Raw genomic sequence first — 114,151 nt, 5'->3', positions numbered from 1 at the left:
TTTGTATAAGAATTTCAAAGCCCCATCACACTTGTGCAAGTGTGAGTTAGGGAAGTTTGAATTTTCTCCTAAAGTAAAAAAAAAAGCAAAACAGAACTCGTCCATGGAACTGTGAAAAAGACATCTCCTGCAAAATCTGTGGTCAGATTCAGAGAAATCCCAGCTCACCTGAATCTGTTGCAGAGTTCCCTGCCTTTGATGCAGGTTATTTCCATGAAAGTTCTGATGGAATTGCAGCTCGACAGAGTGGTCCTTTATTCACATTATGCCAGGACTGGAGATCTGCACCTCAGTGCCCATGGAATGGCCACCACAGCCAGTGTGTGTTTAGCCTCAGGAAGGAATGGGGGAGATACACAAGCAGAAAAGAAAGAAAAAGCAGCAAAAGGACAGGTATGTCCACAATCCCCCTGAGAAGTCTGCCAGTCCCCAGTAATCAGGAACGGTGCTTGTGCTAACACCTGCCTGCAGTGTGGACATGGCATGAGCCCGTCTACCAGGCCTGCCATGTTGCTATGCCCCGATGCACAAGAGATTCAGAGAATGCAGCAGCGAGCTGTAAGTACACCAACAGGGTCTTGTTGTCCAGTCTGGTAAGGCAGCAGCGAACTCCCTCAGTAAGTTGATTCAGGTCCCCCAGCAGGTAACACAAACGAGCAAGGGAGCAAAACAGACATGCAGCCTGCAGCAGCAACCCTCTTCGAGCCCGAGCGGGGTTTGGCTGGCATGCGATTCCAAGAGGTGTGGCATCCTTCCCACACTTGACTTGGAGCACTGTTCTAGCTGAATGCTCCCAGAAGGTGGTGCTGGAGGCCTGTTGATCAGCTTTGGGGCCACCGGCTCATGGCGTTCCTCCTGCTGAGTTTCACCCCTTACATTCTTGTTAGCAATGATAGGATGCCCCCATTGCAAGTCATCTGAAACTGTGAGGTTGGGTATCAACAGGACATCGATGACAGCCAGCTTGAACTGTTTTTCAACTGATGCCAAGGAGGCTGTGGGAGTCCTGAACTATGTCTAGGTGCAACGAGGGATGGGATGCGGGTGAATAAATCGAGGTTCAGTCCAGACGAGACAGGCTCTCTCTGTTGCTCTGTAGGCAATCCAGTCTGAGATTGGAGGTACAGCCTCTTCCGGATGGGGTGATGCTCCTTGCAAAAGACCAGGTTCACACAGCATGGGGGTGTTCCTGGGTCCAGCATGACTTCTGGAAGGCTGTTTCGGCTACAGGGCCTTTTTTGAGCTTTGGCTGATGTGCAGCTACATTCTTTTCTGGGGGAGGCAAAAATACTTCCAGTAATCATTTCTCATTAAGACTCCCGCAGTTTGCTCTACATGGGGCTGACCTTGAAAAGAGAAACATGTTTTAAACTTTTACCTATGCTCTGAAAAATAAAGAGTCAGGTCTTGCTTGCAAAACTTATAAGTAGTTAGTGCATAGATGCTTGCAATGGAATATTTCTTATTATAAATAATTATTAATAATATTCATTGTGGTCTTCAGGGGCAAGATTTATTTATTTATTTATTTATTTATTTTATTAAAACAGTTTTATGCCGCCGCATTCACCGAAGCCTTGGGGCGGCTTAGAAAGTTAAGTTAATTTATAGTGGTTTCCCCATATTCTTTGCAGGTTCACCACCACTAGAGGTCACTATAGCGAAGTATCAAGCAATAATGACCCCCAGACATCATTCATAGAATGGTGACTCAAATCAACAAATGCATGTTAAGAGTTCTGTTGAAAATTTCCACACTACACATTTGGGATTTTAGGCTTACTGCTTGCCCATGAAACTTTGATTGTGTATCTTCAACTAGGGAAAAAAATTAAAGGGAGGACACAAAAGTTACCAAATATAAACCAAGATATGACAGAAGGAAAAAAAAAAGCTAGCATAATGACATAGAAACAACAATCAGAAGAACAGTATAAATAAGAAAATGCATTTCTTCTGTAGATGAGAACAACATCAAAAACAGGAAAATGGCCAGGCAAGAAGCCCATCCAGACCAAGTGCAGCTTGAATATATGGAAGCAAGTTATAGGATTATTAAAACAAAGACACATATAGTGTGCAATACATTTTATAATCTTCATAATTCCCATTCCTAGAGCAGCAAGGTCGTGAATTTTCTTGGAGGTGAGAGATGTTGCAGCTGGAATCACACTGAGTTATTCAAAAACATTGATGGTCAGGTGGTTTTGAAGGAGTTAAATCCAAGTTTCATTGCCTTGATCTGCCCCAAGAAGCACCTGGCAGTACAAGCTTCTGCATTCTGGATATTGCAGAAGATAGGAAATAGGCCCCTTTGAACTGGAGGGAATGTATTTCATGTTTAGGGTTGCATAGTGAAAACTTGAAGACTATTCAGGGGCTCACATTAATTCACTTCCAACTTCCACCACATGCACATTTGAGAGTAACCATTAATTAATGTATTGGGACTTGCTTCTTAGTAAGTATGCTTTAGCAAGCATGCTTTACATCAGATTGCAAATAATAATTTTCAGCCTGAAAAGGTATGTGTTGTAGCTCTGAAGTAAGTCCCTCCTATTCTCAATGGAGTTTACAGCTAGGTTAGTGTGTGTAAGCTTGCAGTCCAACGCAGGAAGAATCCTGCTGATGTTACTCTGACTTACTTCCAAGTATTGTCATAATCCTATGTGTGCTTAATTCAGAGTAAGTGCTATTTAACTGACACCAGCCTGCAAAGAAGCTGTATTTCAACAATACTGGGAGGGTTGCAGGCTCCCCAGCCTTGTGCTAAAGGGGACAAAAACCTACTTCCCTGGCTGGGAAGAAAAGCTGCCCTCATCAACCTGATGCCCTCCAGTTGGGGTGGAATACAACTTCCATCATGCTCCGAACTGGCAAAGGCTGCAGAGGCTCTCTTATGCTGCAGATAAATATAGGCATTAGAAGTGGGTTTTCAGTTAAAAATCTCTGAATCTGAATTGAATGCATCTCTGCAGGATGAGAACCATGTGTAAGGACCATGGTCTCAATCTTAAAAACACTTGGTTGCAATTAGGCTGAGGGACTTGAGCAGGGCTAATGAGCCAGCATTAGCGATCAAGCAAGAACTTGCCTCTATTAGTGGATAGGGACAGTTAAACTAGCACACAAACAGCTGAACTTATTTTCCATCTTCTTATTTAAACTCTTTCACGGGCTGTTTTGCTGGTGAGAATTTTTTTTGTTAAAAGTAGTAGGAAGGAGCCTAGGTTGAGTTTTGTGATAATGGCATTGTTTAGAAATGTGCTTGTCTTTGGTAAATTGTTTTTCTTAAAATCCTGGATGCTTCTCCCCCTCCCCGCCACCCCTTAATGAGAATTAAGGACTAAGAGGCTAAGGGATATGTTTTATTTTCTTCTGTGTTTGTACTTAGCTCCTGGCATGCTAAAAAACAAAAACAAATGGAACCCCCTAGGGTTTATTTTGCCTATATTTAGTTTTGTTTCTGATCTAGCATACAGAAGCACAGGATGCTTGCTTCAGTGGAATTTGCTTTATTGTACTAATTTGGGTGGTGGCTTACTCAAATTGATGGGCTACATTCTCTAGAAAAAGTATTTACCAAATCAAGCTGCTCTCCATAATATGTTTTATCCAGTTCAGTATAAAGGGCAGTGATGAAGAAAGAAAACTCTAGTTTCTCATATACTGAAGGTCATCTCTGAAATTGTGCTTTTTTTTTTTTTAATGACAAGGCCTCTTATGGTGTTTCAGTGTAGCTCTTGCTGCTGTTAGTAATGCAGAATGCCCTGGTGGCATCAAATGATTTGGGATGGAAACAATGGGGAAGTTAGAGAGCAAATGCTTGCAAAAAGCTGTATTCTTTTTCTGCAGGATTCAAAAAATTATTGTGTTAAGCATACATTTGAGAATGGCCTAAGCAGAGCAAGCTTGTCTTTGGTAACTCGTCTTTCCTTAAAATCCTGGATGTTCCTCCCACCACATAATGAGAATTAAGGACTAAGAGACCGTTGCTAATTTGCTGCTCTTTTTGCTTTGTCTTCCAGCTCCTGTATCAGAGACAAATCGCCCACTGCCTGAGCCTCACCGAAGCAGAGCCTCCCCGTTGGGCAAATGCCATGGCCCACACTCCTCTTTGTGCTGCATTGCGCAGACGTTTCGTGAGATAACGAAGTGGGAAGGGAAGCCCCACAGAAATAAACTGAGCAAAGATTATATTGGGACCCCACATAACTTCAAGTAAGTGAGGACAAGGTCGTTTGTGGGCTCCCACATGCATGAGCATCACTTGCTGTGTTGAATGTGTGAACTGTTAAGTGAGAAATACCACTTGGGCTTGACCTTCTCATGTTTAACGATTGCTTGTTGGTCAGACACTAGCAGTGAGAAGGCTGAGCTCTGTCCTGTAAAAGAGGGACATCAGGTCATTTTGCTGTTAGGTGAACTGCAGCATCTTCTGCACAATTGGCAGCCCTGTCACAGCGCTTAATTGGCAGCAGAGTTGCTGCTTGTCATGGGGCTGTGACAGCAGATGCACATGCTGGCTCTCAGGTTAGCTGGGTTCCCTGCCTCTGCAGGGAGGGATCAGATGCAAGTATACGCCTCCTTGGACCAGCTGTTCAGCGGAGAAATGTTCTAGCTGATAGGGAGATGAAAGTGCCCTTGCTGGAATGCCTAATTCTACAAAACGATGTGTTGTCCTTACATCTAGGCCCTGTGGCTGATACCTAATTCTAAATGTTTTAGTTTGACTGGGTTATGGGTCAGGCTGCCTGGGTTACTTACCATTCCAAAATGGACTTCAGTGAGACTGTTTGGAATAAAAAGCTCTGCAAGGTCCCCAGGTGCGTATTGAGGGGGAAAAGCCCTGCAACTTCCAGCATGTCTCAGCCAGCCATGCTTGGGGGACTGCAAGTCTTGTGAAGGATTTTTCCATCTAAATATGCACAGGATGAGATTGTGTCCTTAACTGTTCTGAGGGCTGCAGGAATGAATTACATTAGCTATTGCTGGAACTGGCTCCTCCGTAATCCAGTGCAGCTTTTTGATGCTTCAAGTTATCCTTTGTTTTAGGGGTAGGTTCTTATATGCTTTCAGTAAGTGGTAGTTGAGAGCCAGTGTGGATGGTGCGAGTGTCGAACAGGGGACCTGGGAGATCCAGGTCCTAGTCCCACTCAGCTGTGAAGCTTGCTGGGTGACTTGGGGCTACTCACTCTGACTAAGCTACCTCACAGGGTTGTTAAGATAAGATAAAAATGGAGCAGAGGAGAACTGTGTAAGTTGTCTTGGGTTGCTTGCAAGAGGGGAAAATGGTGTGATATATTACTTTCATTATGACCCAAGATATTGTGTTTATAACAGATGTGCTTGATCTGAATGTCCACATCTTGAGTGATTTTTCTAAAACACTGATGTCTTTTAGGCACTTGTGTCACATTGGACGGAGTCCTCAAACTGGTTTTTCTGTAAGTAGCTGCTGTGGGCCTTCAGCTTCCACAACTAGCAATGCTTCCCCTTTTATCCCTGGTACTTGTTTGAAACTCTTGCTGCCAAAGTGATGTCTGACCTTTTGTTTAGCCAAGTTGAGAGAGTTGCTTAGGTGTTGTAGATCTGCACTCTAAATGGTTTCAGTCTGAGGCTGCATCCTATGCAGGCTTTTTGTAAGAGCAAGTCCCATTAGCATTTATGGTCCTTCTAGGGGAAGGGTTTTTTTTTTTTTACTGTTCCTCTGTCTCATTCAGGGATTTTTAGGGTCAGGGGACCAGACAGTTTCATCCTGCATTCATACCCCTGCAGTGTCTTCCTACACTGCTTTTGTCTTCCTGTCCCCTTAAAGAAAATCTGGTAAGGAGGGAAAAAGTGTTGTGCAGCTATTCTTTGGTAATGCTAGGAACCCTTCATCTACAAGCACCCTTACTTCTGAGTAATGTACAAAGGATTGTTTCCCTTACTTCCTCTTTGGACACCATTTAGCAACTCTGCCTATGGTTAACCAATGTTTCTGTCCACTGTAATAGTTGTGGTTTCCTTAAAGAATTCTGTGAATTATTGGAAGAAGCAGCTTATGACACACTCCGAAGCACATTTAGGCAGAAAGCTCTACAAGCCCTAGCATTCACTACCTACATTTACATACTAGTTAGGGAATACTGGAAGATATAGGATGTTTTGTGTGTAACATGCATAGGATTGTGCCCCTAAAAATCTTTAACAACTGGAGAGGGGGTGAACTAGTTTATATGGTTAGCAGTGAGAAGTTGTATTTTAAAAATAAAGTTAATTGAAATTGGTGGAACTTTCAACACAGCTGTAAGCTTTTTTTTGTATGAGAAGTATTTAGATTAAGAAATGCACTTGTTTTTTTCCTGATATACCACAAGCATCCTAAAACTATTTTGTATCTTGTAGGCCGAATTAGATCCTGAGCTAAGGATAGTCTTTGCCCAGGCTGGTATAACACAGGCCCATCTGAAGGACAAGAGAACTTCAAAAAAGATTTTTGAAACCATTGAAGAGCAAGGGGGAATAGAAGCTGTGCTGAAAGAGTTCAAGGCAAAAGGTACTGTGGACAGCCATGTATGCCATTAAAAATAAACATTGCCATGCTCATGTTTGGATAAATGTTTTCATAACATCTACATGTTCTGGTGTATTGATCAGCTTTTGCCACCTGTGAACATGGGCTGGAATGCAGCAAAAGTTTGTAGGTGCCAGTTGGATAGTGTCTATTGGTACAACCTCTTGCCTTTCTATCTACATATGTTTCCTTAAAATGTGCAGCTCTAAAGAGGAGTTCTGCCACGTGGGAGAACCCAAGTGAGCAGCACCAACGAACCCTTCTAAGCGATGCTGAGCTGTGCTATTACTCCTTGATGTGCATTTGTTTGCAACCTCTCCCTCTTCCATGGAAGCTGCTGATGAAATGCGTCTTATCCCTGCCCTGACATCTGGGGGACTGGCTCTCAACATGCTTGCATTGTTTTTAGCTCTACCCCTCTAGCAGATCTCCTGTGGGCTTCTAAAACAGCCTTAAAATTCCTGTGTTGGAATGAACACATCCATTGCCTTTGGAGACTTGCAGATGTGCCTCTGAAAATCACTACAGCTCCAATCTTGGGATAAGGAACCAAGTATTATCTGTGTTTTATCCTTTACTCAAAAAACAAAGCCCAGGGTGTGTTAATACCAATGGTCTGACAGAGGTACATTTCGTGACTTCCAGGAAGCGTGAGGTCTTCTGCAAAGTTGGATGGGGTCCTGGCATGAGGGGGCAGAGTGAGGAGGGGGCAATTCCTGCTGCCTCCAGGGGGTCCTCTAGAGAGCTCCATCAGCCACTTTCCTGCCAAGGCACGTGGGGCAGTGAGAAAGCGGCAGGAACAGCCGCCTGCCTTCTCTCTACTGCACTGTGTGCTTCACCACCTGCTGCTCTGGAGTGATGTGGAAGAAGGGACCCTTGGGGGAGCCCCCAGCCACTTTTAGGCACACGGCTCCTTGTGGGACCCACCAGCAGCCCAAGGAAGGGGGCGTGATGCAGCCAGGCAGGTGTTCTTAGCTGGCAGAGAGGTTCTTGTCGTGCTACTCAAAGACTGAGTGCGCTGCACCATCAAACAAGGGCTAGGCCTGCCTAGCAGTGGGGTTGTAATGAAGTGGGACGAGTTACAGATGAACTGGCTGAATTGTTTTGCAGTTACTTAACACGCTCACCTTTCTGCAGGTCTGTCAACTGGGTCAGTCGAGCATCCTCTGCCTTACTCTGCCTTGCCCTCAGAGCTGGGTTCAGCGGGTAGCCCGAAAAATGCACTACATTGCCAGACTCCTGAAATGAAAGATGGGCACAATGACATACTAACCATGTCACCTTCCATATCAAAATCACATGAATCATCATATGCTGATGGCTGCCCTTTGGTGAGCATATCTCCAGCACTTGGCCTGTCTCCTTCCAAGAAGATGTCTCATTATAATCTGATCCAAAATCTGAAAGAAGTGCAGCTGAAAAAAGCAAAAAGTGAACATCAAGTAACTCCTGATCAAGATGCTGTGATGTGCCAGATGAGAAAAGGAACACAAGTGCAACCAGTAAGTATTTTTGTTCCAGTGCTCACTATGTTTAGAAGGACCGTTTCTAACTGGCAGAATCTTAAACACCTGTTAGGTTCTCCTTCACATCTGTGTAGGCCTGCTAATCTGAGAGCAATAATTTCTGCATTTGACAAAGCAGACAGTGCCCACACATACTTCTAATACCAAGAATGCTGTAACTGGTGCCACTAGTTTTTGCTGCAATCAACTAACAAAGCTAACCCTTGACAAAAAATTTGAAACAAATCTACTTAAAATACTGATTTTTCTGTGTCTGCATGCACGTGTAGTTTCACTGAAAAATTAATCTAATACTGAGTCAAAAGCATTGGCACCAAAGAAATGTTTACTTGATAAACTTATTTCTAGAGGGGAAAAAACGCCGTATCTTTGGGTAATGCAGTCCAATCTGTGAGCTTTGGTAGGATGCCAGAGATAATAGAAGATTATTGGCATTGCTTTTGGTCTCCTTAAGTGGAAGGAAACGTACTTCTCAACCATTTTATGTATCTTAATAATGGAGGAGCTAGATCAGGAGAGTAAGCTATGATTAGGAACAGATCTTGTCTTAGCTGTTGAGGGAAGGAAGCAAATACACGGGCCTGTGCAAATGTATAGGGCAATGTACTGGCAGTGACTATGAGGCAGTATAAATAATACATGGATATTACTCAAAATGGGAATTATGTGATAGTAATTTAATACAGCCCATTGAATAAAAGGAAGACACATCTACAAGACCATTTCATGACTATGTGAGAGAAATCAGCATGTTAGACTTAAATTTGATAGGAACTTCAGATATGCAGCATACTGGAAAGCCAAAACGGAATCTTTCTTCCAGTGAAAAGAGAAAATATTTCATGTTTAAATTCTTATGGTGATAAAACAAAAGGGTGCTACGCTAGCATTCTTACATAAAAGATCCTGCATGTGTATCATTAAGCTTTTTAATATCTTGGGTGTTTACAATGAAATAAAACCTATTGCTATATGGGAAAAAATGTTAGGACTCTTATTTTTTTTTCTTTTCTTTCTTAAACTATAATCATGATAAATCAGGGAATGGTTTATAAACGAATGCAATATAGCAGTGTAGACTCAATTTGGGCAAACAGCCTTTGGACTATGGCTATGTAGATATCATAGAACTTGCATGCCTTGTGCTACTCCAAACACTCTGTCTCATTTCTATACTGCCCAATAGCTGAAGCTTTCTGGGCGATTCACAACAATTAACCAAATACAAAAGATACCTAAAATACAGTATAAAACTCCAATATGAGAATCTAAAAAAACTAAAAATTCAATGTACAAAAATATAAAACTTCCAAAACACTTCCATTTTAAAAACTAGACCTAATTAAAACAGAAGGCAAAGCCCATTGGAATTGAGTGCAGTTTTAGCCACACACACACACACACACGGCAATGCTGCTGCCAGCTTAACGATACTGTAAGGATACTGCCTCTGTAAGGATACTGCCTCGGCACCAAGGCATCATCCATCTCCACTGCACATCATGTAAGCTGGCTTCACATCAGCAGGCAAGTGAGCATGACTTTATGGTCAGTGGAAGCCGAAGAACAATTTGAAGGCAAGCTCTTCCAGAACTGGGAAATAAATTTACCAGTAGAATGTGTTAAAATCTACTGCGATCTTAAAATCAGAGGCATAAACATGCTTACCCAGATCTCTGTATGAGTTACTCAACCATAATCTAGGGAAATCTTATCCCAGTTTTTCTGAGCACTGGCTTATGAAATTCAGCCATCTGTCCATTTCTCTGGATAGCCATGAAGGCACAATAGGTACGTCTGAGTGGCTTAGGGGAAAAATGTCCTTTATATGCAAAGACCATAGATCAGAGGTCCCCATCCTTTTTGGATCAAGGGGCATGGTTGAGAATTTGAGAAAATGCTGGGGGCACCACCACAAAATATAAACCAGTTCTACAAGCTCATGGGCTCCATTGGAAGTAGCTTGTGTACATTTCCTATCTAGCTGCACTAATTCTTCAAGGTACATACATACTGATTTTAAAAAACCCCTAAAGCTTCTTAAAACTTGTGTTTGGCAAGTAAAAGCTGCTGCTAAATCATGCTCTAGGAAGTTGTCATCAGCTGTCTGGAGAGAAGTGCTATGAAAGCAAGCCTGTGATTCTGAAGTTGGCACAAGCTCGTTACACAAGCAAAAGGTCTTTAGTCAGTGGAGGCTTATTCTAATCTCTTATGTTTAAAAATAAAATAAAAATCAAGCTTAAATCCTCATGACAGGCTAATTGCCTTGGCCACTTTCTGGGAGCCAAGAAGAAAGCTGATCAAGCTAATGCAACTTGCTGCATGAAATGCCTGGGGTGAGAGCAGCTCTCATAGAGAGGCAAAGCTTTCCTTCTAATTTGCTAGTCTTTAGTGGTTGGCAGCTTTCTTTTCTGACATTAGGGTAGGGAGAGTATCTAACATTAGTACAGGTGGCAAATGCCATAAATAGAAGCTCTTCAGTCTGATTGAGCAAGTACTTTATATTTTACTTTTCAACTCTCCTGAAGGAAAAACTGTGAGGCTGACTTTGTAACCAAAAGCAAACAACTAAGACCCTGCATTTCTTCCACACTGTAGCTTTTTAAGAAGAGAGAAGACTAAGCAGTGGAGTAAACAACCCATGCTGAGCCCAGTTGTCTGTTGGGCACGTTGTGGGTCATTTGCCCAACAGCTAAGCCACCATGGTTTATCACCAGGGAGGGTTGTTATGTGTGAACCAATGTTTCCCATGGTGGTAGATGTTGTATTGCCATGTAGCTGGCTGCCTCTTTTAAAAAAATGGTTTAGAAGGAGTAGCCAAAGTCATGAGGTGGCTTTCCATAAACTCATCTTGCTGTGTGAATAGTGGACAATAAATATATGCATTGTCCCTTGATTTCTGGTTCTGCAGATTCCAGATGTGGTGACAGTCTCTGCAGATATCATCAAGAATGGTGGTTCTGGAGGTCCCACCCGGTGCCTTCCAGATATTCTGATCTCCCATTTGCCTCAGCCAGTGATCATGAATGCTGGAAGCTGTAGCTCAAGGCTGATGTAGATAAGGACACTGTGACCACATTTAGGGAAGAAGGGAGAAATGGTGGCAGAGATAAGTGGGTGACTATGCCATGTAGTGACGGAAGCTTCATGTGTTAATGCTGAGGAGGAACTTGAACAGGTTGCATTCTGGGATGCCGAGATGACACTTGTCAGCAAGCTAGACAAGAACTTTGTGTTTCTTCAAGAGCAACAGAATTCTCCCTACCCCCAGGAAACCCCTGACTCCATCCAGATACAACCAGGTCCAGTGTCACCTAGGGATATAGCTGTATATAATAACCCTAACCAAATCCTAACTATCGAGAAATAACACTGAGTTGGATATGCCAGTGCAGTTTAGTGCCAGAGAACAGGCGGAAGTGTTTGAGAGAGCTGGATGTGATGTTGCTGGAGAATGAAGGTTAAAGAAACATGTGCCGTCCCCAAGCTTTCCTCATAGCCACAAGTGTCACAGTAGACTTGACTCCTGCTCATCACTGTTTAATTCTCATTCTTTGAAAGCAGGTACCACAAACTCCAACGATTCCCAGTAATGGAGGAATAGTAGCTGCACTGAAGGCCATCATTCAGAAGAGACACCAGGTGATACATGTCTCAGGTAGATGGCTCAGATCATTCTCTCACCCCTGATGTTACATAATAGAAATCTGTCCTAATTCTTGATGTCACCACATAAAAGGAAAGAGGTGAATAGCTAATTTGCAACTAGTAATCCCAACTGTTTGGCATTCCTAACTAGCAATCCCAGCTGGTGAGTGAGTGCTGACCAAAATGAAGGTAAAACTGGGAACAAGAGGGAACATCAACATTCCTGGGGAGAAATCTACAGAAGTTTTCAGAATTACCAATTCCCTCCACAAACCTTGTAAAATCCAGGCATGCTCCATAGCTGTTAGTAAAATAAAAATAGCGAACTGGTGCGGGGAGAGAGAGCCTGCTTGGCTACCATTCTGCTTGTTGTAGCCTCCCAGCTGGAACCCTGAACAGGGGCATTCTTGCTTGGAGAAGAGGGTCCCCTACAAATGCTTTGCTTCAATGCGTATCCTGTTTTGTTGAACTATTCAAGTAATGGGAGAATGTGGCCTAGTGACATAATAAATAATCTGGCAACCAAATTTACAGTTATTTTGTATACTGCTATTTCTATAGTGATCTCCTAGTTTTACTTCTCTGCAGCCACACGTTGCTCGATCCTACATACCCTTAAGTGTTATGCTTAATGTGGCTTCCTGCCAGGCAAGTATAGATGGGGGTTCTCTCTTGGAGCACAAGCCATAAGATTGTGCTCCTGGGTGCTTGTAAATCTGCAACCCTTTGGGTTGCACCTTTGATGTTTGGAGGCCTGAACTTGGGGGCTGATAAGCTGCCCTGCAGAGGTGGAGTGGCAGAAGTAATCTCTGCCATTCCTTCCTTCTGCTCTGCAATTGAAAGAAATGGCAGCTTTTGCCCGTCCAGCCACAGAGCTGGCATGCCTCCAGGACACCTCACTGCTAGTCTCTCCCCCCCCCCCCCCACTGCCTATTCAGGGTCAGTGTTCTGATTTTGGAGAAGCAGCTGGAACAGGATGTTTTACATGGGGAAGGGGATCCGGTCAAAATCCAAGTAATCCTATGGCCCCTCAGTTGCTGTGTAGGGGACCCGAGGATTGTCCTCTTAGGGCAGAATCCTATGCTTGTGTAGACAAAGTGCTACAACTTCCAGCATGTCCTAGCATGCTCAGGATTCCATCCTTAATCACTTAGAAACCACAAGTAATTAACGTATAAATATTAACAGAATACCAGTGCTTGTTTCCGTAGAATATGACTATCATTATTTTTGTTTCAGAAAATGAAGAATCTGACCTGGAGAGTGGAGATGAATGGGACGATTAAGATATACAAGCATTTAGGAGACATTAAAACATGTTGGTCTCTTAACACAAGATGCTAATACTAGTTAAGAAGACCTGGTAAATATGAAAGTTTAGCTGTAGTGTATTTAAAACATTGCAAGTTTTTAACATGACTTGACAAACTTATGACAAATGTTCATGTTTTTTATCAATAAAGTACAGATTACAAAGTGCTACTTTTTTCCCTTACATTTCTAGTGTAGTTTTCTCATTTTGGATATATTGCCAATTAGCCAGGTTGTTTGCATTACTAGGGTTTTTATCAAGGCTGTAATCTTAATTTGTTCATGCTTCTAGGGCATTCTCATGAGCCAAGTTTTGTGTGATCATCAGATTATCCTTTGAAAAATGCATGAATGTTTCATGGTTATGCTTCCATGGAATGATCTTGATTCAGAAACATTGAATGCAGCACTCCAGAGTACCTACTGATTCCTGAAATCTGGTAACCATTTTTGCGTAAGGTACAGACTGGGTTCAGACAACAGAGCAACCCACACTCAAGGATAGAGTCTAGGTTATTGTTGAATTATGAGATATTGTGGAAATTTGGGTTATTGTATTCTCTGGGGTAACACTTATTACACGAATTCATATTTCATCAATAGAATATGGTTCTTCCTTCCATGGTGTTTTCTGGGGACAGCTGGAATAACATGATAACCCGTGTTTCAGCAATAACCCATGGTGCAATAGCATTCCAGACTCAATCCATGAGTGGGAATTACCATGTTCTCTGGACCTGACCATTGTGCTCCAACAGCTACTTAAGACTGTAATTTCTGCAAATGTTAATTATATGCTGAATGGGTTATTCCAAGCATTCCACAGCCAGAATGTATATAACAGCTTTCTGCTGCACCTAAAAAAAGCTACCTATTGGAAACTTAAATATGTTTTCTCCTTCTCTGTTATACAGAAGCTCTTTATACTGTAAACAGATTATTTCATACACCTGCATTGCTTTTTCACCTTGTATGTATGTTAGGTCTGTGGAAATGAGTATTTTTTCCTTCCAATTTAAATGGCCTTGATGAATTTCACACAGGAGAGAAGTGTGATCTCTTATTTTCTCCTTCTGTGCGGTATATTTTGAACTGAAATCTACTCTGAGTACCTGTATAATGGTAGGATATGCTGCATTTATATACATCATTCACTTTCATAGATTAAAGAGGTAGAAAGGTGTTGAAAGGCATTCTGTAGAAGATAGAATGATCAGGTTTGCAGGTAATGATACTCTATCATGAGTGAATTTCCCTGCAGGGTTTTTGTCATAGTGACTACCACCATTGACTATTTGAGGTGTGTTATACCTCCTGATTGTATGTGAATCTGGCAAAGATGGCTTATTAGGGTGGCTGACAAACCAGATGCAGCCCTAAAAAGCTCATGAGTTGTGCATGATTTGTCAGCCACTGCAATAACCCTTTGAGTTTGCACATAGGAAAGAAGCTGTGGTTTGCTCCTTCCACACCCTGGATATTCAAAATGGCAGCAGCCATCAAGATAAACTCTTGGGGAGATTCATGCCTGGTTGCTTCTCATTACATGTGAAGCAGGTCACTGGCACAGAACATATTAACTTGAGTCTGTAATGCCTTAAGTGATGATACTGGAGATAGTAACCTTTGCATCTAGCGTGGGTGGGTGGGCGGGCAGGCACTGCCTTGATATATTAGCGAGCTAAGACACATGTTTGCCCAGATAGCCGAAGTCTTTGTGTGTGTTTAGGAAAAGCATATGTTTCAAGTCAGTGGGGTAGTTTTTTCCTTTTTTAGCTCTCTTGTTTATATTTCCTTAGATTCTCAGGAAGTAAGATTAAAACAACAGGATAGTGGCTCTACAAAGGATGTAAAAAAATATAAAATTTGTTTCTGCATTTCTGACAAATGTGCATGCTAGGTAAGACTCAATGTGCAATTGTCAGAAATAAGTTACAGAAACTTGTTCTTGGGAGCTGTTGATATCTGCCAGTTGCGGGGACAAACTGAAGCTGGTTGCAAACAGCCACTATTCATCCTGTGGATCGTTGGCAGTTGTGAAGTGTGCATTTGGTGCTGGGCTTCACACAAGGTTTCTGCAGTGGCATCAAGAAATGCAGCCAGCTTTCCTCCTGGTGAAAAGCCAGGTGCTATTCCGGTAGTGGGCACTGTGCCATTGTTGTAAGTGGAGACTAATGTAACCTTGCAAGGAGTGTTTGGATGAGTTCTTGGCTTGGCTGGCTTGTTAATAAACTTGTCTCAATGTTAGACATACTTCTGCCTAAGAATAGGCAGGGAGCTATGCTTGTCAGTGGGAGCAGATGAAGTGGGTAGAGTATGAGTAAAGATCAGTAGTTGTGCATAGCTCTTTAAAATCAAGCATGCTATTGTGTTGCAGTCAATGACTTTTTGTTCACATGGAGCAAATTCCCTACACAAACTAGGGCCCAGGGACTGGGCCATATTCATTTGTACTAGTCCATCTAATCACCAATATCATGTGAGTCTTCTGGCAGATGCTCCCACCGTCTGATTTATGGTGGGTAGTAACATCAAGGGGCCATCTAAGTTGTGGTCCCAGCATTACAAACAAGACCAGAGCACTCAAATGAAAAACTTGCCTGTTTACCTTGAACTATAATGGCACGGAGATTCATTTTTGTCAGGCTTTGAGGATCTAGGTTTTGTTGCACTTGGCTTTTAGAGGAGTCACCTGAAAAAGCAGCTTGTAAATCTTGCAATAAAGGAATGCTATAGAAAGGGAGGCTCACCTTATAACTATGTATGCTGTTATCATTTGGTACTAGGCAGAATAACAGGTCCTTTGTATTGTGACCCCATGCATATGGATCCCCTTTCTAGCCAATCTGTTTGTCAATTTGGGGTCTTTAAACAGGCTTTGAAGAGTCATTTATTTCCAGTAGGAAACCTGCAATCCAGCTAAGACTCTTGGCCTTGTGCTCCAGTAGTTTGCTAACAGCTTTGCCCACTTGATTCTGGCCATTATATTTTCTCACTTTGTATTTTATGCACACTATGTGTGTGTGCGTGTGGGGCGGGGGGAGTCTAACCTAAAAGGCAGAATAAAAATATAAGTTTATTAACATTTATATACTGCCTTATCTGCTGAAAAGTCACCATGGGGCATGTAACAGTTGTAATATAGTAAATCCCTACAAAAACAAGACACTAAAAGTAAACACATTAAAAACTACCTATTTTAAAAGGCTTGGCTAAAAAGATACTTCACTATGCCCTTCCTGAAGGCCAAGAGGATGGGAACAGACCGTAAATCCTGAGGGGAATGCATTCTATAGCTGAAGAAGGAGAAGCCCTTCTTTGGGTGTTTCCAAAAGGCCCCATCCTGCAGATCTTAATACACCAGTAGGTTCAAAGTGAGCCAGGCAGTTTCTTAGCTAGCCACATCATAAACTGAGAAGAGTTAAGATTAAGCTGGCCCAGAAAGGTCTATTTCATGTAGCTTGTTATAATAAATGTCTTGGTATTTAAGAAAATTCTTTGCTTCCTTCTGTTAGAGATGAAAGGTTTAAAATTGCAGCTTCTAGTATGAAAGAGGTGTATATTTTTAGGACCAGAAAAAAGAAATGTGTTGGCTTTAAATTATTTTAGATGATCTTGAGCCATCCATTACAATAAAACATAAAAATAAGCCATAAATTTTCAGAATTAAAAAAGGACACCAAGCCCCTGCAAAGCCAGAGTACGGACATTCATTTATTATCAATGATACTTAAATGCATTTATTTCATTACATTTCTATATAATCCAGTAGCTAAGCTCTCTGGGTGGTCCCCAACAGTTAAAGGCATAAAATACAATTCAATAAAATAGAGTATAAAAGTTCAAAATGGCAGCTTACAGTAAAAGTAAAAGCCAGCAGCAATGCAAAGGCTTAAAATACAATGACAGATTTTAAAATGGAAACAAAGGCTAAAATGACTGGGAAAACAAGACTTCACCCAGCACCAAAAAGAGCATGGTGGGATATGCATTAGCCAGGTGGGGTGTCACAACAGAAATAACCCTCTTTTTAGGGGATACCTACCTGACTGTCTCCTGGACAAGGATCACTGAGGACAGCTTTAGGCATAAATGGGAGGAGGTGATCTGTTCAGTAAACCAGCCCCCAGCTCTTGTAAGGCCAGCTCTTTGAGCTGAACCTGGAAATGGAGTTGTAGCCAGTGCAGATGGAAAAGCACAGGCCAGTTCCTGCCCTAGTTTAGATCAGGTGGTGTTTCTGGGCCATTTTCAAAGGCAGTCCCACATATAACATTGCTGTAATCCTGGCAAAAGTTTATCAGAGCATGGATAGCTGTAAATGAGTGTATCTCTGCCCAGATAAGTATATCAGCCTCAGTTGATAAGGGTTTCTGTGCAAGTGAGGCCACCTTCACACTCTACATCTGCTCCTTTAGGAGGAGTACAACCTGGTCCAGAACAGGCTGAAGATCACTATATACTACTTAACATTAAAAATCTCAAACCAATTCATATTCAAAATTACAAGTCACATTTAATTGTTGTTCAATGGCAAAGTCGTGCCTGATTCTTTGTGACCCCATGGACAACATTTCTCCAGGTCATATTTAAATACACTGTTAAAAATATCAAAAAGAACTTCAATGGCAACAAATCAAATACATTTAAAATTGCCTATTAAAAATAGTTTTAAAACTGTAATAGCAATATAGAAACAAAGCAGAAAGCAGTAAGAAAGAGCAGCATATGATCAACTGAGAGGATTTGAAAGGAATCTCTTAAAATATCACCTTGTCCATCTGTGCATCATTAGAAGTTCTATTTAATTAAATAGAATTTACACCCAGATAAGTCTGTGTATATAATTGTAGCCTTAAGAGGGTAAGGCTCTGTGGCAATTTCTAAGGCTTTTTACACAAGGCTGCTTGTTGTAAATTGACACTGAGATCCCTGCTTTCCAAAAGCTTTTCCTTTTCTTCCACATAACCTCTAGGTAGATTTGTGCTTCACAGCTCAAATACACAAGGATAAATGGCACCATTTTTCCACTCTGAAATGTTACCCCTTTTTTCCTGTCCTAAAATAAACATGAAGGAACGCACAGAAATGACTGAAAGGCTAGATATCAGGAAAAAGTTTCCTCACTGTCAGAAAAACAGGACAGTGGAACCAGTTTCCTAGGAAGGTGGTGGGCTCTCCCACACTAGAGACATTCAAGAAGAAACTGAACAGTCATCTGAGTGGGATGGTGTAACGTGGTGACCTGCAACAGCAGTGGGTTGGACCCAATGGCCTTTTTGGTCCCTTCCAACTCTTCTATGATGATTTTATTAAATTTATATTGTGTAAAGAGCCTCTAAACAAGCATGAATAAGGAATTATGAGTACACCGTACAAGCCTCCTATAGAAAAACTCTACCTTTATGTGGGGAATGATGACATAGCTTTCTCCCTTTACAGCCTCGGTGCTGTAATTTGTACTACTTCCTCTCTGCTGATAGTTTGGCCTTGAATGCTAGCATGTAAACAGCTGTGATATGTCTGTATGAACAATTTGGCCCAGTTACTGTCTACACTTGCCAGCTAACAAAGCCTGCAATCCTACCTAAGGAGAACATATTCTGTGATTGGATAGTGGTTTGGGGGATGTTGTTGTTGTTAGTGGCAAAGTTGCATCCAACCCCATGGACAACATTCCTCCAGGCCTTTCTGACCTCCACCATCCCCCGGAGTCCACTCAAGCTCACACCAACTGCTTCAGTGACTCCATCTAGCCACCTCATCCTCTGCCATTCCCTTCTTTTGCCATCTATTGTTCCCAGCATCAGGCTCTTCTCCAGGGAGTCCTTCCTTCTCATTAGGTGGCCAAAGTATTTGAGTTTCATCTTCAGGATATGGCCTTCTAAAGAGCAGTCAGGGTTGATCTCCTCTAGGACTGACCAGTTTGATCACCTTGTGATCCAAGAGGCTCGCAGGAGTCTCCTCCAGCACCACAATTCAAAGGCCTCAATTCTTCGGCGCTCAGCTTTCCTTATGGTCCAGCTTTCACAGCCATACATTGCAACTGGGAAAACCATAGCCTTGACTATACGCACTTTTGTTGGCAGGGTGATGTCTCTGGCTTTTTAGTATGCTGTCTAGATTTGCCATAGCTTTCCTCCCCAGGAGCAAGCGTCTTTTAATTTCTTGGCTGCAGTCCCCATCTGCAGTGATTTTGGAGCCCAGGAAAATAAAATCTGTCACTACCTCCATTTCTTCCCCATCTATTTGCCAGGAAGTGAGAGGACCGGATGCCATGATCTTAGTTTTCTTAATGTTGAGTTTCAAGCCAACTTTTGTGCTCTCCTCCTTCACCTGCATCAAGAGGCTCTTTAGTTCCTCTTCACTTTCTGCCATGAGAGTGGTATCATCTGCGTATCTGAGGTTGTTGATATTTCTCCTAGCAATTTTAATTGCAACTTGAGATTCATCTAGCCCCACCTTTCTCATGATGTGCTCTGTATATAAGTTAAAAAGGCAGGGCGACAGTATACAGCCTTGCCGAACTCCTTCCTCAATTTTGAACCACTCAGTGGTTTCGTGTCCAGTTCTCACTGTTGCTTCTTGACCTGCATATACATAGGTTTCTCAAGAGACAAATAAGATGGTCTGGTACTCCCATCTCTTTAAGAACTTGCCACAGTTTGTTGTGATCCACACAAAGGCTTTAGCATAGTCAATGAAGCAGGAGTAGATGTTCTTCTGGAACTCCCTAGTTTTCTCAATGATCCAGCATATGTTGGCAATTTGATCTCTAGTTCCTCTCCCTCTTCGAAACCCTGCCTGTACTTCTGGTAGTTCTCGGTCCACATACTGCTGGAGCCTAGCTTGTAGGATTCTGAGCATAACTTTGCTGGCATGTGAAATTAGTGCAATGGCGCGGTAGTTTGAACATTCTTTGGCATTGCCCTTCTTTGGGATTGGAATGTAAACTGACCTTTTCCAATCCTGTGGCCACTGTTGAGTTTCCAAACTTGCTGGCATATTGAGTGTAGCACTTTTACTGTATCGTCTGTTAAGATTTTGAATAGCTCCACTGGAATACTGTTTCCTCCACTAGCTTTGTTGTTGCTCGGACTTCTCAAGGCCCTAAGGTTTGGGGGATATGCCCTGACAAATCATAAGAATTCATATCTCAGATCCACATTACTGTGCTGTGGCAGCACCAGTGAGTAGTGGATCCCTGATTCTCATGGTTACGTCTGGGGAGAGCTACATGACTCAACATGGGTTCTCCACGGAAAAAATCACAAGGATCCGTGCCGCCTTGTCCTGAAGAAACACTTAAAAATGCTGCATCCTAGATTTTCATGACTAAGTGTTTGGAGGCAGATGTGCTAGAGAAGGACTCATGCTTGGGGATTTTCCCTGTGCATCAGATCCGTGTTTTTGTCCCACGGTGGCACCTATGCATACCATATCCATGATCCTTATGGTTCAGTCAGTGGACAGAACCATATGCTCTGCGACTGGATGATGATTTAGCATGGTGGTGATCTCTTTAAAAGTCATGTGAAATCATGAGGGTCTTTTCCCCATGGATCCAACTTTAACCCAGCCTCTTGCACAAATATAGGAAGCTACTTTATACGGCTTTCTTCTAGGTGCACAACTTAATGCGGTGAGAGTATGAGAGTGCAGAGAAGCTGAGAGTGATGCTGCCAGGAGGACAGACAGACTCTCTCACTAGATTCATAAGGAAAGCTGGATTAGGATCAAAGGAAGCAGGGGTGAAAATTGGCAGAAAACACACCCATAATGTGAGATATGCAGACATTACTTTATTACCGGCAGGAAGCAGCAATGAATTGAAACAACGCCTGATGAAAGTGAAAGAAAGGACAAAGGCAGGGCTGCAGCTGAACATGAAGAAAACAAAAACTCATGAAGACAGAACTACTTCAATGCCAACAATGAGGAAACAGAAATTATGAAATATCTTGGCTCAGTCATCCACTCAAAGGGAAGACTGAGCTGTGGAACGGCAACAGTGAAGGACCTAGAAAAGATTAGTAGTTGTAAGGATGTTTCACTGGAGACTGAGGTCACGATCATTCACACTGTTGTATTTACAGTCACTATGCAGGGATATCAAAGCTGGACAGAAGAAAGTTGACAGGAAGAAAGCTATTGGTTTAAAACATGGTGCTGGAGGAAGGCTTTTGAAATATCCTTGAGGTAGTGAAAGGTGAACAAGTGGAGTCCAGGACAAATCAAGCCAGAACTTGTCTGGGAAGTGAAAATGATGAAACTTTTAGCTATTGTACTTCAGGAACATCATGAGAAGGCAAGACTCACGGGGAAAGGCAATTGTACTAGGCAAAGTCAAAGGCAGATGTAAAAGGAGACCAAATGCAAGATAGATCAGTTCCATAAAGGAAGCCACAGCCTTGTGTTTACAAGAGCTGAGGAAGGCTGTCAAGGGCAGGATGTTCAGGAGGGCTTTCACTGGTAGGGTAGCCATACCTTGGAGATGACTTGACTGCACACAACCAGACCGCAGTACCTTATGCTGATGAGCACTTAACAGGTCATCGACTTAGTACTATCTAGGCTAGCCTCATCGGCCTGGCGTTTTCCAGATGTTTCAGACTACAGTTCCCAACAGCCCCAGCCAGCATGACCAAAGGTCGATTGAAGCTGTACCAAATACGTTGGTGGTGCCAAGGTTAGAAAGGGCACCAAGTTTAATGAGGTCAATCCAACTTTCTCTCCACTTTCCTTACTGCTCCAGTGGAGTCTTTCCAATGGCCTGCTGGAGACTGAAATTGGGCGCTGCTCCCTTGAACTGCCTCCATTCCTCACTGGGCAGACCCTGGTGATCGCATCTGCGCAGGAACATGCGATTAAGGCACGGTCCCGGCAGTAGGGGGCAGGAGTTTTTCGCAAGCGTCTCTTCACCATATTACTCGTAATGTGTGAAGCTGGCCTCGCTCGTGCAGCCACGACCGATGGGGCTGGAGGCTCGCAGCTTTCTCGCTCGTCACGTTACACGGATTGCTTCGCTGAGTCGAAAGCGGAAATCCGACAGTTTTAAGCAGCAAAGGCTTTTTTTTCGATCCCGTATCAACAGCTGCACCTAGAGCCTCAGAAGCAAAAACAGGCTCCCCTGCTGGAGACGTGGGGGAAAATACATCATGTGTGAACACGGCTGAAAGCAAAATACAGGATTCTTTTAAAAAACAAGCGTTTACTTGAAGCGCCAGCAGGATACCCCTTGGCTCTCCTGCTCCCTCTTCCTTCTGGTAAATGCACGAGGCGCTCAGGGACCTTTCCGGGCGGAAGGAGGCAGCTCCGCCGCCCGGGCATCTCCCCGCCCCTCTCCCCGCCCCGCCGCCGACGCGAGCCAACGGGCTCGCGCGAGCAGCAGGAGCGGCTGCAGCCCTGGGCGGGCGCCGGGCTGCACACGCCCCCCTTCAACGCGGAGGAGAGGAGGAGGAGGAGGGGGGACCCTCTCCCGGGGCTTTGCGCCCGCAGCAGGATGCCCCTGCGCCCGCCGCTGCTTGCGCCGCGTTCATGAGCCGCCTCAGCCGTTCCCACGGAGCTCCGGGCTCGGCTGCCGCGTGCGGGCTGGTCGGGCGGTCCTCTGCCCCCCTCCCCGGGTAAGTGGCCGAGGCTGGACGACGCGAGCCCGGCAGCCGGTGCGGCGCGGAGAACCGGGTGGCGACGGCTCCGCTACGGCACGGATGTCGGACTCCAGGTGCTGCGGCAGCGGCGGCGGCGATGGCAGACCTGCGCGCCCCTTGCAGGGCCGGGACTGGAAAGGTAACAGTTGCGGGGATACGTGCGCGCGATGTACAGAACACGCAGACGTGTGCCTGTGTGCAAAGTACAAGCACCCGGGGAGGGGGCCGGCGGCGTTCACGTACGCAGCCCCCGCCGAAGGCAGAAGCTGCCGAATTCCGCCCCCCGCAGGGCGCCGCGGAGAGCCGAGCTGCCCGCGCCGCTGCTATTTATGACTTGCTCTTCGGCGGCGAGCGGAGACCTAATTTGCTGGCGGTCCTCCGCGCCCGCTGCCGTTCTGGGCTTGGCCTCGCCCAGAGGAAGCGCGCGGCGGCGGCGGCGCGTTTCCAGGTCGCTGTGCCTTCCCGCGGGGGGCCGTGCGAGGCAGGCGCTGTGGAGGCGAGCGTGCCCTCTGCTTGCCCGCACTCGGGGGCTGTGGCCCCTTTTCGCCCCTTTGCCCCCCCGGAGAGGAAGCCCCTCTCCTCGTGGGGAAAGCGGGCGCCCCGGCCCTTGCCTGCGGTGGCCCCCCTCCGTCTCAGGCTGGCCCAGCTTTCCTCTGTGCAGCTTCCCAATTCTCCATTCGGAGGCTCCAGTCTCGGGTTTTGCGGCGTGTGGAGCTTGCTGTGCTCTCCCGCGGCTTTTATTTCTCTTGGCCCTTCTCCGCGCTTTCTGTTTACCATGCGCTTCCAGGAGCTGGCTCGTGGGGCTGCTCCTCCTGACCTCCAAATATGCTGTCATTCAGCCCGGTTCGTTTGTGAAAAAGTCGACGTGCAAGCTTTCAGGCCTGCCTGGAAGCCAGATCTACTGAGCTATAAGTTTTTCTCGGCTTCCTGCGGGCACGCTGGGGTGAATCTCGGTGGTCAGGCAGAGGCACTTTGCACATGCTTTGGGGCGCTTCATCTCTGTTGTTTTATACTGCTTTGAAAAGCAGCTGCTAAAGGCTGTATATAGAAATGTTCCGTTTTTTAACCACGTGGCACATTTCGGGATTGAGAGGGCAGCTTTAGGGCCTGGGTTTAACCGCAGTGCCTGGGCTTCACAGAACTGGTGGTAGAATGGAAAGAAATCCTCTGCTACTTTAGGGCATGCAGGATTAATTCTTCACCTCCATCCTTTCCAGGTTACGGTGGGTGAGTTGCTCAGTTGAAGGGTCTTACTAGGTGAAATCCTAACTACTTGTCTTCAGTCTTTAGACCTCTTTCAAATGGCACTCTTTTGGACAGTCAGCAAAAAGTGCCGCCATTTGATCTGATAAGTAAACTCGTTTATGAATACAGGATTGGATGGTTCCAGGTGATTCAGTGAAGACAACAGCACTGAGGATTGTGAAATCATACTATTCAGGAGCTATAACATTTTGCTTTCCCAGCTGAGTTGCTATCTTGTCTAAGGATACAATCAGTAAGAAATAGTAAGATTTGGTACTAGTTGCCACCTTCCCCTTAGCCAAAGATAAGTCTGCACAAGATCAGATATCAGTTGCTTCTCCAGTAACTTCTATGCAAGAGCAACACATGGGCCAAAGTTATTTCCTGAGTTGTTTCCTTGTCCAGCAGTGTGCCTCATGCATAGGCCAGTGTATTTCTGGTTTAGAAATGCAGAGCTAAAAAGGAAACACAATTAGCTCCTAAGCAAGCATTTCCTAATACAGTGAACTCCGGCATATACTGCAAATTGGGGAGTAGTTGAACAAGCCCCCTGGCTTTTTAGCTGTAATTTACACACAGATGCCACTTCTGTGTAGGAAGCAGTTCAGTTTTAGTATGTAAGCTGTAATGTATGTTGATGCAGTATGTGTGTAAAATGCTTTGCATTGAGCTAGGATGATACGGTTGGTTGCATTTTCTCAGCCTGTGTTCACACAGGATTTACCTTTTTATCTGTCATATTATGCCAGATATGCATAAGAATCTGAGGCCATATACAGAGGTATGACCTTGGACAAGGAAATCTATCTCTGTCCAGTCACTGAGTTTTCCACAGTGGCTGTATTCCCAAGGTCTTAACTCCCACATCTGTAAGATGATGGGAATGAGGGTTTGTACTAGCAAGCAGGGTAAGGTGGTGGACGGAGAGACTGTGAGTCCACAGGTTACTAAGCTCCCATCCCTGCCAAGATAAGAGAGTCAGATGCATTCAGAAGCCTGTCTAATGCTCAATGCAGTTCTACAGGAATGGGCAGTGAAAACTCTTGCTGGCTTTTGCTTGCAGGGCTTAGCATGAGCAGTAGTTTTGAGCCTGCAGCCTTCTCCTTTCCCTTAATGTTGTGCCCCCAGAGTTTGCTAAAGCACAAATAATGACAACATAGTACAGTGTTACAACCAAATAGATATTGCTCATAAAGTTATTCACATCAGTATTGTATTCAATAAGAAAATGATTAGAAAATAATGTTCCACTCTGCAGTAATTTTTTTTTCTTTTGCTGGAAGGAACTAATCAAGGTTACATTAAGGCTGGAGATTCCACTGAGATACCTTAATTAGTTTAAAATATGTTTTTAAATCTTTCAGTTTTATGTAATTACTGAAAAGTAGTGTGTAGCTTTCAATTGAGTTGGAGATAATAGTGTCCTTTAGAAAGCCCTGGTGTAAGCTGGAAGAGACTGGACTGTGTCCAGAAGAACTAGAGTGTATGAAAACTGTTGTCGGAATGGATAACATGGATAATGTTGTTGGAATGCCCCTGCAGAGGAAGGCAGGACACGTTCCAATGGAGCCAAGCTCAAGGAACCAAGGTTCAATTTGGATGCCAGGAAGTACTTTCTGACAGTTAGGACCCCGAGGGTATGGAATGGGCTTCCACAGGAGGTGGTTGAAGCCCCAGAGGTGAGGGTGTTCAAGGATAGGCTGGACATGCACATAGTATGCATGTCATGAGCAGAGCTGGCTGGAGCCGGGGGTCAGATTAGATGGCCTGGGAGACCCCTTCTGACTTGCTCAGTTTCTATGTTTCTGTGGACATATATCATATGTACCACTGGTTCTGAAGGGTTTTTTTTTAATGTAAGTGTCTACATTTGAAATGCCAAATGGTGCTACCTAGTGGACTTGTTTGCCAGCCTAAGGCATCTTGAGATTATATGCAAGCTTTAAAAGACAAAGAAGGACCAGTAGTAATAATGAATGATTTATTTTTCCTTAAGTTGTTACTTTCTGCTATTGATGGCTGCCTGTATCTCCTAATGTTAAGGGTAGTCTCCTGTGGACAATTGTCTCTTGGCTGTATATTTTTAGTAACTTCTTAGCAGGAATACTCTAACATAGTTGGTTGTAAATTATGCAATACCTTTTATAATAGTAGTATACTTCTCTGGAAAGGGCTGAGTTTGAGTCAGCGAGTTCATAGGAAAATGTGATAAACATTTGGTGTTAAGGTTTACCTCTCACACCAAAGTGATTCACTTCTGAAAAAGGATCAAGTGCATTTGTATCAGAGGAGAGCATGTGAACTCATGCCCTTTTCCTGAAGTTGAAACCCCAAGCTGTTACATCTACACTGGCCAACAGTGCAGTTGTTAAAAATGATCCAGGCATAATGGAAGCTAGTATGCCTGTCTGATCCTGACTGTGGTTGTGCTTACCTTAGTTACATTCCTTCTAGACTACTATAACACACTGTATGTGGTGTATGTTTGAAAATGGTACATAAACTGTGGCTGGTCCAGAATGTTATGGCCAGACTGTTTACTGGGCCCTGTGACAGAAAGCATATGACTGCTTTGTTTCCAGGCTCAGTTCAAAGTGTGGATCTGCGCCTCTAAAGCCCTATATGACTTGGAACCAGACTATCTGAAAGACTACTTCTGAGGCAGGGGCTTCCCTTGGTGAGCTCTCTGTGAGGGAATGAGGCTGGCTCTGTCTCTGCATTTCTTCTGCTGGCTGGCAAAGACACTTTTATTCAAGGAGACCTTTGGGTTGGGTGCGGTTTTTATTCTTTTATTGATATGTTTAAATTGTATTTCAATGGATTTGCTTTGTAATTGTTTTGGATGTGTTTTACTTAATTGTAACTTTTGGTTTCAATTATATTTAGCTATCCTGAGTACCTTTCCTTGGTGAAAAGGCAGCCAATCAATCAAATAATTAATTCACAATTTCTTTCAGGAAAGCTAATTTTTAAGTTGTGCCTGCAGTGAGGCGCTCAGAATAGGAGTAACTGAAATCTAACATTGAGCTTGAGTGAAAAAAGGCTACAGCTTTTTCAGTGAATATCTGTTACCAGTTTGTCCTGAAGAAAGCATAGACCTGGTGTTGTAATGCCTAGCCTGTCTTCTGTTAAAGCACTGGAAGGACAAACAGTACAAGCTGGATTAGGGAGACCTCTCTGGTTCACCTTACATCATGTCATGTGTTCCAGCTATGCTCCAGCTGGGTTCACATGACACAAGCACCTATTGTGGATAACTAGCCATGGTGGGTTTTTGTGTCATCCAAACCCACAAGGTTGCACATTTTACAGCAATAGCCGCTCTGACAACCCACGGCTTGCAGTGCCATCTGACCTTGGGGAGCAATTGCATTGTGGGTTGTGGGGGATCAGCTACAGAACAGCTCAGCAAAAGTGGCAAAAGCACCTGCTGCTTGTCTCATCTCACCCTTGTTGCAGCTGGTAACAGATCTTCGGCTGATGTCCAAGGAGCACTTTGGAGTGGCTGTCATTGGTTCACCACCCTTAAAAAAAACAACAACAATGGTTATTTGGCTCTTGTTTAAATGTGTTTGTAATATAGGTGCATTTTGTCAGGCTTTTGCAATTGCATCATTACCACTGTTGTTTTTCCTGGTCAATATCCTTGTATATTTCACTTGTCAAAATGAGCTGGGGAGAAGGCAAGATTCAGGGAAATTAAGAAGGTACAAGACAATATATCCCACTTAGTAATGCAATGTCTCAATCGTTAGTGTTGAACAGACACTTCTCAATGTCCTCCACCTTTTCAACACTTCCCTGAGATTCCAGCTAGTCTTGAAAGAGGAGATACTGCAGTTTCCTGACAATTAGAAAAAAACAAAACAAAACCCCTCCGGAAGGTGGCTTAATGAGGCAGAGTAAATTGGGGTCTATATGTATCACTGGTGCTTGAATCGCAAGCTCTCCTCCCTTCCATCACCAATGAAAGGGTTTTTCTTTTAAGTGTCAGGGATTTTTGACTGGAAAATATAGGTCAACCTGTATTTATTCTGGGAAATAAATAGAGGACAAATTTGCATCAATTTAAGGGCACAGCAATGAATGGAAGGCAATTTGTTAGAATATATTAGGTGCTAATATCAAATTTGGGGAACCTCTGAATCTTAAAACCCTGAAAAACCCTTTCTTTATGCTGCTGATTCCATATAAGATTGTAGGTCTATCTGTATTTGAAGCAACTTTGGGACATGAATTTTATTTTCAATCACACCTTTATTGTGTGTAGTCCTTTGCTACTGCTGACATAACTTCATAGTTCGAAGAAATTTTTCAAAACTTTTAAAGAAAAGTTACATTCTCTTACATTTGTGTAAAATCTGTTTAACAGTGAAGCAGATGTAAATGCAAAAAACATGTTTGTAATACTTTTTAAAGGTTATGATCTAACTGCAATACTAGACTATCTTGGAAGCAGTGGTCATATGAATATGATGAAATTTCTGTCTCTTAATGAAATATTTCTATTTGCATTTGCAGTTTTTGCTTTAGATCTCCTACCAGCCACCAACAGCAGCCAAGCCTAATGTTATCACTGAAAAATGTTTTATAGGAAGGAAAATTATACTTGATGTTTTTATAACATTGCAGATGCTTATGTTATGTGTGTGAAAACAACTAGACAGAACTGTCGTTTCTTTGGGTGTTTCTTTTCATTAAAAGCAAAACAGTGACTCAGCCCAAGCCAAGCACTTTCATGTATCATTGGTTTTAATGCCAAAGATTTAATGGAAGAGAGTTTAAGCACATACTTAATGTTCCAATCAAGGCAGTGGGGCTACGGTCTAGTTCTCACTGGAGTGATCACATCTGGGATGCAGTGTCTGTGCCTGAGTTTCACATACCCCCAACTCTCTGTTCTTATGATGGGGATGGGACAGTGCAAGTGGTCAGGGTTAGAACCCCACAAGTAGTCTTTATTTCTGCTGCATGGGGTTGTTAGTTACCTCCTTTAGTTAAAGTATCTTTCATCACAGGTTTATCTTGTTTATCTATGAAGAAAAGTTTCAGGGAGAATATAAAGATCCAGGGTGCTTTCTGTTTTCTTCTTAAGGCACAGCTGTCCTGGGTCATTTCCCTCATGCACCACCAAGGTCCTTCTCCCTTGGTCTCCCAGCCTTGGGCTTATGATATATCTGGAGTTCCCCATGGCCAAATGAGAACCTGGAGCATTGCGTGGGGTTTTCTTGGCTGTGTCCCTATGTACCTTCCTCAAGGATGCTTTGCCTCTCTTTTTGGGGCATCCCTGCTTGCTCTGTCTTTGCCTCCTCCCTGCTTTGTGTGAGGAGCTACCTTATTTGGGTGGTGCAGGTGTCTGGTTTTGTCAGCCATGCCTCTTCCAAGTAGCCTCAGCATTTCGGTTCCTGTGGCCTTGCTCCTGATCTGTTGAGCAACACAAGCATTGCTGCAAGGCCCAGTTACTCTGCTTGAGTCCCTTTCCACCTTTGTTTCCAGAACTCTGCTAGTGATTGCATTATCCCACGGGGTGGTGGCAGTGGGGAACTATCATACTGGGTAGAAGTTAAGTATGTCAGGGAGAAGGCTGGCCTATAATCTTTCTTCTTGACATGTAGTTTTCTTTGTGTATAGAACTGTTTTATCTGGGAATCCCATTAAACGTCTTATAGCCCAATCACAAGTTTACTACCCCAGAGAGAAATGGACCTTTAAAGTAGCTACTGTATCATTCCCCTAATTGTGGTATATCTTAACTGAAATGACTGCACTCAGAGTTCATAGGCCAGTTATTTTATAGACAAATTATTTCTAAGAGGCTCCTTTGAAAACTCCAAATTGCATCATGAGTTATAATTTTTGACTGGTAAAATGAAAATATACTGCCATCAGTTTGTTGACTGTAAGGAAAGTTAAAATTAAATGTTCTTCTAAACAGTAAGGGAGCAACCCTCTCAGGATGTCTGTAAGCCCCCAGACCAGAGGCATCCAAATCAAAGTGGGAGGAACAGCAGGACTGGTTTCCCCCATCCTGCATTTGTTGTTTTTGTCTAGGTGGAATATCTCAGAAGGGGAGGGAAGGAGGCTTGAGTGCAGTGGTACCTTGGCTCACAAACTTAATCTGTTCCAGGACGCTGGTCGTGAACCAAGTTAAATTTCCCCATAAGGTTCAATGTAAATAAGGTGAATCTGTTCTGAAACTATTTTTTTAATCAGAAAAATGTAAAGCAAAGTGACAAAGAACAACAAAGATTGCGCCCGTCTCCCCCCACACCCTGAGCACGAGCGCGGCCATCTCCCTGCCCCCTCAGCACGACCGCGATCACACCCCTCATCCCTGCATTCGCCCGTCATCCCGGCGCTCTGGGCGGGGGAGATAGGCACAATCATGCTGGGGGGAGATGGCAGAGATCGCAGTTGCACTCCTGCAGGAAAGACGGGCACGATCTCGGCCATCTCTCCCCCCCCACCCCCTGCACGATCGCAGCTATCTCCCCACTTGGGTCGCCACCCAATGCGGAGTTCACGACTTGAGTCAAAATTTTTATGAAATTTTTGTTTGCGACCCAGTTTGGTCGTGAACTGAGGCGTTTGTGAGCCAAGGTACCACTGTAGTTCCAGGGGAACTCATACCCTGGCCTCCCCAGTCTCCTCTCCTGGAAATTCCTCTCCTCTTTTACTTGTCTCTGAGGTTATTTTTCTGGAGAGCAGCTGGTGCATTTCCTTCCTTGCTGGCCTGGAGTGGGTGGAAAGAGAGGGGTGGAATTCCAGTTCCCAGCTTAAAGTTCAGTTTCTGATTTTCTGTCTGGGAATCTGAAATATTCTGTGGACCATGGATGCTGTCCCGGGGACCACAGATAGCACTCAATATATTACTGTTTTGCAGGCACAGTTTTCTTCATTATCTGAGCGATTTCTGCCAATATATGGCTGGTTGAGAATGTCATGCTGACTTAGATCTAGAGACCTTTTACATGAATGGCAAAGCACTCCTGCAAGGAGGGCCTGTAAATTTCTTTGACTTCCCTGTCCTACTGCAACCTCTCACACTCATCTTACACATTGTAGAACCTCAGAAGTGGATTTGTTGGGATGTAAGAGGCTGCAGTGTGTGAGTGCACACATGTAGAGCCACAACATCCCTGATAACATGGGTAGAGTTCTATTTGAACTTCTCTGGCTCCAATCCAGTGTATAGTTTGTAATAAATACTGCAGACTCCTAAAAGAGAGAGAAAATAATAGCCTGGATAATGCACTCTAAATTCTAGTCTGCATGACATTCTTATGGTTAGTAAGATAACTCTTAGTGATTTTTAATTTAACAGCCTTTCAGTTCATATTTCATTCTGTACTGTGGCTTTGTTAAATTTCTAGAAAGTCCATTTTTTGTGCAAGAATGCTTGCAAAATCCAGGTAGAATGAATGCCAACACTTCAGGCCATGGAAAATGGATTTTCTATCGGCATGCAGAATCTCCACAGCTGTTTGACTTGTCACACGTTTCTTAGTGATAACATTAATGTAATAAATATTTTACTTGTTTTTATATTTAAAGCATTTACATACTGCCTTTTATTAGTTATTTCAAGGTTTATAAAACCAAACTGGTAATACAAAGTTGTAGATACAACTGCAGGAGCTTTCTCTGACATGTAAAACCAAAGCAAGCATAGAAACAACGAGTCAGAAGGGGTCTCCCAGGCCATCTAGTCTGACCCCTGGCTCTAGCCAGCTCCACTCACGACATGCCCACCACGTGCATGTCTAGCCTGTCTTTGAACACCTTCACCGATGGGGCCTCAACCACCTCTCGTGGAAGCCCATTCCACACCCTAGAGGCCCTAACTTTCAGGAAGTGCTTCCTGGCACCTAATTGGAACCTTGGTTCCCTGAGCTTTGCTCCGTTGGAGCGTGTCCTGCCTTCCTCTGCAGGGGAGAAGAACAGGTCTCTACCCACCTCCGTGTGACATCCCCTCACATACCTGTATGTCGCCAACAGAACAACAGCAAAGAAAACATAGAAAATAGCTAGTAGATAACATTCAATTAAAAAACAGAGTTTATTATATTTAATTTTATATTTAAATATTTTAAATGTCTGGGTAAATTAAAAAAATAAGTTTTGGTTGTCACCCAAAGAACAGTAAAAGTGTACCTCTTTAGGAAAAGTATTGCATTGCTAGGCCAGCAATACTAGAAAAAAAAAACCCTTTCCTTGTTGCAATAAACATTCCCTCTGCTGGAAGGTGGTATTTTAAAGAAGGGCACTGGCTGCTGACCTTAATATGTGTGTATAGTGTTCTTTCAAGTGCTTCAATTCCCCAAGCCATTTAGGACTTAAAAGTAAAGACAAGAACTTTTGAATTGATTCTGCAAGTGAATGGGCAGCCAGTGAAGTTCTGAGGCCAGTGAGATACGATCTGTGTGAACTTAAAGCTCTGTCTGTTGCATTCTGCATTACCTGAAGCTTCTAAACACTCTTCAGGGGCATTTATCCATGCAGGATATTAGCAGAGCATCTTCCACCAGTAGAAGATGGAAGCTGGTGTGCTGGTCAAAAGTGAGGAAAGGCACTCAGTGCTACAGACATCACCTGGACCAATAAAAGCAGTAGTATAGTAGTAATTTTGGACTGAATTACAACTAAATTTTGTTGCTCATTATGATCCTCCCCATAGCTACATCTCCAAGAGAGTCCACAAACATGAGCACCTGTGCTGATCCATATCGGGAAACCAGTTCTAGCAGTTTGATCTAGGCCAGAAGTAAAGCTAACAGATCTTAATTGCCCATTCAAGATCAATCTACCCTAAAAGACTTTGCATTTCAATAAGAAACAGTATATGGTTTCTGGGACAATTCATTTCTTCCCATCTACTGTGAGAACTGCAGCTAAGCTCAGAGGGAACAGAGGATACTATGAAGGGTGGTGGATGTGCCAATGTTGTGTCCCCCTGAATTCTGGTTCCACTACCCCCTTCAAGGATAGTGCAAATCTACCCTGATCTGGTTAAATACCATTTCCCTGAACTATGGAAGCATCTACCCATCGAATGTGGGACTGGGGCATCAGTTTACCAACCATATCCAGACTGTTACTGAATCCACAAACTGGTTCAGCACTTGACAGTCATCAGAGATGGATGTTGTTAGCATGATGTTCCGATGCATTACTGCAAAATCCCAGCAGTTTCATATAAAAATTAAAGAGCAAAGAATAACCTATTTATATGCTAAAATGTGAAAGGAGGATATGGTTGATACATTTTTAGTTGATATGAAAAACACTTGGGGAAGTATTTGCTTTAGTTACCAGTATTTTCCATTAATATAGAACAGATTGTAAATGCCTCATACTATATAAGGACTGTGTTGAACATGCAATTTAATGTTTAGAATTTCCTCCCTCCCTCCCTCTGTGTGTGTGCACATGCGCGCGCGCGCTTTCTGATCCTTCATGATTGCAAGGAGACAGGTGGTACAATCTTTCAGGGCTGTATACAGTGTTGGGCTAACTTAAGTTCCATCCCATTCAGCAGATCTGTTCCATGCAGGACTAGCACTGGATACAACTCTCTGTGTGGAAAACTTTGCCTTGCAAGTGCTTTGTAGAATCCTCTTGTTTTCAGCCAACCGACTTTCCCTTGAGAATTGGTTCTATCTTTCCTGGGCTATTTTCGTGGAAAATCTCTGGCATATTAGGGTCAGGCAATTTGGATTATGGTCTTCAGTCACGTCAGGCTGAAGAATTCCCCCTCTGCTATTCTATGACCCAGTTTGGACATGTTTCCCAATCTCTTCACCGTGCCTAAAAGATCTGGAGTAACCCAGAGGCTTGCAGACTCCCTCTTTATCTCACCTCTCAGTGTGAGACCTGGTGAAATAGATCTGCAGTGACACCAGAGCTAAATCTGGTTACCATTCACTGTTTGTAAACCCATATTGAACTCTGGTTTAAAGCTAATGCTGGACAGTGTGTGGGTAATACTGGAAAGAGATGAGAGGAGAGTGGCCCATATGAGAAAAGTAGGGGATAAGGGAAAAGATCATTCGGGCATTTCTGATCTCTTACCCACAGATAAGGGGTCCTGGTAAGTTTGCACCAGGCCTCATAGAGGAAAAACAAGCAGTGAAGATCACCAGTGAAGCAAAGAATAACGATCACTGAGTGTTTGTTCGTTTTGATCCAGATTCATGCATATGACCCTGTTTTAAATAACTGAATTGAAGCATTTGAGCGAGGATGCTAGGAGCCAAGATGAAGTGCCTTGTTTGCAAAATGTAACAATAGTCAAATTCTCTTGAAGCATTCTTTCCAACAGAAACATCATTTTGCTTGTAGAAACTGAATAGAATCCTGAACAATTCTCTTTGATCTCTTCTGAGAGTGAGTGTGGTTTTGTGGTTAGTGTTGGACTGGAATGTGGGAAGATCCGGGTTCTAGGCCATACACATCCATGAAACTTACTGGGTACCTTGGCCAGTCACTCCTGCTCTGTCTAACCTATTCACAAGGTTGATGTTATGAGGATAAACACATCCCTCAGACTACTTGGTGACATATAACAATAAGTAAATAAGTAAATAAATAAATATTTAAAAATGAAGGGGAGGAGAAACTTGTAAGCTGCAAGTTACATGGTGGGATATAAATGTAATACAATAATAATCTCTCAGTCTAATATTTTAAGGTGAAGAAAAAGATGCAGAATGCAGACAAGGCCTAGCTAAATGAAAGACCCAATGGAAGAATGTTTGTTTTCTGTTTACACAGGAAAAAATCCTACAGTGCCCAGCATTCACCAGCCAATATATAGATATTTCTGTCTAAATATGTATAGGTTTGGCCGCTGAGCTGCAAATTTTACTCATCTACTTAATGTTCTTTTATGCTACTGTAACCTTTCTGTGAAGTCCTTTACTGTGCTTTTCAGCTGAGATCCTAATAATGGGAATATAGTAACTTCCTTTTTGAAGCTCTATTTGAGGTTTTTATGACACTAAAAAGCAGTATTGTGGATGACAGAAACGGAAGGACATCTCTCCCTTCTCAAGGATAAAACAAATGATGCAAATTGAGGAGTATATTTGTTTCTGGTAAATGTGGTCTTAAAGATGAAAAGGCAACTGTGGTTTGAGCAGAACTCTAGCCTGCATGTTTCCAAACTAGTCAAAGGTCTGCCAAAGAGGTTGAGGATGTGCAGTTCCTTACTGTGGAAATATAAGGGCTCTAGCTGCTGATTATTTGTATAACTTCCAGTTGGTATGGATGTTTGTTCAGGTAATGGGTATCAGCTTGAAACAAGCACCTCAGCAGTGTTTGCTGCTGTTGTGAAAATCTGCTCAGAGCTTGAACTTGGAAAATATGAGTGAATTTGGTGTAGCATGGCTTGCACAAACTATTGGGGTGTTGGGAGTATGTATGCAAATTTAGTTTTTGCAAATTTTTCTAGCAACTTGGTTTCCAAAGCTTGCATATAAGCTGCATCTTGAATCAATACAACTCTTTTAAAGATTTGGGCTGTGCCTCTTAATTACATAGTGTTGGACTCAGACTTAGTCATACTTTGTGTAGGCACATAAAAAAACAATGGGGCATAAGTTAAGAGTGAATAATAGTGATTTCAACAAGTTCACTAGGTGTAGATTGAACGCACAATTGTTGTTTCAAAATTATGTTTTTAACAGTAGGAGAAGCTACAAACAAACCCCCAAAACCTTTAATTCAAACAATTTACCATTTATGGCATAGTAAGTCATATTTATAGAATATTATTAATATTCTAAGGACCATGATTGTCTTCTTCAGTGATGTGTATTGGACCATATCAGAATCAGTGTTAAAGTAACTCAGTAATTAAGCACCACATGTTGCCACTTTGTAGAAAAATAGATAAAAACCTAGGCAGGACAGCCAGTGATTATTTGCATGTATGAATCAGCTACATTTAATTTACTTGCTTCTGAAGAAATGCCTTAGTGGTCTAAAATTAAAATTCTAGAACTAAAGTTCAAAAGATACTTTGGACAGACCCAGTCACAACATGCTTTGTATTTGGCTTGGGATGTTGCTACATCTTCAGGTAGAGGCGAGGTGTAACTTACTGTAAGAAACTCCTGTGACATTAACACTGCAATCCATAATTCAGTGGGCCTTACTTCCAGGTGAAGGGGCTTAAGATTGCAGCCTCTGGGTGCAGTCCTATCGATTGTGTCTTGGAGATCAGAATTGCTCAAACGTGGAACCCTCTGATCAGTCATTGCAGGGCAGGAGGAGAGGGAGAAACAACTTTCCCTTCCTGTCCTCCTGCCCTGCAGATTTTGCCAGATGGGCTCTTTGAGTGAGTACAGTTTGGAGAGGGAGGGAAGGTGGCTGAGAAGCTTCATAACTTGTATCTTTGCATTGCTGGTCTCCTCTCATCCCTGTAGACTGGAGTGCACCATTTTCTCATACATTTGATTCCCGATTTTGTAATTTAGGCTGCTGTTTTTAACATTAGTTACTGGGAATATGTTTCCATTTACTTTTATACAGTTAAGTCTCTAGATATTTGAACATTTGGCATTTAATCCTCTGACTTGCTGTGTGTTGTAGTTGGTTGCATTCTTAGCTTAACTTTTCAAAATTTCTCTCTCACCTTTTTCTTCTTAAACTGGTTATATCCATGATTAGTGTTTTGGCTGTTACAGGATTCTGAAAAACCTTACAAATTTAATATAGGATGAGGGTGTTGTTTTCCCCAATTTAAGTATGGAGTATAGATGCCTTTCAGGTAGAAAATTCTGACACTTAAATTATCACTTTTATAATAATATGTATTGAGTTAGATATGCATCAAAACTGATAGCACATGGAAGGATGGGGTGAAAGCTGAAACACTTTTATACCTACTGATGAATGGAACTGGAACTGGAAGAGTGTTATTTTAAAATGCAAAAGGACATGTGAATGAAGAATACAGAACTTCTCCAGCACAGCTTCATCTTCAAGTGCTTTGTGTTTTCAGTTACATTCCAAAGGATTGGGTAAAAATTGGAAAGAAAAATGGGAAGACATGGAAAGGTTCACACCTCACCTGCATACCTCCTTGGCTGTTAAACTTCACGTCCCTTTTTCTAAGTAATTGGGACAGTTCTCTCTCTGAAGAAAGCAGAGCACTGCTGTCATCTTCAGGCTGTTCTTCAAACAATGGTGGAGGTCTATAAAAAGGGAAGGGCATCTTAATTATTTGTGGGCATTCACTGAAATATCGACACATGCTTAAGTTCTAAAGGAGGACTAGCAATGTTATGATTCCCAAGGTGAAAACCCAATTTCCCCCATTGTTCTACATGCCTTTCTTCTGTGCAAGGCAAAGCAAAAACTGCTGTGGGGAACAATTGAGATCATGAAAATGAAACAGAGGAAAGGGTTTAAAAACCTCTTCTTCTGGCACCATTGCACCAGTCTGACTTGCTTTGAACAAAACCCTTCAAACAAATCTGGGATATAAGATTCTGGAAGTGAGTTGATCTTATCTAATTTAGTTCTGAGATACATACTCAAAGGTTATGACTGTTCCTGCAGTGTTGCTTGCTCTGTAACCTCCATTTATTACAAGTGCTTTATTATAATCAATAATGTGGAGTGGAAAATTTCCACTGCCATATTGTACTACAGAAAACATTCTAAAATGCAGAATCTCATATTTCTTATTAAGAACACAATGCATGGATATAATAGTGTATCCATACATTATGTGATACCTTATCCATACAATAATGTATGGCTACAACGGGATACTTCTGGGCAGTTGCAACATTGTAATTAATTATTCTCAGGTAGAAGTTTATTGGAAATACACTTCATATATAATGTTTTCTCCAGTCACATTTTTCAGTTGAATTACATACAGTTATCAGAAAAAAAACATAACATATAGGATATATTGTATACTTTTAAAAATATGTCAAGTTAGCCTTATTAAATCAGATCCTCATCAATATAGTGCATTGAAAATTTTTTGGGAATGGCATCATGAGTGACTATAATTGTCGTGTGTGCATGGTGTTGGTGGCATTTATATGCCACTTTTACTCCAAGGAGCTCAAGGTGGCCTACATACATCTCCGTGTCTTCACTATTAAGAGCTGATGATGGACTGGTCTGAAGTGAGCTTTATGATGGGACAGGATTTATATACCTCCAGGTTTTTTTCTTCACTATTTACCACAGTGGACCTGCTTCAACTGATTCTTAGTATCCTGGTGCATGAGAGCTGGTATGGCATAGTTGGACTGGGACTTAGAAAATCCAAGTTCTAGTGTGGTGAATTTGAGCAGTTACTTCCTCTCAGCCTATCTCACAGAGCTATTCTTCTGAAGATAAAATTGAGAAGAAGTTATGTAATCTACTTGGGGTCCTTGCAGGGAAAGAAGTAGGATATAATTATAAAAACACATTAATTAACTTTTTATGGTTTTAGCCTAGCACCTTTAACTTTGAACTGCCCAGAGAGCCTTTTGGCCATTGGGTGGCATAGAAATAAATAAAAAACAAGGAAGGTACAACACTATTTTCCTGAAAGGGAGATATTACATCCTTGGCATGCTATAAGCCCTATTTTGGCCTACCAGCATAAGAACCATTATGGTGTAGTGGTGAGAATATTGGACTGGGGACCTGTGTAATCCCAGTTCTAGTCCGCACTTGGCCATGAAGTTCATTGGGTGACATTGGGCTCATCACTGGTTCTCAGCCTAATGTACTTCACAGGATTGTGGTGAGGAAAAAATGAAGAGGAGGATTTGCAGGAAAAATGACAGAATATAAATACAATAATAAATTCCCAGTGGATTTTAAGCTAGTTCTTGACAAAGTGCTCTGGTGGTTTTGGTAGATACAGTGGTACCTTGGCTCATGAATTCACAACCAAATCGGTCGCAAACAGAAATTTAGGAAAAAGTTTTCCTCAGGTCACGAACTCTGCATCGAGTGATGATTGCAGGCGCACTGGGGTGAGGGGGGAGATGGCCTCGATTGTGGTTGTGTTACTGCAGGGAAGACAAGCGTGATCACGGTTGTGCTCGGGGGGGTAGGGAGAGATGGCTGTGATCATGCCCTTCTCCCCTCATGAATGTACCCACGATCGTGCCCATCTTCCCCGTGATTAAAAAAAATATTTACAGAACAGATTAACCTTATTTACATTGAACCTCATGGGGAAATTTGACTTGGCTCATGACCAATTTGGGTCGTGACCAGAGTTGTGGAATGGATTACGTTCGTGAGCCAAGGTACCACTGTAATTTGTAGAAGATAGGAGTGTGGTTCTTCTATTCCTTTTATGAAGTGTTTGAGATCATGGATCCTGAATTTTTTCTGTAAAACAGCCAGTGTGGTGTTAGTGGTTAAGAGCATGGGACTGGGACTGAGGTGACCTGGATTCAAATCCCCATTTGGCTATAAAGTCCAACCTACCTCTTTGTTGTTGATTGTTATGGGGATAAGATTGAGAGCAGCAGGAGGAGAATGATGTAAGCTGCTTTGAGTTTGTAAGAAAAATGTGGGATATAAATCTAATAAATAATAATAACTCTTAATTCAGAAGAATTGTGAGTGGCCTTGTGCAGCACTGATTCTTGTCTAAATTATGATAAAGGTATTAGCATATAGTTATTGTTTCAGCCTTGTGAACTGTCCACTGGATGCTGTAAGGTTCCATCTTAATCTCTGCTCTGTTTAAACCCAAGATCAGGGATGGGCAACTGGTGGTGCTCCAGAGCTTGTTAGATTGCAGTTTAAATCAGGCCTACCCAGCATAGTCCATGGTGAAGGGTGATGGGGGCTACTGACCAATAACATCTGGAGGGCCACCATCTGCCCACTCCTGAAGTAGTTGCAGCTTCTGGGGGAGGCCAAATGTAAATTAGGTGATATCATCAATATCCAGATGTTTCTCCTGTTCAATCAATCCAGCAGCTGTAATCTTAACTCTGAACCACTGCTTGGACATGGAAGTGGGCTGATTCTGAGATAACAAACTGAAACTGAAAGTAAAAATGATGGAGAGGTCAGTCAACTTGTCCTTGATGGTATTGCACATCTTCTGGTAGAATGAGTTTCAGTGTAGTTGCTTAACCCTGCTCAGGTAAGCCCAGCGTTGATTCCAGCAAATAACTGTAGGATTAAAGACTTATTTTGGTCATGTGGGAGTGGCTAAACAGTGGTTTTAATCAGTCTTTTATCATTGTTCAGGCTTATGCTCCTCATGAGCTTTAAAGGGGCTATTAAATCCCCCCCCCCACTTACTATTCTCATTCTGAACATCTTCCTTCATCTATTTATTCTAATTTGTGCCCTTTCTTCATCTTCCATTCCAGGACCTCCCTGCTGATTTGTGAAATTCCTTTCCCCTACCACTATGGTTAACTGAGAGTTTGGAACTGTTTAAGAAAAACTTAAACGTTGAAAACTTTTATTTTTTAGTAGGAGGGGTTGGTTAATTATACGAGGTAAAGTATGCTGATGATTTATGTGTTTATATGGGTTTATATAATATTTATTATATTGTATACTAATTAAGCCTTTTATTAGTTGTATGTAGTTCTGCTGTATATTATGGTTATAATTATTATAGTTATGTAGTGGTTGAATTGTTTTACTGTATTTTGTAGGTAGCACTTTATATAAAGTACTATATAAATAGTGTTGTTTTCACTGTTGCAGATGTTCAGCTGAGACCGATCTTCTGTTGCTTATATTGCTTATATTGAACTCCCCAAAATTTCATATTTCAAGAATATTTAATCTCTTTTTTGTATAAATGGGTTTAAGATGTGAATTGAGAATTTTGTATAACCATCTTTCAGTCATGACGTAAAAATATAAGGTGATACATGTAGAGAAGGGAGATGTCCCATCACTGAGGCAGGTAAATTAATATTTAAGAAAAGGACCCATTGTTTTGAAGGATGAATTAGAGTTAAGACCATCTTTCTTTTCTATGAAGGCAGCAAATATTTGGCGAACTCCCTCCTCCTCTCCCCCCCCCCGAGTAATCATTTATATTGCTACAGTAACCGCACGTACTTCATTACACAATTTCTGCCAAGCCTAAACTGTGGGTGTGTTGTGAATTGTTTTGAAATGATTGTAGGCTCTTTTTGAAATTATGAGACAATACACTTGGTGTGTTTTCATTTGTCAGCTACTTTTGTGACTTGAGATTTATTGTCTCCTGTCATAGCAGCTGTTGCTTACAAAAATTACAAGAATTTTGCAGAGGAAGGAGGGGAAAACCCCCCCTCAGTATCTCACCACCCCTGCTCATTATGGCTTGGATCCAAATGCTTCTTGTGCCAGTGGGCAGGCACTTCTGCTTCCACAAGGCAGCCTTCTTGACTTCTGGAAGTTCTCCCATTCCACAGCAGCACCTTCCCACATCGAGTCTCTCGACCCTTTCAGGAGCAGCTTGAGGGACACAGGCAAGAAGAGCCAGGTTGCACAACTGTGGTCTAGTAAGTAATTTTGCTCCTGAATTTAAGTTAAATTCATACTGAGTACCCTGAACATGTGTCATATGTAGAGGTGTACTGAATTTTGTATTTAGTTGGATTGCTGGTCCTTTTGTAATGCTCACATTCGCAGCAAACCTGGTTTTGGGTTTATGAGTTTCCTATTAAGTTTGGAATTTATCTTGAGCTTTGGAGCATGTAGAGTCTACAGCTGAACAGCCATTCCTGTGCATGCACTGTGTCGGTTGGATTAACTGGAGTGCACAGGACACGGCAACCTGAGTAGCTGCTCGCAATGAGTTGCCATGTTGTGCAGACCAGGCCCCAGTCTCAAAACAGATATTTGCAGACTGAATAGATTTGTCATTGGTTAAGTGTTGCGGGTGTCAGATGGGACAGAGAAGAAAAAGGTTGATCTTTATTTTCTGAAAACAGAAGGGCCTGCTGTAAATGAGATCTGCCTTTTGCCTTGGGCAAAACACACAGGTTCCTCAGTTGACATCCAGTCTCTCACCACTTTTAAACTAGCAAGAAAATAAAATATTGTTTAACTAAGGGCAGTAACAAAATGTTCCCTTATCTCTAAGACCCAGTTCTGTCCTTGTTTAGACAAGCATGGCATTAAATAAAGATGATGATAATATACAGGAAAAGTCATGCAACTCCCAATATCATAATCATAATCTTGATTTTAGCAAAGCTTTTGGCAAAGTACTCCATGATATTCTGATTAGCAAACTAGGCAAAGTGGGCTAGATGGAACAACTATTAGGTGGATCCACAGCTGGCTACAGAATTGGACTCAAAGAGTGCTCATCAATGGTACATTCTCAGAGTGGGGAGAGGTAACAAGTGGGGAACTGCAGGGTTCAATCCTGCACCCTGTGCTCTTCAACATTTTTATTTAATTACTTGGATAAGGACATACAGGGAACAATTATCAGATCTGCAGATGACACAAAACTGGGTGGAATAGCTAATACCCTGGAAGACAGAAATTAGATTCAAGGTATTCTTGATAGGTTGGAGCACTGGGCTGAAAACAACAGAATAAAATTCAGTAGGGATACATGCCAAGTTCTGTCTCTAGCAAAAAGAAACCAAATGCATTGTTACATGATGGGGAATACTTGGCCCAACAATACTGCAAGTGAGAAGAATTGTTGTAGATCACAAGTTGAATATGTCAGCAATGTGATGTGGCTGCAAAAAGGGCAAATGCTATTTTAGGCTGGGTGGTATAGAAATATAAATAATAATAATAATAATAATAATAATAATAAACCCTGCGAAATATTAGTTTCCCTTTACTCAGTACTGATTATCTGGAGTACTGTGTCTGGTTCTGGGCACCACAGTTTAAGAAAGATACAGACAAGCTGGAAGGAGTTCAGAAGAGGGCAACAAAGTTGATCCAAGGAGTGGAAACAAAGCCCTGTTAGGAGAGATTGAACGAACTGGCCATGTTTAGCCTCGAGAAGAGAAGAGTGTGGGGAGATAACTCTCTACAAGTACTTGAAAGGAGGTCAAGGTCGCAAAGGAGGGCGGGATCTCTTCTCAGATCATCCCAGAGTGCAGGACACAGAGTAATGGGCTCAAGCTACAGGAAGCCAGCTTCCTACTAGATCTCATGAAAAGTTTCCTCACTCTTAGAGTAGCACAACAATGGAACTGACTACCCAGGAAGGTTGTGGGCTCTCTCACACTGGAGGCATTGAAGATGCAACTGGACAGCCATCTGAGAGGGTTGGTTTAACTGGGAGTCCAGCACTGAGCAGGGGGTTGGATCCAAAGGCCTCCTGGCCTCTTCCAACTCTAATATTCTATGATTCCCCAGCAAGTCACTCTGTTTGGGGAATGCTGGACATTGTAGGGCTTTTTCCACCATCTCTAGACATGTATAGGATTGAGCCCTTAAGAGATGTGTGGCTGGAATTTCTGTCAAAGGATTCTCAAGGCAGCTTACAAGGAAAAGCTAATAAATAATATGGAGAAAACCAAGCACAAATATGCTTTTCCCTTGATGTTTGACAGATGTGGGTAGAGCATATTTTAATTCTGTAGTCCCAGGGCATGTAATAGTTGGAGATGAGGGTTTGTTAAGGCATGGAGGGGAACTCCCTGTAGCTGTTGCTTTTCTAGTTAAAAGATGGAATGAGGTGGTTCTTCCTCTCTCTGTTTTTCCTGGGAGTCTGGGGGTGCAATATTCTAGTGGCCCTTGGTCCCTGATTGTTGGATAAGGTCAGAACAGAATATGCTTCCATTTTGCTCTCCAGTCCCAGCACAACTAGTACTTGTGTCCTGCCTGATGTGGTTGATGATGAGGAAATTATGCTTCTTAGCTGCCAGAAACAAGGGATATAGTTACCTTTTGAGTCATCAGTACCACTTCTTTCTTTTGCACATGTGGGATTTATCTAGATTTCCTAATTGGGCATTTCCAGCTAGTGCTTCTGAAACAGTTCATAACCCTGCCTTTATAAGCATCATGCCAAATAGTCATTACAAAGTCCTTTTTAAAATACAGACTCTTGAATTACCATTTGTCCTGAGAATGTTTAAGGTAATTAATCTTGAAAAAAATGTAAATGTGGAAACTGACCAAGTAAAAAGAGAAATGGGAGTGGTGTCATCCTAGAAGGTGGAATTTTGTGAAAGACATAAGTGATGCAGAGATGAATGTGATAAATAATGTTTATGTACATAAAATTTATATTATACATATGTTGCATGACATGCTTATCAGTCGAGATCAGTTAAAATCAAACCCAGCAATATAATATAACAACAATTTAGGAAATGTACATCTTTTTAACAATCTTTTCATAGGGTGATAATATATTTTCGATATCTCTTGCATCATCTGTATTTTTGTTTTCCCCTTGGTGCTCTTCAGCGAATTCATTCCTCTATGAATATTGTATAATATTATCTCTTAAACTTTTGTTTTTCTATTACATCATTGCATTTATGGTCTTACGTTTTGTCTTGTAAACCACCCAGAGAGCTTTGGCTAATGGGAGGTGTCTGGAAATAAATAAAAGCATAGTAATGCATCATGCAACAGGCACACTTACTTGGCTTTTAAAATATGTAGTATTTTTGTTTGGAGAGTAATTTTTATGTTTAAGTTGGAATTGGAAATGAGAAGTGTATTCATCACGAAATGAATAATTTGTAATGCCTGAGATTTAACAAGGAAAGGGGTTAACTTGTCTGGCAGTTGTTTGGGGAGAAAATAAATGTTCTGGTGCCCAGTCTCTTCACTGTGCACTGGTACACCAGCATAAGATGGAGGGCTGAAGAAATAAGAGCAGCAGGCATTCTGACCTCATTTGAAGCTTGGGTAGACTCTGGTTTGACACTGCAGGGATTTATTTACCCCCTTTCTGACCTGGAGACGAAGCTTAAAACAAATTGGTAAGAACAACATAATGGCTTAGCATGAAACCATGTAGTGTTCTTTTATTTGTAAGAAATAAAGGGCTGCCCAATTTAGCTTGAGTGGCATTCTTAAAATAGCACTTTGAGGAAACATGATACAGTATATAGTAAACATTTTTAAAATGGGCTAGAGAGATTGGCAGGCTTAAATGAATCAAACAGGGTGAACAGATGGGGAAAAATCAGAAATGATTGTGTTTGGATTGGAAATGCAGTCAGTTTAGTTCAAGCATTTCAGCACAGTTATGTTAAATATTATTTTATTCACTATCATCAACTCTAGAATTAATTGAATAAAGAAATACTATTATTAAACTCCAAACACCTTTTCAGATTTGTCAGTGCCAAATAACTTAATAGCCGTGTCTCTTTGAAATGTTACAATATCTAGTTAATGTACAGAAGAGGGAATTAGGTATCTTTTGACACCTATACAAGGGAGTAATAATGGTCCTTTATAGCATTTAACTGCTGTAAGTTATTTTCAGTGCTTGTGGTTGGAGATTGCAACAGATAAATAAAGGTAATAAAATCAAAATGTGTATAATGTTTGCAAACATTCTTTATCCTGGCTAAGCCTTCTTGATGATGCAGGATTCTAGCCTTTAGAGACAATTTGCACTTACATGCAGTTAGTTCAGTTTTATGACTTGTTTCACTTAGAAAAATTAGCAGGCTTGCCTTCATTGCATAGATTTGTTTGTAAATGACTGGCAAAATGATTACATGACAGTAACATGACAGTAAAGGGTATCAAGCAGCAGAAAATCATGACGCAATATATTTCTTGTTCATCAAAATCATTTGTATTGAGAGATGCATCTTGTATACAGATGTGAAGAATTCCAGAGCTTCTAACATGTGGAATGTTTCTGAGTAGGGGCTATTAAATGTCACTGAAGCCCATTGAGATAAGAATTGTTGTACCAGCATAGTGGTGTTCAGAGATAGCAGAATTTTCTGTTTTATAAACTCCTATTTTGGTGACAGCATGTCAATACTTTCAGTAATTTTCCTTTCCAGCAAATACTGTGTCAAGCTATATTTTCAATGCTGAAATATTAATTATACTACACAGTAGAATCTGCATGAACCAGGCTTTGGGAAAGAGAGGGAGGTCAGACTGGGTTCACACAACATACCCACGCCCTGGTAACTTCCGGATTGGACTACTGTAATGTGCTCTACTTGGGGCTGCTCTTGAAGACTGTCTGGATACTTCAACTGATTCAGAATAGAACCACCAGGTTGTTAACAGGGACTGGCAGGTATGAACACGTACCACTGGTCCTTTTCCACCTATACTGGCTACCAGTTGAAGTCCAGAACAAATGTAAGGTGCTGGTGATGACCTATAAAGCCCTAAATGGCTTAGGGGCTGGTTACCTGAAAGGGCAGGTAACTGGGGCTGACACCCTTCTCCGGGTGCTCTCCCTGAAGGAAATTAGGAGGGTGACTACCCAGAGAAGGGCCTTCTCTGTGGTGGTGTGCCAGTTGTGGAATTTGCTCTCCAGAGAGCTTCACCTGGTGTGGTCACTTTATTCTTTTCAGCACCAGGCTAAAACATTTTTATTTTCCCAATGCTTTAAGATCTGATTGTTTTAATTGGGGTTTTATTGTCAGTTGAATTTTTTTAGGATGCTGTGTTTTATTTTACATTGCTGTATTGTTAAACTGGGGACTGCAGGTGGTACAGTGGTTTAAACCACTGTGCTGCTGGACTGGTTGATCAAAAGGTTGCCGGTATGAATCTGCACAATGGAGTGAGTTCCTGTTGCTCTATCCCAGCCCCTGCCAACCTTGCAGTTCGAAAGCATGCAAATGCAAGTAGATAAGAAGGTACCACTTTGGTGGGCAGGTAACAGCGTTTTGTGCACTTCGGTGTTTAGTCATGCAGGCCACATGACCACGGAGACTGTCTGCGGACAAATGCTGGCTCCCTCGGCTAGGAAACAGAGATGAGCACCGCCCCCTAGAGCCAGGCATGACTGGACTTAACATCAAGGGGAAACCTTTACCTATATTGTTAAACCACCCTGAGACTTTGGTAAGGGACAGTCTAGAAAAGTTTTAAATAATTATTCACACTCAGCAGTTAAATATGAATTGAGTGTGAGTTGCCATTGAACCATGGGTTGTTACTGTAATTTGGATTGTTGTGTTGACTGAACACAGCTGTAGCAACAAATCATGAATTGTAAACTATGAACAACCCACAGTTCATACCCCAGCAGTTCATGGCATATAAACCATAGTTATCACACCTGGGTTCAGACAATCACCCATGATTCTGTGGCAGCCCATGCTCAACCCATTATCAACCAGGTTATCTATTGTGTGATCCCAGATAAGTATTTTAAGATGATGCTAATCTAGACAACACACCCCAGTAGATTGTACAAATCCTTTGTTTTTGGGATTTGAAGGATACTTAAACTTTGAATGTAGGGTTTAAAATAGTGAGGTTGGATCTTTAGAAAGCATCTCTGAATTTCCTGATAAACAGCTGTTTCTTAATCAGTGCACTCAAAATTACAGCTGTGTGCACAGTACCATTGGACTGAAAAATTTGATCTAGAAAAATATTTCTTCTAGGATTACAATAATTAGTAAGGTGATCTACATGCTTGAGAATTGTGAATTCTAACATTGCTTCTCCTTAGAGTTTTTTTGGGGTTTTTTGGATAATATTCATGGTTTTTTTACTCTTAGGGCTTGGACAAATGAACAGGAGCCTAAAAGTTTCATCTTGTGAAGGGAGAGAGATGGGTTGGCGGATTGGCACTTCTGTTTTTCAAATATCTTTCAGCCATGGAGGTAACTTGGTGACTTTTAGCCACCAAGTCTAAAAGTCACAGACTTTTAGCCCAACCTACCTCACAGGGTTGTTGTTGTAAGGCTAAGATTAAAGAGGAGGAGAATTATGTAAGCCTCCTTGAGTTTTTTGAAAAGAAAAAAGGTGGAATATAAATAAAATATAGTTTCCTGTCTGGTGAGATAGAAATGTGCTCCAGCTTTTTTCGGCATTAAAAAGATGATGTGCTTTTGCATTCTCTAGCTCCTGTTGACATATGGCAAATGGATAAGTTGTTTCTAAAAGGGAGAGTGAGCTGGCCTGCTGTCAGGCTATCTTTCATATACAACCCAGCTCTTGCTATATGAACAATGCAGCTGAAGTGCCATCTACTGGCAATCATTGGATTTTAAATTTAAAAGTACATTTGAAATATCGCATATTTAGTTCATAGCAACAAATCAAGTATACATTTTAACTTTTTGCTAATGAGTATCCTTATCATTCTGTAGAAGAACTTTGTTTTCTTAATTTTCTGGAGTATTATATGAGTCCTCATTATTATGTGTTTGCCTGCTTTTAAACTATTGGGTTGTCCAACTATTGAATTTTTGCTAAAGGAGTCTTCCTGTATTTGATAAGGCTGCAAATACTGCTTCTAGCAAATTCTGATTTAACCATTAGGCTCTCAAATGCTTTTATCCATGATATATTTTTAGAACTGTCAACAGAGAAGCATTAGAACTTGTGTTCATGGAAGGAAAGGGGGAAATGAACCTTTTAACAAAATGGATTTTCTTGGTTTTCTTTTCATTCATTTTAGTAAAGCTCTTTTATTGAAAACACATTCTTTTTGATGGACTTTTAAGTAATACTTACAATTTTGCAAATTGCAAAGTTTTCTACAAACGTTACCATTTATATCTTCCCTTGCAAGATTACATTTGTTACTCTGGAATTTTACTTTCAATGGATTGTGTAAAGGAGCTGTTGTTTTCATTTTACAAATAGAAAATTAAATATGGAAAAGGGTTGAGGTGAGATTTGAAGCTGGGTTAGTTAAACCCATAAAGAATGCAAAAGAAAAAATATGGCTTTTTAAAAGTTCTGGTTCCAACCTGATGCTGGTTAGGCTTAGATTTTGACAATCATATTCAAGGAATCTGATATTAATCACAGTAATAAGTTACACTAGGAAACATTTACATTTACCTCTTGAATCTCTACAGGTCTGGAAAGGAATCCTTAAAACATATAGTCTTAACTTCAAGCTGTATGATAGGGAAAGAGTATTTATCTTTGGGGGTAATGCTTTTGGCTACTTTCAACAGACAGGTTTTTAACCTACTTTCTATGTAATCTTATTTAGGTATTTATTTACAAAGTTCTTGCTGGTCAAAGCCTTTGGTCCTAACATTCTTCCAGTGGAAAAACAGCTTTACAGTTAAGCAGATTAAGTTTATACAATTAGGTAGATAGTATTAGAACAATTAATAATTCTTTTATCACTGGCCAGAGTGAGACATTGATGTTGAGGTTGCATGTCATGAAAGGGTGGCAAATTGTTAGTTATTTAATATTGTTGCATTTTTTGTGCCAAGAAAATGGAGAGGTATATCTAGAATTTTCTGCTAGGTCACCTTTCAACTCAGTAGGAAGGAAATAGCATACTTCAAGATAAATATTTTCATTCAGCTTTCATATTTTGTTATAAAAATTACATTGTCCTTTTGCTGCATGTCATATCCAGTTTGACCCAAAGATGTAAGCATTAGCCTGTTTTGCTAGATAGAGCAAGTGGTAATTTCCATTATATTTTTCGCATTGAATCTTGTTAAACACAATTGATGGATCCATGAGTTGTACTTCTGCATTCAAAATGTCGCTTTATATATGTGTGCATGTGCACAAAGACACCTGCATCTGTCTCCCTTTACTATTCATTTTGTACAAGTGATAATGACAAATGCTGATGCTATGATAATTTTTTCTTAAGGTATTAGGGGTCTTGATTGTTTCATTCTTCTGCGGATGAATGGACCCAGCTTTGCATGGTTTAGAATAGCTCTTAATTTGATACAATGAAACGTTCAAGCAGGCTTACACAGCTGTCAGAACTGGACCTGTCCTGCCTGCCCTGAGTGAAACCATATGTCAGTAGGGTCTGCTCAGTCCATTCCCCCGGGGGCTGTTGTCCCACAGTAGTGGGGAGAGAGCAGCTGTATCTTGGCCTACTAATATAACTCTTTATCTTGGCCCACAAATCTCCCTGCCTTCAAACCTTGGGAAGTCTGCCCATAGGGGTTGAAGATGTTTCTGCAGGCTTAAGTCACATGAATATATTAAATTAACACGCTCGAAAAACCAAAACAAACTTATCCCACAGTATATCCTAGAGTCCCCTGAGCATGCAAGCCAAGTCTAGATTGCAGGGACTTGGTGCTATAGTACTGATAGATGAATGGGTAGACACATACACATGCCTTCTCCCCTGTACTTACTGTAGATTTGAGCAGGCTAGAAAATAACCTGGGCTAGGTAGGTGCAGACTTAGTTCCTGATTAGCAACACTTCTCCATGGTGTGTCTGACCCTCTGCGAAAGAAAACACATGCTGAGAATCACACACACTTAATACAGAAGCAAGTGCTCTTAAATTGCCCCAGGAAGCTCCTGTTCCTTAGTTAACAAATAGTGAGCTGTTCCATTTGCATGTGTTCATGCTCAGTAGAGGGTCACAGTCAATTGCCAGAGTCATCTTAAATTTTTACCTGAAATATTCTGCTTCCCTACTATAACACAAGTATATTTTTAAAATAAGGAGATAAGAAACTATAATACATAGCTTGACTCTATCTTCTCAAGATCATTTCAGTGAAATGATGAACCGGTTTTTCATGCCTCCAGAATACTGCATCTAGCGTTAGACAAGGCGTGTTTTGGAGAACATGAAGTTTCCTCCTACGAGAGCACAGCCTTCGCGTGACAGTTCTTCAGAATGGCTTCAGTGTCTTTTCCTGGCTTTTTCCCAGGAATGCATTCCTGTAAGCCCAGAGTGGGAAAGGATCAGGATCTACCAGTCACTCTTCCGGATGACTGGCAAGGATTTTATTAGACTTTGCCCTCTCTTTACTGATAACTGCTTGCTTGATTGGCTGGCTGAGTGGAGGCATAGTAGCAACACGTTCAGTCTCCTGGAACATGGAAATATTTTTAAATAATTGCTTTCAGTGAGTGTCCACCAGGCAGTCCTTTTTCTCCCATGCTCCTGTGCTTGGCAGGTGCAACAACAGCATCTCCTTTTCCTGCATTTTCCTCTTTTTCCCACTTCCCATATATATATATATATTAAATCAGTCACTTTTTTCCATTTTATGAATTAATAGGGGAGGGCCTGTACTTCACTAAAAAGTCTCGTGCTTGGGTAGCCATCCACTGCATATCCAGCACAGAGGGACTTTGAGAAGACCAGTGCTGAAGATGAAGCCCTGCTGGGATCCAACCAAAGCCCCCTCTAGCCTAGCATCTTGCCTCACACAGTGGCTAGCCAGATCCTCTGGGAAAGGACCACATGGTATTCAGAGGAGGATCACCTGATAGCCTCAGGGGATCCCTTTTTGGCAATGTAAATTGCTGTCCTGGGCAGAGCAGATTAAGGCTGGGGCATTACTGGTATGTAGCAGATAATGAGGTTGTAAGACCTGCTCCTTAGTTTTATGTGTGGCCATGGAGCAAGGTGGTTTCCTAGTAATATGGTGAGGGAAAGGCATGTTGTTGCAGACGATCTGCCTTTACCTGACTTTCTTGTCTCTAGAACAGCTTCTTAATCCAAGCCCACCTCCTGACTTGAGAGTCCTCCCTTGGTCCCACATATGTATAGGAGTGCCCCCATTCTCATCTCCTAAAAAGTGGTGTGTGGGGGAAATATGCAGGTACTCCATTATCTGTTTTCCCCTCACAGTCCATCGCCCCTCCTTCCCCTCCCCCCAGTGTTTTTTAGGGAGAGTGGACCCTTGTATCACTGAGACACCTAAACCTGCACAAGCAGGCTGAAGTAAAACCCAAGTTTTGCAGCTGCAAAAACAAATACGGAGGGAAAACCTCTTGAAGTGGGGGAGCTCTGCAAAACAGCCCACATTAGGGCAGGATTTGTAGTGGATGCAGAATGCTGATGGAGTGGTAGGAGAAAATGATGAGAAATTGGTAGGGATTGGGGTATGGAATGAAATCCTGGGGGGAAAGGCTCATCTTTTGCAGCTACTTTAGGTTTTATTTGCAGCTTTTCTGGCCAAAGTGGCCGATAAAAGGATGCACCTTCATTCCGCAGGAGCTAAAATTAAACATTTTGAACCAAAGCAGTTTTCAACAAAATAAAATTATGATGTCCGTCACAGTATTTATTTAATTGTTGAAAATATTTTAACTTACTCCTCAGCAGTCTATAATCAAGAGAAGAGGAAAGTCCGTGCTCATAAGCTTAAAATCTAAAATACATGACACACAAAGGAGCGGGGAATGCTGGGAATTGTAGCACTTTTCTCTTTCTAAATATGCATAGGATTGCACCCATAGCCATCTGTTCTGGTTGGATTTGAGCAGGCAGTGGTGGTTTTGGGACAGATAGCTTTATATAGGCCAGGCAACACACCTCCCCTGAAACCCACGGCCCAGCCAGATCTCCTTTCTATAGGGAACGAGACTTTTGACAGCTAGCTGTCAAGACTCTTCCCAAGTGGGATAAGTACTTTTGTACTGTGCCGAACACATAGAAGAACAAAATGTACATCAGCATCTGGACTAGCTGGGGGACGGGGAAATGAAGAGCTTGTTACAAAGGGGGTTTCAACTCATAGAATGGGCCTTTTTCATGTGTGATGATCTCTCACACCTTTGGTTTCTCTTGACATTTTCTCTTTGAAAATGATCAAGAGAAACCAAGAGGGGAAGAACCAAGCAGTGTGCAAGGCTGGTGCCTGTTGCACCTTGGCAGTAGTTGACACTGTCCTTGCCAAGGTGTCACATTCCTGCACTTGTGCAACTGCAAAGGTCCCCAGTTGCATCAGTGTGGCTAAAACATAAATAAGGATTTTTAGGCATTTAAAAAAAAATCAGGTTCAGATAGCCATGGTGCTGCTTGGGCACTTTGAAAGGGTTGTCAAAACATGGACTGATATTTGCAATAGCTGAGGTGGGGGGAAAAGCTCCGTCGTCTTATGGTGTCCCTGGAATATCCACAAGAGACACTGGGGAGGAGGATGGGAGCACGTTTTGCTTAGCACATATTCTTGTGCTAAGAATATGCTCATGCCTGCACTGCGGTCCTTCCTTCCTTCCTTTATTTGGGATATTTCTAGCCCGTCCAATCACTTTAGTCTCTGGATGGTTCACAATGCATGCAGCTTTCCCATAACACAGAAAAGTAGAACTATGAACTGCCATGTTCCCCACTATAATAATGGAATATGTTCAGGGAATGCTGGTAGAACTTGATCCTTTAAAAATGCTGCTCTAGAATAAAGGATTTCACATCCTGCCTTAGGCTAACCACTTGGGCTGGGTGAATGATTAGTATAACAGGCTCAATGGGTTATGCATTTCTGCTAATCATTTCTGGGTATCAGATATCAGAGTCCATGAACTATAGGAAATCAGATGTGGATTTGAATTTATATATGCATCTGTCCCACCAGGGGTGGTGCTGTAGAGGGCAGATTCACAAATTTGAATATCATAATTTACATATGCTCTAAAGAATATGCTGTGTACTCAGTTTAACAACTATGTTTACTAAGGCCACCCAAATTTGTACAAAGGGCTGTACAAACACAGGAGAGGAGGCTACTTGATTTCAGAAAAGAACATCAGGCAGAAAGATTGAAGGCGCTGACAACAGAAGGTGAAGTGTACGGGGTAAAAAATCTAACTAACCCAGGAGGACCAGTTTAAACACAAATCATTGGGTCCCTTTATTTCAGCAGGTACCCACAGATAGCAGGGTGGTGGGGCAGATGGGCTCCCAGAGATTTGGAGGTCCAGTCCTGATGGATCAGCTCCAATGCCACCTCTGTGTTCCAGGGTATGGCTCACATGTAGTAAGTAGCCAACTCTTACAAAGCTGAGTCACTTGCAAGTGCTTGTTAATGACCTCTTGGGCAATTATCTGCACCGCAGGGCTGTGTTGCCCTTTGCTCCATGTCTTTCTTCTTCCAGGATAAACAAGCAAAGGCCAAGTTATAAAATGAGGAAGAATTATAAAACATATTTTAAAGGTTATTTCCTGAGTCAACTGAAAAACTATTTGCCCTAATAACGGAAATGAGGCTGCCATCAGAAATCAATGGAGAAATCCAAGGCCTGGGATTGGTCTTCAGTGTTGTTTCCTCAGTAGAGTTCCTGCTCTTTCTAGTTTGGTTCTTGCAACATTCAGAAAATTGTCCCGCTAATTATTATTATTATAACATTTCTATGCCGCCCATGAAAATTCCAAAACAAGTTCAGTTCATTGTCTTCATGAGGAGTTTAGAAGGTGCTGCATCTGGGAGAAGGACTTAGGAAAATCCCACGGTGTAGTTCCAACTGAATGCTGTAGGTCAGGATCTGCAGTTATCCAGAGGCAGACTGGTCTTGCAAGTTGAGTGCTGCACTCAGAGAGTAAAAAGCCTTTTAATGTTGTTTGCTGTTAGTATGGTATGACAGAAGTGAGGATGCAGCTGTTTTGCTTCCAGGTCAAAAATTCCCCCTACCTCAAAGGTCATAGCAAAGGTCAAAATGCCCCTCCTGGGCCAAATCCAGCACTCAGTTCCATAAAGCTTTTTATCCATTGACTTGCATGTGGACTGGCCACATTTCTAAATGTTCAAACATTTTTTTTTTAATAACCTCTTTTCACATGACCTGAGGACCAAGACAGACTCGGGACTTTTGCATCCCCTCAGTGACAGATGGCGGTAACTCAGTGGTGTGGGCTCCTATTGGATCTAAATAATTCATACAGCTTTTCATTCCTTGGTTTAAATATGAGAAATGGAAGAATAAACATCCTACTTGCCTGGGACCAGCCCTATCAGATGCTGTGGAACTTCCTTCTGAGCCCATACATTTAGGATTGCACTGTAAATGAAGGGTACTTTTTGTAAACACATCTGGTGATGATGGGTTTTCATTCAGACATCTTTTTAATTACCCTTCATTTAGGGTTTTAGACTGTATGCAGATATGTATGCAAATATATCTTCAGAAGCTCTAATTACAAAATCTTATTTGTGTTTATAGCAGGCACATGTCAGACACACTATTTATTTATTTATTTATGCAAGGTTTACACACTTGACTTTGAAAAGCTCATTTTCTGGATTTTTAAAAACGTTTTCATTTATGGTGGTACTGTTTTTTGTGCAATGTCATGGAACTCTGTTTCATAATTTTCTGCATGGCAAAAGCAAAGAAGAGTTTTTCACAATAATAAAGTTCTCTTTGGAAGGCTAAGTAAGGGAAGGTTAAATTTTATTTTAAGTTATTTCATTTCTATACCCCCCAGTAGTTTGAAGCTATCTGGGTAGTTCCCAACAATTAATCAAATCAAAAAGTCAAAGATGTATTCGTTTGAAAGTGATTTAATAATCTCTGCTGTTTTGATTGGTTGTGCATTGTAAGGATGACTCTAAGGACCTTCCAGGCAGGGCTTGCACCTTTTCTCATCCACAGCTCTCAGAATTTTTAGAGAAAAAGCTCTTGGCAAACCCTCGCAAAGTCAGAAGAGGCCAACTGCGTGCTAAACGAAATATATTTCAAACTCTGTATAAAGGTTAACATGGTTTTAGAGCGATTTAAGCCTACAGCCCTATGCACTATTCCAGAGGGTGGCTCTAGAGTTTTGCAGCAAAAACAAGAGAGTCTTGAAACACTGTACAGGCTAAATTTATTCTGGCATAAACGGCCGTCACATGTGATGAAGTGGGCTCTAATCCTCAAGAGATTATGCCGTAATAAATGCCTTTAAGGGCTCACAAGGCGTTGCTCTGTATGCACGCTTACCTGTGAGTAAGCCGCGCTGAACACCGCAAGGCTCGCTTCGGAGGAAGCACCAGAGGATTGCGCAGCGTGGCTCCTTTGTTGCCGCAGAGCACTACCTGCGCGGGAGGGAGCGCCAGCCCTCGCTTGCGCCCTTCTCGGCCGCTGCGCAAGCCCACCGTCGCGGCCAGCCCCGCAGCCCGCGTCCCCCTTTGTCTCCGCGAAGCGCGCAGAGGGCGGGGCCGAGGCGGCGCGCCTCCCGCGCATTGCTTCACTCCCGAGTTGGGGGCGAGTCTTCTCCGCTGCGGGCTCCGCAACTTGCTCCTCGCGCTGGCCTGAGGGGGCGGTGCTTTCGCGCAGGCTCCACCCTCCGGCCGCCTCGCCAGCCTCCCTCCGTCGAAGGAAGCTCCCCGGACACAAGCCGGCTGGCGGCAACGGCGCGCCCTCCCGGATCTGCCTTCCCGGCGCGCTCTGCCCGGTCGCAGCAGGCGACACTGCGGTCGTGGGGACCGAGCCCCCCATGCAAGCATGGCGGCGTCGCCGGCGCGGGAGCTCACGCAGAACCCCCTGCAGAAGATCTGGGTGCCTTACAACAACGGGCTCCCGGCCAAGCACAGCGCGCAGCGTGGAGGTGAGCGAGCGAGCGAGCAGCAGGAGTCGGTGCGAAGATGCAGGGGCGGGGAGAAGACGAGGCGCTGGAGTTGCATCACCCCGGCGGGGCTGTGCGGAGCGGAATGAGGGCGCAGGGCATGGGCGCGGAGGCCTCCGCGGAAGGAGGAGAAGAGTTTTTCGCAGGACTTCGACCCACCGGCTTAGCAGGGGGATTGGGGAACCGGCGTCTCCCTAGAAGAGGCGGGGAAGTGGGACAGCCTGAGAGCAGCTTACGCCTTTGCTGTCAGAGCTGTGGGTAGGAGGGTGTTTAAGTAGGATCACGGGGAGAGCAGCTCAAAAGGAGCGAAGCGATGCCCTCTGAGCTCCCGTTATTTTAGGCCCAAGGAGTTTGCCGCACGCAGAGTCAGCAGATGCCGGGAGACACCTTCGGGCTGAAGGAAATGCCAGTATACGTGTATCGAATGTGTTGCACCTTAAAATGCTAAACACGCTGATTGCCCTCGTAAATGAAAGCTATTTGGGAGGAAATACGGGTGGCTATTCCACACTCTTGATCTCTGTCCTCACCGTCCCGCTGCATTCGAGCTGCCTCTGACACACTTCTTTCCTTTTCCTGTTTGCCTTCCTCTGTCCAATAAAATAAATGGGGAGGAAATGATAGAGGGGATAGCACGCAGAAGGGAAGATAAAGTAGATACTGAGGTGGCAAACTGGTTAGCAATATTCAGAGTAATGTAATTCATCTGGTGGATGTGAATGTGTTAGTTGACAGGTGGATTATGCATGTTAAAATAGGAATGCCGTGAAATTTTGTTAGTCATTTCAGATCATTTCTGGACAATTAGCCATGCTAGGCCTCTTGCACTTGAAAGATGGCTAATAGAAAGTATGCGAGATATAGTTGAAAAATTAAAGGGTGTATGTGCATGGAACAAGCCTCCCTACTAGTATATCTTAAGTCTGCAGTTCTGTGTGCATTTACCAGGAAGTGAGCCTTATTGAAATAAATGGGGTTCACTTTTGAGGAGCCATGGTTAAGATAGCATTGTAGGACATTTATTTAGCTGGTAAAACAGATCCTTAGAAAATGGAATGAGGGGAGAAGTAAATCCACACTTGGAAAATGCATACTGTAAATGCAGAACTGTAGCAAAGGGAGGGCTAGAGATTTATAATGAAGGTTATTTTACTTGAAAGGAGGAAAGGACTGGATTGTCACCGGACCTTCTGACAGATGCAGAGTTTCAGACCAATGGCCTGGGATAACAACTGATAATTAGGGGGTGATCTTTCAGGATAGGTGGTTTTCTTTGAGGCAGGTTTTGGCTCTGGTGAGTGGTGAGCTCAAGGCATTGCTTATCTGAGGGTAGGAACGGAGAATGCACACACCTGGGAGAATCCTAGCAAAGATCAAGGAAAATGGCCTGGAATTTGACTGTTCTCCATCTCTCTTCCAGTCTACATAGTTCAGTGCATTAAACTCCAGAAAGAGTTTGCTGTTTTACCATGGGGTGATGCTGTAGGAAAGAAGCAATCCACCATGTTTGCATTCAAGATAGTGTTCTGAAAAATGGTTGTGTCTTCATGGCATAGAAAGAAAGGGTTTGCCCTATATGTGCCCTGCTAGAAAGGTATTTAGTGTTTCTGGGCCCTTGGCTCTTTTACTTCTTTACTAAGGGATGCATCTAAGCTACACTTGTCTACATTTAGCTTGGCATTGTACCTAGTAGCTAGAAACATGAGAAGTGCTTTGGGAAGTGATGGACACCTTAGATAAGGTACCTCTCTCACCAATAGCCCATTTTGTTCTGTAGTCAAACCCCATCAGATGGGTAGGGTACAGGTGAGAGCTAATATAGTATGTGGGGGGTAGCCAAAGATTCCAGTTGCTTAACATAATCCATGCTCACTTTGGCAATTCCTTTTTGCCCGCAATCTCACTAGATGCTTACAGCCTTCTGTCACTTGTCATGTGCTTGCAGTTGTTTAGCAGCCATGGTGAGGCGCAGGGGAATCAGCTTGTGACTGTTTGTGAGATGTAGTGTTCAGTCATGAGCAGGACTGTTTAGTTTCTATGATGTTTAAAAAGGTGCAGTGGATTACTACGAGTATTTGCTGTAGGCAAGGAGGAAAAAGAGGTTATTTGTATCTTTAATAGAGGCAGTGGTATATTGTTAAGATAGTATTGTCACTTAAATCTGTGTGGTAGTGGTCCCCAAGCAGCTTACAAAGAGACATACTATTTTTTTCCTAGTTCCAATTCATACTTTAAAAATGAAAGGCACCACTCTCAAGGTTTTCATATGTAGTCCTGAACCACCCATATGGAATTGCTATTTTCTGTTAACTTTTCCCAGTTTATTCTGTGACACACTATGTAAAGAAATAATTGTTAACATAAATGATCTCTTTACATAGTTTGACTTCAGGTTATTTTAGATGTAGTTTGAAATTATGTTTTCCTAGCTTTTCAAAGAAAGTGTATGTAAGGTTAAGCTGCATAAGTGCTTATTAAAAATACATTTGTACCTGGACCAGTCTTAAAACTGAGTCCTTTAGAGGGATTGCACTAAGGTCAGCTCCCATACTCCACAGGTCTCATTTGGTTGACAGAAGCCACTTCATGCCTTGGACCCATGCACTCTCCCTGGTTTTTCTGTTGATGGAGTCATCCAGGAGAGTTTGGAAGCTTCTGGTTGACCAGAGTTCGAGATCGTATCAGCACCCCAAACTGTCATTAATTTCAGCTGTGCTTTGATTGGAACAAGCTGGCTTCATACACTGTGGTTTGTTTGTTTGTTGTTGTCAGGTGCTGTAAAGTTGTCTTCGACAACTATGGCAACCCTATGAAGGAAAGCTCTCAGAATGTCCTGTTCCATCTAGCCCTTCCGAGTTCAAGGTGATGGTTTCCTTTACGGAGTCAAGCTGTCTCTTATTTGCTCTTCCCTTGCGTCTTCTGCCTTTGACTTTCTCGAACATGATTGTCTTCTCCAGGGAGTCTTGCCTTCTCATGATGTGTTCAAAAGATGACAGCCTCAGTTTTGTCATTTTTGCTTCTAGAGAAAGCTCTGGCTTTATTCGATCTAGGACCCACTTGCCGTTCTGTCAGCCTTGGGTATTCACAAAGCTTTCCTCCAGGACCAGGTTTCAAACTCACCAGTTTTCTTCTTTTCAGCTTTCTTCTCACTCTAGCTTTCACACCCATTTAATTGGAAGTAGCTTTGTTAAAAAGGGCAAACAGCTTTACATGAGATGAACTGAAGTTTGTTCAGCCCCAGTAGAGTGATAAGCTGCAGTTAACCTGACTTTTCCCAGTAGCTGTACATGGATCTTTAAGCACTTGTTTCTTCACTGTGGTATGCAGGTACTGGCCACATTTCTTAGACATTATGAGTGCTTCTAGGTGAGGCTTTTATTGCCCCATCATCCTGCTTCATTAATAGACTTTTATGGGTGGTCCATGATGTTGTCTGCATTTATAACCCTTTCATGTTTCCCCGCCGGTACTTGTATCTCTTTTTCTTATCTCAGAAACTCTTTTAAGGAAAAAAGGTAGAATAGCTGCCCAAACCCTTCCCACAGTTAGTGCTCCCAGTCCTCTGGGGTGTTTAAAGATTCGTTCACATATGTATGTCATCCATATTTTCCATGTTTGCAGTGTGCCTATAACATTAGGGTGCATGTAGAAAACATGCTTGTTGTGTAAAGTGTGGTGCTCCCCAAAGTACTGAAGTGAATAGATGCGGCAACTTAAAAGGCACCTTTAAGTTCTGCGGTGACTAATCTGTGTTCTGTGTTCCTCATGAACGTAGTTGTACTAGGTATTAGAGCTAATGCAAAAGCATTGACTCTTAGCAATATTATCAATTTCAGATGAGATAAGCAAGATACTTGATATTACAATTTCAGGAACTATGTGGCAGATATTTGTATGTACCATTTTGGCACATGAAAGTTATTTTGGGGGCAGGCAAAGTCGCTTCCAAAACTTTTTGCTTGCTTGTCTTTTTCACATGTGTTCAGTACTTGTTGTTCTAGCGCCATTTCGTTCATTCCAACAGCCGCTGCTTCATGCTGGGCACATGGGATGGTCAGTCAGAGATCATGTATGATGTAGAGAACGTGATGTGTGGACATCCTTTAAACAAATTTAACAAATAAGATATGAGATAACAAGATCAGCTTTTAAAATGGCTTCTTAGAAACAACAGCTAGACCTATAAACCTATGCATGGCATGTTTCTTTAAAGCAACTTCGTGCAATATTACAACCGCCCCCCCCCCCGCCGCAGCATCCAACAAAGTAACAGCATCAAATTACTCCATTGCTTGAGTGGATTGTCCCTCCAAGCTTACTTTTCTTACAGCTTATGAGATACACAACTAAGTAAATCTGAACATTGATGGAACAATTGGAATGGTAATGTTTTTTTGTGCATCGCTTACTATGGCAAAAATTTAGGATGAAGGCTAGGAAAATGAAGATACAAATGAGAGAACTTTTGAGGGATTGCATAAGTCTGATGAGGAGAAATGAATTCTGTTTGTAGGTGAGCCCAAGAACAGGTGCACAACTTCAGGAGATGAAAGATACAATATTCATTTGCTATCTATTGCAATGATCTTATCTGGATATATTTCATACTAAGCTGAAACTTCGCATGCAACTTGGCATGTCTATATTTGGGCTAGATCAAAACTATTTCTGAGCTAATCTTTCAAGTTCTACAGCTTGGAGCCACCTTTTTTGCCTGAACATGGAATTGAAAACATCAACATGTACTTGAGTTTGCTATCTGGTATTATTCCAACATCTTCTTTTTGGACTTCTTTGAGTCAGTATTTCTTAGAACTAAAGTTTGATACATTGATAGCCTCCCTTAGTTAGCTGTCCAGCTCTTTAAAATAAATGTGTGTTTGGGATACGATGTGCACAGAACCCTGCAGTTTGTTATGACTTCAAAAAGGGGCTTAAACCTGTTCTAAGGCAGCAGAGACGTATGTCCCAATTTTAGAGGCAGCACTGTGCATGAAAGGTGCGTGGCTAGTGGAGTTCCAAAGGAAACGGTGAGTCAGCCAGGACAATAAATGATGAAGATACAGAGTCAGGCCCAATACTGTGGACTGTGATGGGTACTGTTTCTCTTGGTCTCCAGCAGAGGTCTTTATGTCACCTACTGCCTGATTATTTTAGCTGAAGATGGAGGTTGAAGCCAGGTGGATAAAAGTCGAGGATTAACAAAAGAATTAGATGGGTTTAATTTAAATCGAAACTTTATTTTTAAAAATCATACATAACATTCTAAATTGCTTTCTCACTGAATAACATATCCTTAAACCTCATCATGAATGCATTAAACCTATGCTTGTGATCTTCATCTTATGAAAACAGCTTTGTCCGGTTTTCATAAGTTCTTGCTCATGGGCTTTTCAGTTTCTCTGATTAAAGTCAAGTATGCAAAGATGCAAGCTAGACAGGATTGTTATTTTGTGCTTATGTGAGGATGGAGTTGGACCAGCTAAGGCAGAAGAGTTAAGTCAGCGATATTGCAGGGATGAGGGATGTTTTAAAAACATATGCACCCAACATTGGAATTTAAAAAAATATTTAAATTCAATTATTTTTGTGCCAGGCATCAATCAAGCCTTGCTTTGACATATTCATTTGCTATTTTGTTTTTTATGAGAACAAGCCTGGGCCAAGGCATCATAAAGCAGAAAGGACTTGCATGAGAAATAAAAAGACAAAATGGTTTAGTGTGCATTTCTGTACTCCCCTGCTCAGGCTTTGATCCTGTTCTCACTCATCTAGGAGTAAGCCTTACTGAACTCAGTGGAACTTATTTCTGAGGAGAAATGTAAAGGAGTGTTTTTAACCTCAAAGTATCATGGCTGCGTGTCATAAGAAAGACATTATGGGGAAGGTAAGGTAAGGTAAAATTCAGGAAGGTAAGTGTTCAAAGAATCCCACAGATAGAGATGAACACAGAGAGAATGCAACTTGTGATGGTAGACTTTGTCCATGGCATGGGACAAGCAGATCAAAATAGAAAAGCAGAATTTTTATTTTTTATTTATTAAAACATTTTTATGCCGCCCCATTCGCCGAAGCCTGTAATGTATTGTAAGGTAGATAGGTAAAAGAGCTTTACTGAGAATAAATGATTTGGCCCATAAGTGATTTTCCCGCATTGACTGTACAAAGGTTGGTACTCTTAATTCCTGGCCAAAGCAAGGCAGGAATTGAACCAAAATAGAGGGTCCTGGCAATTACAGGGGGCTGCTTTGAGCATGAGAGCTACTCTTGACTTGTCTGTGAATTTATTGGGCTTAGTAGAACATCTAGGTGAGTCGTCTTTGGAGTATTTAATGTAATGTAACTCGAGCGCTTTTTAAAAGAGAGCCCTAGGTCTTGCACCATGTGTCCCAGCCTGCAGTTTGGGGATACCAGTGCTAACCTACTTTATATTATTACTTTAACAACAATTGCTAAAGTAAGTTGAGAATTATTGGGTATGTCCACTTGAGATTGCTACCTGCATAAGCACTGCCTTGATTACAAAGGCTTCTGAAATTTCCCTTTACTTTCTTGTTGGGTTGCAGTCCAGTTGTAGCTGCCTCACTCTGACTCCATTCCCCTGGTAAAGAAGGCAAAGAATTTACTCTGACGTGGAAAAAAATGTCTTTTATTGACTGGTTAATTGAACAGGATAATTTCCAAGGCAGATAATGCCCTTAAAGTTAGATGACTTCCACTGATAAGAAGTTGGTGGAACTTTTCACTTTTATGAGGCATTACATGAGCATGAACTATTGCCAGTGACTTAGTTCTTTCATGCTTAAAAGTCCATGGACTCTAAACTTTGGAATACTTTTGTAAATACTTCTCTAATGGAGCAGTCCTGTGCAAACACGGACAGAAAAACCATCTACAACTTGCAGCATGCTGAAGGCAGGTGAACTTGCATCAAATGGTGCTCTAATGCATAGGTGCTTAATATTTGTGAACTAACATTAATGATCTGTCATTTTTCAAGTAGTTAAGTTCTGGTATTCTGACATTTTCGCTGATGAAACTTACATCAGAAGAAGGTCAAAGTACTTCCTTGTCCCTCAAATAATAGGGATGATGAAGCTATCAAAATTGATTGAATTAACAGAGGACAAGAAAGGGATTAAACCTCAGCTTTTAAAAATAGAATCATGTTGCATGCTTCAAATGACACAAGTGGAAGAATGAATGGCAGAGAACCATGCGTAAAAATAAGAACATAAGGACTACTTTGCTAGATCAAACCAATGGTCCATCTAACTTAGTTTTTCATTTCTAATAACAGTTAGTCAGGTATCCCTGGGAAGTTCATCAAAAGGACATAATCAATGTAGTTGGCCTTAGTTTTTGTTCCCAGAATTTTTTCTTTTTGTATACCATATACTGCCTTGAGCATAGAGGTCCTGTTTTTATATAAAGGTAAAGGTAAATGTTTCCCCTTGACATTAAAGTTTAGTCATGTCTGACTGTTGGGGGCGGTGCTCATCTCCGTTTCCTAGCCGAGGGAGCCAACCTTTGTCCACAGATAGTCTCCGAGGTCATGTGGCCAGCATGACTAAACACCGAGGTGCACGGATCGCTGTTACCTGCCCACCGAAGTGGTACCTTTTTATCTACTTGCATTTGCAAGTTTTTGAACTGCAAGGTTGGCAGGAGCTGGGACGGAGCAATGGGACCTCACCCCGTTGTGCAGATTCGAACCAGATACCTTTCGATCAACCAGCCCAGCAGCACAGTGGTTTAAACCACTGTGCCACCTGCATCCCCCGTTTTTATATACATGCATGCAAATATGCACACTATATAACCAATTGCTACTATCAAATTTATACACCTGATGCCCATTTTCTTTTTTAAAAAAGATTTTATTTGAGTTTTAACTGTTGTGCTACAGTTACATACATTTAAGATCAGTGATTTATTATTGTATTTATAGATTTTAATATATATAGCCGAAGTAGTACCAGTTTTAAATTATTATTTTTTTATGAATGTTGTGAGCCGCCCCGAGGCTTTGTTGCGATGAGGGCAGCATAGAAATGCTTTAAATAAATAAATGTAACTAACTGAATATTGGTCTGTATCCATTATTCAACGTAAATAAGTAATATTATGGAGATGATTGCACTTTAGTAATGGCATGTGAAACTTTTGAAGCAAATTTCCAGAAGTTTACATTTGTGTAGACCAGGAGAAGGTGCTCCACAATTCCTGACTACAATCAACAGCTCCTTGCTGCCTCTGTTGAATTCCTCATATAGCATAAAGTAACCTGGGGATTTCCCCTGCTGCTATCTTCCTGGAACAGACCAAAAAACTTCCGGGTTGGATCCAGAATCTGCTTTTTAATAGGAGGAAGGGCTCTGCTTGTTTAAGGTGTCTTCACTTGACTTATGGAGATTGCTCTGCATCCTCATCCATCCACAGCTTGTCTATTCATCAGGGTCTCTTTTCTCTGTGTAGCATTTTTCAGGGGCCTGCTGTGGGAAGGACAGAGTAGTCCTGCACAAATTTGGATCCAACCCAGCTAGATTCCAGTCCTAGCTACACTTACCTGAGAGTAAGTCTCATTGAACTCCAGGGGACCTACCTCTCAGAAGATATAACTGAGAGTGCGATGGACTCTTGACCTATTTAGGGACTCACAAGTTTTTCATGGTTTGCTCTTTGTTCCTCATGTTATTTCTTCATACATTCTTCTGTTGTCACATACCGAGATTATGCTGAAAGACTTGAGTTGCACAAAAGTGTTCCAGGCAATTTCCAAGTAAGTGGTTGAGACATGACATACAGCATTGCACAAAATTGGGTGAGGGGGGTGTTTGGCATTACATTAAAAGTACTATAGTAGATTGTATACTTGTAATGATTTGGTATTGGGAAAGAGCTTGTTAAGATGATAAGAGATGCTAAAATTTGACTTGGAGGATTGATTCTGGCTGGTCTTTTCATTCAATAGCCTTAGTTTTACATTAGTCTTATCAGAATTTGTTATTGTATTTGGAACACTGTGTACTTTCTCCAAATGGCAAAATCCCAGCCTCTGTGTAACCAAGCTAATGATATGATCTGAGCAATGCTGTTTATGTCAACATTGATGATAAGAGTTCTCTAATGGAGATTTCTATAGGTCAGGGGCTCCTATGGAATTGTAGAGTTGGAAGGGACCAGAAGGCTCAGTGCAGGAAACTGAATTGGCATCCCTCCCAATTGGCTGTTGATCATAGAATCATTGCTTTTTATGTGGGTTGGGTTCAGTTGTTGTTGTTAGTTGTGAAGTCATGTCTGACCCATCGCGACCCCATGGACAACATTCCTCCAGGCCTTCCTGTCCTCCACCATCCCCCGGAGTCCACTCAAGCTCGCACCAACTGCTTCAGTGACTCCATCCAGCCACCTCATCCTCTGCCGTCCCCTCCTGCCATCTATTGTTCCCAGCATTAGGCTCTTCTCCAGGGAGTCCCTCCTTCTCCTTAGGTGGCCAAAGTATTTGAGTTTCATCTTCAGTATCTGGCCTTCTAAAGAGCATTCAGGGTTCATCTCCTCTAGGACTGACTGGTTTGATCGCCTTGCAGTCCAAGTGACTCGCAGGAGTCTTCTCCAGCACCACAATTCAAAGGCCTCAATTCTTCGGCGCTCAGCCTTCCTTATGGTCCGGCCTTTACAGCCATACATTGCAACTGGGAAAACCATAGCCTTGACTATATGCACTTTTGTTGGCAGGGTGATGTCTCTGCTTTTTAGTATGCTACAATATGTGGACCGAGAACTACCAGAAGTACAGGCAGGATTTAAAAAAATCTGTCACTACCTCCATTTCTTCCCCATCTGTTTACCAGGAAGTGAGAGGACCAGATGCCATGATCTTAGTTTTCTTAAAGTTGAGTTTCAAGCTAACTTTTGCACTCTCCTTCTTCACCCGCATCAAGAGGCTCTTTAGTTCCTCTTCACTTTCTGCCATGAGAGTGGTATCATCTGCATATCTGAGGTTGTTGATATTTCTCCCAGCAATCTTAATTCCAACTTGTGATTCATCTAGCCCTACCTTTCTCATGATGTGCTCTGCATATAAGTTAAATAGACAGGGCGACAGTATACAGCCTTGCCGAACTCCTTCCTCAATTTTGAACCACTCAGTGGTTCCGTGTCCAGTTCTCACTGTTGCTTCTTGACCTGCATATACATAGGTTTCTCAAGAGACAAATAAGATGGTCTGGTACTCCCATCTCTTTAAGAACTTGCCACAGTTTGTTGTGAGCCACACAATCAAAGGTTTTAGCATAGTCAATGAAGCAGAAGTAGATGTTTTTCTGGAACTCCCTAGCTTTCTCCATGATCCAGGGTATGTTGGCAATTTGATCTCTAGTTCCTCTCCCTCTTCGAAACCCTGCCTGTACTTCTGGTAGTTCTCGGTCCACATACTGCTGGAGCCTAGTTTGTAGGATTTTGAGCATAACTTTGCTAGCATGTGAAATGAGTGCAATTATGCGGTAGTTTGAACATTCTTTGGCATTGCCCTTCTTTGGAATTGGAATGTAAACTGACCTTTTCCAATCCTGTGGCCACTGTTGAGTTTTCCAAATTTGCTGGCATATTGAGTGTAGCACTTTTCCTGCATCGTTTTTTAGGATTTTGAATAGCTCAGCTGGAATACTGTCACCTCCACTGGCTTTGTTGTTGCTCAGACTTTCTAAGGCCCATTTGACTTCACATTCCAGGATGTCTGGCTCGAGGTCAGTGACCACCCCATCTTAGTTATCAGGGATGTTAAGCTATTTTTTGTATAGTGCTTCTATGTAATCTTGCCACCTCTTCTTAATCTCTTCTGCCTCTGTTAGGTCCCTGCCATTTTGGTCCTTTAACATGCCCATCTTTGCATGAAATGTTCCCTTCATATCTCCAATTTTCTTGAAGAGATCTCTGGTCCTCCCTATTCTATTGTTTTCTTCTATTTCTTTGTACTGTTCATTTAAGAAGGCATTCTTATCTCTTCTAGCTATTCTCTGGAATTCTGCATTCAACTGAGTGTATCTTTCTCTTTCCCCCTTGCCTTTCGCTTCCCTTCTTTTTTCAGCTATTTGTAAAGCTTCCTCAGACAGCCATTTTGCTTTCTTGCATTTCTTTTTCTTTGGGATGGCTTTAGTTGCTACCTCTTGTACAATGTTGTGAACCTCCGTCCATAGTTCTTCAGGCACTCTGTCTATCAGATCTAATTCCTTAAATCTATTTGTCACCTCTACTGTATATTCATCACTACATCTTAATTTATGATTTGCTTTTCTAGGACTGAAATTTCTGACCAAAAAAAGTACAACATCCTTGCCTTGGGCCTGCATTCTGAATTTGGGGAGGATTTATATAAAATGTTGTACTTTTTATTTTGTTTTGTTTTATTCTGCTTTAAGGTGGTATGCAAGAGTGGTAACCCTAACATTCCCTGTGCTGCCCCAGCTATATATGTTAAATACTAGAACATTACAAAAGCATTTAGAATTGAGGGGAGGGGGAGGGCAGGTGAAAAAAGAGGCATATGAACAATCCATACACTGAGAAAAGAAACCATGGTTTATTCGATCATGTGCCAGACAAATACTGAGCAGTGCAACAAACCATGGGTTAAATTTACCATGTGTTTGTTTTATGTGTGAACCAGGTCATACTTTCTTTCATCCTAAGCCTTTGCTCTATCTGCAATTCTTATTTTCTTCTCATATATTTTTACACTAATTTTTGGCCAATGGACATACATAGCTAAGATACTGAGTATTTGTCTTACAGGGCTATGGTAAGAATTGGAACAATCGGAACATTAGCAATGTATTTTATAGACACATAGGTGATGAATACTTCGTCAGCTGTACTGTCTTGATTTCTCTTAAGCTGTTCAGAAGAAATTGCATTTTTTCTTGTAGAAGAAATTAAGAGAAGGTGTTAATACATTAATGCCTTGCTGAGTTAAGTTTCATCATTTGTATTTTCTCAAAGGTTGGACAGAAAATCTAGTGTCTTTATGGTTTTAGGGCAGTTTCTATGATAATATTTTGGAAAGAATCAAATTCCAAAAGTTTGAAAAACTGAAAAGTTGATTCAGAGGGAAGCTCTGTATTCTTTAGGAATGTGTTAAAATATGGATGTTTTTGAAGGCTACTTCAGAACTGTATATCATTACAATTGTTAATTTCCCCCACCCCTAATGAAATGGGTTGGTTTGGAAGCTTTTGATAAAAGTAAAATGTTGTTTCAGTTACGCAAGGATTTTACTGGGAAAATATCATAAGTGGTGCCAACAAAGAACACAATGGGAATAACAGTGTGTTCATGTCCTGCCTGCAAAAATACAGCTGTTTCCTAAATAGACTTGAAATTGTAACTTGAGCTTTTGCTTGGCTTGCTCACTACAAGGTTTTTGTTTTGTCTTGTTTTTTTACAGTATGTATGACCAATTGCCCTACACTGATTGTCATGGTTGGCCTCCCAGCTAGAGGAAAGACGTACATCTCTAAGAAATTGACACGCTACTTAAATTGGATTGGAGTGCCTACAAAAGGTGACTACTTTTCCTTAGCATAAAATATTTGGGGAAGTGGTGGGGGTGTTAAAATGATTGCCTAATATTATTATTGATTATGTATATGGTGCCATCTGTTGAATATGGTGCTGTACAGAGGACCATGTACAGTTCCCTGCTGTGAGAAGCTTACATTCTAAAATCTGACACACGAGAAAAGAAAAGAGAGAGGGCAGCAAGGAGGAGTCAGAGCATATGGGGAGGGAAGATGAAATTGGTTTTGTTACGAAGGCTTAGTTACAAGGTGAGTTACAGTAGGACATTGAAAGATGTGGGCCTTACGGAATAGGTGCTTCTGGGGAGGAAATATAAAGGGATGAGAATGTGGTGTCATGCCAGTGTTTCGTTGCAGTACATTCAGGGACAATTCTGTAATGACCTGGACTGGACCTCATGAGAAAGCATGATTTCTCATGTTGGGGAATAGCTGCAGAAAGTTCTGGCCTTGCATTCATTCCCCCCCTGCCCCAGTGTGGCTGTGGGAAAGAGATTGGCAGCATTTTAGATTAACTGCAGCTTGTTTTTTCCTCCAGCTCACAGCTGTGGTTAATCTTAACTACTTTTTTGTTTAAGCAAGCCAACCCAGAGAGCTCCAGCTATTGAGTGATGATAGAGAAATAAAACAAATGATACCTACAATAATAACATCAGACCATGAATTTGCATAATCTAGCTGAAATTTTTACAACAGTCCTGGAAGTCAATAGTGGTATTCCCATATTGCACAAGGGGGAACTGAGGAAGAGCGACAGTGACTTGCTAGAGGCAACTTAGGGTAGAATCCAGTATGACGCAGCCACTGAGAGAAATTATGCCTTTGTTGCACTATTTCCCCTAGTAAGTTCATGGAAGAGGTGATACTCAAGCCAGGAACTTTTGGCAGTCCTATCTATTAGTCACTATGCTGCACCTTAGTGGCAGAGATGAGAGTGCATCTGTAAATTGTAGGTAAATTTACATCTGTAAATTGTAGGGAAAAGTAGATGACTTTAAGGGCAAGCAGTGATCAAACTCAGCTTGATTAACTTCCTTGATATCCCACACAGAATTTAATGTTGGTCAATATCGGCGAGATTTGGTAAAAACGTACAAGTCCTTTGAATTCTTCCTGCCAGACAATGCGGAAGGCCAGAAAATTCGAAAGTAAGTTTGTAGTAGGTCTTATTTCTTCTGCTTCATAGTGTTATTTTGATTTATAAGAGTGTTCGACTTTCTCAGCTCTAGAGGTGGCTGTTACCAACTATCATTTGATCAAGGAAAGGGAAAGTAAGAAGACTGATTCAAGAAGAAATACGGAACTGCCACTGAGAACTGTATTATTGTGACCCTGTTTCAAGGAGAAATAATACAGATTATAATCTTATTTATTTATATCATATAATCATGAAATAGTAGAGTTTTCAGGGGCCAAGAAGGCCATTGAATCCAACCCCCTGCCATTGCAGGACAGCAAGTTATACCATCCCACTCAGATGGCTATCCAGTTTCTTTTTGAATGCCTCTAGTGTGGGAGACCCCACCTCCTCTCTAGGCAGTTGGTTCCACTGTTGTATTGGTCTTACAATGAGGAGGCTTTTCCTGATGTCCAGCCTGAATCTGGGTTGTCGCAACTTGAATTGATTATTCCATGTCCTACACTCCGGCATCAGTGAGAAGAGATCTTGACCTTCCTCTTTGTGACAGCCTTTGAGGTACTTAATAGAGTGATATCATGTTCCCTCTGGGTCTTCTCATGCCTGAACATACCTAAAGACATTTTTTCTAAACCCTGGATCATTTTTGTTGCCTTCTTCTGGATCCTTTCTAATTTTTCTGCATCTTTCTTAAATCTTGGTGCCCAGAACTGGACACAGTATTCCAGATTAGGTCTGAATAGTGAAGAGTATAGGGGAACTACTACTTCTCAAGATTTGGAAGTGCTATTTCTATTAATGCATCCCAAAATAACATTTGCGCTTTTTGCAGCAGCATCACATTATTGGTTCATGTTTAGCCTGTTGTTCACAATAATTCCCGAGATCTTGTTCAGTTCTGTTGAGCCCTGTATTCCCCATCTTGTATCAATGCATTTGGTTTCCTTTTCCTAGGTGGAGGACTTGGCATTTGTCCCTATTGAATCTCATTCTGTTGCTTTCAGTCCAGCCTCCAAGTTTATCAAGATTACTCTCGATCTTTGTTCTATCTTCTAGGGTGTTCACTATTCCACCCAGTTTTGTATCATCTGCAGATCTGATCATTGTTCCTTGTACTTCCTCATCTAGGACATTAATAAAGATGTTGAAGAGCACTGGGCCCTGGACTGAACAGTGTGGCACCCCACTATTTACCTGTCTCCATTTTGAGAAGGTGTCATTGATGAGCACTCTGTGTGTCTGATTTATCAGCCAATTTTGAATCCACCTAATAGTTCTTCTGTCTAGTCCACTCTTTTTGCAAATTTGCCTATCAGGATGTTGTCTGGAGCACTATGCTGAAAGCTTTGCTAAGGTTGAGGTAGTTGTTTCCACAGTGTATCTGCAGTCCATTGGGAGATTAACCAGTCAAAAATGGTACTCGAGGTAGCTAACAATAATAGTTTAGCAAAATCTTAACATGTAACTAAAATTGGTACATAAAATACAGCAATAAAAGAAAGCTGTAATAAATAGCCTGCTATGGCAGGGAATTTGTGAGTTTAGGGGCATATGTTGCAAAGGTCCTCTTGTAGCCCACCAAAATTGTCTCTGAAAGCAATGGAACTGCAATATGGGCCTTTCTCAAAGGTTTTAAACCTGAGCTGGCTCGTATTGAAAAAGGCAGGCTTTCAGAAGCAGTACTTGGAATTATTCCGAGAAGCAGACGGGCACGCAAGGCAGTTGTTTTAACAATGGAGGTGTGTGCTTCCTGGAACCAGCCCTGGTCAATGGTCTAGCCACAGCATTCTGAACCAGGCACGCTTTCAATGGTAGCTTTGAAAGGTAGCCCAACATAGAGCCTATTATGGTAGTGTAAACGTGACGTAGTCCTAGCATACATGACTGTGATCAGATCAGACATTGCTAGGAGCAAGTGCAGTTGGTGCACTAACCTCAGGTGTGCAAACACACTTGTTGCAGCTGCTGACTTCTACATCTTGCTGACTTCTGGGCATCCAGATGTAGGGATGAATCCAGGAGCACATGACCTGTAGGCAAGATGCAATCTGATTATGTCACGAAGAGGTATTTATGACTACCCTTATTTACTTGGCCAAACCTGCTACACCCACTGCTTGCTTTTCTAAGCTGGAAAGGGCAAGGATCTAGCACAGATGTGGTAGGCCTCACCTCTCTCCTGATCTTGTCTACCTCTTCTAGCTGTACAGATTGAAAAATATCTGTTACAGCTGTATAAGCAGAGACCAAAGCTACAACTGGAACTGCATCGTCACCTAAGGCAACCAAGTTGGCATAGGTAGAGTTGATTTCTCCAGCAAAGTGTTCCCCAAATTGGTTACACTGAATTGAGCAATTCACATTTTCTTCTTATAAATCAGAATGTAATAGGTCTCTGAACAGCTCCCAAAGTTCCATTGATCAACTTTGTGCAGAGGTAATAGTGACAGAGAAGAACGGGATTATTTTAGCTATCATTGCCTCCGTGGAGTAGATCTCAGATGGCCTTTGTTAGGTTTGACTCATTCCAGTTCTTCTCTAGCATCACTCTGGTAGTCGCTCGACTACATGCCCAGCTTCATGGAAAACCAGGGAGCTTCTTTGGCTCTACCCAATGGGAAGGGACACTTAGGAGAAATTGTGTCAACTACCCAGGCCACTTCTTTGTTCCAGAGATCAACCAGGGCTTTGACAGAATCACCTGCCCAAGTGAAATGTAAATGTCCAAGAGGTGGCAGAAGACCATTTGGATCCATCAGTGTTTTGAGGCAGACCATCTTCAGACCCTTCCTCCTGCAGAATTAGGGATTCCATGACAATGGCGCTATATTATTATTATTATTATTATTATTATTATTATTATTATTATTATTACATTTCTATGCCGCCCCTTGCCGAAACCTCGGGGCGGCTTACAACATGATAAAATACATTGAAATACAATAGTACATAATAAATTACCATTAAATATAACAATACAAAAAATACATTGATTTACAAATACAAAATTAAAATTACCAGTATAAAATAAAAATATAGGAGGAGAAAGAGAAGGAAGAAGAAGTTGCCCAGGCCAGATCATATGTTTTAACAATTGAAATGATGTTTAAATAAAAGGCATAGCTCATTTTATTCAGGCAAACCTGCATTGAGTAAGTCTATCGGTGCCATTTTTCCAACAGCATTTGCTCACTTCATGTCTCTGTGTCACATTTTGGTAATCAGTCAGCAACCATCAACATGGAGACAAGACCCACCACCAGTAAAAAGATTACTAGTTTCTGAAGGCTCAGATGGTGGTTATCATTTTTTTTAACTATTAAGTATATTAATAAAGGTATGTACTTTTTTGGCATAATACTGTTACTACACTTAATAGTGTAAACAGAACTTTATATGCACTGGCAAACAAAACAAAAAAAATGCATGACTTGCTTTATTGTGATAAGCAATTTATTGTGGTGGTCCGGAATGGAAACACAGTAACTCCAAGATAAGCCTGTATAGAAATTCTCCCCACCCTCGAATTCCTATCACCCCACCTAACTGAGAAAGCTACATCTAAAGTCTGCCAAATGATTGAGGCTAGGTACCCAGTGAGACAGACCCATGGTTGCCACGAAGGCCGTTAAGTCCTGAATCGCTCCCGATTAGGCTGCTTCAGGATGAATGTTCAAGTCCTCCAGCACAACTCAGTTTGGTACTGGTATCTTTCTGCTATTTTACACATTTCTGCATGTGTAAAGTGTGTGCCTTGGATGTCTTTGTAAAACAGATTAATTTTTGACATTTATTTTCTGCTTTTAAGCACCCTAGGAACAAAGTAAGTCCTGTGTGTCTATTAATTGATGTACTGTTTGCAGAGTATAATTGTTACGTTGTTTCTTCTCTTTTTGAGACAATGTGCCTTAGCAGCACTGAATGATGTTCGGCGGTATCTTTGCGAGGAAAACGGGCATGTCGCGGTAAGTGTTTCTTTCCCCTATTGCTAAAGAAATGAATCCTAAATAATTCACTGATTGTACAGTTGGTTAGAGGCCCTTGTGTAATCTGGGCTCTAAATCTTGATTTGATAGTGGACTCCCAGCAGTTCACTTTCAGCATTATTATTACAAACCAGCATAACAACACAGCTGAGGGTGTATGAAAAAAAATGTGCCAGTATCAGAAAACATGATTTCTTGAATTCAGTATTTTCTGTGACTGGCTGCCATATTTGTGTCTTCAAGTTTGTAAGACATTTTCCTTTCAGCAGCTACTGACATCTCCTCCCTAAATAAAGTAACAATTTTGTACTGCTTGCTTTACTAATTTGCTTTGTAAGCTACTAACAGAAGGCGAATTCCCTAGAAAGGGGAATCAAACTGTGTAATATACAGATCAACTAAAGGTGCAATATTGTTCAAACTAGCAATTCAGTAGCAGGCATGTCTTAGAGCAGAGGAAAAGAGGAAAGAAACAAATTTTTGGGTGGGTCAGCCAAAAACTTTTGGAGGTATTTCTTATTTGAAATATCTTCTCAGCTGTCATCACTGTATGTCCTCAACAGCATTTGAAATATTTTTATCTTTCTCTTCATAAGCTTTCTTTAAAATTTCCATGAGGAAAGCACATCGTTGTGGGGATGATAGAGAGGGTGTGCAGTGTCTTTAGGAACAGAAATAAATGATAAGCTTACTGATATGACAGCCAAACAACCTTGTTCACGTTGTTGGTCTTTAGCTGATAAACTTCATGCAGCTGTTGCTGGTGGCTGTTTTCTAAACTAATCTTTCAAGTTGCTTGAGTAGGCTTCAGGGTAAGAGAGCTGTTCTTCTCCTTTCCTTTGTGGTTTATGGAGGGGCAAGGATGGACACAGGCAGAAATGTGTGTGGAGGGCAGCATCACACTGAGAAAGCAGATCATTTCCTACATATGCCGTACTTACCATTGTTTGTGTCCAGTCCACTGGACTCATAGCATTTTTTCAGAAATTTAGATCCAGTCTTCTCATGTTACGAATCAAATTTTAATCAGGAGCATCTTCAGTGGGTTTGACTCTCTAGTTCAAAATCCATCCATGGGAAAGATGTTAATTAGCTAATGTTTGCAGAACACCGAGAATAGTTTGTTCAATTTTTCCAGCAGAAACTTAATGATACCATTTAGTCATTTTCTTTTTTGTAAAAGTGTGGCCTTTGTGGAATGATTTTTCTATCTGTTCTGTGTATTTGTTACACAGTGTTAAAAACAAAATTAAAAAAGATAAGAGAAAATGTAGTGCCTTTGTTCTTTAGTTGAACTTTCCTGGTTATTTTCGGACGGGAACTTCTCGTGCCTTCTCAGTACATGTGCTCACCGCTCTGTTTTGCTTTCTTGCTTTTAAGGCTTGCACAGTCCCCGCTCCAAACTTGGAGCGAGTTCCTGAGGTTGAAGTTTAGTCCCTGAACTTGTAGTGCCCTCCCCAACCCTTGCTTTCTGTATTTGTCTTTATGACCGAATATCTAATTTTCAGTTGGGCATGAATCATGCGGCTAGTGGTTTGCGGGTTGATTGGGACAGGGTGAAAGGCATTTGGTTTCCTTCGTTTTTTAATGTTTGATATAGGAACAGAGTAGAGTGCCGTGCTGTGATAAGCGGTCATGTAGGGTCACGTGTAGCAACAGACCATGAGTTACATGATCCAGTGTCTGTTACACGCATGTAGGAGAGGGGAGGCCAGCTGTTCGCAGCAAGCGGGTTACTTCTGCTTTTAATCAACAAGCTATGAGCTTTGTAGGTTGTTGAGCATGACATGTGAACCTGGAGTGCTGGGTAGCTTAGGGGCAGGGTTGACCACTGGGTTGGTGGTCACTTAAGCAACCAGGGCATTCTGGATTCACAGTTCATGCTCAACCACCAACAAATGGACCAATGGTAGGTGCTGCATATGGCTTATTTAATTAGTTGTGGTACTAATTAATTTGGTTAATTAAATACAACGCAAACTAATTGTATGGTTACCACTTATTGTTACCACTTACCACAAACAGTTCAAGTCAGAGAAGGCCTGGGTGAACAAGTGTGTTTTCAGGACACATTTGAAGTATATTACATTTAACCGGTAGCCTTTCATTATGCATGAACCAGGCCAATGCTTTCATCCTGTCTGTTGTTTTGTTTGCGAGAATACTTTTAAATGTTGTGTGTGTAGAGTAAGCCCTGACAATTAAAGGGGAATTAAATTTCTTTTAAAGAAAGGATTAAGCTTCCAGTACCAACTTTATTTCCATGAACGCCTCTGGATTCCGCATAGCCCAAGAGGCATTCTTAGAAAAGAAAAATGGCAGAAAGTTGATTTGTCCTCTAAAACAGTATGACTTGTTTATTTTTGCCTTAGGTTTTTGATGCAACAAACACTACAAGGGAACGTAGAGAAACCATTTATACATTTGGGGAGGAAAATGGCTATAAGGTGAGTTAATAGCAAAGATAGCAGAATGTCACAGTAGTGCCTGTGCTGTTCTTTGAGCAGTGAGTGTTTTTCATGGGGTGCTTATCAGTAGCATCCTGTGGAAAAAGTATTTTCTCCATTAAATCATGCTGATTGCATCTCATACTGCGAAGTTAATCAGTAGCCCTGCTTGCTGATTTGGCTTAAATGTAACCATTAGCAGTAACTGCTGTTGTCACTGGATATGAGAGATGATTTTGTTTGGTCTAGGATTTCTGACACCTTTCTAGGTATTATGTGATAGATCACTAACTGTTACATCAAATTGCCTTGCTAATGCACTTTTCCTGTAACTGAAGGGGGCAGGGGGTTGGAGGAGATCTTCTTTTTCTTGCATCCCCCAAAAGTCATCTTGTATCGAACTCAACCTTAAATGCATCTCTGTTTATTCATAGTTCTGTGATACAGCCATTGGAAAAACCTTATTAATACTTTAATTACTGGTAGGTGTAGTCAGTTTATACTCCTTATAAACTAATTTTCCACTGTTTGTGCCTGTGTCCCTGCTTCAGCACAGCACTGCATGGGGAACAGATGGAGTGGCAGCATGCTCTGCTTCCACATGTCTGAGGGCAAATTGTATATTTTTATCACTTCCGGGAGGCTCCCAGCCTTTCCCCAACCTTCACCGTGCCGTTTGACATTGGATGACTTGCCTTCTTCAGTGGTAACTTTTCATTAAAGTTGTGCTCTCTGGAAGAGCATGGAATTAGCTGAGAAATACATGCTAGTTGCTCTCTGAAGGGAATGTTGAAGACCTGGCAAAAGAAATGTTTGATGCTCAGACAAACCTTGCAACAATAAATGTGCAACCGGCTAGACAAGGCTTTTGTGCCATATTGCTTCTGACCCTTCTTTTTTCTTTCTCCATACCTCTGATTCCTGTTTGGTGCAAAGACCTTTTTCGTGGAGTCAGTATGTGTTGATCCAGAGGTCATTGCTGCAAATATTGTTGTGAGTAGCAACTTCTGTTTTAAAGGGAGCGGGGAAAGTTTGTGCTCTCAGGGTCCTTTCCAAGTCCACTCATGGGATGCAGTTGTTTCCCTCCCCTGTGTTCTTATCTAATGCAATATTTTTGGTGGTGCCAGGAAGACTTAAGGAGTGCACATTTTTGATGTAATTTATTGCTGACATCTGCAAATAGAGGAGCACAGTCCCCAGAGCATTCTGCATTTCATTTCCTGCTTTTCTTTGCTAGGTCTTGTACATTGTAAGGCTTTGCTAGAAGTGTTTTGGACTAAAATCTGGCATTGTCTTGCTTCAATTTCCTCATGCCTATTGCCTCATTCTACCTCATTTTTAACTACTATTCTTCATTTTGGCTAATTTCACAAACATCATCCAATTATCCATGATCATACAGCTGGCATTCAATCGCAATTTCAGTTTCATGTGTCCTTTTGTGATGTTGTACCTCTGTGTCATTCCCAGATCATTGCACCTTGTTAGCCAAAGTTAAAACACTGGCTCTTGAATGACCTTTTTTCATAAAGTAAATATTGTTGATTAAGCCTGTGCTCCATTTCTATGTAGATCTCCTAGTGGTTTCTCATCCAGGTCTTTAATCAGGTCAGCACCTCCTTAGCTTCAGCTTCCAGAGCATTAACTGAGCTGCTGATGATTACATTGTAAGAGCCCTCTCCTCTTCTTTAAAACAAGTAAGCAAGCAAGCACACACACATGTATACCGGAAGGAGCTGGGCTGTACAGGTCCATAATAGAGTTTGTAAATTCCATAGCAGAAGCCTAGGAAAATGCCTTATACCAGATCAGTCCATTTGTTATTTAGCACCTTGTTCTCCCTGCATACTGCTAGCTTTTTTCCAGGAGTTTCTGATGGAAGTCTTTCCTAGCACTTCCTGGAGATGCCAGGGATTGAACCTGAGATGTGTGTTTACAAAGGATCTCCTCCTCCTCTTAAGCCTATGGTCCCTCTCCAAGAAAGAAAGAACAACCTAATAGCCTAGTTTTAAGAAAAATGCAAGAGAAGTGCATGAAGATTATTTCTTGGTCACCAAGGCACAAAATTGAAAGGAAATAAAATGTGAGAAAAGGCTGGCATAAGCACAATGGATCCGAATGCATACGAAATGCATAGGAAAAAGAATATCCTATCAAGTGTAACAAAAAGCAGGGTTCTCTGAGGATAACAGTTTATCAGCCACATCATCCTTCCTGTAGCTACTTTTAACTTGTCAATTTTTGCAGCATTGGTTCCTCAATTACTTTTTTTTGTTGGGATCCACAGAGAGTATTTTCAGTTCTTTTTCCGTGAAGATGACTATTTGATACCTTTTTTTTCAATATTAACAGTTACACTGACTATCTCATATCTCTCATTGTATGGAGGAATGTTGACTTTTTTTTAAAGCATTCTTGTTTCTTTTTTTCTTCCTTGATTAGCAAGTGAAATTGGGCAGTCCTGATTATGTGGACTGTGGTAGTGATGAGGCTACCGAAGACTTCATGAAAAGGATTGAGTGTTACAAGAATACATACGAAACACTAGATGAAAATCTTGACAAGTAAGTGACCAAACAAGTCTTGATGTTGCTTATCGTGTTTGCTTTCACAATCTTACATTCATCCATGATATTGTGCCCTTCTTCTTACTTGAGTCTTGATCAACTTATGTCTGGCTGAGAAACACTACTTTAGATTGCAGGTAAGTAGTGTGCATTTGGTTTAATTCTTTTCCATATAATATAATTCCATGTGCATGAAGACATTTTAAATATCAGGAGGAAAAGTTCTGCTCTAGCTTTCTCCCTGTCATGCTGATACGGGAACTCTTACTTACAGTCTTGAAATGATACAGCCCGGGTATAAAAGTGCCATCTTTTAGGCCCATGTCACCGCATGGTAACAGCAGCCTTGCAGTTATCAACATTTACTTGGCTGCTTTCCCATATATTCCTCAGTGAACCATTCTGTGACACTTTTCCCTGAAAAGATAGGTGAGGAAAACAACAGCAAACCAATTTCGTTCCAGTCTGCATAAACTTCCTAATCTGGTTACCTATAGGCATTTCTTACTCACCACAGGCAACCAGGCAGGTTGCTAAGTACAAGTGTCATTATCTGTGATCTGTAGTTTTTACACAACATTCTCCAGGTGTGTATCTGAGTAGGAGGAAGAAGTGTGAATTTTATTATGTAGAACTAGGACTGATATTTTGCAATATCAATTGCATGCTAACAAGACATACTTGAAAAAGGATAGCAAATATGAACTCTAAAACTTCAGCAGAATGAGCCCTAATGAATGATTCATCAAAAGTAGCTTTTGGAGAAAAACAGTATCTGTGTTCAGAGGTGAGAATTTTCAGTTAGTCCTGATTTACACATGCAAATCTAGAAACACTGGCCTTTGGCCAGGCTGGTTTCCTTTAATGTACACTTCACTTCTAGGAAGAAAGAAATTGTTACCTGTGCATGAGATTTGGTTGACATATGCTTTGACAGTGGTTCTTTCGTGGGATATAATATGGAACATTTGGAACAGTATCTTCTCAATTCATTATCTGGAGTCCTACCTATGCGTTATACTTAGATGGGGGAAACTCATTCCAGGTCCCTGTGGGCAAGAAATGAAGCTGCAGACTAAGTATTATCATTTTGCAAGTAGTTTCTCTCTCTCATTATAACAGGGATCTTTCTTACATTAAAATCATGGATGTTGGAAGGAGTTATCTTGTGAACCGAGTAATGGACCATATCCAGAGCCGGATTGTTTACTACCTCATGAATATCCATGTGACTCCTCGCTCTATCTACCTCTGTCGACATGGTGAAAGTGAGCTAAATCTAAAGGGAAGAATAGGAGGAGATACTGGATTGTCTCATAGAGGGAAAGAGGTATATGTTGTGATAATGTGGCTAACAGTAGTTTTTTTGTTGTATTCAATCACTATGCATCCAGACTTAATTTTAAAATTTAAACTTACCATTTTAAGCGTGTATCTGCCTTGCTTTAAGCTTTCCGAGGCTGAAGATCAAGGCAGAGGCTTGGCTCCAGCAAACTGGGAGGAGGTTTGGACAATGGGACTTTCCAGCTTCCCCCTTTTGCTGCAGCCGCTTTTCTGTCCCCTTTGCAAAGTCACTAGTGAGGGTCAGGGGACATTCAGGAATGGCGTGAAATGTGACAGGAGGCTGTGGTAAGAAGGGGGATTGGATTAGATCGGGGGACCCCACTTTCAAGAGAGGAAGTGACTTGTGCTTGGACAGTCCCCCTGTGCCATTCAAGCCAGAGGATAGTCTTGCTTGAGTAAATGATCGTCGCATGTAAGAATCCTACTTTGTGTCTCTGACATCAAGTGCCAATAGAATTGTTGCATTGAAGGCTGACGCAGGTCCTTTTGAAAGACAGCGTTGTTTCACAGTTAGAAGCTTAGGACCTCCCGGCATCTGACTTGAGTGGAGTATGTCAGCTGTGATTACTTCCTGTAACATCTTTTAATTAAATGTGCTTTCCAGTTTGCCAAGAGCTTGGCGCATTTCATTAATGAGCAGAACATCAAAGATCTGAAAGTGTGGACGAGCCAAATGAAAAGGACCATTCAGACTGCAGAGGCCTTGGGAGTGCCTTATGAGCAGTGGAAAGTTTTGAATGAAATTGATGCGGTAAGATGCTCTCATTGTGGGCTTTTTGGGGGGAATGAGATGGATTCCATGAGGCAATATTGGGCCTGCTGGAGGTGTGGGGCCTATTAAGATGCTAAGGCTGCAGGGCTTATTTTTAAAAAACTCCTCAGCTTGAATGGCAGATAACGACACTCATGCATCGACAGACCCTCTTGTGTAATGCTGTAAAGGATCTGGCACGTGATTTGCTGGCACTTAGTCTGTGAAATAAGTGGTGGCTTGAGTTTCTACAAAGTTTGACCAACCCTGCAAGCCGCAAACAACATCTTGCAAACACAGCAGGGTAGGAGAGCTCCTAGTTCCTCTCTCTTCTTTTCAGCTTCTTCAAAGGTTTACAACATGGGCAGTCGCAGCCCACAGGCTTCCTCCTCCCCACCACAGTTAATGTCAGTGCATATTAAACCAGGGAGGTTAGTTCTCACCAATAGTTTGATTTTTTTTTTTAAGAAACCCAGAAATAGACTTTGAGATTGATGTCAGCTCTGACCGAGCAGATCAAGTTCTGCAGCAGGGTGAAGCAAAGCATTGGGGGTAGTGCCTCTCGGTGTTCAATCCGTGTACAAGCAGAGTGTCCTCAGAGCGGCAGAGAGTTGCATGCCTGAGGCCATCTGGTGAGTTCATGGCCAAGATGAATTGGAAACTTGACGCGCAATTTCTCACAGCAGTTCTGCTTTCTTGCTTCTGCAGGGAGTCTGTGAAGAAATGACATATGAAGAAATTCAGGAAAATTATCCATTGGAATTTGCTTTGAGAGACCAGGACAAATATCGGTACAGATATCCTAAAGGGGAGGTATGTTACGCTCTTTTTCTTCCTAGTAAGCTAAGGATACACAAACCTTGGTCTTCCAGTAGGGTGCTGGAAGCCATGGTAGAATAAAATACTTTTAAGGCAAAGTGAGTGTGATGGCTGTTCTCACTAGTTACTTACACTGTATTGGGAAACACACCAGAATCTGTGTTCTTATTCTCCTCTGTGATAGCACTAAAATATATATCAGATTCTCATTTGTTTAGAAAAGTATTACATCATAGCAAGACCGATGTCATGGTTGTTGCCAACACAGGCACAATTCAAATTCTAGGCAAGGTGGAGATATTTTGCCACTTCTGCAGGCGTTGGAAAACATGTCCAAATAGCTTTGCACTTTCTTGAACACACGGCGGGAGAGCGGTGCTGAGCACGTTCTTCTGTGCCCCAGTATCCCTCCTTGACAGGCTCCTCTTTGGACCTCCATGAAGGTCTGAAAGGGGAACCAGCACACGTCTGGCTGGACACCCACAGCCTGTGAGGAATAATTTGTGAAGAGGGTTCAGAGGAAGGCACATGGCTGAAGCTGTTAGGGGCTGGTCAGCCTGGCGTTTCACATGCTGTCTTCAGAAGTCAAGCCTCAGGAGAAAGCATTGCTCAGAGCAGCTGTCAGTGCTAGCGGAACATCAGCTGGGAGCACCACCTACCCCAAGCCAACCGTGTGCTCACAATGCCCAGAATAGGGCTGGAATACAGATGGCCATTATTTATTGTTTGTCCAAGCGGCCGTGTTGTAATGGGTGTTCAGTGATACGGAAAGCTTTCTAGAGCTGCTTGCTGTCCTTCCATTTAGAAGATGAATTGGTGCCCTTCTGTGTTTGCTTTCTCGAAAGCTAGACCTTGCTTGATCACGAAGGCTGAGGCTGCTCTGGCTGTGCACTGCCCATGAGCTCCTCACAGTTGTGGAGATGTGTCTTTTGCCAGAGCTGCAAGACTCCTGGTCCCCTGGACTGCCTCTGTACCTCCCAAGAGCCCGAGTTCTTTGGGCACTTGACATAGGTGCACTGCTGACCTGCCTACACCTTCCAATCACAATCCGCCCGCCTGCTAAATTCCATCTTTGTGAATGAACATTAAAAGACTGTAAGCTAAAGAATGATTACCTAAGGGTGCATTTCTGTGGAAAGTTTCCAGCTTCCTCAAAAGATCGCTAATAGAGCTTGCCTAATTATAGATGGGAAGTACCCAAAGTGCTTTGACTGTTGAGCAGTATAAACAAATAGATGATTCCACGAAGAATATAAATCGTATAAATTGCCACAGTGTTTGCTAAGCTTTAGAAAAAGATGGTCAGAAAACTCTGAATGGTACAGTACATGAACTCTAAAAGCACATCAGAAAAAGCTGTGACTAATCAGCCCATTATCTTCTGCATCCCTAAGTTGAATATATGGATTAACTTTGATAATGTATAGATATCTCTGTGTGTGTGTATGTGGATGGGAGGAAAGGGGGTACGTGCAGCATTCACAAGAGTGTTCTGTGTGCATCTTCTCATATTCATGGCCAGATCTTTCCTACAGTCTCCATTAATTTTCCATTCACCACTTCACTTGGGTTGTGAGTACAGCAGTCTGTTAAGGGTTAAGAAACCAGTACAGATTGGGTTTTCTGGCTAGCTGGGGCATGCTGGGAGTTGTGGAACTTTTTCATGTCTAAACTTACATAGGATTGGGCCTCAAAAGGTTTATGGTACCCAAGCTGGACACTGCTCTGCCTGCTGGTTAGGAACGTACAGGAAAATTGCAGTATTGGATGTAGTCTTTCCAGATATGACTTCTTCCTGTGAAATATGAGAGAGAAATGGGGAAATATTGCAGAGATAAAAGGGAGAGTGGGAAGGTCAAGGCAAACTAATAAAGAGCAGAGAGAGAGAGAGTTTAATCTGCCTGAAGGTGAATTGCAGAGTATTGAGGAAAACCATGTGCTAGGAGACTGAAATGGGAAAGGAACCAAAGTACCTTTTGCTTCCCCATGTAACAGTGTGATACTGCTCCTCACAGTTTTTTGCTTGATTCAGACAGAATAAACTGATCTACCTTCTGAAATGTACTTATTTGTTTAGAACTCTTACAAGCTGCTGAAAAGTGGAAAGATGGCTTGCAATAAGAATAGTGTATCAATGGAAGGGCTGCTTCACCTTTAGCAGCTTATGTGTCAAGCAGCAACTCTACCAGTGCAACTTTGGTACTCTTTGCATCTGTGAGCTGGGTAAAAGTTCATTCAGATTTCCATTTCTGGCACAGTGGCTTAACTTTAACCTTCAAAGGCATAGAGGCCTGCCAAGAAAAAAATGCTGGCGACCATGCACTGGGAAAAAACAACTTCCTTTAGCAAACACACAGTGCCTTCTTATCAGAGAATCTTCTCCTTGCATAAATGCACTGGACTGAATGCTTCAAGCATCTGTTAATTTAACTAATTTCCTGCAACTGTGTTTTTCTCCCCATAACATGGCAGCATAGCATTTATCCTGTATATACAGTCACAATTGTTTAACAGTTTGCCATTTCAAAATACAATATCCAAACAAATGGGTAAAACTGCAGTTTTATGTTTTTGGTGCTAGTGAGCTTCAATCTTAATCAAAGATTACCTGCCTATATTGATTATACGAGCTAGAATTGTACAGGTCTCTTGATGGGTTGCTCAGTTACGTGTTTCCTGGACCACCATATTTTTAATGTTATCAATAAATTAAGCTTTATTTTGAGTCAGCGTGTTAAAAATATGCTTTTGAGTCATGAACAGCTATACTGTTCTGGAAACTCACTTTTTTTGTCAATTCTCCCCTGCTCCAGTCCTATGAAGATCTTGTTCAGCGGTTGGAGCCAGTAATTATGGAGCTGGAAAGGCAGGAAAATGTGCTTGTAATCTGTCATCAAGCTGTCATGCGCTGCCTGCTTGCTTACTTTCTGGATAAGCCTGCAGGTAGGTAGGTCCCTTTTGCCTGCAAATGCTCATGGAGAATTTTCAGCTTGGTCTGTCAGCAGCAAGTTTGATATGGATTTTCTAATGGTGCTCTTATCTGTCGAATTTGCCCATCAAAAATGTGCATGCAAATGGGTGTTCTTGACACATCATGGCTCAAGTCGCCTCTGGCTTCAGGTGAAGCCATTCCATAAGTCAAGGGTGGGAAAATTTAGGAGCTGGGAGCCAAATGGGCTCTGGGCAAGCACAGTGGGGGCAATTGTGTGTGTGGAGGGGGGAGGTGCCAATGGGACCGTCCAGGCTAAATCCTCCCTCTCTCACTTTCACCTGTGTGCACTTGCATGCAGACCATGCGATGCTCCTTCTCCATCCTGACCCCTGCCCCATGCTGCAGCCCTCCTCCTTTTGAAGGGATCATAATGTTGGGAATGGGAGGTTGGTCCCTCACTCTGTAGCAGATCCCTCCAAATCAAAATGCCCCCCATGCTGCAGTTAGGCTTCAGAATGGGCTTTTACAAAAAGGCTTGTGGCGCTGTATTGCTTTGAATGGAGAGAACTGCAGTATTGGCTTGGAATTGTGATTGGCAAGAAAGATTTTCATCTGGAACAGAATCTGGTGGGCTGGATGGGCCCCCGTAGCCCTCTTTGGGCTATTGCTTGCCCCTTTCCTGCTACAGGTGGCACACAGACCGCTTTTGCTTTGCTTTGCTTTTCTGGAGCATTAGGGTTTTCTTTTCCTCTTTGGAACACCTGAACCTTAAAGAGAATTTGGGGAAGCCATTCTCTGGATTCTTCTGCCAGCTGAGGTCAGGGGAGTGGAGAATACACTTTCTTCCTGGAGGTTCTGTCAACATCTTTGTGCTTTGCACACACAGTTTTGGGCATGTAGACATGTTCTTTTATTCAGGCCTTTTATTCTAGGCATTGCAATGTGCTGCTGCTTCCAAGTGGACAAAATTTTGAATAGAGCTGGAGCTGCAGCTGCAGTGATGTTGCTTTTTTTGCCTTTTTTTTTCGCATAAACCATTGAAGATTGAGGTTTGGTACAAATCTGCCAGATAATAAATAAGTAGAATAATTCACCAATTCTTGTCAAAAGAGATGCCTTTATCTAATTTACACAGAAAGTGCTTTGGGAAAACGGCAACTGTTTTGTTTTTTCTTTTTAGAACAACTGCCTTATCTTAAGTGCCCGCTGCATACTGTCTTAAAGCTAACCCCAGTGGCTTACGGTAAGCAATGCAAAACCTAGCTTCAGAATTTACCTTGTACTCAAATGGAGCATAAATTTTATGAAAAATGGAACATTTATAGGAGGCAGGCTGCTGGTTGTATTCTGATGTTAATTAATCGTATGCAAAAAAGAATTATTGGCTGTTTACAAAGAAAACAAATTCAGCAAAATGTTTTATGGTGATTTATACCACAGTCCTCCCTACCCATGTCTGCTTTGAAGTAAGTTCCATTGAATTTAGAGAGCCAGCATCATGTAGTGGTTGAGAGTGCAGGACTGGGACTCGAGTGATCTGGGTTCGAGTTCCCGCTTAGCCATGGAACTCATTGGGTGACTTTGGGTCTGTCACAGACTCACAGCGCAACCTACCTCACAGGGTTGTTGTTGTGGGGATAAGATTGCGAGCAAGAGGAGGAGGGAGGAGAATGATGTAAGCCACTTTTAAGTTCTTTAAAAAGAAAAAAGGCAGAATCAAAATCAAATACATAAATGAATTTAGTAGAGCTTATTCCCAGGTAAAGGTGTTTTGGTTAGGCATATATGGAAGGAATGTTCCTTCAGCTAACCTGGAAATGATGTGTTGCAGAGTGTTCTTATTCAATGCTGCAGCCAGCCATGCTGCCCTTCAGGTCGCTCCATTCTGTCTCATCCCCACTTTCAGTTTTCCATTCCTCCTGTAACAAATCAGTGTTCTGTTCCTACTGAGCATGCAAGGCCTCATTGGGCCAGCTTGGGGTTCTACTCATTCCGATTTTCATCATCGTTATCAGATGATGATGATGATGATGGTGTAGTCCTGCATACCTTAGGGTTTCCCCAACCCTTTGGATGCTTTCTTCTACTGTGTGGATGGTGCTCTTTTGCCAGTCTGAGGTTCCACATTCAGAACAACGAATTGGCTCTTGGTGTACAACACCATGTTGTGTTGGTCCAGTAACACCATGACATGCTCTTGGCAGCTGAAAACTTTACCATGTGTCTTGTTTTTAATCTGTTTGTTGCTTTTAGTTTCCTTTCTGTCCTCTGTAGATTACTCAAAACTTCTGACACAGAATAAACTTGATAGAGAACCGTAACCAAAACTTTAATCCAGCATTTTTACACACTAGCTAATTCAGAAAGAAGGCAATCTTACCATTGGCTGTGTTGTTTTATTTAGTTATGCTTCTAAACAAAGAGAAGTGTGTAGTGACATCTAGTGTCCAAAATGTATCATGAGTTGCAAATACACTTGATAGGTCCAAGATGGATTTATGTAAGGCAGGCGGGATCTATTTAGGGATGGTTTTACAGGAACCTTAAGGAACAGCTCTAAAGTCTGATGTGTACAGTGGCCCAGGGCAGAGTTAAAAAACATGGCACTCCTGAGCACATGGCTCAGACCAAAAATTGGTTTGCAGTATCACATAATTCATTTAGTGGGCATATATATTTCATTTTGAAATTGGCATGTTTACATAGGAAACCATATGTCTTGAAAAGCTCTGTGTTTAATAGTATGCCTAATAAGTTCCTTATTTTCATATCAAACAAACTCAGACTGTTGAGGTTTGCCTCCACTGAAACTGACCACAGACGTTCACACTAGCAACTCGGTGAACTTTAAAGTGACAACAGGGCTGTCGAGGAGATCCCAGAGGCGGCAGGTGGTGGTGATGGGGGTGGGGGTGCTTCCTGCCTGCTCCTGAACTGCTGAATGTGAGATGTCAGAAAAGTCCTGAATGTGCACATAATGAGTTAAGGGCCCTGCCAGGGTCATCTGTACATTTCCCCATCACTCTGAGGGAATATCCAAAGCACTAAAGTTATGGAAAGATGAGTCACTCTGACTTTGTGCCTCTGGACACCTGTGCTTGTAGCCATGAAGGAAATGACACTGGAAAAGCTGGTGTGAAGAGGCTGCCGGTGCAGTTTGTTCGTTAGCCCTTTGCCAACGTATCTCCAGTATTAATTTGAATTACAGGCAAGAAGTTACCATTCTAAATAAACTTCAGGGATGTGAGCAGGAGAGGTTTAAAAAAACAAAGCAAAACCATTGCAGTGGCTCTTTCTGTTTCTGCCTCTAGGTTGCAAGGTGGAGTCCATATTTCTGAATGTCGAGGCTGTAAATACGCACAGAGACAAGCCCCAGGTATGTCTCCTCGCCCGGCTGGACTTGGAGCTCTACAGAAAGGTCTCTTCCGGGGCAGGGGTGGATCCAAGGGGAGGAGCTGCCCATGGGGAACGGGTTGTTCACTCTTCCTCCTTGCAGTGCTTCTCTCCTTCAGGCCGCCCATTCCTCCAGCTGTTTTTGGTTTATTGATACTTTGAAAAGGGTACTGGAGGAATGCTATAAACATATAGATGCGGTGTCTGGTTTGGCTCTAGAGTAAAGCCCACTCTGGGCATTAGTTAACTGCTGATACCCAAACTGCCCTGGGGAGCCTCTTTAGGGGTTAGCTCTGTGTGTGTGAAGCAGAGCTCATGTGGTCTGGGCCAGTGTGTGTTTTTTATCCTCTGTGATCTTGAAATCCATGCCTTGTTCTTCATCTCAGACAAAAGCCCATGATTGTTTTCTCTGGAATGCTTAAAGTTGGTGCAAACCTTGCCTGACAGACATTGCCTGGAAGGGAGCCTGCCTGGCTTGCCAATGGAGCACCCAGAGTGGGTCTTGTATACTGCAGTCACACGTCTGCAAAGCCCCACAGTTTGGCTAAGAACAGCTCCAATGCATGCCATGGTGGGAGTGGCAGTGTGGGACAAACCATGGGTATTGGCGTCCCAGATAATAGAAACCTGATGGACATGCTTGTTTGAGTGGGCTATAAATGCCAGTGATGTGGGAATGCAGCATTTCCCACGCTTTGACTTGAAGCACTTCTTGTGCTTCGGGCTAATCATGGACTCTCAGCCTGACCTACTTCACAGGGTTGTTATTGTGAGGACCGAATGCTGAGAAGGACGATCTTGTGAGCTTCCTTGGATTCCTTGCTGTGGGAAGAAAGATGGGATATAAATAATGTAGCAGTAGTAGTAGTAGTAGTAGTAGTAGTATATAATGTAGCAGTAGTAGTAGTAGTAGTAGTAATAATAATAATAATAATAATAATAATAATACATGCCATCTATGCATGTTTAGGCAGAAAAATCCCAGTTGTAGGCTGGCTGAGGTTGTAGAACATTTATCTGTTTACATGTGCACTTAATAAATAATTTGGTGAGCACTGGTAAAAGTGGTACAGTACATGGTTAGTTTCAGTGGCCTGGACTACACGCACTATCTTGGGTAAATTATAGTATTTTTTTATAAAGGATACAGTATGCTTTTAGAGTCTGACAAGTGTTTTGTACAACAAAGGGAGATTTATTTTCTGGTAGTTCTGTTGTCTTTCTGTAAGAATACGTGTGTTCTTTGGACCTTTCCCTTATTTTTAGTCAAAATCATTACCCCTTTCGAACTGCATGGTGGCATCTTAATTTGGCGTGTGGTGTCTCAGTGGATTTAGCTGTGAAGTGAGGCTCTTTGATAGCTGGTGTGCTTTTCTCGGCTGCAACCATGGTGAACTATGTGTAACTCTTGGGAGGGGTGGTTTTGTGTTCAGGGAAAATGATGCTGCTAGCAGGAGGCAGAGCCAATAATGAGATGTTTGATGAAAGTCTAAAAGCTGCCACAAGCTGCTTGAGTTAACAGAATGCTTACTTGACTGTTTTTATTATGCTAAGTTGTTCTGTTGGATCTGAATGTCGCGTTCTTAGAGCAGCCTCAATAACATTATGTATCCTTGATCAAGGAGTGTTCTATAAATGGCACATCCACTGCTGTTTGATTGGTGGGAAGATGTTAATGTCCTGTTTCAGTGCTACGAGTATAATAGGTCTTTGTAAACCCGTTGCGCTTTTGGAGCACTCTTCCTTACAATTTGCAGGTCTGAGAAAGGAGTCCATATGTTAGCCTGCGTTGGTGGATATTGTGGCACAATATTGGCATTTAGCCTTGTCAGGCTTTATGCCACATAATCATTTGAGACTGCGACGAGAGAGAGAGAAGGAAACAAGAACTGAATGACAACATAAAAAAGAGTATATTTTCAGATTTAGGATTTGGTGCAGTCAGGTGGTTATGCAGGGTTGCAAGAGCTATTTACTCTGTAATGGGAAAACTGTCCCTTAGGATTGAGCCGTAAATTTACTTTTAGTGGGAAATAAGGACCACCAAAAGTGTGGTGTCTTATCATTGGGTTCTTGGTCATGGTAGCCATGTATCAAAATTATACTGCATCTTAGATGAGTGAAAATGGTAGCTGAGATTTTCTCCTAAAATAGCTCCCACTCTTACAATCTCTTGCCTACCATTGCCTCATGATTTTTTAGTTAGACATTGCATGAAACTAGTTTTTGATTGACTTGAACTTGGGTTGGTTTTTGCTTTGTAGGAATATTTTAGAAATCTCCAATATAAAAGAGGTTGGGATGTTGAAAGTACATGAGTATTATAACGTGTTCTTAGTAGCAGGTTAAACTACATTTTATTGAAGTAACTATATAAGCTAGTTGTATAATGTTGCCCCAGATTATTAGTCCACCAGCAGAAGATTAGTGATGTAATCCTATGCGTACTGAGTTGGAAATAATTGCTATGAAACACCCTGAGATTTAACTTCTGTGTAAGGATGAATAGGAAGGGAGTTCCACTCTCTGTGTTTGCTAGTATACAGTTAAAAACAAAGATGCTGGATTTTCAAGAAGAAATGAAGGGCTAGCATTTGTTACTTTAAGAAGTTCAGCTGTTTACAAGTAAAAAGGGCTGACTGATGATGTTGCATGATAAACATTTTCCTCTGTATTTTTATTATTACACAGAATGTAGACATTTCGAGACCTCCTGAGGAAGCCCTTGTAACTGTCCCTGCTCACCAGTGAATCCTGAGTCCTGATCAGCTATGAACCATGTGGTGCTGTTTTCATCATATTATATTACATTTATTCTAATAATTCCAATCACTTTGGAATCAATGGCAGATAATACCAGTTTTTGTGTAACGCATGATTTTTGAAACCCCGCAATCAGATCCTATAAAGCAAATTTAATTCATCCCACCCAAATTAAAATTAATTCAATGACTGGTTTCTATGATACCAATTGAATGACAATTGATAATTTTAAAACTGATGTTTTATGTCCATTTTTAAGGTGTTGTATCTTGAAACTTGATTGGAAGATAAGATGGGATCACTGCAAGTTCTTGCTAATGTTTATCATAAGTATTTATCTTTTTTCTGGAGTGATTGGATTGCTTTACATAGAAGAGCATAACATAACAACATCATCTGACATTAGTCCTACTAGTGCGTAGCATCAGTGACAGAGATATGACAGCTGACTAATTGCTTAACTTTGGATTGTTGGCAGGGATATGGGTGGTCGATTCCAACTTTGTGCATTTTTTAAAAAAAATCTAATATGGCTACAACATTTCGTTGATCAATCTGATTAATTGATTACAATAAGTTAATTGGGTGGCAGTTTTTAATAAAGTATTTTATTATAAATACTTATAAGAACGGCAGATAGTTTAAAATGATTCCATGTACCATCTGAAGAGGCATTTCCCTTTTCCCTCATGTAGTAGGAATAAACAGACATCCAGCATCTCCATCGAAGCAAGTGTGCCGCTTGCCTCCGGATGACTTTCTACTCACATATTTCTTTATATAAATGCCAATGTATTGGTTAATCAACTAATGTATTACTAGGATTTCTTTAAATCAGTGACAGTACTACTTCATAATCTTTTCTGAAAGGAATACGTACTAGTGCCTTCTTTTTAAGATAGCAGCCTAAAAATATAGTTCTTCTACAGTTTAGCAAATAGAAGTTGCTATTGCTTATTACTTGTGTAAAAAACTAATGAGGAATTATGAATATGAGAGGGTACATGCTTTCAAAACACTTTGGGGCTGATCCACTGGAAAAAGAGAAATGATTGCTTGGGAAAGAAGTAAGCAACTGCTCCTTTCCCTGCTTTTTTACTCTGTTCTCCCTTCATGAGACTCCATTTTTGCAAGTGTAGCTATATTGTTGCCTGCAGTAGTATACTTCGTACGTGATTATTTAGTTTGTCCCCGCCACACCAGACAAGACTTCACATCAGAGGCTGTGGGATGGGGTGGGGAATTGGCTCCAGTGTTGATAAAACTGAGGAAAAAAATGTGATATACCCCCAACACTGAGGGTCTGGCTTTCATAGAGACTTTTATTGTTAAACCATATAGAATTGTTTGCATTGGACAGCTTTCAGTACATTGATTACTGATTTTCCATCTTCCACAGTAAGGGATAAGTTCCCTGTCAGAAATGCAGAGGAATAGTAAAAAAAACATGCTCCTCAGAGTGTTGTTAGCAGAATTACATATGCAGTAAGCATTGGAGGAATACACATTTGTATCTCTTTCTTTTAATTTGAATAGATTATTTCAACACACGATTCTTAGTTTTGCAAAAGGGGAATGTGCAGCCATGTCTGCTGTGGAGCCAGTGGGGTGAGGAAGGAGAAAGAACACTCCTGTGATTCTTCAGCAGGCACTGGATGCCTGAAAAGAAAACTTCTCTGCATTGGTCCTGAATAATCTCTTGAGCTCTTGGATTCTCAGTCTTTGGGACCAGTTAAGCTAGCCAATCTGAAGTTCTCCAGATGTTTTGGGCTACAACTTCCATATATCATAGCCAGCATGTTAAGAGATTATGGGAGTTGTAGTCCACCGCATAGTCATAAGTTCAGTTCTGTCTGTCTGTCTATCTATCTCCTTAGCTATAGATTTCATTGAAGGATTTATATGGCTACACTCTGAGTGCAGTGATTTTGGGGTGTGGGCAGTTTTATTGTTCCTTGGGGCAATAGATATCAGTTGACACAAGATGGAATATGGGAGATCCACAGGTCATGTGTATGAAGCACCTAAGGTTAGGCAGTGACTTCACAACTCCTATTAAGTAAGCTTCTTTTCTCAGGATGGCAGTAGGCAAATGATGGTTGTTATTGGTTACTCTGCTTGTTCTCAACGGCATTTGCTAGAAACAGAATTCTGAACCAACTGGATCTCAAAGGACAATTGTCATGCATGGTTTTCCCTTTTGACTTGAAAATTTCACTAGAAATACGCTATTATTACACACCATCAAATTTTCATTTTCTTTCTTGTGGCACATAGTGCTTGTTAAGAGTAATAATAGTAACTTCCTTATTAGTGTGGAGATAACAGTGACTGTTTATTTTCACTTCGTCATCAAGCTGTTTGCCTAAATCAGATTCCTTCTGATTCCTGCTGTGGTGTTAAGAAGTCACTTTGTGGAACAAATTTCTGACATCGATAGCAGAGTGGGTAGGTGTCCACGCAGTAGCTTTCTCCAGTGGTGCTGAGATACATGAAAACCTTTACTAATCTCAGCAGCTGCTGGTCATGGCTCCAGTTATTGAACTGGACCCAGCTTTACACTGGATCAGCTATTCTGCTGGAAGTGGACATTCCGACCTCCTCCTTCCTTTGGTATTCCCTCCAGTCTCCTGAAAATGCTACACAAAGAGTTGGAAGTCTCTCAGAAGATCCAAGCCATAATGATCTGGTGGGGATTTGGATGCACACATGATGTGCAGGGAAAGGGGAAGAGGTGCATTTCCTTCTGTGCACAGCGCTGAGAGAGTTGTCCAACTGCCCCTTGAAATATTTTACCAGAAGTATAAAAAACAAATAGGAGAATCTGAAATCTTCCTTGGTGTTTGCTGTGAAAATAGCAGTTGTCTAGAATTAGAGAGCATCAGCAAGACTCTATCAGTGACTTCTGATGGGGGAGAAAGATCCATTCAGGCTTTTGAAATAGAATTAGGGTAGGTTCCCACATAGAAGTGCTGTGTGAAGATACTTGGGGGTCTGAGTAGATCTTGCTCCATCCGCATCAGTTGTTCAAGTGCACTTTCAAAGCCCTAAGAGCTCCTTGAAAATGTCCAAGGCTTTGCTTGATCCTGCAAGGGGCATCCCATGGTTCATACAAAACTTTTGGTACTTCTTGGGTAGGGAACAGTGGCTGGCAGCCCTGGTGCCCTTGAGGGGTTCTCTCTCTCTCTCTCTCTCTTCCTCCCATTTGCCAATCCAGAGGAAAAGAGAAGAGATGGTGGCTACGGCCAGGGCATGTGGTGGCAGGAGCCCCTCCTCAAAGGGACCTCCAGTAAAAGTAGCTGCTGACTAGATCTATACTGGCTGGTGTCATCTGATCCCACAAGGCTGTCTGCCAGGAGCAGGCATTTCCCTTAGTACTTGATGTTAACTGATTTAATTCCGCACCAAGTGTTGCTTACCCTGATTGAACATTGCCCTGCCTTTTAGAATAACAGCACCCTCCCCCACCAGGATTTTCAGTGACAGGCCAGATTGAGGGTTGCACTTAATGCAGGTAAGCATAAATGAAGCATGTGGGTTTTCGAGGCACCACTTAGCAGACAGCAGCAAATGGGTAGCGGCAGGATGCAGGTTGGCAAGCAGAGGAGAGACTGGAAAGTGGTCGCACCTGAGAGAATTGTGTGCATTGCATATGCTCACAGGGTATCTTGCAGGGGAGGCAACATGGTGCACCCACAGGCACCTTTTCTGTAGCCCACCAGGGTTCCCTCCCCCCATCTTTTCTGCAATTAACACATTGTCTCACTGGCGCTTAAATTCACTGTGAAGTAGGAGTAGGCAGTGAAATGGCCAAGTTTGCTGATGACACCCAACTTTCTAGGGTGGTTAAAACCAAAGTGGTATTTCCAAGCTGGGCATCAAAATGGCAAATGAGGTTCGATATTAGCAGGTGTCAAGTAATGCATGTTGGGGTGAACAGTCCCAGCTTCAAGTACATGCTGAATGGATCTGAGGTGGCAGTGACACGAAAGGAAGCTTGGGGGGGGGGGTGCCCAGCTGCTGTGAAAAAGGAAAACGCCATGCTAGGCATAATTAGGCACTGAATAGAAAGCAGAACTGCCAAAACCTTACTTCTCTTGCACAAATATTTGGTGCAACTATCCTTGTAATACTGTGATAAATATTCTGATCACCTTACCTGAAAAAAGAACATTACTGAGTTGAAAAAAGTACAGAGAAGGGCAACAAAAGTGATCAGGGGCTGGAGCAGCTCCCCTGCCAGGAGCAGCCGCAACAACTGGGACTGCTCAGCTTAGAAAAAAGGCAAATAAGGGGAGACAGGAGAGACATGTTTGGTGTGGAGAAAGTGGAGACACAGATGTTTTTCTTCCTCTCCCATAGCAGTCAAGCCTGGCGTCATCCCTTGAAACTGATAGGGGGAAGTTTAGGGCAGATAAAAGGAACTACTTTTTCACACAGAATATATTTAAACTATGGAATTTGCTGCCACAGGAAGTGGCGGCGGCTGCCAGTCTGGATGGTTTTAAAAAGGGATTAGGCAAGTTCATGAGGGAGAGACTATCGGGACTACCGGCCTTGCTGGCTATGGGCTCCCTCCTTCACCAGAGGTGGCCTGCCTGCCCACACCAGCTGCTGAGGAGCTTGGGCAGGAGGAGGCCTTGCACCCGTCCCGCTTGGGGGATCCTGTGGGCAGCTGGCTTGCCCCACTGTGTGTGGAGTGCTGGACTGGATGGACCTTTGATCTGATCCAGCAGAGTTTTTCTTATGTTCTTAGATTTCTGTTCTGCTGAAAATAGTGGGTTGAAAGAGGTTGTTCAGTGCTTTGGGGCCCACAGCCCACCCTGCTTAGTGCCTAGTCTTTGGGTCAAGTTACTTGTCCTTTGCTATGGCAGCCATTTTGTAGTGGCGCTCAGGACAGTTTCTCAAATGGTCAGCTGTGCCCACAGCCCCAGAAGGTTGCCTGCCCCTGCACTATGGAAACTCGCATTAGGGTTTTCAGCAGTATTAATGGCTGATGTGTCTGATACGGTGCATTATAAGTAGAAGTAGGAGCACCTGAAGCATATAGGAATTGTATGTTGCCTGCTGGGTTATTCAGCTACAGTCCAGGAAGTGCTGTACATGCTCCTTGGCTTGTGTTGGCTCTTTCCGGTAAACATTCAGAAATAGGCTTCTGCCCAGGGAAAACTAAGCCAAGTAGACTTGAGTGGAGCTGGACCATCTGGATGCAGTCCCTTAAATATTTGCAAAGTTGTTGCTACTGTGTGATAAGATGGAAGCCAGGTTCATATTCAGGTGTGTATTTCAGGTTGAAAGAACATACTGCTAAGTAAAGGTATAGAAAACAACTGACCTCTGAATGCATTTAGCACAAAATACCACTGTCCTGCCTCCTTACCTTGTGTATGTTTATTAGGAAGTAAGTAAATATCACTGAAGTCAGTGGGACTTATGCTCCGGTAAGATGGCATAGGATTGCAGCTTTAGTTCTACGGATATTCTGTGGCCTAATCTTTCCAAGTAATATCCTGGGCATGGAAAATTTCATGATCAGGCCAAAGCTCACATATTGGGGGTGAGAAGTGTTTGTTTGCTTTTTTAAAGCAGGAAAGCCATCAAGCTTGTTGACACGCGCTCTTCATCTTCTTTTCAGAATGTATGCGTTAGCCGCTCTAGAGAAGAAGCCCTGAGGACTGTGCCTAATCACTTGTAGCCCTTCTGGCCTCCAGAACCGGCAGCAGTGCTAAGAAAACCACTCAGGGACACGAGAACAGTGAAGAACGTCTTCAAGAAAGCCAAGCAGCTAGAGACATGTACACTCCTCTTTTAGAAGACGTTTTCAATGCCTGAGCAAGGCAGACTTGGCATTAAAGGTTGAAGCAAACCAAGTATTTATGGAACATAGAATGAAATGGCTTTTAAATTAATATATGTTGTCTTTATCCTGTTGTTGTTGTTGTTTTCTGTGGATGTTAATACGTATGAAATTGTTTTGTCACTTCTAATGTCCGAGGTTAACTTCAGCATTCTTCTAGAATGTTGCCCTAAGCTCTTCTTCCTATGAAAGACCATCCAGTTGCAGACTTCTGGGTGTAGCATTGTATTTTTTTTCAGGTATTATAAGATCAAGCATTACCAGATAAGTGGTTTTCTGAGATTCCATAAAATATGTATTCCAGTGTGCAGTGTCTTTGTCCAGCTCTGTAAGGATTCATTCCTATTTCCCCTTCCATTTAGTTAAACGCATTAAGGAAGCAACCCTGTGGCACTGGACTTTACATGCCAGATATAGAATATTGTAGATTTCTAACTCCGGTCTCAGAGACAGAGCTGCAAGTCAGCCCGTTTTCTTGCCTGCCCCTTCTGCCAACACAGCAAGAATTGCTGTTCTCCGAGGCTGGCAAAGAAACTGCAGAGGTGGCTAAAAGGGACAGTTCGAGGAGCTGGGGTATGGCTTGTTTTTGAGCTGCTGGAGCCTCTTCTTCCAGGCCAGGGCTCTTCAGCTGGACCGGTGAGCAAAAAGGCTGTGCAGGGTGGGAGGCACGGGCAGCCAGAAATTGCCTCCAGCGCTTCCTCCTGCCCTGGGCTTGGATGCACAGGAGCCTCTGAGTGGGGGGACTGAAGCTCACCTCCACAGCCCTCCTTTCTCGTTCCCATAATATCACATTCAGTAACAATGTTTTCATGTGGTAAGCGCTATAGCATGGAAATTAGATTTGCATGCCTTTTTTTAGCAACTGCACTGTGGTATTTAAGAGTTTAAAAAATATCTCATTTCGCAATAACTTTTTTCAAGACTCCATAGCACCTAGTGAGAAGTCTGCAAGGGTGGTATTTTATCAAGTGCTCTCCTTTTGTCTTACTGAATTGTTTCTCCAAGTGCGTCCCTGGTTATATTTTTAAAACAGTTTTGGTAAGATTAACCCATTTCATAGGCCTTTGTAAAAGTAATATTACTTTTATTTAACATTTGTTTTATTACTATTTTTATTATTACATTTCTATACTGCCCATAGCTGAAGCTGTCTGGGCAGTTCACAATGTTTTAAGTCACCCATCTAGATTTCAACCAGGGACGACTCTGCTTAGCTTCCAAGATTAGGCAGGATCAGGCACTTCAGGCTATACAGAAGCTTAGTCTTTGGAAGTTTTTATAGGTAAAAGTTGGATGTTTGGAAGTTCTTTATGAAAGTTTTTAATCTTTGAACATTTATTTTTTAAAAAATAAACATATGGAAAGAAAGAGTTTTAATTAACACTACTTTAAGTTACATGGAACAAGTAAAAGGACGATAACATTAAAGCTTGGCACATAATTGGCAGAGGTTAATCAGTGCAAATGGCACAGGGTTCAAGGCAATGTATGAAGCACACCAAACAATTATGAAACTTCAGTGAGTTATTTGACGTCCTTTTTAAAAACATCTGTGAACCAAAGTTACAGAGAAAGCATTTTGGGCTTTGTTTTTAATAGTGATTTTTTTCCACTTACAATACTTTGGTATGGTCAGATGAACAAAATTCTTCCATCTATGTGCTTTATTGGTGAGGAGCTCTTTTTGGATGGGAACAGGATATGTAAATTCATAGTGAAATATTCCTCAGCCCCGTAAAAACCTCTGCCTTTGTGGGCCTTCGCACCTGATGCATTGCTTGAGTGGAAGGCAGCAGAGAAATCAAGCCTAGTGGAACTTCCCCTTGGGATATTCAGGCATTCTTATGCATACAGAAATGCAATCTGGTAGGCAGATTTGCAAAATTTTATCAGCCCTTCCTTTCAGGCACAGTCCTCTGGGAATATGTTCCATATTTTGAAATAAATGGAATTTGTACTGAATGGATTCCTATTAGAGTGATAGTGCATGTTAGTCCCTTTATATTTGTTCTGCCAGACCGATATACAATGTAAATAATTATTTGTGTGATGGAAGGCACAAGCAGCAGATTGGGGGCCCCTTGGGAGGAAGAAAGGAAGAAAGCTTTGCCCTCTGTAGCAGGGAATTCCTTTTTTAAATGTCACTGTCTGTACTGGTACCTTATTGAACCTCGCTGTGCTGTTCATGTTAAGAGCCCCGGGCTGTGTTAGCTTTTCATGTTGGAGGCTCAAATTGTTTTCAGTTGTCATGTAGGTGTGGATGCTGGAACGCAACCTGCTTTTGTGTTGTGTATTTCTTTAACAAGCTAGAAATATATTCAGTGCTGTGGAAATAAGCCATCAAGCCTATCTTAGTTTAGAAAAATGGCTAGGCTAGACTGTCAAATGCTTCAAGCAACTACACATCCAAAGCGCTTTAACTATATTCCGTCCTGTAAGATAATACATTTACGTCATGACATCATAATTCAGGTAGATTGCAAAGTAGTACAGGAGACTGAGAAGCGTGCACCGTGACGTGAGGTGCGTGAGGTGGAAAAGAGAGTGCCATGCAATGGCTAACCTAACCAAGACACCAAACTTGCCCCAGTTTTGCTGGATATGGGCCACAGAATACAAAGGATTTTGCTGAATGGGGTTAATTTAATTCTTGAAAAGTTAAAGTTTTCAAGAAAAATGTACAGGAGTTACTTTGGACCTTGTATGGCAATGTGGATCTTGTAAGAAAATATTCTTATGTTAGCTGAGGCAGTAAGCTGATTTTTGTCAATAGGTGTAAAATATTCTTTCCTTAACCAGAAAAAGTATTTGTTTCCCTGTTTGTATTTCTCAGTGTGCTATAAAGTTCTGTAGCTAAATATTTAATATATAGTAGATATTTTTATAGGTTGTATCTAAACCAACTGTGATAACAGCGGTGACTTCTATTTACAGGATGGATGTATAATTGAAAAAAAATCACTGTATGCAAATTTAAATTATAAATTTAATGTTGATACTTGAAAAAAATATAAAACTAGAAAGCTCTTGATTCAATGTAAACTACGGTCTTAAATACACACAGTTAGATCCAGTCTTCATCATACTTAAGTAGTTAAGGCCAACATTAAGTCCCATTGATCCCATTCCCTCTATAACTACAAGTAACTCATAACTTGGAAGTAAGCCCCTTTTGAATTAGTTGGACTTATTTTCAAGTAAATGAGTTTAAAATTAAGGTGCTAGCAACTCCGCCTTGGTTTCCAAATAGTCAACTCTGTTTGCTGTTTCTAGAAAGCTGCTTCACATGTTAAATCCTCCAGGTGTAAAAAGTGAATCTGAGAAACTTGTTGATAAGACTGTTGCTCTTCCAGGTGGATTCGTAGCAGCAGGCTCCTCGATGTATACGAGAGGCAGACTTGAGTTCCCAATGGCTTAATGTGCGGAATGGCTTTTAGTGAGTACTGGGAAGTTCAAACTGTTATGAAAATCATTTCCTCTTGCCATAATTTGTACAGTCAACACAAATAATTTTGAATGTGATTTTAACTCAGATGTGGAGAGTTAATCCATTTACTAATTCTAATGATGTCCTTTGATATATCTGGCATTCAATTTAATACTTTGAGAGAGAGTAACGTTATAGAACATTTGCTCCAGAATAATAAATACTCAGTTTTAAATTGTGAGGGCTGTGTTACTTTAATCTCTTGTTTTTTTCCCCACCGGGTGAAGCAGACATAGTCTAGAATTCTCTTCACTAGCATACATCACAAGTGTTAGTGATTAATCTTGAGGCGCTTTGAGAAGCTGTGCAAGTTTAGAACATCCTTTAGATTTACCCTCACCATGTTAAAGGCTGTGTGTGTGTGCTGTGGATGGAGCGTATGAACTAGTAGAGGTGTTCATGTGGGGCCAGTGTAAAGGTAGGCATGCTCAGATGCTGGCTGAGGGCACACATCCCAGACACAGAGTCTCCTGCGCTGCTCTTCTTCGAGCTCTTCGCCGCTGCATCTGACCTGGTCACCTGCCTCCTCGCCTGTTCTGGACAGTGGTGGTGAAAGGAGGGCAGAAGAAGCCATCGCCTGCTTGCTCACTGCCTCTCCGCCTCTCTAGTGAAGGAGGAGGTTGAGGAGTGGGAGCAGTGGGTGGTGAGAAGGCTGTTTGCTGGAGCTGGCCCTGTACTAGCACCAGCTGACTTGAGGAGCAGCTGAACAAGAAAAAGCCCCCTAGCTAGGCTGCTTGTAAGCATTTTCGTGTACGTTGAGTAAGTAGCATGGGTGCTCCTGAGAAGGAGCAGAAACTGGTGATTTCTTTTTAAGTGTTTTTGACACACGGAATGTACAACAGCGCTTGCCCTCCTCTTCACCATAGTGAAGCCTCCTAGCATGGGTCTTATTTAATCTTCTTAGGCAAGGAATTCCATTGTTGTTAAATGCTGCAGTAATTGCTAAATAGCAGTTCCTCCTTCCAGATGTTTCCCCTTGAAAATGCTGGGTTCATACCAGACTAAGGAGAGCCTGCTGCTTATTTTCAGTCTCATTTATGCAGGTGAACGTTGGAGCCATGGGTGCTGCATGCAGCAGGTAAATGCTGTTGTTCAGGGGTGCAGATCTTCTTTCATCTTGAGATCCAATTTCCTGTTTGGAGAATCCCTCAGATCTGCTTTCTGGGCATGGGTGAAGAAGTAGGAACTGGGGACAGGACCAAGCACAGAAGTGAAATGTCAAAAAGTATCAGCTTGCTTTAGTCTGATGTCCTTGCTACCAGGACCTAAGTTTAGGAGAGAGCTTTCAACCTTTTAGAATGGACAAAAAAATCAGGACAAAAGTTAGGAACCCCCAAACAATTGGGGGGCTTGGCAGAAGGAAAGTGGAGGAAGTCCAAGACGAGCATTACAGAAATGTGGGTCTTGGACTGGCAAGCAAGAACATGGGCTTGAGGGTCCCTGGTACATTGTGTGTCTTCATCACCTGGTCAGGAAGCTTAGAGAACTCCAAATCCATGCTTCATTTGAACCCCAATCATTGAGAGCAGGAACAACCAGAAAGAGAGCATTAGTTCAGGAAAGACTTGAGGGCTCTGCGATGAACACGCATCCTTCTCTCCATAGAACCATAGCATTTTGTGCCCAGAATGCATAACCCTTTTGAGCAATATGTCACAACAAAACGAAGCCCACCAACAGGAGTGGTGCAGCGGCATGTAGCGGGAATGGTCTGTGAGGATGTCCATGAACATTATTTATTTATTTATTTAGAAGGCTTCTATGCCGCCCCATTTGCCAAAGCCTTGGGGCGGCTCACAAAAATAAAGACAGTATAAAAAAATATAATATGAGTCGACCTGGCCCAAAAAATAAAACAAATAATATTAACAATTAAAATAGCGTTTAAATAAAAGGTCTTCGCCTGGCACTGAAAAACAAATAACGACGGCGCCAGGCGGACCTCTCTGGGGAGCGCATTCCATAGATTGGATGCCACCACAGAGAAAGCCCTCCTCCGAGTACTTACCCTCCTAATATCCTTCACGGAGGGTTCCTGGAGAAGGGCCTCCCCCACTGATCTCAAGGGGCGTGCGGGCACATATGGACGTAAGCGCTCCTTTAGGTAACCAGGACCCAAGCCGTTAAGGGCTTTATAGGTCATAACCAACACCTTGAATTGGGTCTGGACTTCAATAGGGAGCCAATGAAGCTGACGGAGAACTGGAGTCATGGGAACATAACTCCCAGTCCCCGTCAGCAGCCTGGCAGCTCTATTTTGAACCAATTGAAGTATCCGGACTGTCTTCAAGGGTAGCCCCACGTAGAGTGCGTTACAGAAGTCAAGTTGGGAAGTCACGAACGCGTGTGTCACCGTCGCCAGGCAGTCATTCTCCAGGTAGGGACGCAGCTGATGGATCAGCCGAAGCTGAGAGCGCTCCTCGCCACTGCTGTCACCTGAGCTTCCAGTGAAAGCTCTGGGTCGAGGAGCACTCCCAAGCTGTGGACCTTGTCCCTAAGAGGGAGTGCAACCCCATTCAGGACTAGGTTCAGGTCCCCTTCCCTGAAGCCCGATCCGCCAACCAACAGGTCCTCCGTCTTGTCTGGATTGAGGTTCAGTTTATTGGCCCTCATCCAGCCCATTACTTCAGCCAGGCACTGGTTCAGTACAGCCACTGCCTCACCTGGATTGGTAGAAAACGAGAGGTAGAGCTGGGTATCATCAGCGTACTGATGATTCCGCAGCCCACACCTCCTGATGACCTCTCCCAGCGGTTTCATGTAGATGTTAAATAGCAAGGGGGACAAAATGGAACCCTGCGGAACTCCATGGCATAACTGCCATGGTGCAGAGCCATAGTCCCCCAGCACCACCTTCTGGAATCGGCCATTGAGATAGGAGCGGAACCACTGCAAAGCAGTACCTCCGACCCCCAATCCCGCAAGCCTATCCAGAAGGATACCATGGTCGATGGTATCGAAAGCCGCTGAGAGGTCCAGGAGAACCAACAGGGACGCACTCCCCCTGTCCTTCTCCCTGCACAGGTCATCATACAGGGCGACCAAGGCAGATTCAGTACCGTACCCGGGTCTGAAGCCGGACTGAAATGGGTCCAGATAATCAGTTTCCTCCAAGAGTGCTTGGGGTTGTCCCACTACCACCCACTCCAACACCTTGCCCAGAAACGGGATGTTGGTCACTGGTCTATAATTAGTGGCCATCTCTGGATCCAGTGATGCCTTCTTCAGGACAGGTCGGACTACCGCCTCCTTTAAAGGGGCAGGTACCCGGCCATCCCTCAGAGAGGCGTTAACCACTTCCAAGATCCAGATACCTATCCCATGCTTGGCGTTGTTAATTAGCCAAGATGGGCAAGGGTCCAGTAGGCAGGTGGTGGGACGTACTCGTCCAAGCACCTTGTCCACATCATCAGGCCGCAGTAACTGAAATTCATCAATTTTGGACCAGATGGCAACATGGGTATCTCCCCAGAAGCCTCTGTATCACTAGTGGAATCCAGCTCGTGACGAATCTGAGCAATTTTCTCCCTGAAATGCTTGGCAAAGTCGTCACAGCGGGCCTTCGAGGGTGGAACCAGATCTTTCTTAGGGCCGGGACGAACTATCCCTTCTACCACCCGAAACAGCTCCGCCGGACGGCATTGTGAGGAGGCAATGGAAACGGAGAAGAATTTCTTTTTCGCCACCCTCACCGCCACAGCATAGGCCCAATAATGGGCTCAAGTGTGTTCAGTCAGATTCATCCCATGATTTCCTCCATCTACGCTCTAGATGTCTCCCAGCCCACTTCATCGCCCGCAATTCAGGTGTATACTAAGGGGAAGAGTGAGCTCTGCCCGGCGGGAGAGGACGCTTAGGAGCGATCATGTCAATAGCCCTGGTCATTTCCCCATTCCACAGTTTGACCAGAGCCTCGACAGGAGCACCAGCCTTGTCAGCCAGAAACTCCCCCAGGGCCTTCAGGAATCCATCCGGATCCATCCAGCTCTGGGGGCGGACCCACACAATTGGGTCCACACCTTTACAGAGGGCAAGGCCGCTCTCGAGCACAAACCTCACGAGGAAGTGATCTGACCATGACAGAGGTGTCAGACATAAATTCCTCACCCTCAGACCCCCCTCTTCCTGCCCCGTCGTGAAAACCAGGTCCAGAGTGTGTCCACGTTCGTAGGTTGGGCTAGTGACATGTTGAGACAGCCCCATGGCCATCATGGAAGCCATGAAGTCCTGAGCCGCCCCGGTCAGACCAGTCTTGGCATGGAGATTGAAGTCCCCCAGGACCAACATCCTGGGGGTCCTCAACACCAGGTCCAAGACAATCTCCGTCAGCTCAGGCAGGGAGACTGTTGGGCTGAAGGGTACACGGTACACCAACAGAATCCCCAATCTGTCTCAGTTGCCAACACCAAGTAGAGGCACTCTAGCTCTGGCCTCGAAGGGACTGGAAGCCCTGCGAGGGAGATGGAGGCTCGGTAAACCAAAGCAACCCTCCCTCCCCTCCCCTCCAGGTGTGGACGGTGCTGAACCGGATACCCGGATGGGTACATTTGAGAGAGGGTGACATCCCCCCCTTCTCCCTCCCAGGTCTCTGTTATGCAAGCCAGGTCAGCCCCCTCATCCACAATCAAGTCGTGGATAAGGGACGATTTATTGTGGACCGACCTTGCATTAAGCAACAGCACCGTCAGGCCTAGGGGGCAGTTGACAAGACTACCTGGAACCTTCTGGCTGGAGGTAGAACCAGAAGGAGGGACAGGTGTCAGCCATCTGTCCCTCCTTCTACGCGGACACGTTAAACCCCCACCGCTGTAACGTCCATTGCCGGTGACCACCCCAATGGCGGCGCCCACTCGCTCCCCAGGTAACTCAACCGTCGACGTGGCCAGGGACGACTCCATAAAACCAGATTAAAATACAATAAAAATATTAAAACAATGTAAAACTCCCCCATCTACCCCCCCAATAAAAATTCCACCCACTGACAGAGTCCCTCACCAGCCCAGCCCCCTCACGACCACAAACGGCCACAAACGGCGGCGACCGCCCTTTGGCCATCACCCTTTGGCCGCCGGCCCCGGGCCGCGTCCAGCGAGTTAAGCCGGCGCCCACCCGCGTGCCCCACCCCGCAATCCAGCGCTGCTCTCACCAACGCCGGCGGGTGGGGGGGAGCAGAGACGGACGTGGAAGCCTGTCGGCCAGCCGGCGCCCTCCTCCGTGACTTCGGTCGGCGGCCCTGGCGTCCTCCTTCCCCGGGGTGGTCAGTGGTGGCCGTGGGAGCGGCATCAGCGGGCCCCGGGCTCGGTGGCGCGCCTCAGGTCAACGTGGGCCTCGGCAGACATTCGCATGTCTGCTGTTGTCGCCACTCACTCCTGGGGCGCGAGGCAGGCCATGGGCTCTTGCTTCTCTTTCCCTCTCCCTGCTCCACACAATTGCTTTTCTCCTTTTCCAGTCAGTTGTTTGCCTATTCTCTTCCTCACTACATATCCCCAATCAGGGATTTCTTGTCACTTAATATATTTGAGCCAGTCTGGCGCTACCCAGGATGGATTGTCCCCATAATTTCATGGCTGAATTAGGATGGAGGTGGTGATGTATTCATGAACAGTGAACAAGTGGAAGCTAAGTCATTGGCTTTTGGTGAGCACTGCTTGCCTTCTGCTCTGCTAGGATACATGTTGAAATCACACAAAAGAGAAAATGGGTTAATAAACTATTTACATTTTTCTCTTGGGTCTTTTGAGATGGATCCAATTAATCAGGTTGGATCCAGATTTACACTGGAAATGGAATTGGGACTTTTCCACCCTCTCTTTCCATTGCACTTGCTCTAGCCCCTTCAAAATGCTTAAGACAGACGGGGTTCACTGGTCAAGACAAGACAGCTTTTTAAAATGATTTGTCACACTCTTGGAACCCACTCATGCTAATTCAGCAGAGTACGTTTAGTCTTCGGAACCCACCGTCAAGAAATAACACTTTGTTCTGTGGTTTCTGCTAAGCATCTCTGAATCCTATCCCTCATGGTAGGAAGCCCAAGACAAAAGAGCTGCTTGGCAAAAGCCGCCAAGCACCTAGAAGAAAGTCCAGCCGGCAGCTGCTGCCGTTGGCTGAGCTGTCAGACGAGTCCTGCCTCTTCCTGCCTCCTCCTGCCTCCAGGCAAGAGCTGCCCAGCTGATGTGATCTGACAGGAAACCTTTCATGTGAGTGTGAGAGGGGGATCAGCTGGACAGTGGTGCCCCCAGGAAAGCAGCACCTCCCAGCTGATCCCCTGCACCTGCTCTCATGAGAGAGACCTTCCAGCACAAGCAGAGGTGAGCAATCAGCTGGGATGGACTGCCTCAGTGGGCCCTTCAGGGCAGTTTGCTATGCCCTGAAAGCTGCCCTTGGGATCCTGCGGAATGGCTTAGGTGAGGGTGGGAAGGGAGAGTGGCCAAGGGACCTTCCATGCCCTGAGCCCTTCCTCGCTTACCACGAGTGGACTCGCAGGGTGCAGGCACAGAAATGTAGGGTACAGTATTTGCAAAAAGGAGCATAAGCCTTTTTGAGGCCATTAATATTGAAAGAACTATTTCTCTAGACTCTTATATGTGAGACGATCCTATACAATAAGGACCAGTAAGTGCCTTTAATGGTCTGCCCAGCTGCCCAGTTTAATTATAGTACTTCCACTGGTATAAAGCCCATGAAAGACCATAATGGATGTGCTTGTGAACATTCCCCTCTTTAATACCCTACTTAATCAAACTGATTTACAACAATCACCTGCAGCCTTGGAAGTCACAGTATTAATGTATTTTTCGAATGATGGTTATCTGTCCTAGAGTAAAGCTTTCATTGTGACATCTGCATTTATGCAATCAACTGGTCATGTAGGGTAAATATAGTATGTTTATTTGAAATAGCCAGAAAAAAGCTGTAAGTAGACATCAGCAACTTTCTGTAATATAACTGCTTGTTAATGGTGTTTCATTAGTGTAAATTCCATTGGAAGAATGGGGAGATGAATTCCTAATAAAGCATTAGTTAAACCAATGCATTAAATAGCGAATCCATAGGTTAATGTGTTGCTTTTAGTTGGAGCACTACATCCAACCAGTACAAGGAAATACTGGATGCAAAAATGGTAGTTGCCCTGCTACGCTTCTGCTTTATGTCAGGCCAGCTGTAACCCGGAGTCCTTTCTAGCATTCAGCAGACCTTCGTAATTTGCTTGGAATAATTGTAGTCTGCCATTCCCTAGAAATCCTAGTAAATGAACCTAACAACATGCAAGATACCAAAACCTATGCCTGCTTTAATATACCATTCCTTCATTTAAAAAAGTACCTTACATATGCAAAGCAGGTTTTTGTAACACTGGAAACTTATTTTTCAACTTGCAAAAACAACTCCTGGGATAGATGGTGTTGCCTGCTATCCAGCCAAAGTGTCTGCTGCTGAGGCCTCGAGAGTAAATATTTTCAGTAACCTATGAAACCTGGCACAAGGAAAAGCCAAATCTCGCAGTGGCCAGCATAGTCTGACCGACTCACTTTCAGTTACAGTAAGGTTAGGTTTGTCGCTACTGCAAGTAGCCAGAGTTTGGGCATTTCAAGCGACAAGTAGTTAGCATCAGAATGTGATGCATAACTCAGTGTGAAGAACTGGGTGCACTACACAAGCTTTGCAAGTGCCCAGCCAAGTCCAAGTACAGGCCCTTACTCAGCTCTTTTCTCTCAAAGGGTGAACTTCTGTAATGGAGCAGAGAGGGTGCCAGTGGTGGACCCTCATTCAGCTGTACCCACATAGCAGGCCAACACCTGCATGAACCTAGCCTACCACTTGCTGAGCAATTCCTTTCCAGACAACCTGTACTCCTCACTGTGTTTGGGCTGGTGACATTCCATTGCCCAGGATCCAAAGTGCAGGGAAACTCAGCAAAGTCGATCACTTGGTGTTTCAGTGAGCAACAGAACATGTCACAGCTGTAATACTCTTACAGATTCACAATGGAGTAATAGCCCAAACTCAGCCAGTCGGTTTTGCAATGATCCTCTTTCTGTTCCCCTATCCCAGTGATGGCGAACCTTTTAGAGACTGAGTGCCCAAACTGCAACCCAGAACCCACTTATTTATCACAAAGCGCCAACATTGCAATAAAACCTGAATAGTGAGGTTTTAGTTTAGAAAAAAAACAACTCATACATTAACATCTTTTGCCTTAAAAACACAGTAACAGAGAGAAGGAGCCAAGTTCACGTTCAGCGCCCCCAAGTCAGGGGATGCCAGGCTTGCTTGCGCCTGGGCACACGCACTCCCCCCGTCCCTCCTTGCCCCGAGACCAGCCACTGGGAATGCCACAGGCGCTTTGGCGGTACTTGAAAGTTTACCGGAGAGGCGGAATGGGTGGGACAGAGACCTAAACTAAAGGTGAGGAGAGGCTATTGCTGATCCCTTCCACGCTTCTGCTGGGATCTTCCTCGAGGCGCCCCCACGGCACTACCAAGCCTTGGGGAGTGGGGTTGGGTGGGGAGTGGGGTCCCCACCACGCGCCCACTTCTCTCGGTTCGCAGCAGTTCCAGCCTCCACCTTTCCTCATTGTGGCCTCCCTCCCCAGGAAGCGCCGTATCGATACTGGGCTCCCTCTCTCTCCTCTGCCTCGCTCCAGCTGCTGTTGCTGCTCTGCCACCTAGACCCTGTCGCTCGCTCCCTTCACCCAGCTCCCCTCACACCCCGGTGGCCACCGATGTGGGAGCCTGGGTCGGGAGCGGGTGCGCGGGCAGGTGGGTGCACGGCTGCCTGGCTGCGCCTGTGGCTACCAAGTTGGCAGGGTCCCACCACTGTGCTAGGAGGGTGACTTGTGCGGCCGCTCACATGCGTGGACTGGGAGGAGGTGGCGGCGGCAGGAAGAGCACGCTGCCACCAGCACTGGGCACGCCCGCTCACCTTCCTGGTTCCCTTCCTGGTGCACTCACCGCGGCTCTTGTGCCTGCCTCTGGCCACCTGTTTGATGCTGCGCCTCATGCCACATCTTGCGGTGAGTCGCGGCTAATGAGTGACATCGTTTCCGAATATGTGCATGGCTGCTGGGGCGATTGACTCGTGTGCCAACAGAGAGGGCTCTGTGTGCCTGCTGTGGCACGTGTGCTATAGGTTCACCATCACTGCCCTATCCCAACCCAATTTTTCAATTTCTGTACATCCATTTTTAAAGTGTCCGTTATTAAAAAAAAAACCTTTTAACAGGGTGAAAGGTAGCAATGACTAGGTATAATTTATTGTGCATTTAAAGATTCCTATGGGAATCAGTCTGTAGATTAGTAACTGAAGCTATATTAGCTTGCACTGAAACTAACAGAGTAAGTCAACAGCCATCCTGTGGCATGAGATGGTTACATGGCACCAGCTAGATTTTCCTGCACTATCTGCCACCTCCCTTTAATAAAGATAAGCAACTTGTTTCCATGCGAGTTTACTCACTAAGCCCCGCTGACTTGTGTGAAATACTTTTGTTTCAGATGACACGCTTTGGATTGCAGCCACGATTTCATTGGTGGTGGTAATTAGTCCAATAAGGAAAGGACACACTTCATTTAAAAAACCTGCAGTGCTTTTGTAATATTTAATGTGGTTTCATCAATAAACAACAGAAACAAACGGACAAAAAGTTCTATGAAAAGGTTGTAACCTTGCTAGGAAAAAGCTCGGCAAAGCATGGTATCAATTCATGGCACTTACAAATTAAAAATGACAGTATCAGAACCCCAGAATCAAACTGAATACAAATTCAAGTTATTTCATTTGATGATGAAGAAGAACTGGCTAGCGGTGTCACTTCATTTAAAATACCCTTCATAAGCTATCTTTCACCACTTGAGCAAAATATACAGCATACACATTCTACCCCCCCCCCACAGATTACTACATTCAAATAACCACTCACAATTTACATTTTTCCTGTTGTGGAGAAAATCATTTACATGATTCAAAAGGATACTTGATAAACTCAACCATGCAAGATAAAGCTTACTGCCAGTTTCTAAAGAATTAGCAGTAGAACATTAATGAGTCACTATTTGAGTGTTATTCAGAATGAAGACAAAGAGATGAAGTATCCTTTGATCCCATTTTGCATGGAGTGCCTGGGAACTCCTGTTTACAGCTGTACCGCAGAGTTCTGTATGTTTTGAAGAACTATTTCTCCAGAATTCGTTCAAATTTGGGATTAATAAAAGAGAACCCAGCAAATGCAGTCTGATCCATAGAGTCTATTAGGTTTTTGTCACTGTAGGATAGTCGTGGTTTCTCACTCAAGAACTCTCTGTCGAAATTGCTGTAGTCATTTGCTGATTTCTATAGAGAAGAAGGGCAAAAATGAAAAAAAGAAGCACCTGAATATTGAACAATCTAGTCTATTGCTCAGGAAAGTCTGTGAATGTACTTAGTGTCATTTTGTTAATTCCAGTGAATTCAGATGGATTATTGCAGAACAAGGTCATTTGTCCTCTCCAATCCTCCCAAAATAAATAGGAAGAGCAGTGCGTGAGGAATCTGGCTTGTGGGTGGGAATGCTTTGGATGCCTGCCTGCTTTCTCTTTGTCCTCAGCCTGACTTGCCCCAAGTGTTCATGTGGCGTCTGGCAGGAAGTGGGTCTAACAGTTGTGGAGTTGTGCATAACTAGTGAAACTTGCTTGCACACGCACCACCCATACACCTGTTTGCCAAGCAAAATTCTGCTTCTGGCTTGCATGGCTTGCATGCTTTGTGCACTCAGAAGCACAGTAATTTAGTGCAAGGAAAGGGCCCACTAGCATTCCTGAACATTTGCAGACTTGATCTCTGCTCAGCTTGCTTCCCACGCCAGGGCCAAGCATGGGAAAGAGGTCTGACAAGCACAAGAGAGCCAGGTTCCGGGGAGATCTCGCATCCCTAAATAGGAACCATCCCAGGAAAATACACTCCCGATACACACTCTGGTTATAGCTGCTACTGATGTGGCTACAGGTATAGCTCACACTTGTATGTAAAAGGTCTGAGGTTCAATTCTGATATCTTCCAGGGCCAAGGAGAGGAAGAAGTTTGTCAAACCTCAGATAACTCAATGTTTTAATATTTGCAGACATTCACCTTTAGCCTAAATGATCCAATTCATGAAGAAGTTAATCCAGAGGAAGAAAGCATAACGTATCATACCCTTGCTCTACATATTTTATACCCATTCCCACAATCTGTTTTTTCCTTCATATCACTGCTCAGCCTTGAAGGGTACAGAGTGGCTATGAGCAATGACTCTTGCTCAGCCTATCCTAATCCACAAGGTCCTTGTGCAAACTAGCAGCAGATGCTTGAGAGATCTGACATTTGCAGATTCTGACCCACAGCTTCCCGACTATGATGCCAATCAAACCTTATATAAAAAACTTCCCAAAATGCCAGTGCAGTTCCTCGCTCCAGAAGTGTCTCAACAGTAATTTAATATTTCCTATTTTGAAAGGAAATTGGTTTAGTTATGAATTAAATTATGGATAAATAACAAATTTTGAGGCACATTTTGGTGTGGATGTTTGTTAAAATGAGAAAAACAGTGGCAGGTGGGTGGAATGGATGAATGAGTTAATGCAAGCAAAAATGGCACGGACAGAAGCAGGCACCTTTGCCCATGCTTAAGGCCATTCTGCCTGCCCAGATGGCAGAACACAAATGCAGGACCTTAGAACATCACCCAGTGTGAGAAATTCAGGGGACACATACCACTTTTGGCTTGAAGGGTGGCTCCATTTCCCTCTTCTCCAGCGCTGTCCAGTTAATGGCTTTGAAGAAAGGGTGATCTCTGATGCTCCCAGTTATTCCTAGTCGCTTTGCTGGATCCCTTTCAAACAGCTACAAAATACAATCATGACCTTAATTCAGTTACTTTGCCCAGAAATCAGATTTCTTGAAGAAAACAGCTCTAGACAGATCCAAGATGCTGCTGGAGCTGATACGTTCAGTGGATCTAAGGCTACCACTATGGTCAATTTCAGTCACTATGGCTACTGACCTGAAATGGAAGCAGGATGTGAGAAGATTTTATTTCATGACTGCATTTCATTTACTACATCTCTAAACCACCCCAACAGCTGAAATTTCCTTGGTGTTTACAAAGAACATAAAGCAGGATAAAATTGTATTAAGTGTACAGAGAGAGCATGTGTGTGCATGTGTGTGTGCGCGCACACACACACACAAAGCGAGAGTGAGAGCGAGAGAGGGCTATAACAATTTCAAACAATCAACAATAAGGAAGATCCATGACCCAATTAACAACCTAAATCATCATGTGCTGCCAAATGCCTAAGAGAAGAACTGAGGGGCCACCACTGAGGGGGCGCTCTCTGTTTTTGCTGCCTTCTGAGCCACCCTCAGAGGAGGCACCCAGAGAATTTCCTTGCATGATGAAGGCGGTGTGTGGGTAGGGTCCTGCCAGGAAAAATGTCTGATCAGCTGTTGTGCTCCTGAGATGTAAAAGGCTTTATAGGTCAAATCCAGCACCTGGCTCAGTCTCAGACACATACAGGCAGCTGGTAAAAGCAGACTGGGACCAATGGTTTAGGTTTGGACATTTTTTGCCTCTTGCGATCAATCCTGCCATCACGTTTTTCATAAACTGCAGCTTTTGAACAGTCTTCAAAGGCAGCCAGGTCCTGAATGCATGGTCACAATCTAACCTTTCGGTTACTAGAGCACAGACAGCTGGAGTCTGTCCAGGCACATAAAAGGGGTGCTGATCAGAGCTGTGGCCAAGCAACCAGCTTCTCTCTCAGGGAAAAGCAAGGCTCCTAGATTTTGTGCTCCCGGATTTTGCAAATGCAGCGACTGGGGATAGGGTGGGAGAATATGAGGCCCAGGGAGGGGTTGTGCAGCAAAGGCAGCTGGGATACGTGCTAGGAAAGGGTGGGAAGAACAAGGGAGAAAGATGCCGTCTCAAGCTCCTGCATAGCCACTCATCTGTCAGGAGCAACGTGAGTCACCCAGCAAATACCCAACTTCTCCCAGTGCCTTAGCATAATGTGAAACTCTTCAGATATAATCCTTTAAATTTACTGTATTATTAATATTCTGTCACTGTTGTATTATTTTACTTTCATATGCCAACTTGAGATTGTCTCCTCTATAAAGCAGCCTATAATTTTAAACCAACCAAACAAACCATTAAAACTGTGGCTCCGTTTCACAACACATTTCTGCCTAGCAGAAAGAACATTTCATCTTTTTGCAAAAAAACATGATTAACAGCAGCTTCAACTTAATGGATTATTAGGTTCAGATGTTCCAGTTCATTTTCCTGCACAAAAGACATGAGGTAGCTTTACTTCACCTTTTCTAGTATATCCTTGGATTCCTTGGTAATCCAGCGTGGATAATGAGGCGTATCCACTCGAATGGACTCAAACAACTCATCTTCATCATCACCATGGAATGGAGATTGTCCAATAAGCATCTCGTATAACAAAACTCCAAAGGACCACCAGTCCACAGAAAATGTATACTTCATGCCTTGCAGGATCTGTGGTACACAGAAGAAAAGATGAAGGTTTCCTGCCAGTAATGTTCCCTTGACACCTCAAGACCTGCGGATTTGCCTTTTTACCAGTTAAAACCATTTATATAATAGTATTTAGGTACAGTGCTTTTAAAGTCTAGCATATCCTACCTTTCATGTGCACTTGATAAAGCATCTTATCCTGTTTGATTCAATAGCTGCATTCATATGTAACATGATGGCAAATAAGGCATGGTAAGGAAC

General features: G+C 42.6%; 2 protein-coding genes across 7 annotated transcripts in view; one reads left to right on the top strand and one right to left on the bottom strand.

Annotated features, from left to right (window-relative positions):
* Positions 1 to 22,506: 22,506 nt before the first annotated feature.
* On the top strand, positions 22,507 to 100,567 carry PFKFB4 (6-phosphofructo-2-kinase/fructose-2,6-biphosphatase 4). Of its 5 annotated transcripts, none has more exons than XM_044451122.1 (15): positions 22,507 to 22,827; positions 68,770 to 68,886; positions 69,954 to 70,050; positions 73,939 to 74,005; positions 76,399 to 76,473; positions 77,410 to 77,466; positions 78,916 to 79,037; positions 80,163 to 80,370; positions 80,989 to 81,135; positions 81,844 to 81,948; positions 84,768 to 84,897; positions 86,067 to 86,129; positions 88,198 to 88,262; positions 90,971 to 91,062; positions 96,678 to 100,567. In XM_044451122.1, exons 1-14 carry the CDS (start codon positions 22,749 to 22,751, stop codon positions 91,028 to 91,030), a joined length of 1,392 nt encoding a protein of 463 aa, XP_044307057.1. In that variant the 5' UTR covers positions 22,507 to 22,748; the 3' UTR covers positions 91,031 to 91,062; positions 96,678 to 100,567. The 5 variants fall into 5 exon arrangements, with proteins under 5 accessions (XP_044307057.1, XP_044307055.1, XP_044307056.1 ...); XM_044451120.1 differs by lacking the exon at positions 22,507 to 22,827 and adding an exon at positions 56,106 to 56,306; XM_044451123.1 differs by lacking the exon at positions 22,507 to 22,827 and adding an exon at positions 64,227 to 64,899.
* A 9,390-nt stretch (positions 100,568 to 109,957) lies between these two features.
* The window catches only part of PRKCD (protein kinase C delta), a 76,483-nt gene continuing 72,289 nt past the window's right edge, over positions 109,958 to 114,151 (bottom strand). For both annotated transcript variants that reach the window (XM_044451152.1, XM_044451153.1), the window contains 3 exons: positions 113,723 to 113,911; positions 112,117 to 112,245; positions 109,958 to 110,718 (listed from right to left, as the gene is read on the bottom strand). In XM_044451152.1, coding sequence (XP_044307087.1) covers positions 110,560 to 110,718; positions 112,117 to 112,245; positions 113,723 to 113,911 — 477 coding nt within the window. In that variant the 3' untranslated portion in view covers positions 109,958 to 110,559. The remainder of the gene's footprint in view (positions 110,719 to 112,116; positions 112,246 to 113,722; positions 113,912 to 114,151) is intronic.

Source organism: Varanus komodoensis, unplaced genomic scaffold (assembly GCF_004798865.1).
Source record: "Varanus komodoensis strain SLA01 unplaced genomic scaffold, ASM479886v1 scaffold6_2, whole genome shotgun sequence".
NCBI lineage: Eukaryota > Metazoa > Chordata > Lepidosauria > Squamata > Varanidae > Varanus > Varanus komodoensis.
Note: the sequence above shows the minus strand (reverse complement) of the source record. Positions and strands in the feature narration are given on the sequence as shown.

Excerpts from the sequence above, each read along its gene's own strand:
- PFKFB4 (XM_044451121.1), top strand. The coding sequence starts at position 56,204 with ATGGCGGCGTCGCCGGCGCGGGAGCTCACGCAGAACCCCCTGCAGAAG. Across the intron at positions 81,136-81,843 it reads TTTTGAATGAAATTGATGCG|GGAGTCTGTGAAGAAATGAC; the intron begins GTAAGATGCTCT and ends TTGCTTCTGCAG. Across the intron at positions 81,949-84,767 it reads ACAGATATCCTAAAGGGGAG|TCCTATGAAGATCTTGTTCA; the intron begins GTATGTTACGCT and ends CCCCTGCTCCAG.